General features: G+C 41.6%; 2 protein-coding genes and 1 long non-coding RNA gene across 4 annotated transcripts; 2 read left to right on the top strand and 1 right to left on the bottom strand.

The window, feature by feature from the left end:
• Positions 1-24,970: 24,970 nt before the first annotated feature.
• Positions 24,971-29,737, top strand: POU3F2 (POU class 3 homeobox 2). The gene has a single exon (XM_085056294.1). It carries the CDS (start codon positions 25,093-25,095, stop codon positions 26,398-26,400), a length of 1,308 nt encoding a protein of 435 aa, XP_084912420.1. The 5' UTR covers positions 24,971-25,092; the 3' UTR covers positions 26,401-29,737.
• An 11,580-nt stretch (positions 29,738-41,317) lies between these two features.
• On the bottom strand, positions 41,318-104,572 carry FBXL4 (F-box and leucine rich repeat protein 4). The gene is made up of 9 exons (XM_085056293.1): positions 104,467-104,572; positions 97,976-98,147; positions 96,786-97,372; positions 87,485-87,830; positions 80,274-80,518; positions 71,611-71,824; positions 59,780-59,851; positions 58,758-59,070; positions 41,318-50,872 (listed from the first exon to the last, which is right to left on the bottom strand). The coding sequence occupies exons 3-9, from the start codon at positions 97,292-97,294 to the stop codon at positions 50,709-50,711; spliced, it is 1,863 nt and encodes a 620-aa protein (XP_084912419.1). The 5' UTR covers positions 97,295-97,372; positions 97,976-98,147; positions 104,467-104,572; the 3' UTR covers positions 41,318-50,708.
• Positions 104,573-113,969: 9,397 nt separating this feature from the next.
• Positions 113,970-115,369, top strand: LOC146439988 (uncharacterized). 2 transcript variants are annotated; one of them, XR_014851326.1, is made up of 3 exons: positions 113,970-114,138; positions 114,618-114,749; positions 115,297-115,369. It is a non-coding gene; the product is annotated as an uncharacterized LOC146439988 (long non-coding RNA). The 2 variants fall into 2 exon arrangements; XR_014851325.1 differs by having other exon boundaries at positions 113,970-114,289.
• Positions 115,370-144,179: the final 28,810 nt, after the last annotated feature.

The following is a 144,179-nucleotide window of genomic DNA, read 5'->3' as shown; positions in this document are numbered from 1 at the left end:
TCCAACATCTTGCCCATCTTCCTGGCACATAGTATGAAAAACAACATCAAAGCCCACCAAACAGCCATCACACAGGGCACCAGTACCAGGAAAACGCAGAGCTCGCTGTGGAGAAATTGAGCCAGAAAAGATCTAAGGAACTGTCTAACAGTGCACAAGCCCATGAGTCACCCAACCCTGCTCCAGTGGTGAGGAGCAAGGTCCTTTCTGCCCTCCCAAGGGAAGAGCAGTGACTTAGGAGGCTGCCAGTAGCTCCCCACCAGTGAAAAGGGTTAGAAAAGGAGTCCTCACCTTCTGTATAAGAGCTATTGCTGGCAAGATCAGAGCTGAGGAAATTAAAGTCTCAGACCAGGTAAATCCTATTTGTGGTGTCTTCCCTTTCTCCCTGAGGGGTGGGAGAGCTAGATGGAAGGCAAGGTGAGGTGCTGAGTGTTGAGAGTTGCTGTATGGATGTACAAAGGAAAAGATGGCATTAGCTAAGATGGGAGATGAGAAGAGTTTTGGCAGTGCCCACAGAATAAAACTGAAAAGGAAGATATGGCAAGCATTAGGGGTGGAAAGGAGACGAGAAAAGAGGCACAGAGAGATACCAGATGTAAAAGATAACAACCCAGTAGAATTTCGCCAAGAAAAAAGGCTTCTGAGCCATCACTTTGAATGCACATGTCCACCCTCTACTAGTAAAACCATTAGACAGACAAGAATTAAGAGGGGAGAAATCACTCGCCTGCAAACAGCTTGCTGAAGACATGACATTCCTGAAGAAAAATGTACACAAGCCTAAGCAGCTTACAAGAGCGAGCTATCTCACCCTGCTCACCCCCCACGAACACTATTAAATCCATGAGAATCAGAACAAGGAAATTGTCAGGGAAAGGCTGCGATTAGCCAGGGTCTCAACTAGAAAAATAGTTTATGAATTGTCATAAAAATTTAAAGCTCAACCTCACATTAGCTGCTGCAGTGTCTCTGCTCCCACCTACAGTACAGTTCGTCTCCCTCTATCTTCATCACTGACTGTGCCAGTACAAGGGGGAAATCTTCTGAATGTTTCCCCAAAATTAAATGCTGAAACAGCATATCATTATTTTTGATATTCAAATCTATTATTAATAAGCTATACACTACAAAAAGATTCTGAACATGAGTGATACGTCTCATAATTCTGACCTATTAACAGAAGTACATGAGTCTCCCTGGACCAAAAAAATAGTTGTTAAAAAAGATGAATCGCTTACTCAAATCAAAATAACATGACAGTTCCATGAAAGATTTCAAAATAAAAGTTAATAAGTTAATGGATTCATTTTACTGCTCCTAAGATGCAAACAGACAATGCAGAACAGTCAGTCATCTTCTTATTAAATAATATGAATCAACGACTCCATCATGTTTGTATTAAGCAACAGGCACTAACACAGTCTCTGATGGTGTATTAGGGTGAGCATGTCAGTAACAGGGCAGAGCCAAAGCACATTCTGAATCTTCTTTGGCGTCAGTGACCATGTACTTAAAATTGTGGTATATACCTAAGTATTATCCTGCATGCAGGGGCAGCTTGTCCCAGCTGAGGGCTACCCTTTAAGCCAGAAAAACCTTCCTGATTTACAATTGCTCCTAACCCTCATGGTTAGTGTGAGACTCACCTGAGGAGCTGAGTGCTCACCTGAGTGCCAAGAGCCTCCTTTATCCCTTCTCCTAAACACCTCTCCCAGGAGAGAGAGCACTTCCCTCCAAAAATACCTAATAGCTTCTGATGGAGCCCAGTGAAGTGTCTTGAGCCAGGCTACTGGCTTTTCAGCTGTGAAAATGAGGGGAGAGGAATATCATGTTCAACGTGCACTAGAGGAAAATGTTTCTGAAAATTTTGATTTAAAACGTGGGGTTTTTTCCAGTATGAGAGGAATAAAAATAAAATTACGTTTCCCTGATATAAAAATAATTCTTCTGGCTTCTTACAAGTGCTGAAACCCAGAAGTATTCCTAAGGAGAGAGAAGGTACTTGGGAAGAACATTGCCCTTAGGGAGTGGTAAAGGGACTTTCTCCAGCCCCATGGAAGTCCTGTTCAGTCTCGACTGCTTTACGTGGGCTTGATGACCAAAGACTTTATATGCACAGAAGTTACTTTAATAGGAATGAGGGGTAACAAAAACCTTCCTTTTGAAAGTGGATTGCATTGTACAGGCATAAGGGATTTCACTGCCTGCTCAGAATAGATAGATGGGAGGGTTTTAATGCAAGAAATCAGGTGGTGAAAGGACAGGAAGCAAGTGACTTGTGGCTCCTGCCATTTATGCATGAAAGGGGCATGTGAAGAGGCATTAATTTCAGCCACGCTGGGCTGAAGGGTAAGGACTATTCACACAAGTAAGGCTTTGGAGGACTGGGCTTGTAAACCCCAGCTGCTTAAACAAAAGTCTGAGGCACCTTTTTCAAGAGTACCTAAGTCTGGTTTTCTAAAGGACCTTCCCCTCTTAAGTCACTTAGGATATATCTACCCCTTCCATGGTGGATAATAGAAGGACTTTGGCTGGGCTAGTGGGGGAGGAGGGATGAGGGAGACTGTCGGTGAAGGAGGCTGTGGGCTCAGCAGGACCGGCACAGGCTGCTGGGGTGGGGCTGGATGTACCAGCCCTGGCAGGATACTGGGGCCTGCCAGCTATCCCACATTTTTCATTCCCTCAGGCACTTTCAAAACTGCCTCCTTAAGCCTGCAGCAGGATTTCAGCAGAGGTCTCTTAGGCTTTAAGCAGCTTCTAACTGTATTTATGTGCTTTATCCCTTGAGTAGGATAAACAGGTTAGCAATTAACTCTAGTTTTCTGACCTCTAGCTGGATAACCAGATCTCTAATTATATTTTCAGTGGCAGGGAATCTCAAGAGTTGTGTGACACTGTCTGGAAGTTTCCACTCCCATGTACCATCTGCAGCTCTATGTGGAAATTGGCAGCCAAGAAATTATCAGCAAAAAAGACAGCAATTTTTCCCCCTCCTTGGTATTTCTGCTTCCTCAGAACTTCCAATCCTTCCACTGTGTTGCTTGGAAAATATTTAGCCTGATAGGTGATTCCTGGTATGCCAGACAGGTCATATGGAAAACCAAAAAAAATCTGAGAAATATTTTATTCAAATTTGCATTTTTTAAATAGGATCTTTGTGGTAGACAATATTCAGGGGAGTCAAGAAATTAGAGGCAATGATAAGCCCCATGCTTTGATAGGTTATTTTCTATTGTTTCTCAATAGAGCACTGTTTTGTGAAAGAGGGTGTTTTTATTGCCATAGAAATATTATTTATGGGGGAAAAAAAAAAATTAATGTACCACTTACTATAGAAGCTCAACTGACCTTCTCAAAGGTGATATAGTTGGAGGGACAGCTCTGGAACTGGCAGAGCACACCTCAGGAACAGAGTATCTAGATGGCCTAGTGCCAGGAGTTAACAGTGACAAAGCAGAGCAATTTGGAAAATCAGCTTGCTGTCATCCTGTATGCATGTAACTCTTGAAATAAAACAGTGATCTAATATAAAGGAAGTATATGGATTTACTCTGACAGCAATGCCAAATGTTCATTCTAATCAAGTGCCACACATATTCTCACTTTAAAAGGGGTAAAATAGACAGCAAATTAACTATGTTCACATCTTCAGAATGAGTGGTCTTTGCACTAATGTTTCCATGTGGATTCCTACTACCTGTGCAGAAAATTCATGTCTATGTCTGAGCCCACTTCTTACTTCACTGCCCATACAAATTATCCCTTCTGAAGACAGATGTGAAAGAGCTGTTGAAGGTCTGCATCAAATGAGGAGAAAAACAAACTACTTCTTACTTACATAGAGCATGATAATTTATTGTAATAAAAGCTGGTTTGGACTCACACCACAATCACTTCCATGCTTCAGGCTTCTGTGCTGCAAAGATTATTTTGGAGAGCTGTGCCAAATTTCCCTGTCATTGGGACAAATGGGCAGTCAGAAACTTGTATATACCTTTTCAAGAAGGTGGAAACTAAACTAAGATGTGCACACCATGAGATAATAACCTACAAAAGTAAAGGCCAAGAGAAGAAAATAGGGTTCACACATCATCTGGAAAGCTAATTATACAGGTCTGGAGGACCGTGACAAAGTCATTTTAGATGTCTAATTTTGATTCTCTTAATGCAAAAGACAGAGGTGAGCTGATTAGTTCCTTCCTAGATCTTTCCCTTCTCAGTGGCTTCCTAGTTTCTCACAACTTGCCACCAATTCTGTTCAGCACAATTCTGTGCATTACACTCCCAGCACCAGCCAAGTCCCTACTTTGCCTGCTCTACCACTCCTACCAAGAAAGAAACTCATAACAAAGATTACTCACACAGTGACTATGGAGAAGAGATTCTAGTGAGCCACTGCTGCTGGAAATTGTATTTCATTTCATTAGTGCTGAAAGAAAACTGTGGGATTGTAGTATGGAAAACAGGTGAGATACATTCAAAGGGATGCACACCTGAAGCAGTGTTCAGGAAAAGAGAGAGAGAAGATCAACTGAAACTTTAATTGGTCTTGTCTTCCAAAGTAGTGAACTAATTTTTTCATGGAAAATTTTGGGACAAGGAATAAAGGAAAAGCCTTAAACATCCAAATAAACATTGTGGAGGATATACGTAGAAGCCAACATACCTGGAGCAACCTAGCAAGGTTAAACTGCACTGCATGAGGCCAGATTTAGCAGAAGGCCAAAAGCACCTACAAACTTCACGTGTATTCCTGTGCTGAGCATCCAGCCTATACAGTGCCTGCTTGGCTCACATGGCACAGCTGGAGCCATGATGTTGCCATTCTGCCTCACATCCAGACAGAGAAACACATGAGGAACGAGAATACAGGAATGAAATTGTTGCAGATCACAGATTCAGGACACAAAACACTCCAAGTGTTCTAAATAAAGGTCTAAAAGGAAAAAATATATACTATACTGTACAATTTATACCTCAGAGAACAAAAAAGATGGGATTATTCTATTCTTTAGATGCCTGAAAGACTCCAAGTCAATCAAGAACAAATAAGTAGGCAGGCTATTCCAAGCTGAGCTTGAAGGGTAATGTGCAAAGAGAGTTGTTTCATGACTGAGCCCACCCCACAAGTGTGTTCTCATCCTCTATAACCTGCTTCTAGGCTAAAAAAAGACCAGACATCCTTCCTGTTTCTGAAAGTTCTGCCCTGTTTTTGCTCTTGGAAGAGGTTATGAAGGCTGAATTCTGCAACTACCTGGCCAACCTCAAATACTTTTTTGGTGGTAAAGCAAAGACAGGGGATCCAGTGGTTGCTGTTGAATAGCCAGCAGTAACAGTATGCTGTCCAAGTGCATTCTTCTCCAAGAAGCTTTGCTGTTTCCCTATTCCTAAAGTGGAAAATAATTGCTTCATGAGAGTGTTGGCTTTTTAATGGCAAGTGATATACATACACCAATATTCAGATAGTCTGAAAATTAATACTATTCTCTTTAGCAGTTTTTGAGATATGTTTTTCCCCTTTCCAGTTTGTGTGCTAGTTTTTGCAATCCCATTAACAAATCTCCTAGAAAACTAAAAGTGATCCACACATAGTTTAAAGTAATGAAAAGTGGCACTTGACCACTGACATGGTCCAAAGATGCCATTACACCTAATCATAGTTTTAATGCATAATAAAACAATACTTCACACATTTATGGAGGGGAATAAAAACAATCTGTTACTGGTGCCTTTTTGTTTGGTTTAGTTCACTCAGGAAATGATGACTTAATAAGAGTCCTCCTCACAGAAAGCATGCAAGTCTGAATTAGAAGAGTGAAACTGAATTTATGAAATAACCTTGGCAGTAAATAATAGCACACCTCAAACCAGGATTCATCACACACCTGTGTGGTAGGGGATGGAAGTCAGCTTCATCCCACTCAGGGTATCAATCACTCCCAGGATGCAAATTCCTTGAGGTACAGAAAGATTACTTTACATAACCTGCAGAAAGTATTTGAATCAATGTAATAACAGATTCAGCACAGCATTGTACAGCCTACAAGTGTCCTTACAAACACAATTTTTTCATCATTTTACGTATGAACACAAGTAGGGTGTGTAGACAGATGAGCTAGCTCGTAGCTGCAGCCTTACTAGGCTTCATTCAAAGATTTATTCAAAGCTTTCAGAAATGAGTGTCGACTCTTCATCGGAAGTAGCCTCACCTTCCTTCAAATTAGCAGCAAAAGTCCTGTGACCTTCACTAAAGGTGGGTCTTCCACCCTAAATGTATTTTGAGTGCTCTGCTTCTTTCTGACAACATCTGGCATTTCTGAGTGGTGCCCAAAGGAGGCTCAGCCAGCAGGACACACAGCACCATTCATGTATGTTGTCATCCTGGCTGGCACCGCTGTTTTGGAAGTGTTCCCTAGGGATGGAGATCCCTTCATGCACTGCAGATCTTCACAGGACTGTCTCTGCCTGCTCCAGCATAGGCACCCAAAGGAAACACCTGCATTTCCAAGCAGCCCAGAATCCAGTCCCTGAAAATCCAGCCCCTGAGTGAGGTATGTACATTAAAGTCAAACTCTTTTAAAACTCCCAAGAGCTTGGCCAAACCCTTCTAAACCTCTGCCCTTGGTGGCCATGCCAGGTGCCAGCACAGCACAGTCAGCCCAGACAGCCACTGCTCACTGTGGTCTGTGTGGCAGGTGCAAAGTTAGCCAGGCTGGGAAGGCAAACACCACAGCCAGGAGGAGACAGACTGGCATATTTTTAACTTTTACTACATAAAATAACAGTTAGGTTCCATTTGCAGCGCATAGAGTCTCCTAAGTATGCTGTTATTTGGTAAAACTGTGCATCACAGTAAATCCCTGGATCATGTACATTGCAAGGGATTTCTGACACCAGGATACCTTTGGAAAAAAAGATGCATATGAAATGCACAGTGGAAAAAAAATGAAGGTTGCTACTCCATTCTCATGTTTTTTTACTGTCATCAAAGAAGTATAAACACATAAACAGAAAAGCATAAATCTTATAGCTCGTTTTATATGTTTTTTGTACATTAAAAAGAAGTGTTTACCTTCAGTTTCCTACTTTATTACTTTTGAAAGGATATTAATATAAAAAAGTTTTAAAATTAGGCATTCCACTGCAGCTTCTTTTCTATTGCACTATTTATTACCTCTTTGAGACTGTAGAAGAGGGATGCAAAGGACTCTTTATTCTGTAAGTCTTTGGGTCAAACTCAGCTGCCTACCACGCTGATCAGATTTCCTTTTTTTAATTTTAGCAAGGGCTAGATATAACCCATCTTCATATTAGATTTTGCAATATAATCCTTGTTATCTAAGCCCACCTACACCTGTCAGCATACGGCTTTCAATTTTTCTTGTAATTTCTTTCTTTTCTTTCTTTTTTTTTTTTTTTTTTAGATTCACACACAGACTCCCCACCTCAACTGATATATAAAACATCAGGGTAAAAGATAATAAACTGGTTTGTAGCACTTCAGCAAAGCCTGAGAGGGAGCACAGAGCCAGAGAGCTGGGGAGGTCTAGGTCCTGCAGTCACATTCAGAGTTAATTGAAGTCACTGCCAGCCTCAGTAAAACAGAACTGGAAGTCTCTATTCAGAAAGAAAAAAAAAAGTAAACACCTTAAAGACGTGCTTAATTCAGGGCACATCACATCACCAGCATCACCCACCTGCTGGAAATCAGGCCCCCATCTAAACCTTGAGAGCAGAACAGCTCTCGTTGCTATTACATTTCCATTCGGGGGGGCTGGGGAGGGTACATGGAGGCTGCACCCCAGAGCACAACAGCAACATTCATAACAGCCTTCATTCACTCCTCTGCAATAATTCCTCTTCCTATATTCTACAGAATAGTCATTTAATATTTGTTTCTAGGTAATTAATTTTGGAAATGCTCTTCATTAAAATTGAACAGATCACCATGTGTTCTGCATGCACTGCAGGCACCCAGGTAACCTGGGGCTTATGCTGTGCAAGGATGGAGACAGAGGAGCTATAGGTGGGATGGAGAGAATGCAGATTTATATGATTGCTTTTAAAGTGTGAATGAACAGGCAAACCTGATTTTCCTCGGTGCAGCAATTGCTCCTCTCTACTTAAAAATTAGTAGATGCAGAACAGTGTTGAATATTCAGTGTTCAACAAAGACTTCTGCCTTTCTGTGCCCTCACTGGATATTATTGAGCTTATAAGGCCAGAAAAATAATAAACCTCTGTTCCCAAGAGTTACATTTACTCTGCCCACCACAAATTGTCATTTTGGAGCTTGTTTGAAAAGTGATTGAGAAGGAGCAGCAAACAAGTATCAAACCAGGACCCTGCCTATGAGGCTCCTGCAGCTGCTCCTTGCCTGTTCTCATGGACAAGTTGTACCATGACAAACTTCTCCATCCTGTTCCAGCAACTCCCTGTCTTGGAGGACCAGGAAGATAAGGGTGAGCACCGTCATGCCAGGGAGCAATATTGCATTAACCAGTGTCCATGGCTCATCTACACTTAAGAAGTTTGGGATAGCTGATGAGGATAACTCAACATTACATTGCACAATGATGTTCTCTATTCTCCCCCAAAAATTGGAAAGGTGATGGTTTCTTTCACTTCCAGCCAGAAGACTGAGTATAACGAGCTTGTGTTCCAGCAAATAACAGGTCAGATTTCCTACCCCAGTAAGCGCTAGTTTATAATGATAAATTAAGTGTTCCACCCACATTATAAGAGAGGCTCTGGAATGAAAGTAATACACACACAATGTATAGTTATTATCTATAATTTCCATATGCAATTAAGACCTATAAAGCATTTGGTCAACTGGTCAATTCTTCCCAAGAGGTCACTCCACTTTGTATGCTCAGTCTTAGTCAACTAGGACCACATATGTGGACTCCCAAATACATTTTAATTTATATACACAAGAGAAGAAACTTAATTCTGACATTATGGAACTTTTGAAGACTCAGTTATTCAACCTTCATACCCCTCAAACAGATGGAGTTCAGGAGGAGGAAAACTTTATGACTTGTTTTAAAATAAATGTATCACTGGGTAGGAGAATTAAGTCCTCCACTCATAATTAAGTCTGTGACATCATGTGTTGCTTGAAATAATGGCAGTAACAGGCTGATATCTTTGAAGTGCTGCTCACCAGAGGTGTATCAGAGCAAGGGTGTATGGGAGCAGGTTCAGACTAGTTCAGCAAGTTCAGCATCCACTGCTACTTGCAAGTCAGAAAGCAAATGCAGAGAGGTGGCACTCTTGGATCCTGCTGTGGATACTTTAGGGAGCTACTCATCCTTTGGCCTGTTCCCTCAATCCGCCTTCAGCATCATATTCTGTCCTACTTTGGGCCCTCATGTTTCCCTCCTCCTCTTAATTTCATCCTGATCTGACTGTTCTTCCACCTTGCTCCTCTTTTCCCATGTCTGAACCCCCATTCTCCCACCATCTTCCCACACTTCTGATAGCTCTCCCCCTCCCAGTACTCCAGCCTCATCCCATAAAATGAAACCCATCACAGATGAAGACCACAAGAGAGTGACCCTTACTGGCAATTCCCCTACCCAGAAACACAGAATATAAAGGCATCCAAACAGGGGCTGCAGGGAAGACCTCCCCCAACCCACTCACTTGGGTTCTCTTTCTCCATCCACAGCCTGGTCATGACCAGGTGAGGGGAGAAGCTGAAGTATGTTAGAGGCACACGAAGCCTGCAAGGACTGTGTCTAGCCCAGGATAAAAATCCAGCTGTACTGTAATTTTCAGAAATATCGGAGTTTGATTAAAGGCACCGCAAAATTCTGCATTTCTGTGCCAAAGCTTGTTGTGCTAGACTTTCACAATGAAATAATAGTGGCGATTTTTTAGTATGTTCAAATGTATCAGTTTCCCTTAATTTCATTCTCTGAAACCATGGAACCATGAAACTGGCTGCTTCCAGGATAGTTTGCCTGGAGTCAGACGCTAGCCAAAAAAAGCTCTTTAATTTTTATAAGTTTGACAGAGCTATAAACAATACTGCTGGTCCTGAGCAATAAGAAAGTACAAATCAGGCCATGCACAAAAATCCTCATAGATTAGCTGTAAAACTGATGTGGAGGGTTTTTTCGTTTGTTTTTTGGGTTTTGTGGTTTTTTTGAAATAGCAGTAAATTCAGACACCTGCTGTTGAAGAGCCTTAGCTTTCTCATTGTTTTTGCAAGGGTCCCCTTGCAAACATTGCAACTTTGCAAACTCAAGAAGCTTTTCTTTTGAAATGAAAGATGGGCTGCTTATATTTTCCCTTGTCTTCTGGATCTTGATCTGGATGAAAACATCAAGCATTGAAACACTGAAATCAAGACAGGTGGCACAACAATATAAGCAAGAGGAAGTAGAATTTCATGATGAAAAGCACCAAGGAACATATCTATAGGTGATAGCACCAGTGTGTCTATCATGCTCCTTGTATCTCTTATGATAAAATTCCAGCCAATGAATCTCAGCTCTGGGGTTAGTTATGTGCTCTTTTCCAGTGCTTTGGATAAGATTTCACTGCATGACAAAGTGATTTAGGCATAGCAGTACTCAGCACAGTAATAACAGAGTTCAGCTTCTTGCCCTGATCTCCTCCCTTCCTTGCATCAGATATGAAAAAAACAATTAGGTGGATGCTTGTTCCTCTAATTGTACTTCTATATTCCTGGAGCTTCCAGAAGAGTTTCCTGAATGTGTACCTAAGCCCTTGCACACATGCTTTGTAAATGGCACACTGACTTTGGCCACTGCAATGCAAGGATGATGCTAACATATCCAGAACTTCCTGGGACACATTTGTGTGAAACTGATAGCACTGTCAGCAAGATATGGGGCAGCAGTTTGGTAATAAACCAGGTTACATGGGCATAGAGATGGTAAAAAAGATGTAAAGAGTAGAAGGCAAGAATCCCAAACCTTCTCATTTTAAAAAAAGGAACATTTCAAAGTGGATATCAGGCACCTGTTGTTATGTGCTAATGGGGAAATCTTTCCACCAGATCCACAGGGCAGGTCTGAGATAAGGAGCTGGAGAATGATAAGTTATCTCTGTTGCAATTCAGGAAATATAGATGCTTCAGATGCTAATGGTGTGTCAGCAGGGAACCAGACACACAGTGGACTCGGGTTAAGTAAGCCTAGGAAGGTGTTTATTCATGTATAACATTTGCAGAGAAGGTGACTCCCTACCTCACTCCTGGCTGCCCAGAAGAACTGCTTATAACCCAAAATATGCTCAGAGAAGTCAAGCAGAAAGGTCAGGTGGGGCGAGAGGTGACTCCCAGCCATGACAGCCCCCCCGTGAGCACTGGCACTCCCCGGCACTGCACACAGCCTGGGAAGGACAGGGGTCTGTCTGTCCACCTGCACCTGCCAGCCATGGCTCCTCGGCATCACCCAGCCAGGCTGCTGTGCCGACGGAGGGGCTGGAATGTACTGCAGCTCGGGAGAATTAGAGGTCACTTGTGCATCCTTTGGCACTGGGCTGGATCGACTGTAGATAAACCATTCCCAGCAGACATTTGTCCAATCTATTTTCAAAATCCTCCCACTGTCACTCTAGGCAATCTATTCTTGTGCTTTCCAACTGAAAGTTAGAAAGCTGTTCTTAATGTCTAATGTAAATCATAAGTCAACTTTAAAAATGACAAGTATGGTTAAAAGTTTCAAGATTTTTCCTAATAATAAATGTGGTTTCCATTTTATTTCTCTGTTGGTTGCTGCACATTCAGGGTACTTCCAAATCACTTTTTAAAACATCCCTCTAGAATCATGATGTATAGAAACCATATTTATTATTTTTCACAAGAGCTGAGATTGTCATTTAATTACATAAATCCAGGAGCAGGAGATTTAAGGAGGAACAAAAATTGCAATAAAGTCCTGAGAGAGATGCCAACACTTAATTTAGCTGTAAAAGGTTTGTTGTTTTTTTTTTTATCTGTATGCCTCACAGACCCATGGCCCAAAAATTTTCTGAAGTGACAGCAATGTCAAGCAGAAAAACCATCTCACCCATAACTAATAGAGAAAAATATCTCAGGTGTGGAAGACATATATTTCTATGTATATGCATACATATTCCTTCATTTACCACTCATCAAATTCCCTTCTAACTATCCCAATCATGTGAATCCTGTCTTTCAGTAGATATTTTGCAAAACCCCATTCAAACAAGTTATTAGCAAGAGAGATAGCTTCCCCCTGCCTCACCAAAGATGAACCCCCAGAAAACTGCCACTTTGATGCTTGAATTCAAAAACATTACTGAAAAAAACCCTGGACTCACTTTCTGACTCAAGCTTTTTGAAAGAGCAGCCTAAGGTTGCTATCAAGCCTGATGCAAATGCAGAAACACCATAAAAACACAAATAGGAGCCCTGATCTTTTACATCAACAGCGCCAGATATGAAGGAAAACTACACGGGCTCAACTTTCTGGATACACATGGCTGGGCACTGATTCATCCCTGGAGACAAACATGCTCAAAATTTACATCCTCAAAGCTTGTTATTTATCACTGGAAATGCCTAGCTTTTTAACTAGGGTGTCACATTAATTTTGCTTAACTTTAGCATCCTTGGCATAGTCAGCTGTATCTGAGTGAGTTACCCTAGGCACTGCACTTCCTCCCAGAGCAGACACAGAAGCACAGCAGATGAGCTGTGCCTCCCCTTGGCTGCCAGTGGCCCCTGCACTGCAGACATCTGAAGTTAGGCAACATTATCATCACCCTCACTGCCTGCATCCTTCTCTCCAAAATACCCGGGGAAGAGAAGAGAGCAACTCCTGGTAAGAGATGCACGACTGTCTCTGCTTACCATTTTCTATCAGCAGGCTCAGGCCAGCCAGCACGCCCTTTTCAAGGTGCCTGGTTATCAGGATTGTAACTGTGATAACCTGGAGTGCACTTCCAGGCTGAGAATTCCCTTGGAAAGCCAGGCATCTAAAAATTAGGCATTGCAACCCTGAGTTTCAATCCTCTTCTAGCCATCTAGCCTGAAGTGCATTACTGGTCTCTTTTCTGTCCCTTCAGTAAACACAAGGGAGGGAAGAGGGCTGTCCTAAGCTGTTTAGCTTTCGCTTTTACCACATCACATCTAACACCTGACATACACGTAGTATGTGCCTTTTTCTGTGTGGATTTAGTGCATTATCTACAAATTACATTCAAATCAAAAGGCAGCATCTGTGGTCTTGTCCTTTGCAGGCTTACCTAAGACAATAAATACAGTCCAATGAAAGGTCCAGGAGAGTTATATTCCCAGAAAAGAGGAACCATTCATACTCATTGTGTCAACCATGCACTCAGAATGTTGAAAGCACATAATTTCCAAGTGGCCTCAGTTTCCACCGTCAGCATGCCTACAGGACATAAAGCTGAACTATCTCAGCCATGTCTGGAAGAGCTATGTCTGCTATGCTACATACTGCATCTGAAGCCAGTCCCTCTCAATCTGTTCCCCACTCCCTGGACTTTTTTCTTTGCCCCACCGTAGATTGAAATCCACAAGATGAAAATTTTTGTCCTCATTCCCAAAGTGCTGTGTGACAACAGAAAATCTGGGCCTTGTTGATGCAATCTGGCAACATTATAACCAACTTTTTTTTACTGGAAGTTTCACACAACTATAACAAGGGGAAACTCTCCTGTTCCAACCTGTAACAACCAGGATGAGTTCAGATAGGACCCAAAAAAAAGATTGAGATCTTCATCTCCTACTGTTAAAAACAAAGCAGGCAGATTTTTAAATGAATGCATTTATTTTTTTTTCAGCAATCATGAATGTAGACCACTTTCAAAAAATGTATGAGCACTGGATGTTGACCAGGCTTTTCTGGATAGTTACTGGATAAATATGTTGGTACTGTATAAAAGCTGACTATAAGAGAAATGGAGAAAGAAAATAATGGGGGAATACAAGAAGCCCTGCAAGAAATTTGTGAGAGCTGGCAGTAGCCACTAAACTACCAAATTGCCCTTGAGTAGTCCAGCCTAACCACGGTGCACCATCCCAAAAGGTTTAAACCAGCAATGGAGCAAAAGGACTAAATCAGACACCATTTCGGCTGCATGAAGATCTTTTATTTTGAACAGAGAGCAGGTTGTCGTGAAGCCATGGCAGGGAAAACACACCGACATGGGGTCTCCCAGGATTACTGGTGCCAAATGCAGAAGCTACTGTCAGCTCACAAAATGCTTTACTGACACACCAAAGATAAAAATTCTGTATTGCCAACCACCCTTACCACACATCCCAAAAAAGTGCCATATGGCTGAAAGTACAGCAATGGATTTTGCCATTCCTCGGGTTTGGGTGTGAATTGACAATGAGTCTAACATATAAATTACATCATCTTTTAACTTTTTGTGATATATAACATCGGACAGCTTTGTCTGGGACAATCCATCATGAACTAGTCTTGTTGACATTCTGGATTCTCTCTTCTGACCTTGTCCTTTCAGCACAGGCATAATTGTGCTTATGATAATTTTATTCCCAGTTAGGCAGTGATTTTGCACACCTTTGAGTTACAGAATAACTAAGAAGCCAGTTCTCTGTATGACTGCTGAAACAAGGCACCTTGAACCAATTTATGCTGAAGCGCAGTCCGGTAGTGTAGCAGTAAATAAAAGTGGATAAACTCACCTCTCTCAGTGTGCATAAGCAGGTTAACTCTCTTTAGTCCTGTTTACTGTTGACTATACCACAGGTGCACTCTCAGCTGGGGGCTCCCCACTGAGGAAACACCAACCATATGTTTGCACAGCAGAAAGCAGAGAGGGGGAGTTGTACGACCCAGTCTTCATGGTATGAAGGGTCTAGCAGCAAAGGGAAGGTATCCAGGCTCATTTCTGCCACCCAGCTCACGTGCAGAGAGACTCCCATTTCAGCCACAGAGTGCTAGGCTCAGTTATCATCCCTAATTTTTCTGCACTTGCATACCATCACGAGGGTTTAGGGATTTTTTTAGAAATGTAACACTTTAGCAATCATCTAGGGTGATGGGCAAATCTTTTTTGTTGAAGGATCGACTGTTCAGTGTCACTTTAGTGGGAATATACAATTATTATGGTACATGAATTATTTGAGCTGTTCCCTATGAAGACTGATTGCCTTTCATGGGCTGTGTGTGGGAGCAGCAGAGAAATCCCTGCTGTTCCAAGTGGTGTCAGCACCCCCAGACAGTCAAGCATAGCTGCAGAAGTGCAACTGTCACGTCACCTGTAGCAGTGCCTGAGTCATGGTCCCTGCCCACCCTGCACTCAAAACAAGGGAGTGATTTTGCTTTTTTCAAACCACTGGGTTTACACAAACGTGAGACAATATGCTGGGCTACAAAAATTTAAAATTAAACTTTGAGCTGTCATTCACCACAGCAAAGAGAAAGGGGCATCCCACCACATCCACATCTGCATTTTCAGGGAAGAAACTGTTATGTCAGCTGTAGCCTCCTCTCAATATGAAACTTCTAGACCAATTCTTAGATTTTTAAAACAAATGGGCTATTGCACACTCAGTGTGATAGAGGAGTGGAGGTGTATTTTAGTTGAAGACAACCACTTCACACCCCCACCCAGTCCCTTCTGCCCTCTTCAACACTTTTTTCAGCCCCTTCAGCTCTGCCACTGAAGCTGACAGGAGGATATGAAGCAACACACATCAGCTTGACCAGAGGCAGAAAGTAAGATTCTACAGAAGCAGTGGTTATAAAGCTGGAAAGAGTGACAAAAAGTGGGAGCTCTGCAGACTACTACTTTTTTAGCTGCTTGCCACAATACTCTTTTGTGTGGTTTCTGGATCTGCTTCCTTTACTTGTGTTTTTCAACTGTTTCTGGTGGAGGTTCTTGTCACTGGAGTGTGGATATGTTGCTGAAAATGCTGTTCAAGTTTGCAAACTGCTTGTGTGCTACTAACTTTTACTGCCCTCAGTGCTCTGATCCCCTGTCAATCCAACTGTATTTGCCATCAAGTTTAAAATAAAAGGTATCTGTTATTTATTGGAAAGATTAACTTCCTGGGGAATAATGAGTTGTTTTTAGCATTGATCTGACTACACAACATAGGCTTCAGACCTGAAGGAGAGGTGACCCTGGAGATCAGGGCCAAAGAACAAGACAATTTCCTCTTATCTCCTCCACAGCCGCCTCACCCTACTCTGTTTCTGGAAGATGTTACTTAACATAGCATTAAACATAAATGGTTATCAATCCAGTCCAGAAAGTGGGCAAGAGACTTAGTAATAGACAAAAAAATGGATGTTTCTGACAAATGCTGAAGCTCATGGAGGAGCAATAACAGAAGCTGAATTTGAATTGAGTTGAAAAAGCAATTATCTGGTACTACAGAATGAAGTGAGAGCAAGAAAACATTTTATGATGTTATGATTCCTCTTCCTCACAGTTTTTCAAGATGGAGAGGAGGTTGATATGACTTTTCCACTTAACATGAGGCTACCAAAGGCCACCTCAGCTCTGCTGCACAGTTGCTCTCCCAAAACAGCGTCTGGGTGGTAACACTTGTCTTAATCTGGCTTCCTTGGACGTTTCTTCGGGAGCTTTCCTGAAGGCTCAGCACAAAGGTAGATGCGATGAAGAACCGTTGAGGCACAGCCAGCACTTCACCCCAAGGCCGGGGATGCTGCCGGAGGACGAAGCCGATGGGGTCACCCACCCCCGGCATCCTCCTCCCCGCGAGTGAGCACCCATGCATCCCCCTCCCAACACGCTCCCGCCTCTCTTTTTCTTTTCTTTTCTTTTTTTTTTTTTAAGTGTATTTTTCCCCTACAGAAGTCGAGGTTAAAACCCTGAAACCCGAAGCCCTGAAAGCGAGCTGCTTGGCCCCGCCGGTGGCACGGCCCCGCCACACACGCCCGTGTCCGCTGCGTGGCCCGGGCGCCGTCGGGATGGGGAGGGAGGCGGGGCGGTGGGGAGGGGACGGCAGAGAGGGCGAGCGCCAGCAGCGGGCGGCTGCCTGGGGTGACCGTGACCCGTGGGTTATGCGTGGGTGACCGCGGAGCTGGAGGGGTGAAGGAGCAGGGGACAGGGGGTTTCTCACGGGCAGGAAAAGACAGGAACCCGCGCGCCTGCTTGGGGGAGGGAGGGAAAACCGCTGAGGTTTTATTCTTGAGAGAAGCAATTAAACTCAAATTAGTTGCACTCATGCGGCGGGAGGATAGCCCCGTCTCTCTGTCCTTGCTCCTCGGGGCAGCCCCTGGGGCAGGGTGGGTGCCCGGGCGGCTCCTCAGAGCATCCCCGGGCGGCGGGCGAGGCGCTCCCGCATCTCGCTCCGCACCCGCGGCGCTCCCCGCCCCGCCCGGCCTCGCCACCACCTCCGGGGCGGTGGGTGAGGGAAATTCAACTGAAAGAAGGCTGACCCAGAGCTGCTGCCCGGGCCCGATCCCAGCCCGCAGGGAGCCCCCGGGGCTCGGGAGGAGCGGGACGGGGCCGGGAGCTCTCCGTGCGGCCGCCGGCGATCGAACAAGTCCGGTCTCCCCAGCCTGCATTTTAATCCTGAAATCTGGAAATGGAAATTGTTTGATGTATGAGGAGACGTTATCTAATTAGGGCGTAAGAAATTTAATCTTTCCAGCAGGCAGGTCATATAATTAATGTTAATTTAACGCTCAAATTCTCAGTCATTAATTTTTATTCTCTTAAATGTAGTTTGGCAGGGCCCCCTGATCCATGGCAATGGATTTCACTGAATGTAAGAGCACACTTGGTCTTTGGAGTGAATTACTGCAGCCCTTCCTATCCCAATAACAAGATCACATCATGTATGCATTATTAAGCCATGTAATTGAATGGTCCATAGTTTGCATATCAGACTATTAAAGTAATGTGTTTTGCTTTTCTTCCAACACGTAATGTTAAAGCCTTTGCGAATATTTGGTGATTCTGATAATTATCACCAAATTACTACAAATGTTCTCTTCATTAACGTGATTTCTCTCAAGCATTTTTTAAAAAATGTGAATAATGCATTAAGTGGTGGCTTGTAAAGTGTTTTTTTAAATAAAACTTGTCAACTACAATTCGAAAATTAGAAAAGAAGAAGAAAAAGCAAAAAAAAAGAAAAAGAAAAATGTGGAGAGAGAATTAACAGTTGCACGGAAAGAAAACAATTCTCCTCTCAGATTGGAAAAGACGACTTCCCTTTTTTCCCTATTTCAGATAAGTGACTATACACCTTAAAAGTTTCACTTCATCGGGAGCAAAAGTCCATGCAATCTAAAGAACTGTCGATTGCAGATGATACAGAACAGATGGAGGAACAAAGTTAGAGCTTTTCCCTTTGCAAGGAATAGATGGGGACATAGGCAGACAGACAGAGAGATTGATTTGAAAAGATACTGACCTCTCTCCTTCAGCTGCAATTTAACTTGTCCTGAAAAAAAAAAAAAAGAAAGAAAAAAGAAAAAAAAAAAAGAAAGAAAACTCACAAGTGAGACCTGCCTCCTCCCCTGCCGGCCTCCTGCCTCCCCCCGCCCCAAGTTCGCACTGTCATCTGAACAAACTGCTACGCCGATCTCAGAAGGTGAATAATTCTCAATTAACTAAGTAACTAACTTTCTTTGTGCAATCTTGAGTCACTCACTTAACTAAATCTTAAGCCTTCGAGACCCTTCATTATTGCCTTCCCCCGCCACACTATTTTCAAAGTTCAATAGCAAGACAACAAAAAACACTGCTGCAAAATAAGAGTCTCTTTTAAAATTAAAGAGCTGTTCATTTGCATCGGAAGAAGTTATTTTTTCCCCTTCTTTGAATTATTTAGGCACAAAAAAAAAAAAAAAAAAAAAAAAAAGGACACCCCACAAAGCCTCCCGCAGTCCGTGTCACGATCAGTGTCACGGATGCTCTGCGGGGTGCGAAGCCACTGTGACCAAGTGAGTAGGCGCTGGATCAGGTGTGCTGTTGGGCTGTGCGACTCGGGGCATCCCGCCGCGCCGGGAGCTTGCTGCTCCACAGCCAGCAGCGCTGGGAGCCCGCCGGGCCGGGCCCGCTGCTCCCCGCGGCCGGGCGGCGGAAGGTGCGCGGCAGCGGGAGCGGGGCGGGGCGGGGAGCTGTCCCCGCGGGGCCGGGGCCGGGGAGCGGAGGCTGCTCGCCCCGCCGGGAGCCCGGGTCGGCCGCGGCCCGCTCTTATTTTGGTTGGGAGCGAGCAGCGCTGTCGGCTGGAGCCGGGAGAGAGAAGGGAGGCGAACTGTGCTCCTCTGTTTGGTTTAGGGTCGGGTATTTTTTTCTTTCCCTCTCCCTCCTCTCTCTCTCCCCTTCCCTCCTCACTATAGCAACCAACGCCAGCCTGACAAAAATGCACCCTCTGTGGACAATGGCCCAGCCTTCCTGCTCGCCTCGCTCCTCTTCTTCCTCGCCAAGCGAAAGAAAGTTTCCAGCCCCCCCTGCCCCTTCTCGCCTCTCCTCCCGATGCAGGTTCCTGTGCAAATCCCGCTCGGCCCCGCCGGGACCGGGCCGACCCCCACGTGGGAGGAAGAGGGCGGGGGGGGCACAGAAGTCGCCCCCCAGCCGGGGCCTCGATTCCCTAACCCGCCTTGACAGCGAGCTGGCAGAATGCCTCTGGGTCACCTCCAGCCCCGCGCCCGTGTGCGGGGCCGCCCTGCGCGGCCAGGGCCGGAGCGGTGCTGCCCAATGCCCGAGCGGGGCTCAGCTCCCGGCCCCCGGGCTCGCCCCTTTCTGGCGAACAACAGCATCCCCAGCCTGGAGCGCTCTGCACCGCGGGCACGGAGCGGGGCAGTGGAGACCGAGAGCCCTCTAAGGAGGCGCTTCTCAGAGTGAGGAGCGGCGACTCGTGCCCAAAAGTGTCCTGAAAGCTGTAAGAGGGGAGGGAGGATCACGTCGCCCAGTGAAGCAGGGATACCATTTATGTGAGCTCTCCCCGGGAATGTCTGCTTGTCTCCATCAGGCGTAAGCACTGACAAAACAGACACAAAAGCAACTGTTAGATTTGTCAGAGAAAGCTGGGCACTTTTTTTTTTTTCCTTCTCTTTCTTTTTCTTTTTCTAAAATCTGTTACTGCGTTTCGTCCTGCACAACTCTCCGGAAAGAGTGGGCTTTGGAAAGACCTTTGTGAGACCGCTTTCCCGAGACAGAGAGGCTGGATCGCCTCCCCTCTCCTTCCAATTCACCTGCTTTTCACGCCAACAGAAACGCCCTTCCAGCTCCAGCACGGGGCGGTTATTTCCCAGCCAGGCTTTTGAACACTAAATTGCAAACTCTGCTGCACCAATCGCATCTGGGTCTGTCTCCGAGAATTCAATAAACAAGCTGTATTAACTCCAACCAGAATTTATCTCGTAGACTGATGGAATTCGTCTTTTTTTTCTTTTGCTTCTTCTGCTTCTTTTTCCCCCAAGGCCTCATATTCACCACTCAAAATTTAGCAGCCTGCCTTTGATAAATTACTCAAAGTAATCCCTGCAACAGCTAAGTCTGACTGGTTGACGTTGCGTTAGAAGTCTTCATAGCGGTATCTGTCTATAAAATATTCACTTGCGGACTACAAAGGGTGGATCATTTTTAATGACAAGATTCAGAACTGGAGGATGAAGGGAAAAGATTAATATCCGTGAATTCAAATAATTTAATTTCAAATACTGAACTTAGAACAGCATATCCCACTAGTTTAAACAGTGATGCAGATAAAATAGCAGATTCTCAAATGAATGAAGCGGCCAGAAGAATTGAGTTGTGGGGAATGTTGGAAATGAACATTAATACAAACTTTACAGGAACTTTTTTTTTTTTATTCTATACCTTTCTACTGTCGGTCTCCTGGGATAATCAGTATTCTAGCAGGGCAAAAATGTACATTATATTACACCTACACGTGTGTATATCTATATATGCAGGTGGAGAGGTTTTATTTTCTCTAGAGATAGGTGGAGAAATCTATTTAGATGGAGGATTTTAATTTCAATGGGTAATGTGAGCTTGTGCAATCAAAGTTATCAATTTCTGTCCTTTTTGTTTAGATTTCTTAGTTAAATGTGTTTGTTATATCTACCCCGAGGAGAAGCAACTTGAAAGTGTAGCTTTTGAGTCATCTTATAAATACATCCCTGAGGCTGCGGTTCTTGCCGCTTTAAGCAGTTTTCATTAAAGCAGCCAGCTGCCTCTTTGTGTAGATTGGATTTTTTTTAAAGCAATCACTTGTGAAGCCCCGGCCTCAGTTTTGTCTCTCCGCAGGCCCTTAAAGTTGAAGTTTCATTCATGTCTTGGGTCTCTCCGCCGAATCAGACTCCTCGGAGCAACACTGGAAAGAGCCACACGAAAGCACAGGCTTGAATACCTCATAGAGAAAGGTTAAAAAGGAAGCAGAGATCAAAACAATCCCATCTCACAAAAGGTGCATTAAATGCGCCCCAGCAATAAGCACAAATCTTCCAAGATGGCCTTTAAAGAGAGCACCAGGAGTCTCACGTTTATTGCACCCAGCAATTCTCTGAGCGACTCTCCGCGTCTTTGCACTCCTGGCGCATTTCCTCCTAAAACAACATCTAATGGGTAGATAATAGAGACGCGGAAAGAAGGCGCGGGGATTTCTCCCCCTCCTCCTTTCCTTTTAGCTGCGTGAGTCTATCCCAAGGTTTGGAGATCAGAGTTTAAAAAAAAAAGCTTTTCACCTCTAAACACAACAGGCATATGCAAATATATATTCCCCACCCTACAGCCGCACGCATCCAAACGCACACAAGAGCGTGCGTTCGGGGAGCGCTCCCCCAGCCCCCCGAGCCGGGGAGGCTGACGAGCGGCGGCTGGAAGCCGAGACTCGCTAGGAAAGAGCCGTGCTCTTGTTTTGCTGCTGGAAATGCAGCTTTCTCTCCGGCAAGCACGGAGTTGAAACACCAGGGAGCCCAACATCTCGTCAGCCGGAGCCCGCCGAGGCAGCTGGGGGCGGGTGGCGGGCAAGGGACCCCCAGGTGGGGAGATGGGGGGGCGGCGGGGGGCTACCAGAGGATCCCGCAACTCGCCCGCGTCCTTCTGCATGCACCTGATGTGTATGCAGCACCTCGCCTCCCAGCCAGGAGTCAGCTCCAGTTAAGTGGCGCTCTATGTATTTTATAGCGAATATTCTCGAGTAGCTGCACTGCAATGAAGGAGATATCAAGGAGGCCTGTCAGTTCAAAGCTTTTGGGGTTGTTTGAAAATCTTCTTCACGTCAAAGTAAGCAGCCCTAGTATTTGAACAGCTGCTTTGAACAGTGAAAAGGGCTGAGCTGAATCAAAACACTGCAGTGTCTGCCCAAGACACCGCATCACCTTCAACCTGCTTTTATGCGAGCAGAGAAAAGGAAAGAAAGGCTGGTGAGACCTCTAATCCCGCGGGGTCAGCTCCGCCAGAAAGGGACCACATGACTGTCTCTTTTACATCCCGAGCGGCCCGGACCTGAGAGGCGACCGGAGCCGGAGCTCGCGGCGGGCAGCGGCGAGGCGACAAGACCGGCGGTCGGGCGCTCGCTCCCCGCTCCCCAGCGTTCCTCTCCACGGGGGGAGATGGGAGCGGAGGATGCTTAAGGAGCGGTATTAATGACAGGGCTAACAATGATGGGGAGGACGAGGAGGTGGAGTCTGTGGCGGCTCTGAATGCACCGGCCGCGCTCCTCGCTGCTCCCAGCTGCGCCTCCATAGGCGTGCGCTCCGCCGGGGAGGGGGCAGGAGGGACGGCGGGGGGCTTTGCCGAGGAGACGGGGTTTTGTCCGCCTCCTGAGGCCGCCGTGCTACTTCGGTAACTGTGATTACCGCTAGCCCGTGAGATCTGCCGCTGGGGCTGCGGGGGTGAGAAGCACGCAGGACGGTGACCGTAGTAGGCAGCACCTGCCAGAGGGCCGGGCGGGACAGAGAGGGCCGGGGAGGGGGAGCAGGAAATGCACAACTGGGGCAGGCCTGGAGGGGGTTTCCCCCGAGAAAGGTGTTGGTTGAATCTCGCTGACCCCCGTGTCCCGTCTCCTCTCCGCGGCGAGCCGCGGCGAGCGCGGCGCTGTCAGCACTCCGCGGGGACAGCTGTCCGTGGGGCGCGCACACGCCGGGGGGACGGGGCACAAGGGAGGTCCCTCGGACGACCACCGGCGTAGGTCCGTGCTCGGCGAGCACCGCACGCTGGAGGCGCCCACCGGAAAACCTCGCTCTGAAAATGACGCGTGGCGTGGCCCCTCGTGTCTCGTCCACGCACGAACTTTTGGCAGCGGACCTGGAGGCGGGCTGGCGGGAAAGCCACCCCCGGCAGAGCCTCGGCGGCCCCAGGAACGGGGCGGGAGGGTTGGCCCGGGCGCGGAGAGCGGGGCGGCTCTCCCAGGACGGTCCCCGCGATGCCTTGGCAGAAGCCTGCTGCGGACTTGCCCTGTTGTTTTGTCTCAACTCACTGGTCTACACCTAATTGGGAGGAGAGAGACGAGAAAATGAGCATCAAATTATAAAATTCCTGGGTGCCCAGTTGTTTACACACGGGAAACAAAAGGCAGAGCTTCACTTCAGAGGCACTGACTTCCCTCTCCGCAACCCTCGCAGAACAGGCAGTATTGTTCTTCCCTTCGCCTGCACCTCGAAGAAAGGGGGGGAAAAAACCTTAGGAAGAATCTCCAGTCTTTCATGGACAAAGTTTGCGCCCCCCCCGCTCCTCCTCCTCCTCCTCCTTCTCCCTCCCTCCCCTCCCCACCCCCCGGCAGAAGGAGCTCTTGATACGCCGCTAAACTAACGAAACGAGGTAACTCCTGCTGCGCCCCTTGTCTCAGGGCACTGGATATCCTGTTTATGCTGCTGCTGTGTATATGTTTATGTCCAGGAGCCCATCCCCCCGCTCCTCCACACCCCCACGCAGAGGAATATTTCCAGGCAAGGAGCCTTTCCAGCGCTCACGTTAAATACGATGATTTATAAACAACTCGCAGAGGAAAGCTGTTTCTTGTTAGTAGTAATAAATTCCCCGGTCCGCCCTATTGTGTTATTTCGATGAAGATAGCGGGAGCCTGCGACGCGCACCTACCCCCGTGAGCAGTTTATTTTCGAGACAAAGCTATGGCTTTCAGCTCAAAAATGGGCAGCGAACTCTTTTCGCGTCGGCCAGCCTGGCGCTGCTCATTCCTAGGAAATCCGGATCCAGTTCCAGGGTCTCCTTCCTTCCTGTCCGGGCCGCAACTTCTTTTTTTCCCTATTCCCCTCTTTTCCCCTGTTTTTTTTTTCCTTTCTGCACCACCCTCTCACCCCTATCTTCCGCATCCATGCAGAGTCGCCAGAGCCGCTGAGGCGCTCCCGCAGGCATCCCGTCCCCACGGGACGGGACAAGTGTAACAAAACCACCTCCGCAGTGCCGAGGTGCGAAGCCCCGACATCCTCGGAGGAGCGGTGTTCTCCGGCGACCACCGGGTGCCGGGAGGAGGGCAGGGCCGGCGGAGAGGCAGGGGGCCGCCCGCTCCCCGCCCCGGGGGCGCGGCGCTCCCCGGCCGCTCCGGCGGGGCTGGCTGCGAGGCGGTGCTGAGAAAGTTGGGGGCGGGCAGGCCGGTACCCACGGGCCCGCAGCACCCGCTCCGGGGCGGCGCGGCCGCGCTCCGCGCAGATACGCGCGTCGGGGCGCGAGCAACAGGAGCCGGCGGGCGGACCGGCGGCGGCGGCAGCATCCTCCCGCCGGCGGTGCGGTGCGGGGCGGGCCGGGGCGGGGCGGGACCGGCGCCGGCGGCGGCGCGCCCCAGCCCTCCCCTGCGCTCCCTCCGCCCCGCGGCCGCCGCTCCCCCGCGCCCCGTTCCCCCTCGGAGTTGGGTTCCAGCGGGGGCGGGCCGGGGGCGGGAACGGGGGCGGGGCGCGGCCGGCGGGGAGCGCCAATGGCGGGCGGCGGCGGCGGCGGTCGCCGGGAGCGCCGGCGTCCGTCAGGGCGCGGGGAGCCAATGGCGTGCGGCGGCGGGGCGGGGCGGCCGCGCGTGCCTTCGCAGTGGGCCCCGCCGCGCGGGCCGGGGGGGCGCGGGCGCCGCGCGGCGCCCGAGGCGAAAAAGTAGCTGTCAAATGCGCGGCGCCTTTAACCGGCGCGATCAGTGCGGCTCGGCGAGTCATGGCGACCGCAGCCTCCAACCACTACAGCCTGCTCGCCTCCGGCTCCCCCATGGTGCACGCCGAGCCGCCCGGCGGCATGCAGCCCGGCGGCGGCTACCGCGACGCCGGCGCCCTGGTGCAGGCGGACTACGCGCTGCAGAGCAACGGGCACCCGCTGAGCCACGCTCACCAGTGGATCGCGGCGCTGTCCCACGGCGGCCCCGGCGGTGGCGGCGGCGGCGGCGGCGGGGGCGGCGGCGGCGGCGGCGGCGGCGGCGAGGCGCCCTGGTCGGCGGGCGCGCTGGGCCAGCCCGACATCAAGCCGGCGGTGGTGCAGGCGGGCGGGCGCGGCGACGAGCTGCCGCCGCCGCCGCAGCACCCGCCGCCGGGGCGGGCGCCGCACCTGGTGCACCACGGCGGCGGCGGCGGAGGGCACCACGCGGCGGCGGCGGCGGCGGCGGCGGCAGCGGCGTGGCGGGCGGGCGGCGCGGCGCACCTGCCGCCCGGCATGGCCGCGGCCAACGGCGCGCAGGCGGGGCTGCTCTACTCGCAGCCGCCCGGCTTCACCGTCAACGGGATGCTGGGCGCCGGACAGCCGGGGCTGCACCACCACGGCCTGCGCGACGCCCACGAGGAGCCGCCGCCGGGGCCGCCGCACCACGGCCCCGAGCACCCGCCGCCGCCCCACGGCCCCCACCCCGGGGCGGCCGGGCCGGCGCCGTCCGCCGCCGCCGCCGCGCCCCCCGGGCCGCCGCCGCACCACGACCCGCACTCGGACGAGGACACGCCGACCTCGGACGACCTGGAGCAGTTCGCCAAGCAGTTCAAGCAGCGGCGCATCAAACTGGGATTTACCCAAGCGGACGTGGGGCTGGCGCTGGGCACCCTCTACGGCAACGTCTTCTCGCAGACCACCATCTGCCGCTTCGAGGCCCTGCAGCTCAGCTTCAAGAACATGTGCAAGCTGAAGCCTTTGTTGAACAAGTGGTTGGAGGAGGCGGACTCCTCCTCGGGCAGCCCCACCAGCATAGACAAGATCGCGGCGCAGGGCCGCAAGCGGAAAAAGCGCACCTCCATCGAGGTGAGCGTCAAGGGCGCGCTGGAGAGCCACTTCCTCAAGTGCCCCAAGCCCTCCGCCCAGGAGATCACCTCGCTCGCGGACAGCCTACAGCTGGAGAAGGAGGTGGTGAGAGTGTGGTTTTGTAACAGGAGACAGAAAGAGAAGCGCATGACTCCCCCGGGAGGGACGCTGCCGGGCGCCGAGGACGTGTACGGGGCCAGCAGGGACACGCCGCCGCACCACGGGGTGCAGACCCCCGTGCAGTGAACTCGCGGCGGGGGCGCCCGGCCCCTCCTCCTCCTCTCCTCCTCCTCCTCCTCTCCTTCCCCCAACTTTTGATTGTCCTCCTTTTTTTGTTTTTTCTTTATTTTGTTTTTGGTTTTGTTCTTTTTTTTAACTTTATTTTCTCCTATCTTTAAAAAGAGACAAAAAAATCAAAAAAACAAACAAACGCGAAAAAAAGAAAAGAAAACAAAAAGCGAGCAAGCGAGAGCGCGAGCGCGAATCACAGCGGACAGACAGATAGACAAAGCACCTGCACCACACTGTCCGTTAGACGGTAGGAGGTGTGATGCTGTATTTTGACCTTTCCAGGCGAATGCCCGTGCACCGGAGTGGAGTGGGTACCGCGCACGGGCAGGCAGGCGGGCACCGGCAGGGCAGCGGCAGGTACCGGCAGGGAGCGGCAGGCACCGGCAGGGCAGCGGCAAGCACCGGCAGGGCAGGCGCAGGGCGAAGCGGTTCGCACAAAACTCCCTCGCTCGCTGGCCGAAACATACGGCGCTGCCCTGCCGGAGAGGGGGCGGAGGAGAAGGGGGGGCACAGCCACCTCGGGTCCCCTCCGCAGCCCCCTCCCGCCACACAAAAGCAGATTGCATTGTGGAATGTCGCTCGGTGTTGGCACATGCTGCTGTGTTTATTTTCTGTGGATCCCCTGTATGAATATATGTAAAAAGAAAAAAAAAAAAAGGAAGAGAACTGAAAAGCTATCCCTTTTGATGTAGACAGTATTTAACCGTACCAATTTGCACTGCAAGAAAATCGAAGTTTACATAAACAAAATGTTTATTTTTTCTTTTTTTCCCCTTCCTTTCCAACCTTAATTTTTCAAATGACTTGCATTTTCCACCGTGAGAGTTAGTCAACCAGTGACCGGTCTACAATATGTTACTGTGTTTTAGCCTTTGCTTTATGTGTATATGTGAACTTTTGTTATAAACAAGTATTCTTAAATATGTGTAACGCTTATTTTCTCCTTTTACCATAGCAAAAAGAATTAGTGTATGTGTGTGTGTGTATACATATGCATGCGTGCATAGACATACATACATACACATATATATAATCTCTCTATATACACATATTTATGCACCTCCAGCTTCCATTCTCCAGAGATGTGACTCTCGTAATTGTTTTATATATGCCTTCATTGGCAAGAGTTGAGTTTGGAGAAGGGATACTAATGCAAATCAACAAAGTAAACTTCATTTTCAGGCAGTGTGTCTGGGGGTCGAGGCGCAACCAAAAGTGGAGGAAAAAAATACGTGCAGCCCTTCCAGTTTGTGTCAGTGTGGGCAAGCAGGGCCTGGTGCGGGCAAGGCAGAGAGGGAACAACATGTTTCCAGAGTTTTCCCAGAGAAAGTGGCATTTCCTTGAGAGGGAAAGGGGATTTTTTAGCTTCCCCACCACTGCCCCCTCAGCGCCCTTTCCTTCCCCTCCTCCCCCCGAGGCTCCCTTGCGTGCCTTTGGCATCCCCGGTCTCGCTGCCCGGGCCCATATCAGCCTCCAAACTTTCTTTTATTGAGGAGCTTCATATCAAGGCAGAGCCAGGGAGAGCCTGAGGAGCTGCTGGGCCCGAGGTGGGGGTCGGGTGCTTACACCTGCCTGTAAACACACGCTGCCCCCTCCTCTCTGCAGAGACCATGTGCGTTTCTTTTTCACTTTACTTTTCATATTTATTTTATTTTCTACTTGTATACAGCCCCTCTCCCTCCCCATCCTCCCCTTGTCCTTTGGTCAGATTATGGTATAATTTATTGAAGGAAAGGACCAGTTTTAACTTGGGCAGCCTTGTGTCTTTCACTGGGGAATGAAATGAAGTGGGAAAAAAATGCCATTTTTCAATCCGTGTTTCCCCCCCACCCCCTTCGCTAATAGTTTTAAAGTGCATTTCTTGACATTACCTTGATGAGAAATGGTTAACTTTCCAAAATAAAAAAAGAGAAAAACCCACGGGGACAAAAAGGAAAAAAAAAAAGGAAAACAAAAAGCTCTGAAGGGAAGCAGAGGAGCGGGACCTCGGAGCAGAGCATGTATGTGCGTGTGTCTGCGTGCGTGTTTGTGTACTTATGCACACACACAGCTATGCATATACATTAGAGGAACTTTATGATAGTTATAAATTCATAAAGGGATCATTTAGTCAGCACAAACGGGTGCTATAGAGACAAAGCATTTTTATAATCTAAAAGTTTACTTAGTTGAGTGTTGGACAATTATGAAGAAAAAACAGTGAAGCATTCTCTCGCAGAACTCTCCTATAAATATTGCATTCAGTAGCTAAGGCTTTAGAATATGTTTCTCATTGTCTTTTAAAATGCCTGTGACACTGGGTTTTCTTTCCTTCTTTCTTTCTCCCTTTCTTGCTTGCTTGCTTGCTTTCTTTCTTTCTTCATGGTAAGACAGATGATGATTTCTAAGAGGCACATGCATTAGCCTTTTTCCTGGTTTTCCAACAATTGTTTAAAAGATACAGGCACCAAGCTTTTCTCTTTTCTTTCTTTTTTTGGGTTGTTTTTGCCTTTTTTTTTTCGGTTGTTGTTGTTTGTTTATGTATTGAGCTGCTTGTTATTTAAAGTGTTGAGGACTAGCGCCTAGTGAAGTGAATCAGATCAGGGCAGATCCAGTGGTAAAGGGAGGAAATGAACTTTCAGACACTTATTAATATGTGCGTAAGGTCAGAAAACGGAGTCGAGGATGTTTGAGAAAGCCTCAAACTCCAAATAGGTTTACTAAAAAAAAAGTTACCACTCAAACCTTACCACTATGTATATATGTTTAATATTTGTCCTTTGAAATGCAGAAATAGTTTCAATGTTTTCTTTGTCTATTTTTCTTTTTTTTTTTTTAAATGCTACCCAGGGAAATATTTTCATATCATTTTTAAGTGGCCTGCCTCAATGTATATTTATTTCTTTTAAAACAAACAGGTTCTGGAAACTGTTTTTCTGTAGCTTTAAATGAGTAGGTGAACAAAATCTATATGGGATGTATTTTTTTTTGGTTCAGTCTCTTTAAAAATACTTTGTTTTGGTACATTTGGATGTGCTTGTGGGGAAAAATAAAAACGCAGAGATCCTTATATATTTATGTTAAAGTAATATTTTATTATCTACATAAAACAGAAATGCACAATACCTTCATAGTTTCTTCTAATTATTGAAATATCGTTATTTTATTTTTAAAGATAGCACAGATTTGCATAGTTCTTAAAATTTGGAAGGAGAAGACCCCAGTACGTATACTGAGTTGAGTTCTGTGTAAAAGCACCGCCGTTCCTTTATATTTCGTGGAATTTTTGGAATAAATTTGATGCCTATACTGAGAGGTTCTACGCTCATAACTTTCAGAGTCTTGAGGGAGATCCTCGGGAGCTGTGTTCATTGTGTCTCTCCACAGATGAACCACAGCCGTGTGTTTTGGAGCATTGCTTTCTGTGCGGGTAGGGCTGTCCTGCCTTTGATGCTGGTGGGGAGATCTGCTCCTCAAGTTTGTTGCATATTCTGGCGGAAGGCATGGGGGAGAAGAGACTCGACTCTTCTCGGTCTCTTTTTATAATTTAAGATCCGACTCCTTAAAAAGAAAAAAAAAAAAAGCGAGAGAAAGAGAAAAGCAAAACAAAAAGGCGGGGCTTAATGCTGGGAGTACCGTTGGCAGGAGGAAGGAAGAATGCGGCTGCCCAGCGGGACTGCGTACCCCCGGGCCGGGCCGGGCCGGGCTGGGCCTCGCCGCGGCGGCCCCGGTTTCACGTTAGGCGTCTGCGGCTCCGTGCGTGTGTCGAGCCGGTCGGTTTTCCCGGAGGGGTCCCGGCTGGGGACCCGCGGGGCTGGAGCGCTGACAAGCGGCATCCAACTGCGCGATGTTCGCACACACAGCGGTGTGTTCAGGTCCTTTTTAGCTGGCTCGGTTTCCTAAGTGCGATATCCTGCTCCTCTCCCTCCCCCCCCCCACCCCCCTTCACGATAGTTTCTAGGCTTATTAGATTTAATCATCTTTTCTAACTTCTAGTCAATATTACACTCATCCCGAACAGATTCAGCTAAATGATCTTATCAATAGTTTCGAAGAGAAGTGACAGAAAGAAGAAGTGTTTTGTGACCGCAGACGTGCTGACGGGTAAAATGTTGAAGCTGGGTATGGATTTAAAAGTCCTTGGTCAATAGCCCGCGGAACGGGCTGCGGAAAGCGAGCAGCCTCTGCCCTCTGCAGGACACTCGGGTGGGCGCCCAGGGAATATTTCGCCTTGGACGACAGGGCCCCGCTATCGGGGAGCGCTCCCGTGTCGGGTGGACAGGAGGTGGCTGGGATGGATGGTGCGTCGCTCGGCGGGGCAGGCCCGGCGCCGCGGGGATGGCTGCCTCAGCCGCTGGCGGGGTGGTGCGGCCGGCCGCTGTTCGGCCATCCCCGGACGGTGTCCCCGAGGCTGCTCCTCTGCGGCTCTTTGCCAGCAAGAGGCTGACCTTATGCGAGAGACTTCGCTCGTCCTTTCGAACCGGTTGTGGGGAGGCCGGACGATTCGGGGATTATTCTTTTTGTCTCCTTCGGTCTCTCTTTTAAGAAAAGGAGCGGGGGGAGTGGAGCAGTCATAGGACGGATGCTCCTTCTGCAGGTGGATGTCAGGGTGTGGGCCAGCTTCTCGGTCTACCTCGCTTTCATTTCCAGCAGGGACACTCTGTCGTAGGTCAGATGTCAACAACAAAAGCCCTATTTCCTCAGCTCGCTCTCTCTGGTGGAGGCCGAAACTGGAAGGCGAAAGGAGACTTTGTATCCTCAAGTCTTTCAGTCTTGATTGTCACCCTCAAGTGTCGCCAGCCCCGCAGGGGCGAGAGGCAGTAGTCGGTGCTGCTCGACCAGGGGAGCTCCCGCCGCCTCCCAGCTGCGCCGTCTCTCCTGAGGGTGGGCAGTGGGGGGCCGGGGTTTGGAAAGAGAGAAGCGGAGGAAGGGGAAATAATCCTACAAATCCCCCAGGCTGCGGGGCAGGCCGGGATGGTGTCTGGCCAGGTGATACTGTCGGTCTGGGCAGCTTGTGAGAGCCCCGGCGGGGGCAGAGGCCCCCACTAACCCCGGTTCCGCCGCGCCGCATCTCTCTCCGTCGGGCTTTGATGGCGGCAGTTCGGGGTTCCCCCCGTGCCCCCTTCTCCAGCGCCCCAGCTTCCGAGCGCTCTTCTGGCCGGGCCGCGGGGGTACGGCGGGAGCGTCCCGGCTGCCTGCGCTTTCCCGGCCTCCAGCCTGGGGCTACCCCCTGCCCTCCGGCTGATCCGATGGGGAAAAATCCCCTTCCCCGGCTGCTTATCCCTGTCTGCCGGGAGGCACCAGGGCCTCGGGGTTGTCTTAAGACGCGCTGTTGGAAGGCTGGTGGCCCTTTGTTGCCGTGCCGTCGGTGATGGGGGAAGAGGGCGGGTGACCCGGCCGGGAAAGGGAGGCGACGGCCTCCGGTGGGCGATGAGGTGCGGGGGAAAGTGGTCACCAGCCGGCAGGCGCGCTGGGCTTAGTCCGGTTTAAACCTCTGGCCTTAGATACAGCAATGGGGAAGGGTGGTGGGCATGAGGAGTGCCCCCAGCCCGAGCCTGGGCAGCGCCTTGCAGAGCAGGGAGTGGGGGTGAGGAAGGAAGGAAACTGCCCGCGGCTTCTTGGAGGTGGACGGGACAGCAGCGGCCTTCTGGTGCCTCCAGAAGGGAAGCTGGGCTTTGGGATCTGTCTTGGGAATAGTGGCTCTCCCGCCTGCCCTGCTCCTGCGGGCGGGTGTCTATTGTGCGTTCGCGGCCTGGGCTGCCTCTGGCTTTGAATCTCGAGAGGGAAAAGACAAAAAATCAAATTTTCAGAGTAGCAGACGCTAAGTTGGCACTCTGCTCGGAGCATGGCCGGGCTGCCGTCGGGGATGTAGGAAGATGCTGTGCAGGAGCGAGTTTGCCCGTGGCTCGGACCGGCGGTGCTGGGGGAGCGGGCACTTCTCAGGGGGAAATTAGATAGAGCAAAGCCAAAGCGTGCTTTAGCAGAAATGGTAAAACAAAAAGCAAGGGCTCGTCCTCAGACCCGACTTCTCATCATACTGTAAACCAAACAAGTGGGCTTTTCAGCAGGAGAGTCCCAGCTGCAGCGCGTGGATTCTCACGCTGCAGTCGGCCTCGGCCCGTGGCCTGGCCCACGCTGGGAGTCTCTTCCCTCGAAGCGCTTATGTCTCCCTGCAAACTCCCTATAAATGCCTCCGAAACTCTGCCAAGTGTCCCGAGTATGCCGGGATTTCACGCAGGGGCCCCGGGGCCTGGAAGGCGACCTGTGCCGGCGCGGAGCCCCTTCCCCCCACACCCCGGCCCCGCACGGCCCAGCGCCAGCGCCGCCAGACCCGAGCATCCCCGCGGGACGCAGGCGTCGGATCCTGCCCTCCCGTCGGCGGGCAAAGAGAGAGAGGGATGAAGCAAGGACAGCGGCAACGGAGCGGCCGAAACTGTGCGGGAGGAGCGGCGGGTCGGCAGCGGGCAGTGCTCCCTGGCCGGGGCCCGGGCGGATGGGGAGGGGGCGCCGGGACCCCTTCGCCCCAGGAAGGCGGCGGGTTTGGCCCGTGTCCGCCTGGCCCCGTCCGTGCCCCCGCCGGGGCAGAGCTCTGCCTCTCTCCGCGAGTGGAGCTGCAGGGCGTGGGGGCCCTCCGGGGAGCCCCATCGCTTCCACGGCAGGCCCGGGGCGGTGCGGGCCGTCCCAGCGCCCGGCTCCAGCTCCCGCCCGGCCGCGGCTCTCCCGGCGGTCTAGCAACGTCCCGCCCGGCCGGGCCGAGCTGCACCGCTCCGTGTGTCCCCGGGCCTGCCCGCACAGATGTTATATTTAAGGATTAAAAAGAGAGCAGGCCGGTAGGAAGTTGGCGGCCGGTGTTTCTCCCCCTCCTCCTGGCACGGTGATAAATCCTGGCAGGAAAACACGGGCAGAGGCAGCTCGTAAAAGTGATGACGAGACCGCTCTCCCCCTCCTCTTCCCCGTCCCGTCTCCTCCCGTCCCGGGAGTTGTAAGAGAGCTCATCTAAAAGTTAGGACTTGTTTTTAGCCAGCCTGACTCATTCATTAATTCGCTTTTCCTCCTTGATTCATTCATGTCTACAGTCATTCATTGCCAAGTCCATGGAGGCATCAGCTCCTTGGTCAGTAGGGGAGACATACAAACAAGGATGGTGCTATTTATTTCCCTCTGCCTGTGGATTTCTAAGACGTTCAAGCAGGCACAATCATTAAACTAATTTGTATTTGATTGTTTGGGCGGACGGGGGTGAATTTTATTGCACTAAGCATTCAAGCACGCACGCATCGCTGATTACCAGTATACATTAAATAAAGTTGTTTGTACACATTGTCTTACCACATATAGGCAGTCTTATTATTCTAATTACTCTAATTAGTGCATTGAAATGTTTTCTACTTGATTTGAGGAGACAGTGATTAGTTCTATTACTTCTTTTAACTCTTATTTCATGGAAAACTGTTGATGCATGTTCCAATTACCTTGTTTTTCTCTTTAGTATAGCGTAGGCCAAAATTATGATTGAATTATATCGTTGGTGGGTAGAAATATCCATCTATTTTCCCTTACTAAAAGAACTTCAATTTTTTATAACCGTCCCCCCACCAGATAGAACACCCCCAAAGCGTTCACGAGTAATTATTTCTAGCCAAAGCAGCAGGTTTCTTCTTTACAATTTCTTCTGCTAGTGCTTTAGTACTTTATGGTTGTACCATTAACCTTTTTAATGTTTTGATTTTCTTAAGAAAAGAGAAAAAAAGTCTGACATATACCTCACGCAAAGCTATTTCATAAGTTTTAAATGAAGGTTACTATTAATTGATAGGATCAGTTCATCAGACATGTTACTTCGATAGGGAATTGTAATTAAAACCTTAATCCCGTTTGAGATTTAGTTTTATCTTAAACACTTTCTTGAGGGATTTTTTTCTGCCCTTTTCCTTGGCGGTTGCCACTTGAAGCACGGTAGGGGTATGGAGCGGAACCCAGACCCCACCAGAGCAGGGAGGGTTTTTCGTTATCAAAATACCCATCTTCACTATTGAGCCAATTGAGGTTTTGTGTCGAGTTTTGGGATGTGTGTGTGTGTGTTGGCCTTTTGTGTTGATGTGGCGGCCACTTAAACCCAGACAGTGACAAAGCGGGCGGCGGGGATGGAATCTCGCCTTCCTTTCACGTTACAGACAGGGAGAATGGCTATTTCTCGGTCATAAAAATACTGCTTTTTTTGTTGACGTTTCCCCCCTCCTCTTAATGTTAGTTTTTTTAATAAGTAAGAAGGGATGGGGAAAAAAATAAAGAAGGCAGGGGGAAAAAAAAAGGAAGAAAGGCAAACCATCCCTTAAATTCTTAGAAGTCCAGGTCTGGAGGGAAATCTATGGAGTTACATAGGTAAATACTGGGCCTAGGCTGCTTATACTTTTAGTATTTAAACTAGGATTATAGGGGATCTAAAGACGCCTTCCTAACCTTTGCCAATTGCCTGTGCGAGGAGAAATCCCGCAAGATGCACAAAGGGGCGAAACAGCTTTCAGCTGCCTCTGACAAACGACTCCGCCGCTGCTGTGGCTGGGGACCGACTTTCCCCCAGGGTCGAGGCTGTCGGGGGACAGGCAGCGCTGCGGTTCGGAGGGTGTTTGAACGTGGGGGTCCTGTTTCTTCCTCCCGCGGAGCATCGTCTCGACCCGTCCGTGCACCGCGCTCAGCGCTGGCAGCGCCCCGGTTCGGGGAAGGCGCCACGGGCAGTGGCAGGGACTGGGGCCGGGGTCGGGACTGGAGCCGGGATTAGGGCCTGGAATGGGGCCGGAATGGGGCCGGAATGGGGCCGGAATGGGGCCGGGAGCGGAACCAGGACTGGGGCTGGGGCGCGCGTGGAGTGCGGGCGCCCCCCAGCGGCCGCCGCCGCCGCCAGCGCGGGGCTCCCCCGGGAAGGGCAGGGAGCATCCAGCATTGCCTCCCTGCTCCCAGAGCCCCCAGCTCCCCTTGAGCACAAGCACCGCGGGGCTGGCCTCACGGACACCTGCCGGAGAGGTCGCTGCAGCCCGTGGTGCCTCTGGGAGGAGGATGACAAAGTCGTGAGTATGCTTCTTGTCTTCCCTCCCTTCTTTTTTTTTTTTTTTTTTGGTGGTTTGGTTTTGGTTTGTGTGGTTTTTTTGGTTTTTTTAAAATATATATATACACAGAGCAATATCTAAATCCCATGTTAAAAGCGTTGCTTCTCCCGTCGTCTGGATGGTTTTAAAACAAAAAACCCACTACTCAGCAAACCCATGGTTTATCTGCAAGTCCTCGCGAACTGGGAGAGAAGATGCTATTTGCCTCCCCTCCTCCTCCCGCTGGAGAAGTGTGCTGTCCCTCAGACTGGCAATCCCTCTTCCAGCTCAGGCATGTTGGATAACAGGACAAAGCTCTGTCACTGCTCCTCCGCGGCGTGGAAGCAGACACGCGTGGTCCCATGGAGCACGGCTGTTCTGCCCACGCCGCGTGGGCGCTGTGCTGCTCCTGCTCCTGCCCTCCAGCTTGCGGGGAGGTGCGAGCCCAGCGCCGGGCATCCCGCAGCCTCCGGGAGCTGTTCCCTGCCCGCCGCACATGCCCCGGCAAGCGAGGGCACAGCCGGGGCAGCTGGAGAGAGGCAGGTCCCGGGGCTCGGAGCGCCGCACACCTCTGCCAGCGCCTTTCCACAGGGCTCCCTCCTTCTGGGAAGGCAGGGGCTCAAATCCCACCGTTTCATCAAATGGCTTCTGTTCTTGCTGAAGTCAAACCAACACCACGTGCCAGACTGATGTTACCAAACGCCTCCAAAAAACCCCAACAAACCCAAAATCCTCCTCCATTGGATGAACCCCCATTTTCCCGGAACAGGGATCAGGAGACAGCCCTGGGCTCCCGCAGGGCCTTTTTGGTGCTGGCTGGGTGCTCTCTTTTTACACCCAAGCCCAAGACACCTCGGCAGGCTGTCTGAGAGCTGTCAGGGTGTCGGCTCTCAATGGGCCCAGACCCGCAGCAGCACGGGCTGGTACAGCCACACAGGTTTACATCTTGTGTTTATTTCAGTGCTGCCTGTTTGCAGCTACCACTTGCCACGCTGTGTATGTAGGTGCTGAAAATGTTAAAATATTGTGAATATCAAGAACCCAAGACATTCAGACATTCTGCTGCAGCAGACTTCATTGCACTGAAAACTGATAAGTGACATATCACGATCTCAGAGTCTCTTGTTAACTCAACAAGAAAATTGAGCTGAAACAAAACAAAACAAAACACCCAAGACAGATTAAGTTTTAGAAAGAAATAAGCATTCTGCACAGAGCTAATCACACTACAGGCAGCCAATACTGTAGCAATGAGCAGACATAGGAGAAAATAACCTGTTTTCCAGCAGAACATCAATGCTGGACCCGTTCAGATAACAGAAACGAGATGCTGTGGTACAGCTGGAACTGGAAAGGTAAGCTGTAGCTACATCTTCAACTACAGACCAAGCCTGTGTCCTTCCTACCTGTGGAGACAGCTCTATTCGCATTAGGCAAAAAGCCATAACAAAGGTTCAGCCTCCAAAGGGAAAAGCTGGCTTTGTTCCAGGAGCCCTTCCTAAACCAGCTGATAAGTAAGGATTGATTTATTTGCTAATAGGTCTGAGGAGCTGGAGAACATTGGCCTTTTGCATACTAATTTTGCATACATGCTCAGTGTATAAATCATATCCCAAACCAGAGGTTTTTAATTTTGGGTGGAATCAAGATCTTTAGCTTAAAGCAGTCCCTCATTAAATTGTGCATGTCTAGCTCTTTCAACTGGGCGAGGAAGAGAATGGACAGCCCAGCTTGCCCACATGCCTTGTGCAGCCAGCCAAGAGAGGTGAGGATTTCAGACGACCTGCAGGGAGGCCTTCAGGCCTTTAGCCTTTGGTGCTGCCTCCTCTCCAGCTGGCCATTCAGAAATATTGGCTCAGCCACAGTAGGGGCCAGGCCACTTGAGGTTTTATATCTGTAGGTTAGATTTCCCTCCCCTTTACTTCCCAAGGCTCTACCCACAAGGCTGAAATCAATCTCCCTCTCCCCTGCCCGGCCCAGCACCATGACTCTTGCCCTCCTGCCACTACATTTCTAGAGAGAGGGCAGAGGGGAGCTCACCCAGAGAACACACACATAACCTGGCAGTTAAGCCTCAGCTGCACCTTCAGTTAATTCCCCTTGGCCTGAATCCAGGGTTTCCCACATTCTAGCACTGCACTACTGCCAGACTTGGACCTAACTCTCACCAGAGGGAATAAGGCGAGCTGCAGCAAGCTCCTGCTAGTAGTCCTAAACACAGAGCCCACATGGTCACAGGCTGTCACAGGCAGGGGAAGGCCCCATCATATATATGTGCCAAATGCTTTCTAGTTAAGGTAAAGCTCAGCAGTGACCAGAGAGTCTGGGGTGACAAAGTCACACTGTGGAGTTTGCAGGAGTCCTTAGAGGCAGCAGCTGTGGCAGCTTTGAGTGTTGTAAAACCTGAATAACAGCCTCATTGAAATGTTACAATCCCAACCTGTTACCCAATACAGACGAGCATCCCAAGGGAGTATGGACCATTTTCTCCTATCTGCTTTGAGAAAAGATATAGTACTGCTATTTCTTGGCCAGAGGGAATAGCCTCTGCCTTCCCTGGACAGGTCCTGCTGCTGTGTGTGAACAGAGCCACAACAGATACAAACTGTTCAGCAGCAGACAGAAAGATGCAAGAAACTGGAATTCCCTCACTCTTCCAAATTTAAGATCATCATTTTAGGAGACTTCTGGGAAAAAGTGGTTTTCTATAAGGAGACAGCACTGTTCTGAGGAAAAAGGTATGCTAGGGAGCAAGGCAGTACATGTACTTCCTTGCAAAGAGAAAGAGAGCATACACGTTCACTTAGTCTCTTACAATATTTAAGGGAACTGAAAGATGTAAAAACTGCCTAAGGACTGTGTATTCAGGAAAAAGCAAAAAGAGGGGTTGTAACCCCACCCCCTCACAACCAGCTTCTTTTTATCAGGTGACAGAGAGCACTTGATCATTAGTTGGATATGCTTAATCTCAATCCTTCATCTTCCTTTATGAAGATCTGCTACCTTGAGCACAGATGCACAGATGTGAAAGCCTCTACAACTTTTGGAAAGCAGCAGAACACCTATGGATAGGTAATTTAACTTGAAAGCTGCCATAACTCTCTGAAAAAATAGAATTATTTGAAAGGATATTTTAAAAAATCAGAGCAGCATTGTAGATCTCTCTGTTTGATCAGTGCCCACTGTATTTTGCTCTTACAGTTCCTTTCTCTTAGCCAATTCAGAGAGAATTATTTACTCTTGCATAACATTTAAGTTTTCCATGAGTCTCATTAGTGACAGATACAGTAAATACTACCCGACGACATATGGAAAGTGAATTAGAACTTTATTGAAACTCTTCCCCAGGTCAATCAGCAGCTACAGCACTGCTAAAAACATAGTCCAAGGCATCTGAAAGCCATGTTCCACCACTTTTTTTCCCCCTTCCCCAATCACTTAAAAAAGAGGAGCATCTTATACTCAGCACTAGGTAGGGGTTTTAGAAAAGATACCTGCTGGGGGAATGAAAGTTACTGCAAAGCATCCTATCAAGTCTGTCAATGAATTGTATGGGAAAAAAATAGATGTTGAAAATAGCATGTCATCACCTTCAATGAATCCTCCCTGTGACAGCTAGATAATTTTGCAGACAAACCTTTAGCAATTACTGAACAGAAGCAACAGCAAAACACAATGAAGATTTCTCTAAACAGAGATACCTCACAGTGAGTTCTATGAAGTTTATCCCAAACACAGTAATTTTCTTCTAGATTCTTCTATGCTACGCCTTCTGTGCTACAGTAATGTTAACATTTATTATTAGATACTGCTACTAGAAAAGATAACCTAAGTACATAGCCAATCACATCTTTCTGTCACATTCCCTGTATTTTTTAAATATAGACTATTAGACTACTTTTTTTTTTTTTTAATATTTCACCTGTGGTAGACTTTGAGCCCTGAGCTTGTAGCCAGTTAACAAGGCTAAATCTAAGCATGATTCATCCGTTTCACAAAGAAAGTATGCAGACTGCATGACTGGGCTCCAATTGCATTTAGAGACCTACTGGCCTGAAGTCTGAACTGAAATTTTTTATGTATTTGCATCCAGAGGGGCGGACATGACCTTGCTACAAAAATGCTGCTGCATTTATTTTAACTTCTGAAGATATTTGTCAGTTCAAAACTGCCTGGTCACGGCGCCAGGGCATTTTTATTTCTAGCTCTACAAAACTGTGAGGGAAAGCATTATGTTAAAATCTGTTCATAATAATAAATGCCTACATTGTATAGAATGACATTTGATTTTACCAGTGAATAAACAATTGCAGCATGCATGGTATCAGATCTGCAGTGTTCTGCTTAAATTTCAACCAAGATTGCCAATTGCATTGCAAAGTAACAGAGACAAGTTCGCACTTTTGAATGTTTTCACAGAAGGCTAAACTTTCCTCCATCCATCTGGACATAGAGCAGGTAAAAGTATGGGCATGGAGAACATGTAATTCCTTTCAATTGCCCTAATAAGAATGCACATCTACCAAATAACAATGTAATGAAGCGTACCCAGGCTCTCAGGCATTAAAGTCTGCAAATCCTGAAATATTTTGAAATCTGGCTTTATCTGTGTGGGTTTTTAGACCGTTTGCATTACCAGAAGTTCCACACAGAGGAAGATAGATACCTGACAGTTCAGATTTTTGTGTGAATTTGCAATTCTGTGAAACAGGTATCAGCAGAAACAGGGCCATCAGAAATGATACCTGAAACTGTAGTCAGCAGGTGTCAAAAGTCAGCTGTGTTTTGTCCAAATGCATATAACCCAGGTCCAGTCTTGTTCTTACACTTCTGAATAATCAGATGCACCAGCAGCTCTAAGTTGATGCTAGAAGACAGTTTTAGTACATTTGAAATTATACTGGCCTGAGGCAAAGCTGTGATACAAAAGCTGAACCCTTCAGGAGGTGCTGGAGATTAAAAGTCTTATTAAGAGTTTCTTTAAAGATGTTACAAAACTCAAAGCTCTGTATCTGGTTTAGTTAATTGCCTTGAACAATTAACACTATCAGGAGAACCTAACACTCAAAAAACCTGTCTAGAAGAAAATGGGCACTGATTAAACCAACATCAACTTTGGAACCCATAAAACCACTCTAGATAATTCATCAAAAGGAGGATAAACTCTAGCAAAGCAGTTGCTCATTTTCAGTTCAACATTTGGGTTGTTCTTGACGAGTCCAGCTGATCACCTGTCCCCTTCTAGTGCCCATTTTCAAAGCTGCCGAGCTCTTAACATTTTTGCTAAATTCCGAGTTTACCATGTTACTTAAGTTCTACTTTTAAAAGCAACTGTACCAGTATGTACATAATTGAAGGGATTAAGAAATACCTTATGGTAACATACTTTGCGCTAGAGTAGGAAATTATTCTTGAAAGAAATTCAACAATTATATTTTTCTTGGAGGTCTCTCTTGGTACATTGTAATCTCCATATTCTGCTTTATATCCCATCTGTCTTTATACATCTGTTGTCTCTTGCTCTGTACCACAAACTGTTTCAGGCAGTGAAGCATCTATTTTGTGTAACACACCTAGTTCCATGTGCTTTCATAGGACTAGAAGAAGCTAACCATTAAACAATAATACACTTTTCAAATAATAACAATAATAATAATAAAAAAAACTAGCTTACAAATTTATAACAAAAAACACCCAGAGTGGCTTATTTCAAAATGAACAGTGATAAAAATATAACCAAACTGTTCCTCAGAATGTATCATATTGTGTTGTATTTCATTGTTTTTTAAAAGGAATGCACAAAAGGTCAATGAATGTAGACAAATAATTTATTTTTTATTTGTTCATTATGTACACTTGGCATTTTGCAACACAGTCAAAGGGAAACAAATTAAGTGCAAAGCAAGATAAATACTATAGGTTGAATATATTTTAACACATTTCTGTCATCTCTGAATTAACAGACACTGACAATTCAGGGAGAACATTAATTTCAACTTTTTTATATTGCCAGTAATGGAGTAAACTGCACAACACAGTATTATAACATTTTAAATGATCCCACACAGCAGAAGAAAACAGGCTTAATTTGCTAAATAGAAATCACTGGTTAACTTTTAAAGACAAAAATTTATCATTGAGTTGGCAATATAAGGCATTAGATTATTTCTCTGTAATAAATGAAATCCTTCATGAATATAGGGCTAACATCTCTGTTTTGTGTATATGTGTGTGTTCAAGCCAACTCACACCTCATACCACAAAAACACGAGTCAAAGGTATTGAAAAAAGGAGGAGCCAGGTATCCTTGCCTGAGCTGCGTCTGCAAATGCACAGACACCTTTGGGTTTACACACACAAATAAGACACAGCAGCCAAACCTGAACAGAAGGAATACACCAATGTTATCTTGTGCTCACTCTCGGTCAAGGGGAACATGGAGCAGGGGAAAAACCCTGTTTTGAAATGTAATCAAGTACTTGCCTAAGTATAAAAGAAAAGCATGAGCCTCGGAGAGGAATATTCAAAACAAATAGACAGATGTTAAGATAAACACTGCTAGTACACTAAGAGGAGCACAAAACTAAGAGCAGGGCTAATTACTGAATGGGAGCACAGAAAACAGATTTGGGATCTAAGACAGCACATACAGAAAGAGCTCTTGGAACACTGACTATATTTAGGACTGCAATGCTGTAAAAGAGTGGATGTTAGCTTCGTGGGCCAATGCAGCTTAATATCAGGAAAACAGTCCTGAAAAACATATCCAAGAACTGCTGCCCTTCCCTCCAGCTTGCTTTTGTTACCCACTGCCTTCTCCATGCTTTAAATGGGCTCTTATTAGCCTTTCTAATCTGAACCTTCCAGCATCATTTTGGAAGGAAGGATCTTTGTTACGGTATTTATTGAAGTCAGTTAGGACCTGAATGTTCTCATATGTTCACAGAAGCGTTTTATACTTTGGGGCTTGAGCCACCATCATGAGGTGCAAATAAACAACCTCGCTTTGGACATTTTTGTGGCACAGTAATAAGATGAACTATGTAAAAATTAAGAAGCTTTGGATCACAATCAAGAGTGGCTATCCTCATTTATGCTAATTTGAATTAAAACATTTGCACAACCAACATGCTCCCACCTGCTGCTTGTTATTCTTTTAATTGAAGTTAAATGCCCCCTTCCTTCTGCTGGGTTTAATAGCCAAATTGGGAGGGTAAAAAAACCCTAAACAACCAAAAGGACAACTACTAGAAAACAAATAATTTTCTAGCTTTAACCAAGATATTTTGTAGGGAGCAATCCAATCCAGTTCAACTAACAGTGCAAAGCAAGTGGTGGCCTTTGGTAGAAGTAAATGAAGCTAGGGCACTAACAGAGCACCGAGGGGTAAACAACCTCTTACTCTGAATCCACTCATGCTAGCTTGCAACAGAAATTTGGTCTACACAGACCTCTGCTTTTCCAAAGGTCAGTTCAAGACTTCAGTTTAAGACAAATCTCCTGATGTGAATTACCCTATAGAAGAACCTATCTACCCAGTGATAGACCCTAGGAGACTAGTTTCCTAACTGTAGTACCTGTTCTAGATATTTAAAATGCAATTATATAAATATCCTCCAGCGACAGAAAATGCGCTTAGAGGCAATTAGCCCATTTGTCCTTCTCAACTTATCACAAGAAGCCATAACTTGCTTCTGGTGCAGCATGCACAGCACAGGTATTTACACAGTGTATGGACTATTCTCTCTATTGCTGCTCTTCCACCTTTTAAAGAAATTAGTTTTTTTAAAAGGTACCACAGTAGGAATTTCTTGTTACATTGCTCAAACTCCTATTGTTCTGGCAGAAAATGGAGTATGCTATTAAATCATAAATACAATGCAAGTATTTTGTTGTTGGTTATTTGATGGGGAGCAGGGAGAGACCTACTATATTTAAATGAATCCAGATGCTAGGTTTAGATATTTAAATGTGAAGGTCTGGAGATGCCCTTCCTTCTCATCTGCACATACAAATAAATGTGAGCAGGAAATTTCCTCAGGCAATTCACACACCTCACTTGCAGAGATCAGGCCAATATACACAACCCCCAACTCCATCATATGCCTGGCAAGAACAAGAATGCAAAATGCCACAAGATGCTGAAGAGCTGCAGTGGTTTTATGCTCACTAACATGATCCAGAAAGATCACCATCACATAGATTTCATTATGACAGCTGAAGGGCACCTGTAATTGCCTGTAAGTCAAAGTTCAATCAGAAAGTGCAAGGTCTCCCTGTAAATATCAAATATTCAAAAAATGGATATTCCTTGTTATTTTAATTTACTGTTACTAATATTCCAAAATAACTTCAAGCATAGACTAGCCATTAATTTCCAAATCACAACCAAACCAGCTATTTTTAATTCACGTCTGTTCACTTCAGAACAGTGGGTAGGTGCAGAAATCTGTGGCACTGCCCTGAAGACATATCTAGAGAGACCAAGGTCTGATAAAAGGGAACCCATCTCCTGATAGTGAGCAGAGACAACAACTCTTGACAATGGTAAAATAGTAAGTAAAAATAATAATAAAAAGATGGGAATTCACCATAACTATATATTGTATCTCCATAAAACACTCAAGACATCTCAGTGTTTTGTGAATTTGGTACTCTTTTTCACATGAATTCAAATGTTCATGTTTGATACTATGAACAGGTAACTGCTGTAGTCAGTTTCCAATAGAGTAAGCAGGAATAACTGGCACCTAAACCACGGCAATCTCAATTCAGTGTAAGGTTTACATAAACACATACTAAAGATACACAAACTAAACTGTTCCTAGTGTATCATAGTCAACTCAGTTTCTAACCAGAAACTATTGCCAGAGCCCAAGAATAGGGGTTTTTTTCTTAGTCCTTGGTGTAACTTTCAGATTTTGGAGGGACAATCATACTTCCATAAACCAATTGAGTATTTCATATGTTACAGGACTGCATGTTGAAAACATTACCAAAATCTTATTTCAGTAAGTTGCATTCAGATTTTCCTGTTAACTTAAACTGAGAGAAATGTTACTTCTCCTAAAATAACAACAAAGGAAATGTACAAGATTATTTTGTCTGTTCTCAGTATCACAAGTTCTTTATGATACGTATTCTTTCTTTTCAGCCCTCCCTACCTTCTTCAGCAATCAGTATGCCAAAGCAAAGAAACCAACCACAGGAATATCTCAGATCATTGAACAAAGAATGGACTAGGTTGGAAAGGGACCTCTGGAGGTCATCTAGTCCAGCCTCCACCTGCTCAAGTAGGGCCACCTGGTCAGTTGCCCAGGATGATGAGTATCTCCAGGGATGGAGACTCAACAAGCTCTGTGGGCAACCTGTGCCATAAAATGTGTCATGCTGTGTGTTTCACTTTGTGCCCAGTGCCTCTTGTCCTGTCCATGGGCATCACCGAGAAGAATCTAGTTCCCCGTTCATTCTTCCCCTCATCAGGTATTCCTACACATGGGTTAGATTTCCCTTGAGCATTCTCTTCACCAGAGACTTCACTTTACCATTTTTACCCCTGAACTGCAGCTTATTTGTCCTCTGAAAAGGACCAGTTGCAAAAAACCTGAGCAATTAAGTCTTACATGCACTTGTGTGTACATGCATGAAATAGTTTTATTAAATAATAAAAAACATAGCTGGGCAGTGGTAGGCAAAGAAAAAATATTTTTATGTAGTTGATAAAAATGAAACAAAGAGATACCATGACTACCTGCACAAACATGTACATGAAAGGTCAATATTAAGAGCATCTAAATGCTAAATCTTGATTTAGAAGTATGAGCATGTGATATTACGTGGAAAGCTATGTTTCTGGGAAAGATAACAGCTGATCTGGAGCAAGGCACTTAATTTCCTCACATCTATAAATAGCTCTGGCTACCTTCCATGAGTTTGCAGAGAAATGTGGGTAAGTCCCCTTCTTTTCTCAGCCTTCTTGATATATGCATTTCTTCAGAATCCAAGGAAAATGAGTTTTCAAATAGTTGAGGGTATTTTTTTAAATTTTATTTTTAGAAAAGGTGAACAAAATATGCAAGAGAAAACTTCATTCTTCACAATGGATACCCTTCAATTTAGGACATCTGTCCTAACTGTGTCATTTACCACTCTTAAATGAAAACAAGACAGGGAGAAACCAGAGCTCTGTAACTTGAAAGTAACAATATTTAGAACATTAGCTGAAAAGGAAAATCTCACCACTGCCTCCTATTACAGAGGCTGAATCTTCTTAAAGAGACTTCTCCTGCTGATGCCCTTCTCTGAAGCTCATCAGGATCTGTAACATGCAAAACTCGTATCTCAGTCCTTTCAAATGTCAGTTACCCCAACTTGTCCTGTGCCTGGTAACATTTAATAAAGAGCACCTTCTTGCATTTCATTATCAAGTCAGAAATCTAAAAATCAAAGAAATCATCATCTCAGTGAAGGACTAATGCCTTCATTTGGGAAAAAAATGTTGACTGCATCTGACACAGCATGTGCAGATACATTAAACCAGGGATTTCTAGTCTAGTAATTTCAAAAGCTACAACTCATAGAATCATTGTTAAAGAGCAATAATGAACATGTAAATCATAGATATATAAATTGCTCCCATAGTCCTCACAATAAAATGCTACATTTTATCTAGTTTTGTAAATTTAGCAGTCCTGCAGATATGACATAGGAAATATATCCCATAAGATGCAATAAGTACACACAGTAAGAAGCAGGACTTGGCACACAATTTTTGCAAATGCACAGTGGGTGACATTTCTGATGATAATAGAGCAGTTAAACTACTCAGTCTTAATTATAGCAATATGAAAGATTATCAAAATAGTGGCAATACATTAATTATGTTTGTCTGTTCATTTCATGCATTTACTGAACTATACATACAACCAGTTAGGTACATGAGATTTTGAAACAGGGAAAGGGGACGCATTTCAAAAAAAAAAACCAAAACCAAAACCAAAAAGCAAACAAGCTAACAAAATAAAACAAATTACATACCACAGGCACTGGCAAGGGGCAGAAGGAGATCCTGGCATTAAGAAAACTTCTCAAGTTGTCAGAATTGCTTTTATTTGCTTCTTTCTGGATGGAATTTGGAGGGGTTTAAGGTTTAGGGATGGATGTTTTTTCAGTCTTGTTTTTCAAGACAGGTAGTACCAGCACTGGATGGAATTAATCTCAGTTTAGTATCTAACTTGAGCTAAATCACAGCTTCCACAGTCTCCAGAGGGGCTCTCTAGAACATGATTCATTCTACTTTCCTTAGATGTCTGTCTTAGGAGATTAATAACTCTCTAGAGGTGCCCAGATTCCTCTCTTGAAGTAGATGTCTAACTTTCAGAGAATTAACATCCAGTGAGATGGATTCTACTCACTGTGTACCATGATTACTGGACATACTGTATCTGGAAAACTTAGCATAAGAGCTCTAAGGAAATACAAGGGTTTTGGTAGGTTTTGGTTGGTTTTTTTAGGGTTTTTTGTTTGAAACTTGGACCTCCAAGTGAGTGGGGAATTATAAGGTCCAAACTCCTATGCAACACTGTTCTACAAAAGTCATCTTCACTAATGGACTTAATCAGGTGCACAATTTAAAGAAGAGAAACCCCATCCATTTCCATAGAGCTACGTAGTGAGACTGCTCAAAATTATGAATACAAGATCGCTACTGAATTAAAGCCTAGAAGAGCTGAGAAGATGCTTTAAATGGTAAAGTTATCATACTAGTTATTAAAAATACCCAAGGAATGACATCTTTACCTACAGGCCATCCCACATCAATTTCATACAGAGGGTATGGAAGCCCCCCTTTAATTTAAGAACAGGAGCAATTCAGAGCAGACCTCTTTTTTCAAACATGTTAGCCATGTTTTTGTAACATTTGTTGCCAAAGCACATCTTTTACAAAACTTCAGAAAGACATATAGTCAAACAACAGGATTAAAAAAAGGAATATGCAAAATTTAGATAACATGACTGAGGGACAGTCTAGTGATGCAGATGACAACCCAATTCAAAAGCAATTGAATTCCTTCAAAGGAAGAATTGATATAATTCATTTTGGATTAAATGAAACTAGAATATCAGTTTCCCTCTATACGACTGCTTCACAAGGAGACAGTCCACAGTAGTTATCAGACTCTGCATTCACTCTTCATACCCTGTAACACCTCTCACCAGCAGACAAACAAAAGGCACTTTGGCAAAACAACATTGGAAATCTAGCACATCTCCTGTCCAGGCTTTTCCTGATGCATGGGTGGAGAGGAACTCAGTCTCCAAGTACAGTAAAGCAACAGTTGAAAGCAGAACTGCTATGAAACATCTTTTGCTATCACAATCACTTCACAAAAGTAATTCCTACACGAAAAACTTTGAGAGTTATACATATATGTTTACATATGTACACACATCCAAAAAAATTAATGCATACACACAAACATATGTGTGTGTATATATATAATTTATGCGCACATATGTATAAATAAATAGACAAGTATAAGATAGCAGAACTAGAGACAGCCACCTATTCTTGCTTCTTTGTGATGTATAAGGAAGGTCTAAAATCAGGTTCTTTTCTTCATCCTACAAGTATTACAAATGTCAAGTCTGGTCTAACCTTGTTTTGCTGGAAGACTTCTTGTTATAAGGCCATAGTTAAAAGAGCTTACTCTCTGACTGAAGGTTGAAGTCTACAACTATAGGTGGAAGTCATTACCAATCATTTCCCAGCCCTCTGAAATAATTATATGTGGGCAATAGCTAAGTTTTAAACAATCCAAATAAAAAGTAGACTTCAATTTATCATCCAAGTGACAACACAGAATTCCTGAAAAAAAGAATTTAAAACAGAGGGTTCAACATAAAAAAGAAAAAAATCCTTAAGTATGAAGAAAACGTCAATTTAAACCTTCTTTACGCTACCTAAAAAGCAACAGAGAATGAAATTTTTTATTTGTACATGATTACAAAAACAGTTATTTGATTCACTGATGAGAAGTTAAAGTGTATTATCTACCAAGTTTACCAGTTTGAAGGCACAATGGCTATCATTTCATCCACATCTCATTCTATTTACAGTGAAAAACAAACAAAAAGGATTTCTACACAAAATAAAGGAGATAAACACAGAACAACCCCTGAGAAGTGAAATTTTACAACAAAAACATTTGTTTTGAAACTCTGTAAACTCCCATTATCTGAACCTGTGTTCTCCTGTAACTAGAATAATAATGTTTAATACTCAATTACAATGAAAAATATAGATTAAAAAAAGTTTAAAGTTCCCAGAAAAATAAATGATTGAGAGAAATGAGGTCTCACAAACAATCACACCAAAGCTGACATCTGTCAGTGCAGAAAAAAAAGTAAATCAATCTAAAGTTCTCTGTCAATGTCCAGATTTCTAAAGAAGAAAAAAATGGAATGGCATAATCTAGTTGGAAATCCCATAGTGCTATCTGTGTGGAGGAAAAAAACCAAAAAGCCAACTGTGCATGCCCTTCTTTGGATCTGGAATTCCCCAGAGATTCAGCAAAATTTAAAAATCTGAAGAACTAGGTCTTTCAATACAATCAGATAAATGTTCTGCAGCTGTTTCATGACATGGTTTGTATAGTATTGGCACCAGCACAAAGAGTTCAAAGCAGTCATTCAGGAGTCACAGAGATTGTCAGATTTTTAATGATTTGCAGCAGTCCTCCAGTAGCAGTTGGTTATTTACTGCATGAACTGAAGTGTTCTTTGTCATTGATCTTCAGTACAATACTGTACTTCTCCCAGACAAAGTATTTTTCTTCTTATTCCAGTAGGTAATAAGTGCCATCAACACAAGAATAACAGAACCAGTATCAAATGACAGCCTATATTTTATGGTCCAAATTCATCAACAATGGCTAAAAACGTAAAATTCTAAACTGAAGCTGTACATAGCAACATAGTCTAGCAGTGGTATTCAAGAGAAAAAAAGAGAAAAGCTTCATCCAAGAAAGTGCAAAAGGAAGAAACTTCCAGAAACTGTCCATCAACACAGTTTTCCTTCTCCAGAGGCTAAGCAGTCTTAGAGAGTGCAATAGTACTTTGAGCTAATCTCCTCTTAAAAAAAAACAAAACAAAAACCCCAAACAAAACAAATCCAGTACCAAGGTTTGGTGATCATAAAACCATCAAATCATATTGCCCTTGTTTCAAGTCCACTATATTTTCATTGCTGTTTTACTGAACAAAGATGTTTGTTTTTACACCTGACAGCAGATTTGATGCCAGTGAAAGGGACAGCTGATAATGCATTACCTTAAGTTCTACTTTTCATGGTACTCTGCACAATAACCAGATGTATCATAAATCAATCTTGACCATGACAGAAATTTGAAAAAGAAAACTACTCTGGAGTTTTCTACACATTACCAGTTACAACATTAAATACCTGGCTTAAAATTTGTATCTCAATACCAAGTAGCAGCTGTCAATTTTGTCTTTCATTTCTGCTCTAAATTCAGGTGGTTCAGACTCCTGCATTTATCAGTTGTGTTGCTTAGGCTGGACTGCAAAACATCATTACATCTTTTTCAGGTGAAGCAAGGGAGAAAAATGTATCAGATACAATTCATTCCCAAAACTCAAAGAAAACAAAGTGCCTTTTCTATCTGTTCTTATACACACTTAAACTAGTTTTCAAATAACTAATTATAGGCCAGATCATAAAATCTTATGCTGCAGGCCAAACTAGAATGCTACAATATCCGTGTATGTATATACAAATACATACGTATACACACACAAACACATGAAAAGGAAGCACCCATATTTTCCTTACTGCTAAATATTGAACTGCTGTTTTCACCTGCATATTACAGTGTATTGTGTGTAACATCCTGTAAAGGGACATTTAAGAAGACATTCATTTGCTTCTCATTAAAGCCAGACATATGGCCAGTATTTAAAAACATGCAGTGCCACCAACTAACAGAGTAAAGTAATTCTTAGATACAATATCAACTTTAAGAAACATAATACATTTAAATGTATTTTACCCATTTGTGTAGATACTTAATAGTTTCCACTATTTCATAGCAGATTTATATTCTCCTTAAAAAAAAGTCAGCACAAATTTACAAGAAAACAACTCTGCCAAACAAGTTCCACAGCAGCATATGTAGGGAGTCACTGGGTGAAACTCTTTTTTATGAACACATTAGGAAAGTTGGCATTCAGTTCTAGCACAACTCTATTATCGATCTGTGAACAGAAGGACACATCCAGTAAAGAAAGATCTTTACAAGACTCCAGCAATTTTCTTAAAGATGCAGGGCTCACCATCCTTGTTCCTGTTCAAAAACAAAACAAAACAGAAATGTAAAGTTACCAAGAATAGTGGGGTTTTTTATAAAGCTGTTAATACTGTGTCATGAAAAAATGCTACTACAACACAACCTTTATCTAGATTACTTCAATTAGTTTTCCAATTAAAAGCTTTTCCAAGACCATGCAGAACTTTTGTATTTAAAAATCCTGTTGTATTTTCTTGACTTAAGTCACCATCCTTTTCTGCTGGGGAGTAACTTTACAGCTTCAGGGGGAATGAATCTCTTACTACAGAAGCAAAGTACCCAGAGCCACAAGACCTCCCAGTGACCAGATGCTGGGCTTGGGCAGCCACACGGAATGCTGCAGTCATGCTCTCATGACTCTCCTGTTGAGTGCACTGAGCAGCAGCACAGCAGACAAATGATCAGGGGCTACTCCAATTCCAAAGGCACCAGCAAGGCTTCCAGGGCTCTGGAGAGAGTGTGGGTATCACACACATGCAGGGGCAGTTGTTCAAGAGACTGCTGATCATACCTACGTGTATGTATAAAACACACTATTTAAAGCCTGCTAAAAACAAGATCACAGTGACTGAACTCCCAAGTGTCACCACAGGGTCAGATCAAGCACAGGATTCAGAGAGAAACCAAATAAATAGATGTTTATAAACTCAAGTCCACACACCCCTTACAGCTGATGGACATCCAAGTCAGCGCAGTCCATGGTGCTTTGGCACATGATTCATCTGGCTGGGCACTGGCGTGTGACTCAGTGGCCCTTGGGGACCTTACACCGTGTAGGACATCCACCCACAGCTGGCAAACAGGACACTGGACCCAGAGGAGGAGATTCATGCCTTACAGGAAAGGCTGGAAGCCTAGCAGGTTACTCTAGGCAAGTGAACTGAGCCTGGATGACTACAGTGGGCTAAAGTGCTCATCAAGCTTTCCCTCTAGAGAGTCTATATATCCAAGACTACTGCAGAAAACTGCTGGCAGACACTTCAACTCACACAGCTCCATCTTGAGCTAACTAGCACCCCAAAAAGCCATCTAGTGCAGGATCTTGTCTAGGGCCTGGGCCAATAATGTTCCCCACCCTCCTTACCTCCCCTGCAAAAGAAGTGGCAGATTTTTTGAAGAAGCTTTTCCCTGGTGAACCTTCTCAATTGCCAAAAATTATAATTTTAGGGTTTTCTAAAGCTATCTTTCATGAATTCTACTGCTTTTCTGAATTTTTTCATACTTACAGCCCCTTCACAAGTTCCACGTTTTATCTACACAATGTCAAAAAAAAAAAAAGGAACAAAACCTCCAGCCTGTTAATTGCACTAATTAAGGTGGAATGAAAGAAGCAGTGAGATCATTCCCAGTTCACTATTTCTAAATAATTCATACTCCTATGGACATCTCTTCTGCTCCTTCAAGGCCAACTGTTTTCCAGACTCCCTGGCATCTCAAAATGACCCCTGTTGCTTCTGTACTAATTCAGTACTTTTGAAACCGGATGACCAGAACAACACAGTGCACCAAGCACACAGTCAGTAATTATACAGTAAAGCTTTACAGTGTTTTCTCCATTTCTTGTCTAAGAAACCCTAATCTTCTCTATTCCTGTTAGAATGATGCTGGGCAATGAGCTGATGTTTTCCAAAAATGGTCCACAGGATCTCTTTCCAACAAAAAAGCAGCCAACATAAACCCAGACCCCCATATGTTTAGTTAATGTTATTTTTCCCCATGCGACTACTTTGTACTTGATTCAGTGTTTTCCTCCTGCTTTATCACCTGTTTAGTAACTTACTAACTTAATCACAAGATCATTCTGCCACTTTTCAGTGCTAAGTTCTTCAGTCTAAAATTTTTCTACCCTGAATATCTGCGTATTACCCTCTGGCATTATTCACCCCTCTGACTGGATTACTTATCAGCAGATCAGGAGACCCTTGGTGACCACAGTAGTGACATAACTTCACTGTGAAATGAGATGATACATTCTTGTCCTCTGCTGTCTCTGAAACATTCACAATCCAGGAGAAGACAGCTAAGTTACAAAAGCAGCACAACCTTGGCTAGAACTTTTGAAAATCCAATCCTCTATGAGTTAGAGCAGTGCTCACGTTCACCAAGAACTACAAGGAATTCTAAAGGACTGGAGAGGCAAAACTGTACTATCCTTGCAGGGACGCAGGTCTCCTTCAAAATATGGTAATGTCCTCTATATGTCCACTGACTGACTTTCTCATGGTTGCCACTGCTTTGCAGAGAGCAAAAGATGATCTGTTTTGTAGCTTCTAACCCAAGCCCTTTACAGAAGGTTGTGCAGTGTTTGTAACCCTGCATTACTCTAGCAACGAGGCTGATTTAAGAGACAGATCACACACCAGAAGTAAGATTTCCAGAGCCCTGTATTTGAGCTCATTTAGAAGCACTGCATAAATACCATTTAGTCTTAACAATTTATTATTGTTCAATGTATTGATTTGTTCAAAAGCTTTCTGTATTGGCATTCCAATTTAAGGCAGCTTTCCAGGCTAATCTCCTGGAAAGAATGGCTCTGATGTAGCAGTCTACTTGATCCCCTCTGCCACGAACACTAATGGACAGACAACAGCTCTCCTGCAACAGGCTTGTATCGGCTTGATCCTTCCAATCTGGACTATCTATCAAGCTCAGTCACTCTTGTAACCTTTTAATATAGCTGGAATACAGTATCATTCACTTCTAGCCAATAGTTCCTTAATGCTTCTTACTGCCTTGCTGTGATTTTGTTCTACTTTCTAGAGTTCATCTTCCTGTTTTCGTTCTCTGAATGGGATTCCAGTTCAGAAAGACTCCAGATGGTTTCAGTAGTCTGCAGTACTCTTCTGCATAAGCAAGGGGGTATCTAAATGTGGTCTTCAATTATCTTATGTCAGGCTCTCAGATTAGTTGCTTGGAGATTTTATTGAACACCACCCAAGGACAGTCTTTGCTATCATGCCCCCAGATTTTACCTCCTCTACAGAGACAAAGCTTGTCATTATCATTGTGACTTTTACCTCTCTTATCATTATATAATCACCATCAACAGAACTGTCTGGTGGTTCATGTAACAGTCCCTACGGCTTTGCACACAAATTCTGTAATATGTTTTATTTATTCACTTCATTAGACCATGAACTTTACCATAGAATCACTGTTCTACCATAAGGACCCGCTCTACCATTCCAAGTGCAACTCTAGGAACAACACATTATGCTACTTATCTTTTTTCCACCAAGCCTTAAAATTGCTACTACATCAGCACCTTCATCTAAACCCAGTCTCATTTATGCATCACAGCTTTTATGCTTCAAGATCCAAACGTGTGTTTCTACAAAAATTCTAGATTTAGATGCCTAGCCACAGATTTTTTTGTGTAGGATGTTCTTCATTCCTTCCTACCTGAACTTTGATAGTTCTCCTACCATTTCATCTAAGACTTTTAATAGATTTGCAACTAAGTAGGTCATCCTAAATTGCATGTTTTATTGCACCTGGGTTTTTTCCTCCTCAGACTTAAAATTTTATGATAGGAAATACCTTTTTCTAAAAGGAATCCAGTTGGGGTTTGGTTATTCACACCACAGGATAAGCAAACATAATTTGTACTCTTTCTTTTATTTATACAATGTACAGTTAGTGATGTATGTATCCTAAAAGCCCATTCAAAAGCATTTCAGAATTCTAATACAGCACATTTTCTTTTGCTTTTGAAAGACTGACAATGTAGCCTGCTAGTTAATTACCTACATAGTGTATTTTTCTTCTAGTGTTTGGAGGCTTTTGGACCTCTATTATTTACTACAACTTCTCCTCCATGGACTAATCAGCCATTTTTCAGAATAAATACATAACCAAAACATTAAAATCTGCTATTTACTTTTGTTATTCAATTAATTCTCTGAAAAAAATTCCCTGGTATCACTGTTGTAAAAGGCACCTCTGAGTAATGATCTCTTTGCTAGAGCAATTAGGTTTATTAGTTTTAAATAATTTAATTTATACCCATCATATATCCAAGTGTTCAAATGCTGTAGCTGTTTAGGAGACCTGTGCATGACAGCTATAAAAACTGCCACAACCCAGATATCTAGGGCAAGGGAAGCTACTACAGACGAAATAATATTTAAGAGTAGCAACCTTGAAAATAACTAGCTCTCTTCCCTCAAATGTTGGTTTTTTTTCCTTTCTTCCCCTAGACCAGCCAGACTAGCCTTTTATTCTTTACATTTTATTCAATCTATTGCACACAAATTCAAAATTTTAATGTGCTACACATTTTCACGTTTGAATTGACTAACTACGTGTTGATGTTCTCAAGATAAAGCTGAAAACTTTGACAGCTGGCAAGGGGGCAGTTGGGTTTTCTGTTGCTCAGGAAGGTGTGGGAGGTGTAGGTATGTAGATAGGAATACATGAATTTTGTGGTAACGAGGGTGTCTACTTTTCATTACTCTTTTTGTGCAGGACAGAGGCAGTTGGAACTTTTGGGGAGCGAGGTTAATATGATTTATTCTTCACCTCTGACAGCAGCTGAGAACCCCACAGCAAGAAAACTAAGCAGCTGATGTGATGTGCAAGAAAAGCTTTTGGCACTGTCAATTCAGGTTGCCATCTGACTTGTCACACTGCTCAATGCTGATCACAGTTTGAAGACTAGTTCTTTAACTACTGGTCTAGAGGTGTCCACTTAACTTTTGACAGCACTGGCTGATGTACTGCATCACTACCAAACTGTCAGATGATCATAGCTGGATCATTCTGACAGAGGGTGGAAACATGCCATGTCAGTCAGTGGAAAAGATGTGGGCTGAGAAGGAAATGATACTTGCGAGCAGGCAGTTCAGGATGTAGTCGGTAAAAGAAAGCTCAGAACTAAAAGTTTGAGAGAAGCATATCCTTGTGCACCCAGTGACACACACCACGCTTCCTCTTCCAAAGTTATGATACAGCAGATATGGACCAGCCCGTGATTTTTTTTGAACAGGAATTTATTTTCTGAAGTATGTTTTACACAGCACAAACACAGCCTGACATCCAACAATGCTTTCTTTACGTGGGCCAGTAAGTTTAAGAAGCCCTTGAAAACCAGCAGTTTTCATTGACAGAGTCCTCTGACTCTGTACCAAGGAAATTGCCAAACAATTATGGTAAAGGACAGATGGGTAGCAAGCCACAGAACCTATCACCTTAAACCAGCATCCAGGCTATATATAATGTGCATTTTGCACCACTTACAGTTTAACAAGATTTGTTTCAGAGGCTTAGACTCCTCCAGCCCTGAAGCTATTGTGACGACAAATAACCTATAACTGAAACAAGAAGTCTTCTCTGACAAGTTTGTAAGTTTAAACAACTGCAGAGAGACACGAGTATATCTGCAAAACCAGTGACTACAGTGAAGGGAAGACATTCTGACCCTTACTTAAGTAAGTGTTTGTATACAGCAAAAAACCTTGCTTTTACAAAGCTTTGTTGAAGCAAATGTTCCCTTACAGCACACAGTGCTAACCTAGCAGCAATACCTCTGCACCCTTCACAATGCATACACAAGCCAGACATTTCTGTACTTGGGAGATGACAAAGGATATAATGAGAGCGCCTCTCCTTCGTTCACATCACAGAGAAGACCCACTGTTCAAGGTTACTCTTGCAAAGCTGAGCGTTGACCTCTGGCCTCTCACAGCTTCAGACCTGTTGTCACACTTCTACTAAAGGACAAAAACATACTACGCATTTATGTAGCTTAAAGTAACAGGATGGCCCTGTATCTCATGCCTAAAGTAAGAGCACATACAGAGATTTATGACTTTCTTGGTACTCCTGCACAGTGAGAGACTCGCTCTTTAGTTCAGACAACAAAGACTTCTGCATTTACATGGGAACACCTGGCAACTCTACCTCCAGATGACACGATGTGGTTCGGTTCTACTTGACAGCTCTTTCTTTTAACCACAGATGGTAGTGGTTACTATATTCAGACAAAAAAAAGGAACCCAGTTTCCTTGTTGTTGCCAAAAAAGCAGGGTAAGTCCTTCACATATATTGTATCACCTTGTACTGACTTTTTTACAGCAGAAGACAACTTTTTTTCACCCTACTAGGTACTTCTCTGAAAGAAGAAAGTAAGATTGTAAGATTTTTTTTTTTTTTTTGCAGATTATTCATTTTGCAGATAATTCAACTGGATATCACCTAGAGAGGATTTATCGGAACCCAAGGTGCAGTCTCACTGGAAAAGTTTGACTACAAATCCACTTGACTCAGGAATATTGGTAAGCACCCAGAGAACAGAACAAACTCCTTTTCCACTTCCACGTTATTTAAAAAAAAATCATTAAGATGTCAAACTGAATTAAAATGTGAATTCAAACACCAAAGAAATGTGGCGACAAGCCTTCACTGCTGTCAGAGAGGCAACAGACTATCCATAGGCTTAACAGCCAAACTATTCTTTGGGGAGCCTCTGGTGCAGTAGCAAGGTCTGACCACTTTGTGGGCAGACACAAGATCATTGTAACAGGAATACTTGGAAGTGGGTGGTCAGGAGCACATAAGTGTTTCTGAAAGACTTAATTCACTGCACCACTTGGAAACTTTTCATGTCTGAACAGGGCAATGCGCCCCCAGTAAGTTAGCTACAAAGCAGATTCTCTTAAAGATTGACAAAATACAGTACCCCTGGTGGGCATATACATAAAATCTCTCCAACTTGTACTAGGTGGAGTTAAGCTTTTATTTGTTCACACTCCTTTCCCATGTTGTCAGGAGGCAACTTTCTCAGTCAGAGATGAGTAAAACTCTTTATCATGACAAAAGAGTTTACTGGAGTGCCAATCTGAAGCCATATGGTAAATACTTTGCGATGATAAATGCTGATAACCTTAAACTTGCTTGGAACATTATTCACATTGATGGCTCTCAGTTCTTTGCAGTATCCCTCTCAACCTAAATACAATGTTTTAATTAAAATTACACAGATCAGCTACTTTATTCCTTTGCATTTAAATCTTCCTTTTCCAACTAACCTGTGAAAGTAAGTCGGCAAAAGCATGAAGAATTTTCTCCCACATTGATGCCACAAACATCCTTGCTGTCCTACATTATTGTAAAAAGAAAACCTCATATGCCACCATAAAAGAATAAATTCAGTACCACACAAAACTACACTTTTCAAAGTCCTTACTCAAGAGTTCAAAGTATATTCACTTGAGATCTCTAAAAATATTTTCAACTATGGAAGCTGCAGAGGATTAGAAATTTCAGATTTGCTATGCTTTTTGACCCTCATCATTTCCTTCCCACCTTACTAGAAAGTCTATTCAAGTTTTGCTGTTAATCACCCTCTCATCTTTAATAACTCAGATTCACTTACTAATAAAAGTGACAAAGAAATTCAGTATTGCATAGTACATATTATATACTATATAACAAATATTTACTGCACAAAAGCAAAATTTGTATTGATCACAGATTCATGCTGCAAATATACTTCATCACACTTCACAGAAATAAAAGCACAAACAAAAGCAGAAAATGGTAAGAAATTTGATCTTCTGATAGTCAAAAGAGAAAGGCTTCAGTTAACAAAACTGATGGTGAGGAAAATAAAAGATACTGGCAAAAAATCTTACACTTAAATTCCAGTTTAAGCAATACATACTCAGCAGTCAAATTACATGGCTGGTATAAATCCACTGGATTCTGAGTCAGAATTCATGCAGTGAGTAAAACATCCCTCTTTTCTTTCATGTGCTAAACCATAACTTTAAGAAATAATTATTTTAAAAATATGTCTAGAAGACAGTTTTGTCTTAAGGACTTTTTAAGGAAACTTCTGAGACACAATAGAATAAGCACCAATATTCCTCCATTCTCTTACCCAATATATCCAGCTGCCGTAAGTGCGTACAGTTGGCAGCGAGCTCCTCGATGTCTGTGTCACACACAGACCTGTTGGCCGTAAGAAAGAGCTTCTGCAAATTTGGGAGTTTCCGTGCAAGGTTTGTGAAGCAGCCTGTACTGCTCTGGAGGGTAGGGCACCAACCAAGATCAAGTTCTTCCAAAAGCTGGCAGCCTGAAGCCAATTCCGCAATCCCGCTTTCAGTAATGTTTTTACATCTCCACAAATCCAAACTGCGAAGCTTTTTGCATTTTGCTCCCATCATGCTTGCTATAAGGTCATAGTCTTCAATCTGCGAGGAAAGTAAACACTTGGTCATGTGTAGCATCACTCCAGACATACAGAGGTGTTTCAAGGTTTGCTTCCTAACACACATAACAGATTTGTCTTAAGCATTTCTCATTCTTAAAGAGCTCTGAAATTTGTTCATTGTATGGTACACTGAGATCTACTTTTATAAAAGACAAAAATAAAATAAATTTCCTATAAACCCCAGATATAAGTGTTTTTAAATTCCCTTAATACTGAGAATCAAAAAGCAGCAAAAAGTTGTTTCTTCGAATAAACTTTTTTTTTTCTGCAGTTTTTCCCTTTAAAAGATAATTACAACAGCTTTTATGACCACAGGAAGTGCAACCACTGAAGAATGATTGAAGAATGTACTTATTTCCATTTTAGGTGGATCAGTTGCTGCATCTCCTTATGCAAGTCTTTTTAATTACTTATTAAGTGGTTATGCATATAAAGAATGCACAAAAACTTAGAGGCTGAAGAACTCTGAGAAAGCCTACAAACTACATTTTAGGCCTACTAAACTAGTACATAACCCTTAAGTATATGACCAAGCTGTATTCATCTTGGACCTTCCAAAGAGTATTGAGTCTTGTATCAACCTCACATTTAACACACCTTTGTGAAACAAATCCAGATTGGTTCCAAAGCAAGCAAGTGCACACACACACCCACCCCACATACACCCCCTGAATGGTCCAAGTACTCACCATGACACAGCTGCCCAGGCTGAGGTGCTGCAGCTCCGAGCAGAAGTTCAAAATACTGAGCAGGGCTGTTTGCTGCCACGGGGGAACATATCAGAAGGAAATATGGAAAGTGAAACAAAGAGAATAGGTCAATTAGACATTAAAGGCTGTCACCACATTTCCTGAACTACAGCTCAAAACTCTTTTACAGATGTCTCAAATGCCACTTAATGAGTCTCTGGGTACTTTCCCCATTGATTGCCTTAAAGAAATGGTAATCGTTACAAACCTTTATGCAAGTCACTTTGGATGGGGTTCTGTACTGCCCTGAAGATACCTCCACACCACTGACCTATCAGCCCATTTCCCACAGGAGAGCTGATGAAGAAGTGTGGCAAGATCAAATAACGGCAAGGCCAGCCTGCAAACACAGAGGGGCTGGTGACACAGCAGAGAAAGAGGGCAGCCTCTGACATTCGCCCATCAGCCGCAGCCTGATGGAACTGCCAATAGAGCTGCACAGCATCAGGGCTGGGCTGCTGACTTTAATGTCAAAGGAGGCTCCGTGCTGACAAGGATGCTGACAGCCATTGAGCACTTGTCACTACTATCATGCAGACTGAAACAGATATAATGTGTATTTTACAGTCCAGTTCCTGCCACTTAATGTGGCCATTCTTTGCGGAAAGTACTGCACATTGCTCAGCCTGAAATTGGACTGCAACATCAGATGCACCTTAGAATAAGTACACAGCTGGTCTGTTTCACAATAAAGGAAACGTCACAGATTTTTACCTGTGTGTCTGAGATACAGAAAAGACTCTTCTGCATTGTCTGTAGCCATATTTTGTTTTGTAGTTGGAAACACACAAAGTGCGAAAAAAAGAATATAAACTGGGATTCACATCACAAATAGCTGTGCATCATACTTCAAACATCACTTCATTAGGACTTTGTAACCTATATGAGCTTTAAAACAGGACTAGGCTTCACAACATATTAACAACAAAAATATGTGGATTTCTACAGGATATACAACAGTTTCTAACAGAAAAAAAGCAATATACAAGCGACAAAATAATCTACTGTTATGAGTAATTACAACAAGAACACTAGTCAACAAAGTTTGTATCCAAGGGTAGTATAATTTATAGTTTCTTTAAATACAAATTCACTTGTTTTCAGGAAGTTTACAGTTAAATGCTTTACTTAGTTTCCTCAGTTTGTTCACTCTAATGAAACCAGGTAGAAATATGATCTTTTGCCATATCACCAAGAAACATCTGATTCCTTGCACTGAAAGACTGGCAGACACAGAACAGGGACATAGCATGAGGTATTCACAGAGACCATTTCAGACATTTAATTTAGCTGTCTCCAGGGAGCAATTATAAACACCCAACACTTGACATGTATGGAATCTTTATTCCAGCTTGGCCTTCTAAGATCTGATTTCCCAAAGGCAGCCTAAAAGTAGATGCTGAGAGTAAGCTTTCCACACATACATTTTGGTGGAAGTCCTAACAAGTCAGTGTCCTCCTTTTGCCTATTGACTTTCATTCACATTTTTAAAGGAAAAGGTAACTAGTGAATGAAATATAAGCATTAAAAAGTCATTATTAAAAAAATTATTAAGAATATTTTAAGGTTGGTGAATGTGTAAATATCCAATTCATTTTAAACTGCACAGTTAATAAGCAAATTTTTCATTTGGATCATTAAAGCAGAACAAACAAATAAAGAGAATGAGACATAGCCTTTCCTATTCAACCCAGTGAAAGCTATGAGCTTTAGAACCTACTCAGATGCACAAATTAAAAACAAAATCCCCAAGCCCCTGTCTGCAAACCTTAAATATTGGAGCTAAACAAGTCAGTTTCTGACTGCACACAGAGCTCCAAACAAGGTTTCTGCAGGTATTCAGATGACTCCACAGGAAAGCTGAACACATTGCTGCATTCCATCGAGTTTTTTAGTAATGGTTTCCAGATCGGAATTTAAACACTGGCCTGAAAGGATGGGAAACTGCAATTTTTTCCTTAATTGACACAAACAGTACAAAAGTGAACAGTTACTCTGAGCAGCTTGTAGGATATGAGATTGATTCCATGCTTCTTCAGAGAGGGGTGAAATAGAGAGGAAGACTAGTATCCATAGTTATATTGATAGATAACTGAGCGCCGTGTATCAACTTCAGCAGGAATGCCACGGATCTCCCAGAGAACCTTTTTAGTCCCTCTCTTTTTGTACTTCCTGTACCGGCATGCGCTGAGTCCACATTTTCAAAGGTCGTTTCACAATTTATTATTTTAAACCATTATTTAAAAAAACAAAACAACTTCAAAAAAAGCACTAGAAATCTGAGTAATAGAAGGCAGCTTGGTAGAACACCATGTCATACCATCACAAATCATGCCAAGTCAAGCCCAAGAGTAAACAACTACAGACTCAATGTTCATATACTGGTTATATTAATTCCTCTTCTGGGGTGCATACATGCCCACACACAGCAAACCAGATTTCCTTCAGACACAGTGTCTGTTCTTCTATAACTGAGGTGGGCACTGCATATGTCATGGAAGAAGAAAAAACCCTTTGTGCATGCCTAGCCGTGTCTCAGTCAGTTGAGAATCCAGGTGGCAAAAGACATGAAAATAGCAGGAGAGAATGGCAGCTCACAGAATCCATATGCACTACATATAGAAGGACTATCATTGTAATAACCTGTCTGTGTCAAGCCATCTGTCAGTACAACAACATGAGTGACAACACTCCTACTTAAGCAAAGGAGAACAGCAAGGCAATCACCCAATCCTGGAGCTGTAACATAGGCCAACTTTCAAATGTTAGAGTGCTTTGCAAGAGGAGCTAAGAGGCCACCTAAACTCTGGAGCAGCAAGCCTTACTCTGGAGTCTAATTTCACTTTCTCAGCCAAGCAGAGACAGTCAAATCAAAGATTATCCCTCTAACAACATTCTTCAGCCTAGTAGCCAAGATATGTACTGTTTGGGGATTTTTTGAGTTGCCCCTAAACCAAAGGCAAAGTTTAGCTTTGTACCTGCTCCCTTTTACAGGAATTGAGAGAAGAGTGGATGATTATAAAAACCCCAAAACACACTAAAACAAAAAAACACTCTGGAAACAAACTTTAGGTAAGATTTACTTTTGCTTTGTTGAATCATGGCTTCAGTGGACTATATTTCTTTTGCCACCCAAGAAAAAAAAAAACCCACCAAAATGATAAATTTTTATAGGATGCCACAGACAACAGGAAAAGTTCAAAGTGGGCAAATAAAATGGTCTGCCCAATCCTCCATTCCCAGGAAAGATTTTTTTAGATGAGGAAAACATACAGTGAAGAAGTTGCTTTGAGAGAAGACTTTGACGTCAAACTGATCAGAAGGATACGACAGTGCTGCTAAACACAACATTACAGAGCAGATTTCAGAAATATTTTAGGGCATACTAGTTAGTCATAAACCTCAGAAAAAGGGAAGATAGCCTGAAGATTCTCTGAAATCTTTTTATACGGGTAGAACAAATGTCTGTCAGAAAGGACATCAACAGAGCTGATCCTGGCTTGAACAAGAGATGAAATTACCACTTAAAATCCTGTCTGCTCTACATAAGACAGGTGACAGTCTGCCAAAACATTAAAGTCCTCTACTCTGTAATAGACACCTGGATACATACAATAATACCTACTGGAAGACAGTTATGTCCTGTCTATACTGGGCTGATATTGGACTAAATTGTATCCTATCCAGCACACTACAGGCTAGAACTACCCTGTTGGAGAACCAAGTGAGGCACTCCACTTACATAAAACATATGAGAAGTCTGAATCATGTCTTTCTGCATGCAGGCACAAAGTTAAGATGACACAGAAGTTAACAAGTTAACACATCAAACAGGTTAACAACTCCTTAAAATAATAAAAAAAAAGATCTGCCAGGTTATCATAAGTAAAACCACACTTCTACAGGCTGAGCATACACTTATGAAGAGCCCCACACTGAAACAAAAAGCAGACTATCAAATGAATGGAAAAGAAGAAGGAAACCACCACTTGCTTTAAGAAAATTACAAACAAGTTCTTGGCAAATCAGGAAGAAAAGTCAAGTGTGGTACTTACCACTTGACATCAAGATAATCGACCACATAGGTTATTTATTGGGATCAAGTAATCTGAATCTCCTTTGAATTTGATTCGCCTCTTCATACTACAAATTGACGTTTACAACTTTTGCAAAAATACTTCAGATAATGAATCAAATTACTTTTAATTTCAGGGGGGAAAAATTGAGATGCTTGACTAAATGTTAACTCTGCTTTAGGACTTCCAGAAATACCTTAGTGAATAGCAGCTGCTCTGTGGTCCTGCATGGAAAGAGGGGACAAAGAATCTTGATGGCAGCACATAATTGGATTAATATTTTAAGGCTACAGCTACTACTATATATGACTAATGCATCTTTGGAACAGCAATTTTTTCCCACATGTAAAACTGGATAAAAGGAGCTTTTAAAGACTCCTTGAAAAATAAAGAAAACAACTACCAGTAATCCCCCATAAATAACACAGCTCAACAACAGGGAGAAAACTCTTCCCTCCAATTTTGATTTTTCATAGCAAAAATACTGCAGAAACATAGTTATTTGTCATTAAATTAAACTATATTTCCAAATAGTTGATGTATCAGTCTGCCTTAAGCCAGTGAAGTATACTTTCATAGGTACCACACCGAAAAAGTTTTAGCACACTAGAAGTACCTGTAGTAAAAAACCCAGCCAAACAAACAAGGAAATTCCCAGAAGAAACCAATTTTATTTCAATCAGAGTGCCACTATTGCTATAAATATTTGTAATTACAAACATCTCATGCAAATGTAAAAGATAATCTTGTCAAGACTGTCAAAAGTAATTAAAAATCTACAAAAATTCACAATACTTATTTTTTCCTCCCTTTGGCATTATACAGCACTAGAAGAAAGCCAAAAATCCACTGTTTGGGTGAAGGGATTCTCTTGGCACAGTCTGTGAAAGAACTAAGTCAGAAATTACTTGGCATCCGGTATTCTACCACAACGATTAAAAACCTCATTGGATGCAAAACCAAAACTCTGTAAACTTCTATTAAACCATGACTTTTGGAAGGTACAATAAGGCAAACCAATTTTGCCAGTAAGTAAAAAAAGGTCTACTTCATGAATTTCATGGTATCATACCTCCACATCTATAAACCTACAATCATGCTGCAACAGTTCCCAAAAGCAATTTTTTTTTTTTTTTTACAGAAAGAAGAATATAATACATTATTAATACAGAAAAACAAAAGCAGCATAATGGTGAAATACAGTTTTCATCTAAATCTGCTCCAACAAAGAAATATGATCCTGGGATTATTTTCACTGCCATTCCCCCCGCCCCCCCCCCAGTATTTTAAGGCTTCAAGATAATTTCAATTATGCACTTGTTGGTCTATGATGCTTTGAAACAATTACACCAAAAATACCAGGTACTGTGAGAGGTTTATAGAGATGAGATGCATGCTTATAAACACATTAGCCTTAGTTTTCAGAAAAAGTTTTCATACCTGCTGGTTGCCCAAAAAGCACTCATTTTCAGACTACTACTAAGATTTTGAGTTCCGAGGATACCTATTCTTAGTAGCTTATTTTTTACAGAAAAAACCCCCACATCTGGGGACAGTGCACAAACATTTAATAACACACAAAATACACAATATACTATGTCTTCAAATGAAACTTGGATCTAGAGGTCTAGAGCTATTCAAGTTGTTCACTTTCTTTTGGTCTATTTTCACTTCTATATATATTAAATTTCAGCTAAATGAAATGCTACAGAAAATGTCAGTTATAGAAACTGGCAGGGAATCACATGTCAAATTAGAACTAAATGGTGGCAAATTTGTTTTATGCTGAAGTCCTTCAGTTCCCCAAGCTACTTCATGGGAAAACAAATACAAGAGGTCACCTCATCCTTTACAAGGTAGCTTTTGTGGCCTTTTGGAAGACACCTATGTAGTCCCAGACAGATATCCACTGTAAGTATCCAAGCATTTTGTGCACAGAAATGATTATACTGCTTAAGCAAGCCTTAATAATCCTTTTCTCAAATTTTCCAGAGGAAAAAAAAGGCTGAGCTTTGTAACAAACTCAACTTCCTGCAACTTAGAAAAGCATGTTATGTTATGTACAGTATTTCAAGTACTTACACACACCCTTATGTAGAGTATCCAACATAGTACCATGCATGTCAGAGAATCTCAGTCTTCTTCCTATCTTCCCTCATACCACAGCTACAAAATTAGTAAGTTGCTACTACACAAATTTTGTTGATAGAAGAAATGTGGCATACAGAAACTGTGCATCTTGTAACTGGCCATGGGCCTGGTCAGAGATCAGGAGAACAAAGCTCCTGGGTTAAGTCCTCAATTTAGTCCTCAATTAGTGTCATCAGCACTAAGTCAGAGAATCACAGAAGAGCTAAATGTGGGAACGAACTTCTGGAGACTGTTTAGCCCAGACCACCTGGCTCCAGCTCAGCTGGTATCCCCAACCTGACTGAAAAATGCTGTCAAGAGATGGAGGACCCAGTCTCTTTCCGGAATAATCCCCCTACCCTGCCTTTAAAAAGCACAATCACAAGGGTATTTGAGTGATGCCTTCTGACATTAATGCAGACAATTTTCATTTATAGATTCAAAATAAACATGGCAATAAATAATTTTCCTCCACAGTAGAAGCTGGCATTAGAACAGGAATTCTATTCTCTCTCAAGCATCCATCAGCTATCACCTTGGAAGATACAACATGGAAAGAAACACGATGAAAAGTTGAAACGTATTTGTTAAAAATCAGTTCCCCATCTCCCCTTAATGCACTTGGATTATTGGACCATTTCTGAGATGCGATTTTTGAGACAGTGATAAAACTTTTGTCTCCAAATCTTTATGACACACATTGAAAGAAACAGATGCAATAAGAACAAGGTGGAATGAGCCTTATTACTGAGTGCAGGTGTAGTCTTTCAAAAGTCAGAACATTAGGCATCTCACAAACAGGCCCAGTACAATTTGCAAGCTGGGAATCAGAATGTACAGGGGCACCTTTTTGTTCTCTACAGCTACTTGGCAGTGCCAGGGCCACAGCAGGGACTGGGACACAGCAACACAGCAATTACTGAATTAATTCAATGAAAGTAATAGTCTCTGCAGTTAATTAAATTACTGTACTTTGGTTTTGCTTTATTTGGTCAAATTATGTCCTCCCTTATGTCTGCAAATCTGTTTTACACCTTCATTCTTCCCCCTCACTTCACATTACAGGCTGAAAACACCAAATTCCACCCTATGAGCCTCATATGAAATCAAAAAGCACCATCAAGGCCCTGTATCACATGATTATTTGTCACTGATTCAACTTGCTTCCAGGAATCCATATTCCAGCTAGAGCCTTTCACCTTTTTATTCCCTCCTATTTGTTTGCAACTCTTCATCCTAAAGATTCATACTCAAGCCAATGAAATTTTGTCCAAACTGAAAACTCTCAAACAACAGCTCTCAAAAGTACGACATGACCCATAACAAGTTATTTCTGAAAACTCTGTAGAACTATTTTATGGCAGCATTAACTCTTATATTGCTCATGGCATAAGAAAATATGAGCTATTACATTTATTGCTACGATTCTCTTGCTTCTTTTTGGTATACTAGATTTTCAGTGTCCTCTCTCACAGCTGCCCAAGTTCCAAATTTGCTTTTCATCAAAATTATCAGAGACAAAATCTATAAACACAACACTTGATTTAAAATGTGTGAAAAACAAAGTCATTTGTCCACTGTAATTAGGTTTAAATTTAGTTCATTTTGTTTCTCTTCAAATATAAGTGCAATACAAACTTCAAAAAATTTTTCTTTACACATTAGAAAGATTTCAGAATATCATGCAACATGAATATATAATCTTACATTAAAATTTACACCCATCAATACGAAGACTGACAAGTTCTCCTACTGTAATTATGGCTTTGGTTTCTTTAAAATACAGTTTGGGCTGCATTATTTACATGAACCGAATACTTCAAAATAAGCATTAAGATAATATTCATGCTGAAGGATTAAGATGTGCACTGGAAATTACTGTATACAGTAATACTTCCACTGTTCGTTGTATTCTTCAAATGTATCAATGCCAACAAGTGCCTAAATTATGTTGTGAATGCACTCTCAACGAATAAACATTAAAGAGTTATGTATCAGTAAATATCAAAACCACTAGGACAAAAATCCCACAAGTATAATAGTGGTCTTGAGCACACAGAAACTGCACTTATAAAATTTTGAGACTAGTTTCTCAAAGCAAGACACGAATTATTCAAGCATATACATAATCAAAGAACATTTGAGAACCTTTAATAATGAACTTACAGCATGGGAAAAAAGAGCTGCATTTTGTGGGGAGGAGTATAGCCATGCAGGACACTTTTTGAGTTACTGAAAAGTTACTGAAAGTAACTGGACTTTCCTTCTAACAGAAAGGCTGAAATAATTCAATGGCATTGGAAGATTCAAATCAGAGGTTTGAAAACAATTTTATACACACAGCCTCACACTCAATATGTCAAGGAAATAACACTATATATGGCCTTAAGAATCAGCAGCATTAGGACCAAAGACCACAACCACCTCCAGATGGTACAGCAATCTTCCAAAGTAGCAGTGCACTACGTAGCAAAACAGCATTGCTCATTTAACTAAAGACATACACTTAAAAATTGGGGCTTTGATTACAGAGACAATGGCAACATTTTAAAATACAAAACCTATTCAAAGAAAACAGCTAAAATAAGAAGAAACTGTAATAACAATTGCTCAGACAACATAACATTATCAATTTTATCACTGTCCTCAAAATCTATGCACCTAACAAAAAACATTGTCAGTAGTCAATTTTCTGCAGAGTGTTTCCTTAGAATTTATCTATTAGTGTCAGAGTAATCATATACATGGCAAAAGTATAACAAATACTTTTAATTTAGATGTTCAAAGAACCTTTTCCCTCTTTTTTAGTACTAAAAGGCAAAAAAAGTAAAGGGAAAGCCTACAGCAAGACTTAGACTGTGCAAGAAAATACTGCATCTGGGCAGGTACTTGGAAGTGGCATACAGGAGAAATACCATTTCTGTTATTTAAAGTTGTACCATTTATCCAGATGTGCTCTAACACATGAAAATTTTGTGGTTTATTTTGCTTATTGCTTGGTTTAAGAAAAAAGCAAGCCACCAAATTATTTAGGAAAACAGTCTAAATGAAATTAACAGATGTTTCTTTTGGTTTCTTCTTGGGTTTGCAGATAGAGTTTTAACAGAGCACCGTATGAGCTCTGCTCTTCTCACCTTCTTACTTTCTCGTAAAAAACACATACTTGTTATCAGTTAGCAGTGTTTTCTTAGTGGATCCACAGCCTCAGATTCTTTTCACTGAGCAGATCCAGTTGGAAACAATACAATGCCAAGCTCTTGATTAATTATTAGCATTGTTCCTCTGTTTGTTCCTTAGAAGCTCCAACAATGAAGACAGCAGTAGAAATTTCACAAAAATCAAGAACACTTACAGCTCTTTGACAAGTTTTAGAGAAGTCTCAATCACTTCACAACATGCTTGATCAATCCATCATTTTTTCCATATAGCCACCACTTTCTAACAAGCATTTCTGTACCAGCTAAAAAGCACAGAAGCAATGGCAGCCTATTTTGTACAGATAACCAAAGATTTGCACTAATGTTGAGAAAGGTAATGTTATTTCTACATATCTGTGACTTTTGTAGCTCTAATGCTCTAATTCAAATCCTATGCCACATCTTCTTTCTTTCCCTTTTATTTTTTGATCTGTAATGCTCAATGTACATTGTTAAGTGGCTTCATATTACCAAGTAACACACAAGCATTCTCTCCGATTTACCTATTTAAATTTCCAGAAATTTCTCTTCCACAGTTTGTTAGGAACGGTGCCTTTTTTTCCTACTTACACATAAAATGGAAGTGCAATCTTAAATAAACTTGATTATGAATGAATGATTCTTGTCAGCTACAAGCAGATGCATGTCCATACACATGAAAGGCAGAAGTGAATCTTTACAACTTAAAGAGTTTCAAAGTCAGGAAATCTTTACCACCTACATTCAATCTAATTTCAAGCTCTGCTCAGCAAAGTGATAGCAGAGAAACGACAGTTACCAATCACTTCAGAGTACATCTCATCTGCTGCACTATTACAAGCATGACGTCTCAAACTTCAGCAGTTACCAGATTCTAATCAATCAACAGTGGAAAATAATAAAATTATACAACCACTACCTCCGATACAATGATCTTTCCTGGATCTGAAAAAGCCTTGTGAATTAGAGCCAACAATCAAAATTAAATTAAGGAGATTTATCCAAGATTAACAGAAGGACGAGCAATGTAGAAACAAAACAGATGCACCCAAGGCACCAATTCAACTCTACTCAAAAAATGCACGGCTCACCAATTTGCTCTTTAGTTTGAAGAAAATAATAATTGCTTCAATACAGAGAGCACCTATCACAAAATAACAAGTTACTGAGGGGCACTGGCTTCATGGTGACTGTCTGCACACTCCACAGCAAACCCCACAATAAACACCAAACATTCCAGGTAGACTACCCTTTAATCTACCTTGTGTCACCCACTCACCTTACAGACACCTAGCTAGGCCTTGGCCACAAACGTACTTAGGATCCACCAAAAAAGGACAACAAGACCCAAATTACTCTAACACGAGTGTCAGGTGTGAATTGCTTATGAATGCAATATGGTGCTCTTAACTTCAGAGGTCCTTTGCACATCTAGTTGACAGAACCTACTGTTCCCACTTCACTCCTTTTATTACACTACAGATTAAGACTCCACACAGTCCAGTATCGCAGCCTGACTTCTGCGGATCAAAATCACAAGTAACACATAACATCAAACTCTTCTTAAAATCTTTAATCTAGAATTAGAAGCTAGGAAAAAAACCTGCAGAGACATGGGTTTGGCCCCCTTTTTGGAACAGCCTTTGCAACAACAGAAGTACAAGTATGACCCCTTCCACACAAACTACAGTAGTAAGGTTGTAATACAGAAGTAAGGTAGCTACAAAACAGGAATGGAATTCTTCTGATTCAAACTGCTGAATTTACAAGGATACAACACTTGTAAAATGTAGCAGACCACACAATACTTCTTAGCTGTAGCACATAAATCTATTCCATCTTAGAAAGGAAATGTGTTGCAGCAAGCGGTAACAACTCTGACTTGGGCAGCAAAGTAACTGTATAAAGAAGTAATTTTTACACCATAAATGAAACATTTTATAAAAAACTTGTGTTCTGTGTCTCAAATACTGGTAATATACAAAGACTGCAGGAATCTAGTAATTAGCAAGTAATTTTAAAGGCGAGAATATTGAGAATTAGTTACTAAGCATGTTAATTTTACAATTATATTTGCAAAATACCGTTTGTCTAGAGTACACTTCAAAATCAGTGAAAAGCTTTCAAATTTGTAATTTAACCACATTGCTTAAAAGAGCTGGTGAAAACTCACCAATCCACCATGCAAGTTAAAACATGCAGGCCAAAAGCTATTTTGAATGTAAAATCCATCCTAAGGTTTTTGAAACTACCTCTGGATTTTCTGAATTTACCTCTGAATTTACAGTCAAAATTCTAATTTACTTCTTCATCATTGAAAAAGAATCCAAAATCAACTTTATCAGGATTGAAAATATTTATTGCAGAGGTTAAAAATACTTTTTCCTACCTCCACTTTTGTCCTGTAGAGAATGAGACGCTTTAGGCTGCCCACTTTGGCTATGTGGTTGAAAGCCTGAGGTGGTATTTTATCACATGATGAGAGATTTAATTCCTGAAGATTTGGACATGTTTCAGTGATGACCTCCAAGCACGTTTCATTGAGGAAATGGCCACAAGACAACTCAAGACGTACTAGTTCAGAGCCACAGACTTTCAAGAATCTGTAAAAGAACCCCAAGTTTTAAGTGAAAAATTAACATATTTTCAGTGAGAGTCTGAATACTGTCAAAACCATAACCATGTAAACCAGGAAAAAATTCCTTCCAACAAAGAAAAGACACTAATCTTGAAAATTCTGGTTTGGTTTAGGAAGTTAGAATATGCTTTGTTCTTTACTTTAAGAAAATGGAGCAAAGTAAAACACTGATCATGTTTGAAATGCTTTTAAACAGTCAAACGCCAATTCTGACAACAGCCTGCAAGTTTACACTAATAATTTCATATTTATCTCAGAAAAATCTGCAAATATAAAAATGAGGTTAAACCAATACTTTTAAATGGATGAAATATTAAGAAGTGCTTTAAGACTTTCAGGGAAAAAAAAAAATCTCATTCCTTTCATTAACAAGTCAGAATCAACACTTGCTAGCTATTCTAGAACACAAATTCCTGAGGAACATTTGACTTTCATTGGAATTATAAAAAATTAAGGTATCAGATGACAAAAGACCCAGAATTTAGAAACTTTGATGGTCTCTGCATTATGCTTTCCTGCCAGAGATCTTGTGTCAGAAACTCAAGCTCTTTACCTCTAATCTAAGCCTTAACCAAAACCACATAAGTTTAGTCCATTTTCATTGCAAAGATAACCTTCAAACCATGAATTAATCACGAGGCTTGTAAACTTCATATTTAATAGGATATAAAAACCCCACACATTTGCCATGCTTTTGTTATATTTTTACAGTTTCTCCAGTAGAAAAACTAGTTTCTTAAACTACAGGCTGTAATGAGTTTCCCATGTTATTTCCTAGAATAATGGAGCTACTTGTGAAAGAACATGAATTAGTTTCTCATAATTAATATTCTGATCTGCTCTATTACCTGTTCTATCCTACAAAAACATTCATGCAGACAAAGCAGCTTCAGGTTCTGACACTTCCACCACGAAGTTAGTATTACTTCTTGGGTTTAACAGATATACTAGAAATGCCAGACAGACACAAGGCTCCTGCTTGCACAAAAACTCCAGTTGCTACAATGAAAGGTTATTAGCCTTCCCAAGCATTTGTTCATGCTGAAGCTTAGGATGAAGTTGCTGCTGGTCTTAGAAGAACATTTAGGGTGGCATTCCTCAATGACACCAACAGTAGCCCAGGACTTGAAATCCATCTTTCAAGATCCAAGTTTTCAAGCCGCCTCTTTTCCTTATTTTTTCATTAATCAGTCAAGTTACACTTGCCATTCATCATCACCTTTCTTTATTCCTTTCATCTTGCATATTACATGGCCTTAGTGTGGTTATGCAGATCCTATGAAATACAGAGGGAAAAGGAGATTCCAGGGTAGCATCTCCATCCCTGGATGTTTCCAAGAGTCACCTGAAACCTTGACTGACCTGATCTAGCGTTGGGGACACTGGCACTTCAAGTGGGAGCTTGGAGTAGACGACCTTCAGAGGTCCCTAACAGCCAACATTTCTATGAGCCTAAGCAAACAGAAACAAAGAGAGGGTCTGAGACATAAAAGGGGAGACATAAGCCCCAGAGCCACAGGAGTTCTGCCGTGCATGGTCTTCAAGTCTACTCCTCCACTGTTTTTTTTCCTAACTCTGTAGCCTCTATTTAGAATCTATTTTAGCTTTTAAAATCAGAGTTTAATCAAACACCAAGCAGCTTCCATACTGGATACAGTGAATTCACACAGACTGGTAAGCCTTCCTATGGGAATGTCAGAGCTGAAATGACACAACAATTCACAACAATTAACATCGGGTATTTAAACATTTAAGTGCTATTTTAGACTAGCAATAGAGTTCAACACTGTTATGGAGAAATGCAGGATGGAAACCCCCTGGAAATCAGAGTGGAGATATATGGATACATTGCTGATTACCAATTAGCCAATTCCTCTATTTAATGAGTGCTTTAACAATACATTCACACAGCTTCTTTCATCAACAAATTATCAGGTTTGTTTGAATGATGGTATTTTCCATAAAACTTTGTCAGTCACCACTTATTATACCTCTAGCTTTTAATTTGCTAACAAATAAATATTTTATGAATTACTTCATTACAATAATGGATGTTAGTTTAACTGCCATATAATTTAACAAGGCTTGGCTGTTATAAATGTTAGTAGAGATCAATGCTTTTCTCTTTCTAGGACTATTAAAAGTTAACATTACCAGGTCAGGGAAACACTCAGTTAACCCCCTAGACTTGGAGAATAACTCCAGGCTCACCAGCTTGAGGAATTATTATCCTCATAACGTTTTATTTAAGCTCATTACACTTGAAACACACAGGCGGAGAGCAAACACAGTGACAGCAAAAAGCACTGCCCTTCATGGCTTTGCTGCCTTTTTGAAAAAGGTTATTTAGGGGACATGAAACAGAAACATGAAGGGGCTAAGTTACATGCAGCAGGGTACAAGAATGAGTGGACACGCATGTAGGACAGAGGAACAGAAAGAGAAGGAGGAGTCTGAAGAAGTCACCATCAGCACAAGCTAGAGAACACCAGGCAGAAGTGCACAGTTGTCTGAATGATGGGGACACTGCAATCTTTTTTTGCATTAAACAGACTGCTCAGGACAGAGGGTTTTGCTAATGTCTTTCTACATGGATCTCCACGTAGAGCCATATGGCAAGGTAGAATACAAGTTCCCATGCTTTCAAAACAAATGTGGCATGATCTTCATACTTCTGAAACTTAAAGAGTCTCTGAGTGACTGGCTTGATTTAGCTAATTTGAAAACAAACGACACCCAAAAAAGCACTTTCTACCCAAATCAAAATTTCTTTACATACCTCTCCTTTAATCACCGAGGACTGACTGATTCCTGTTTTCAGTCTCTCCTCTGTTCTGCAGTCATCCATCCCTTTAGTTTTGCTTTTATTATCAATATTTTATACACACCATTTCTGAAGTGATTTCTCTTCATCCCTTCATGTTTGTTATAAAATATGACTAAAGAACCTAGAATAATGTGAACATGTACATTTCCTTTGCTAGACACTGGATTGGGTTTTTCCCTTGAAGTTCATCCTCACTCTAAACAGCAGTATTTCAGGCTTTTTAGTTGTTCAGTTGTGGGCTTTTAGTTTGGTTTTTGGAGGCAGGGGGGAGGGGCCTGGGTTTTTTTCTGTTGGGGCAGGGGTTGTTGTTTTTAATTAAAAAAGGAATCTCACTTTCTATCACCTTCTGCCTACTCTCAAGAACTGCTGCTTATTTTCAACCCCTTCAGTTTTTGGGAAGTAAGTCCTAGTGAAGTTTTTCTGAAACATCAAATATATCTATTAGCAGGCAGGATGATATTTGCTCATGGTGATGTTAAACCCATCATGATTACAGGGTCACTTAGCCCACTAACAATTTCCAACCCTGCAATTCATGTCTGCATCATAAGCGTATCTCATGATCCAAAATTAAATCCAAGGTACAAGAGATAGTACTCCTCATGTCTGAATATAAGACCTCTCAAACAAAATTCTCAAAATACCTTTAGACATGTGCTTATGCAGGTACCAAAAACATTGCATTTGCTCCAATGGTTTGTGGTGGAACCGCACTGGATCCAGAACCTACACTTTACTCTTAGCTTAATGATCCTCACTTACTCTATATTCCACAGTTCGAAATTACTGAAGACTACAATAAGCAGGAATCACAGCCCTGTTCTCTTTCATCTACTCATCCTCCCTAAACACAATTAGCTACCTAGTTTTATATTCCTTTAGTACAATTAACACAACAGTTTTTAATCATGCTGATTTTACCACATCTTTTTTCAATAAAATCTTCAGCACTGACTTTGTGCTCATTGACATATATTTGTATTCAGTATCCAAGGGAGAGGGTGGGAAAGGAAAGCAACTTCCATGTGTGAACAACACAAGGTTGGACAGAATTTTTTCCTTTAGCACCTTCCCTTCCAGTGTTACCTTATATTATCATCCATGTTAGGGATGTTACTGCTTATTTCACAGATATAACATTGCCCCATTTGCAAAGCCTTCCTTGGTACAAGTTTCCTAGAATCAATATTTCATAAGAACAATCATTTCTGTTTGCTTCAAGCCAACTACATACTTCCTTTCAGTGACTAAGTTCTCCTGTTTCCAGAGCCTGCCACCAAACAAGAAAAATGTCAAAACCCACCTGGATTTTATTTTTCCTCATTTCACTTCCAAGATCTTGAGGTCCCCTCCTTCTTACTTAGTTCTATCTATATGATTACTAGCAGAAACTCAGAGAGGACTTCCTGTCTTCAATTACAGTCATGCATTTAATAAAATGGTTTCTGGAATTACATTTTAATATCCTTCTTAAGACATGTTAATATATTTTTAAAGTCACTACTTTACATTTTAAATTCACTGACGCCTTTCCTTTCAGGACTGCCATGTTACATGACAGCAGCAGCATTTGGCACAGATAATTGTAATAGAAGTGTTAAGATTGGTCTGAGTGGAGAACAACTGGGTACCACAGAGGAGTACAAGCACGAGAAAGAACAAATGGCACTACAAGGACTGGTACAGAGGTGTGTGTTAGTGGAAGTCAGATCAGCAGGTCACTGAGATCCCTGAACATTTGTGCTGGCAGTTTCTCAGGGCACATGAATTAGGAGATGAAGGACAGAAGCAGCATGGGATGGTGAGACCACATGCTAGGCAAACTGATTTGGACACACATCTTATTTCTTTTGGTGCATGCAAGTATTCATGTTTGGGAGTGAGACTTTGTAAGGTAATTTTAATTTAAAATTAAATCACTTTTCCTTCCTCTAGCTATTCTAATTGGTACAATGTTATTTCCTACTCTAGCATGTATTACATCTCTTTTTTGGTAAGCAAATCCTAAAACATGGCATGTAAGTAGGAAGAATATTAAGTACCTGATCTTGTGCTTTTCTCAACACAGATTAAACTACTTTGGGAAAAACATGCAAAACAAACATTATAAAAGTTATTCTCAGTTACAGCCAACCCTAGTTTTACTAAAAATTTACTCTGGAAATTAAAGCAACAGCCAAACCTGATTTTTAAATTGAGAATCCCTGTAAAGTCACACATTACTCCTATTTTCTGTGACTATTTGATGCATATTTCAGTCATTTCTCTGACCTTCCTGCTAGTTTGACTTATAGTAAAGCCTCACCAAATTAAACGTTGTCAAAACAGACTACTACCAAAGGCGAAGAAAGCCTTCAAACGTGAACAACAATAAAACTGCTAAAGAAATATTCCTGGATGTGCTTGACATGCAAATACTGCATCACTAACCTGAAAATAAAACACTATTAATTCATTTTCACAGTATAAAATGTCAGACGTAAATAAAAATCCAAATTCCTCAGATATTTAAAGCAAAAGAGTTTAAACAAGTTAATGACATTATCAGTGATCCAAGGAAATCTGCATGCAGAACTCTGTTTTGAAACTGTCATTGTCCTTGAGCTGTTTAAACCTCAGAGCATTTATTCAGCATCTCACTATTTGGTACACCTCCAACCAACTTGCCTCAGTCTTCCTATATAGGTCTTACCCTCCCACGCTGATATTCCCCCCTGGCAGGAAAAGATTCACCAGACCTCTAAAGTCAAGAGAAATGCAGTGCTGCTTATGTAATGCTTGCTGTGAAATCTTTGCTTATTCCCTGTCATTTTGCATTTCAGACTCCTGAGACTGCTCAGGTACTCCTTTCATTTTTTTGTACACTTTTAGTTCAATCAAATACAAAGTTTAGTTAATTTATATTATATGCTGAAATGAAAAATTTATGATAGTACTTTTAGCCCTAAGGAGTAGATGTTATCAATAAGTTAAAATACCTTCAGCTTTGCCTCAGGATGTTCATATGCCTGAAGCATTCTGTCTTCTCATGATAATACAGTATTTGCTTCAGTCACATTCCTTTAAATTACTCTTAATTTTTTTCATTTTAATACATTTTAAAAGAAAATATATGTTCCAATAATTTCTTAGTATTTCAAATAATTTCATACATATATGAATATTTTAAAATAAATTAATACAAGCTACTATTTTTGACTGTCATAAGAAACAACAGATAAAAACATTTTTGAAAGATATTTTTCAAAATAAGATTTAAGCAGGAGCAGCATTTAAACATGCCCTGACTTGCAGAAATCATAACTTAAACTGTACAACTACATGAATTAAACCAGCTCTACCAGTTTTGAATTCAACAGTGCCAACTGTAATTCCAAATGCTGAGAAAAATGCAAAAATGTACGTGTCCTGGTTTTGGACAAGAGGAAAAATTGTGTGAATTCTTGATTATGTGTCCTGGATGCTGTAATATCCCCAGGGTGGTGGTATCTTAATAACAGCCAGGGCAATAGAACTAAAGCATTTAGTGACAGATTTATCTGTCAAAGAACAGTGTCTCTTACCAGGAAGCTCCTTTTTCAACAAGAGTTAGATTAATGCTTTTGAAAAGCAATTCCTGTTCTAATAAGCCTCCTCTATTAAGTAGATATTTTCATAGCAAATGAACAGCAAATTTGACAAATATGCTGCTAAAGACTATCAAAAGAAAAACTTGTGTTGGGGAAATTTTACTAGAAAGGACTTTTACAGAATAAAGACTTGCAAAATTATTTCTGTAATAGAAATAAAGTTTAAAACCAGACCTAGTTACAGTGGAGAAATTTTGTTTCAGAATGTAAAATGATTAAGTGGAGTTTAGACATGAAAATTATTTAGCTTATAACTTTGCTTCTAAAATTTGCAATTGAACTGCATCTGCCATACCCAGACAACATCCAACTCTTCCAAGAAATGCTTTTTGCTAAAACTAAGATTCGCATCATTGTCCAAAAAACATTTTTCCCCTTTGTTACAAATAAATATAATCCCCTATAAAATATATAAATTGAACTTTTACAGAACAAAGAGTTGCAAAATTATAGAAAATAAAACCATCTTAAAAAATAGAAACTGAACACGTTTACTCACAGATTATTAATGGTCAAATAATGAATATTGATTTTTTAAAAATGCTGTATACACATAAATGTTACTAGTAGCTCAGCACTGAAGCAAAAAAAAAAAAAAAATAAAGCCCTTTTCAACTAAGCTGAAGTCAGAAATGCCAGAATTGTAAAGTTGATAAGCCTCTGAATTTGGCATTAATTTCTTCCAAGACCACAAAGATTTTTAGCAGTACTGCATGATAAAAAGAAAAAAAAAATCATGGAACTGAAAAACAGTCGCCATAAAGATGCACATATGTTAAGTTTTCAAAAGATAGACTTAACAGCTAAGCATCAGAAGGCAGGCAATTCATGATTTCAGAGCTGAATTCTCAATTAAAGCTTGCGTATTTATCCTCTGCATAATGTATCTAACATGAAATCCAAATTTAGGAGAATTTTTTTGTACCCCATTCAATAACTAGCTGACGTGTATTTTCTTTTTTTACTAATAAGCACAAAAAAGCATAGGGTTCTTGCATTATAATGGAGGATATGGAAAAACAGAAGCAACATTCCCATTTTGGCAAAGTATTTCTTCAAGATATTTTACTTCCTCAGGTAAGGAACTTAGGCACAAAAGGAAAGATGATGTCTGCATACTTGATTTAACCTTTTTATTCAGAAAACAAATGAGAGTTAAGACAACTTTTTCAGATACATTAAACACTTCTGTTTCTTATCAGTCAATTTCTGCTTTCACCTGCCATTGCTGATTACCCCTTAGTTGAAGCAGCAACTTTTGCTTAAATGAAATGCATTGATAGAAGCTGTTTAACTAATGCAAATGAGCAAAGAAGCAAGAAATGATATCTTAAGAAAGCAGAGAACATGGCTGTTATACAGAGAAGAATCCCTGCAAATTTGCTATTTTAATGACCTACAGCACAGTCATATTTTCAGCTCATTGGTATATGCACATGCAACCCCCCTGTTTTCCAACAGGGCTAATGTTTTAAATCATTTTTATGAAAATATTTGCATTTACATTGGACTCCAGTGATTACTTGGCTCATACCATGTGAGCATGCAATCAGTTTATTACTGCAGCCATTCTAATACAGTCCTACTGATGACTCATCCATACAAAGAACAACCACAAACATTTTCCTTGCGAGATGGATTTTTGACAGCTCAGTTCTAGCAGAGTGTTTTAGAAGCCCAGAAGAAAGCAAAACACTGCTCCCCCTGGAAGAAGCCTTTCATCCACAAGCAGTTTGGAACATGCAGACTCTACAGATTGCAATGGACTTCTGCTGCTATATTTAGTATCTCTTACTGTTTTAGCTGTTCCTTTTCTCTACGTCGTAACAATCCCACCCTTTTATAGTAAACCAAAGACTTTTCTTGCCTTTTAATAAAGTTTTAAACTTAATGAAACTAACATGCAGCAGCTCCGCAAACAGAGCTTATCAAAGCATTTCTGTACATTGAACACTGACCTGCTAAATCCAGAAACAGAGATGGCTCCCCTGTTTCCAGTCCAAGATAAATTCAGCCACTGGATGAGAGTGCAGCGAGACTGTAGGTACTCCAGGGACGTGTCATTAATCCTCGCCCAGTAAGGTTGTAAACTGAGATGAATGTACTGCAGAGGATCACAGCAATGTTGATACAGTAGCTTACAAGTTTGTGCTAGTCTACACAGGTCTGGTACTGCAAGGTGACTCAAAATCAACTGGATGAGCTATATCAAAAACAGGAAAAAAAGTCACAGGTGGTCATATAGAACTTATGTTAAGGGAAAACTGCAAAGGAATAAGAAAAGATGTTCTAACTTCAAAGAAAATAAAACCTTTTACTTAAAAGTAACTTCTCAAATAAATCATTGATTAACTGTTAAATAGAACTGTGCTGCCTTCTCAATTTGACATCATGCTAAACAAGAAAGGAAAAAGCAGATCAGCATATGAAAGTGACAGGAAGCTTTCAAATTAGAAGTTTCTTTACCCATGCTAATTTAAACAGTGTTATATATGTAAACACTATGTTTACATATTTCCGTTCACTAAGTCTGCTCTCTCATTGATCAGAACACAGAACTGGCATCTTCCTTCCTCTCTGTATTTGGTTTTAGATGGGAAGATGGGAGCATATTTGCAAAGCACGTGGAAAAACCATACCATGTCCCAGTTTCCCCACACCTTGAAGCGATTTCAGATTTATTTCTCTTCTCCCTGCTTTAAAAAACAGTGTTTTGGCTTCTATGTTATATCCTCTCCTCTGGACTATGCAACCAGGTAAAAAATCAACATAATCAGATCTCCTTTTACAATCTCTTCCTTGCTGTAATACTTTGAGAGCATTTTTGTTCTACACCAGAGTCAAATCTGAAAGGCAAAACCCCTTTTTAACTGTATCAGTTGAATGAGTCATCTCAGCTTCAAAATCACCACCAGCCTTTCTGATGCTAGTTTTTGTATCACTATAAATGCTTTTGTAATGACTTCTCTCACACTCAGAAACTAAGAAATATCCCTCCTCTCGTTTCTAAGGAAAGATCAACACACACACACACAGACATAAATAATCACTTTAGGAAATAACAAAAACTCCAAACCAAATAAATAAATCTCCTTAAGAACTGAGAGAAAATGCACTTGAAAAATGAAAACTAAAAATTAATGTTTACTTTACCAGAGCTGTCTCTAGCAGACATAAGTACCTGCACTCAAGCTATATAACTAAAATTGACTGTTTTCAAGCAGAGTGGGAAACAATTTCCTGAAATGAATCAGTCTAAATTAAAAAACCACAACTCACAAATCAGCTTAAACTGAAGAGAATCCCATGGTCCTTTCAAAATATCAACGATTCATTTTAACATCTTAGACGGATTCATAAGATAAATCCACCAAAAATCAGAATAAAATCCTTTACATAAAATGAAAATGGAGCTTTTAGTGAGATCCAAACAGATTGTACTTCCACTGCACCAGTTTATTATGCAGCTACTTTCCACCTCCCCTCCTCCCCCCTTCATTTTTGGAACAACAAAACAATTCAACTTCCTGCAAAATGGAAAATGTTACTTCCTACTCAGCTCCAGATTTAGTATTTAGATTTCCAACAAGATCTACGTCTCTTAAAAAAATTTAGTTCAACTCCAATAGAAAAATACAGTGTTTGACATACTCCAGTTTCTTTCATGCTTGATTTCAAGCCTTTCGTCTTCTCCTTGCTTGCCCTTTCCCCTAAAAACAGCCCAGGCTTTTGTCTCTGCAAGAGTCTGGAACTCTTATCCAGATTGATGCAGAGGACCTGCACAGACATTTCAATGTAACAGCATCTCATATATATATATAAATATATATATACATATATAAATATAAAAATATATACACACATATAATAACTACAGTTATAATCAACAAAGTTCGCATGCAACTGACATTTAGGAACCTGTTGACATTTTGGAACCTAGAATATCTAAAATAACTGTGAGATAACAAAGATATAATCCCAAGTTAATATCTTGATTTTTGCTTAGCTCAGTCCCATAATTAAGCTTTAATCTTGGCTAATGGAGTTCTGTTTGTCATTCTAACAACAGATACCTAAACATACACCAATTTTTCTGAGACCATCAATTCACTTGAAAGAATTTTCAATATTCTGAAAGACAGCTTCCAACTATTTTGCAAACTTTCAGCTATTCCACACTACGTAAGTCAGCTTAATATCTATTTTATTAATGGCTTTTCCCTCAGATTTTCCTTCCATGGTTACTTACTAAGTTTTCTAAAGCTGAAAGCTCAGCAGAGGCTGCACAATTAGCAGAATTTATGTCTACAATTAATGTGACATAATAATGTCTGATAAAAGCAAAGTAACACAAATTTCATTCAACAAGAAAAAAGTTATTTTGTAACTTCTGAGCAATACAGATAATGGTGAATTAAACTATAAATGATTGAACAATGTCCCTTTACACTAATTCATTACTTCAATGAGTATTTTGTAACACATTGGGTGTTACAGTCTTTCCACACCCCAGATGAAATCTCTTACCACACAAATGTTTTAATCAAAAAAAAAAAGCCTTTATGTTTTACTGAAATTATGCTACTTCATAATATCTAGAATGAAAAACATACAACAAACTGTCAGTCCTATGACATTATGTTTTAAAGTGCTTTTTGCCTGGCTTTTGATCAAACAAAGATAACAGGTTCAAAACGTACAAGCTAATAACCATTAATCACCATTAGCCTGGAGTCTGATGTCTGTCAGGAACACACTTTTTACGTCTGTGTATCCTAGCATAAAGTACCATTTGATACCATAATGAGTATGAGCCATGATGTGCTGTACTGTGCTACATTGTGTTCGTGGTGATTCCAAGAATGCCACAGAACTATCTGCTTTGAAAGCTGATTTCATAATGCAGTTTCTCACAAACAACAGTTTTTATTGTGCATTTATGAAAAATTATGGCAATCATTATTATTTCACACTTTCTTATAAATCAATCAGTAAAACCAAAGCTTATTGGAAAAACCGATAAAAGGAGGAAAACAACATATAATTTATACAACACTAATTGCCTTTTCAGGTTATGATGGACTAAAAGTACAAAAGTACTTCCTCTCCCATTTCCAGGGCAAACACGGCACATGCCAGCTTTAAACATGTGGTGAGATCAATGTCTGCTACAACGAACACCTCCAAAAACTGGAGGTTTCCAAACCATAATTATCCACAATTCAACAAACACAAAACCATTGTGTGCTGAGGGTAAAAAAGATCCTAATTCATACTCAATCCATATTTTTAAGATCACAGTAGTTCCTGATTGTATCATCTCACATACATCCATATTTTTTGAACTACCAATTAAAAAAATATAGCACCTTAAAAAAAAAAAAAGGAAAAAAATAATCTTGCCCACAGCAAAGTTTGGTGATAAGCCCAGGAAAAATGTTCACTCTTTACTACAGGGGGCAAAATTTTACCAATGGTGTATTTCAAATAATACCTAACGAACCAAAAGTTTCTCTCACTTTTTAAGGCTTTTCTGCTGAAAAACAGCAAGCAAAAACCATTTGTACCTTATAAACTATTTTCTGTGGCTAGAGCACAATAATGCACAACTTGGTTTGGTCAGAAAAGAATGCCTGAATGCTGGTCAAACCTACAGTATCTGCACGTTCTACAAATTTCCTTTTTCAGTTCTTCAGCAGGAAGATGAAGTGGTTTTCCAATTAAGAAAATACACTGCCCTATGCAAACCACTCATTCAGAAACAGACAAATGAATGACTTGCAATTTTTTGACTCTTGCAGCTAGAGCTGCTACAGCTTAGAACCCATTTAATTAGAACTGATATTAAAACATACTCAGGTAAAGGACAAAATACATGTGCAAAAAGAGAGAGAGAGAGAAGGCAAGAAGGAGCTGATGGTATTCCAGGGCTTTTGACATTTCTCAGCATTGTTTAAGAAAAGACACATCCCTGGTTCCACAACAGCATGACTTGCACCAGCAATTGCAAGCACATTTAATAGCGCAAATGCACAGCAGTAGACACGACCAGCTGATAAACCTTGTAAGCAGCTTTTGTAAAAATCAGCTTCAAGGAATGACAAAGATGTTATTTATATCCTTCTGTACCAAAATTTCTATTAAAAATGTACTTTGGACCGGAGCATGCAGAGAGTCCTGTCTCTCCTCTCTGGAGAACAATAAGCTGGGTTTTTAGCGGCCAGCACATCTTGGTGAGTCTCAAATTGCACAACATATATGCTGTGGCAGGTATTCCTCAGCTTTTCCAAAAGCTTTGAATTTGGTCAGGCCTTCAGGCCTCAAGTATTACTGAAAAGCCAACTAAGACTAAGACCTTATTTCTTCCATTTTACAAGCAGCACAAGTTAGTCAATGAACTGGGAGGAAAGACAAGGACATTAAATATCTACTCTAAATATCTACTCTTTCTCAATTTTAAGGTGGTTCTGGAGAAGAGATCATAGATTTTACAAGTACTTCACAGCAACTAATGGCTGGTTATCACCATCCGAGATTAGGGAAGGAAAATTCTCTCACCTAGGTCAGCCAAAAATTTACACTTTCTTCTACACAAGCCTGTGCCCTGCGAAGTCAAGCACTTCTCTCTTTTAGACAGGAGCAATCTTACAATGTTTTTAGAGCTCCCACTGCAGCATGCCGTTCCTAATGCCATTTTGAGGAACACCACACTCTATGAAAGGATAGTTTATGGAAGTTTCAGAAAGACAAAATAGACAAAAAAAAGGCTGGTGGAACTGCTGCCTACTTAGCACAACCCACTCAGCTTGTGTATTTTATGAAATACAGAAGGTAGTATGAAAAAGCTTCAAAGAGCTCAAATAAGGAATAGACATATGCATGAAGACTTAGGACAGTTACACATTGCCAATCAATATACAACTACAGAAAAGACACAATTTTTCATGTAACATATCAATTAGACCCGGAAGGAGTCAGCAACTGCCTTACTTCATCCACAGCTTGAACACTTCCCAGAAAAATCTGACATTTGCCAGTCTTAAATACAGCATGCAGAGTATTGCTCTCATATCCAGTGTGATAAAAACTGTACTGAGTATAACATTTTTGTTGTTCTGATGCCCAACCCTTCCAGCTGGACTAAAAAGTAGGAGACTGGGATTTCTGTCACAAATTCAGTCCAGAAATAATCTTTTATAGTTTTCTGATGAATATTCCACCCATATTTTCAGTTTCTTTAAATCAAAGCAGAAGGAAAAAAATGTTCATGGTATTGACAGACCATATAAATTTATTCATGAAACCAAACATGTTAAAAAATTGATAAAAAAGGAAGCTGGTAGACAAACAGGAGAGCAGAAAAACAAAATAAAGCACATGGAGACAGAAGTTCATAGGAGTAACAAGACTACACAAGCACTTCCTAAATTGAAATTTGATTATGTGTAATCAACCATTTATGGTTGGATTCAATGATCTTTGAGGTCTTTTCCAATCTTCATGATTCTATGATCATGTGGAACAGAAAAGAGATTAATCAATCTCTCTGATATTCTACTATACTACAAATCAATTTATCCAGCCTTTTCAAAAAAGAAAAATTCCTACATTTAAATGAAGTTTTATCTAAATTAATTTCCTTGAATTACTAAAACCAACATGTTTTCAAACTTTTAAACAATTATGCAAAGGACTTTCTTTACTACAGTACTGCTACACAAGCACCAACAGTAAAATAGATTAAACACTATGTGGACTCTGGGGAAAAAACAAACAAAAAACCAAACACCACTAGAGCTAATACATTATAAAGTTAGTATCCTCATTTATTATTCCACTACATCAACAACGAAAAAACCCCAAACCAAACTCAAGCGGTTTGGTTAAAAGAGAAGTTTCAAGGGAAGACAGATAAGCGTTGTTACATTCTCTTCCACTCCCTTTCCTCTTTACAAGCACAGCAAACTTCTGCAGGCTACTAGGGCATATGGTCACCCAGCCATGGCCTTCATGTGTCAAACTCAGACTCAAAAGATGTGGTAAGACCACAACACTATTCGATTAGATCAGGTATTTCTTCAAGTGCCCTTCAATCAGTGGCAGCAGCTCACCACACTCCCTTCCCTTTCAAACGTGAGATTCAAGCCACAGGCACTCTGAGCTTTTGCTGAGCTACCACAGTAAATAAACACTTGCTGCCTTTGCCAAACTGCAGCACACTGAAGAGGAGGAACAATCTTGTCTCTACCCAAGTCTGAAGGTCTGACCGGCAAGTAAAGGCTTCTTTCCACTATGTGCAAACAATTTATCTCAGCAGAGGTGATGATAATTGTTTTATCTCCTAATTCTTACTCCAGTCAGGGTACCAGCCTCCATAAACAGCTACATCCCTCTGAGAATTGCCTGGCCTGCACATGGTATTCAGCAATCACACTCCACAATATCATTATAGAGTAAATTAGAGGAAAGAAAATACTCATCTACAGACTCTGAGCACTCTTGCAACCATCATGCTGCCAAGGGATCTGAAAGGAGTTTATTCATAACTGTTTTCTGTGCTAATGATAGAATAAAAAGTAGCAAGCATAAAAAGAAGACAGTGTGTAGAAGTCAAGCTGTACGATATTTTACCTGCACCATAAGTGAAAACTTAGCTGGATGGAAGAAGCTTATTTAATAATAATAGAAAAATATTATGGCAGTTTCAAGTAAAAAAGCTCTGTAACTTTTGTAAGAGAGAGAACAGGAAAACAAACTTTTAGCCAATTACAAACTATTTCCACTTCCAGATGTTGATTGAATCTTTTCATATCTCCTCTGTGTATTTTCTTTGTCAAGCATGAGGACTAAAAACCTATCAGAAAACTGCTAGAAGCTTTTAAGTTCAAGAAATGGAAATTCAAGGGAAGAATTACAACGTGTAAAAACTGTTGCTAATGCATAGATTCTTGAGAAGTAAAAGTGCAATAACTATGCGAATACCTAACGTACACCCATGGAAGCAGACATACTTATATAATTCAGGCACACCTATACAGTAAATGCAGGAGATTCACAAACAAAGCAAAGGACTAACAGAAAAAACAACAATCCTGTCCAATACCCCGTAAAGCACCTTTGTACCCTTAATGATCAAGACAATGATTGAGTGTAAACATGCTTTTCTTACCTCGTAAGGCAGTTTATCAAAATATCCATTAGTTGGCCATTCCCTGAGGGTAACAATGCTGAACTGTTTATTAAGGGTGTCCATTCCACAGCCTAACTTTTCTTCCTCTTCATCTTCATCTATATCATTCATATCAATCATTGAAGTCTTAAGTGAAAGCACAGGCCTCTCTTTCACACCATGTAGCACTACTGCGTCCAATTCAGTGTAATAGTCCAGAAGAGAGCTGTTCACTTCCAGTCGGATTAAGTTTGTAGGAAAGTTTATCTGCTTGATACAAGGTGTGAACTGCCGAGCCTGAGGACCATTCACCTTTGTAGGTGCCTCTGACCAAAGTATTTCCCATCTATGAAAAAAAAGAGAGACTCTCATACAGTACGGGGATTAAAATCAAAGTTACTAAAGCAATTCTTGAGCACAGAAAGAGCAGTGTCTTCTGTCAGAAGTATTTAACGAGTGAGAAACATGGCTGAAAAGACGATTTATGAAATCTATGTTCTCCCTAGATTTGATAAATATCCTATGGCTGAATTTAACAGGCCACACTAACTCATGACCTTAGCATATTTTCTCTGCACGGGTAAATAACAAAACAAGCAGTAGACTCATAGTCACTTGTCTTACTGTTACTAATGCACAAGTTCTTCTAATATCTCACAGGTAAGGTAATTTTAACAAATAGATTGCTGATGTCTTCACAAGGATGGCATGTGTTACAGAAGGAACATGTAAACCAAACATAAAGTCATCTGACCTCTCCCAATTTCATTTCATCTGACCCCATTTCCTACAAAACAAAAGAAAAAAAAACCCCATCACTCAGACTCTTTAAAATCAAGCCTGTCCAAAATACAGTATAACAAGTTACCAAAAAAAAAATTAAATTTTACTCTGTTTATCTGCCTAGGCAAGCAAAATGTTCCTTTTAGAAGTAATTCACTAACAAATCAGCAAAGAAAGTAGAATCTTCAAGTAATTTTTGAAAGGGTCCTTTGCAAAGGACATCAGAATTTACAAACTGCTGAACGGAAAAGCCTTTCTACTCTGGTCCAGTGACAGGAGGAAGTCCAGGGCATGCACAGAACCACCATACATACATCCTGACTTTCACACACAGACCTCAAACCTCCTCCAGTAAGTGACAGGGAAACCTGATGCCAACTGAGCAATCTGGAAGAACAATGTCTTATATCTTTGGGATCTTCAGCACTCCCAAACTTGCCAAAAGGCCTGAAACCAAACATGTTTATATCTGCATGGGTCCTCATTCAGTGAATGGAAATCCTTCAGTCACTGATGCCCATGGTTTTCCTCCCTCAAGTCTAGTTAATTCATAAAAAAGAAAGCTTCCAGCAAGTACTACTACTATTGCCTTTGGCTGTATGCTTACTTCAGTACTAGTCCAGACACTTCCACATGTACTCCATCTCTTTCTGTTCACCCTAGCCCCAGCTTCAAGGACTTCTCTCAGACTACTTGTCCTGTCACATGAATCTCAGAAGCACTCTATCTGCTCTCCAGTACCTCAGCATGTTGTCTTTCCCTACCAGACACCACTGCTTTGAACTTACAAGTACTGCTCAATACTGGTATCTACTGCAGAACACTTGTGGGGATAAGAGGGGAAATATTAATTAAAAATTAAATCTATCGTGCTTTGCTTTCAGAGCCAAATACTTAAAAAACTTTTTCCATCATAACAGAAGGCAAAAAAAAGGTAGGGATTTTCATTAAAACACTGCACACAGCACAAGTAAGGCTTAGAAGCTTGATATTTGCCTGTAGGAAAACTAAGAAAATTAATCCATATTGGCTAAAACTTCCATTTCACAATGGACATTTTCCGGTATGCATAGATAAATTTTCATATTCTACATCATGCTGCTCTCCAGGTACCTTACAGCAGAATGGGAGACTTGCAGAACTCTTATGTCCAAATGGAAAAAAAAAGTCATGAACTAAAAACAAATATACAAGACTAGTGAACATATGGTACATCAAAGTACTATCATAGGAGAGTGGACAGCTCTACCCTAAAATTAACAGTTTTCATAAGAGAGACATAGTACAAAGAAAAGATTTCATTAATTTGCGAAATGAATGTCAACTCATGGCAAAGTAACAGCTGTAGTCCCACTGTCACACCCTCTCACATAGGTCGATTCTCTAAGCAAATACTTAATGCTGGCAATGCACACGACCTTCCTTGAACACATCCAGATCACCATCTGACATTTTGCTTAGTCACTTCCATATACCCACTCAAAGCACCCTTAGGGAAACGCAAGGCTATTTTTTCACTGATCTAATACACACTGGACCATCAACTTTAGCAGAATGTGTCTGTTATTGACTTCTCCTTTTGCACCCTGGAGAAAGAATTATCCAGCAGTAGCAGAGCTCTGGGAAAAAAGAATATATCTGAAGATCTGGGTTCATTAAAATGCAGTGCAATAACTAACTCTAACAGGCAGTATCCAGTTCCCAATCTTTGTAATAAACTAGAGAAAATGGAAGACATGGAGTTTCACAATCTTGTGAAACTCCACAGTACATACCAAATGCTGACGAACAACAAAACTGGTGAAAATTTTCCACTGTCCCTGTCACACAGCCCATCAACAGCCCACCAGCCTAACTTCAAAGGACTTAACTCTTGGCTTATCTGGAAAACCTCAAGTCTACCACGTTGATTTGATGATGTTCTCTGCCTCGGTGGCACCACACACAAGAACAGGCAACAGCAACTGCTCTGAGCTAGTCTGATAAATTCTTCCCATGTGTAGGCATGCTCCTAACCCATTACTACAAGTGTAAGTGATCTCTTCCTCTAGGATCCCTGTGATACTTAAATGGGCTGTATGAAATTAGAATGGGAGGGAAGAATTCACAGTGGGATCAAAGAAGTTTAAATTTCCAAGAGGCTTCAGTAAGAATTTCATGTCTTGTGTTCTGGAACATTCTTTTGTTATAGTAATCATTTAAAATGATTTCATAAGAAAGGCATTTTTACAGTGACTTCTGGTTTGAGGATACGTATCAAAATCAGTTTCCCTAATAAGGTCATCTGCTTTTGTTCCAAGCTTAAGATGCTCAATAAACTATTTAACCCAAAACAAAGAGAAACTGAACCCCAATAAATACCGTTAAAGAAGTCAAAGGAATTCTGCCTGCCCCATGCCCCAAGTTAATTAGGTAGCTCTCAAAAAATCAAGTTGAATCAAATGAATGCAGGTAGCACATTGTTTGTTCTCCAGTCTTGCAGATATACAATAACAGCTGATCAAAGATGTGACAATGTGAATGCTTTGATAAGAAGGTTTCATCAGCAATGAGCCAGAAAGCCTCAGTCTTTCTAGCAAGGAGTGCCATGCAGAGCCTGAATGAGAATCAGCAACATCTGTATTATTTTCTCTAATGATTGAACGAAATGAGGACATTGAGTTTCTCCATTCAGCCTTAATGGACTCAGTTTTCCTATTAAATTTCTCTCTGTCTCATGAAGACAGACAGGAACTCCATTTTCTCGGATAGTACAGACTCCATACACCTATGTGGTAAAAACAAAAAATAAGTTAAAAATATTCTCATTCCCCTTCCTTCAACAGGAAGGAAAATATAGTCCAGTGATTTCTAGGCTGAGAACCATACCTGCAAGGTCTTTGTCAAATGAGAGCACATATTTAATGTTTGCTTAATTTTTTATTGACCTAATGCAGTTGGAAAGGTTTTTAATGGCTAAGGTGATACCTGAGCAGACCTGGTTACTTCTGAAGAAATATATGTAATAAGAGAGAGTCTTTGGAAAAAGGGCTTCTAGGAAAAGTAATCAGATTTCTTTCCAGCAATACCAGATTGCTTGCAATTGCTAAGGTTTCTTGTATTGTCAAACCAAGACTGGTGTAGAGAGTATATAAAGCACCACAAGCAATCCAAGCACAAAAAAAATAAATGTCTTGCCCCAAGAAATTAATAACTGAGTTAAATGCCAAAAGAAGGGCAAGTTCCAGATAAACCAACAGGGAGAACATAAGGAAGCTCAGAGGATATAACCACACCTTTGAAGAAAATGCAACTTCTGCAACAATTACAATCATATGTGGTTGTAACACATCCCACCTGCTCTTATCCAAGCAACTGCACTGCAAAAATCTGTAGATTACCTACAAGAAAACATCTCCTTCCTGCAAACATGCCAGGGATGCTTCAGCACACTAGTTCAATGCAATCTGAATAGTGTAGCCTCCTACCTCAGCTGCATGCTCATAAATACAAAAATCAGGGAAGACTGATCATGAGCACAATTTCAGAACCGTGCAGAGCTCATAGCTAATTATTATGAGAAAATACACAGCAAATTTTCATTTCTACTAAGAGTTCAATTCTGAAATACTAGAGTCAGCAGACAGGACTCCAAGAATGCTCAGGATATTTAAAACAGCAAAAGGTACTTCAAGTAATTGCCCTGTCCACATGAGTTTTTAGGGGTTTCTCAAAAATGACTGTATTCCATGAACCCAGAATTCATGTTTCTATGACAGCCATCTGAACAAGAAAAAGCTGTTTGCCTGAAGATGTCAAAATAAGTTTAAGTAAGGATGCAAATGTCTAGAACTTGTGTGTTACACATAGGTGAGATACAGGCCCGAAGGTTCCTTATCACACTCTAACGTGTTGATGGTATCAGCAGTGTTTTGGGTGTTTTCATCTGAGATTCACAGGGAATAAAAGGTAGAGTGAGAGAACCATCTGAATGCCACTCTCTACAAGTAAGAACTCATGATATTTTATATTCAGTAACACTGCCTTTCTGGTTGCACTCCCCTTTTTTAAAAGGGGGATTTTTTTTCCATCAAACATTTTGATCCCAGTCCTGGATGCTTAAATTCAATATAGGTCCTGTTGGAAGGAGAGGGATCCTTTTATTTTGTCCATCTTCATTAGCCTGCTCCTCTGGTTTGTAGCAGCTTCTGCCTCTACAGGCTTTAAGATTTTCGGAAACAGAAGGAAACTTTGCATACAGCAAACACAGCTAAGCTTGGAAATACTGAGCCATGCTCAATTTTCTAGCAAAATTCTAAATAACATGAAATGAAACAAATTAAATAAACAACAGGAATACACAAGGCAGAATGGAAGTGGTCCCAAATAAATGATCATGAGAAAAAACCTAAGCAGTGTCACACTTTATCTATAGAAAACAAGAAAAAAGTAATCACAAGAAAATCTCTAACTGTTGAAGAAGCAATCACTGCAGAGCAGTAAGGACATACACTATGAAGTATCACCCCAAGTATAGCCACACATTCCAGACTAGTTAGGAGTGTCTGATTTTGAGCTTTTATAAAAGCACATGAACATAGTGTCACTATAACATATATAATACAAAAGAATCTGTCTAATTAAGTTAAAAAAGACCATGACAGGAGAATAGGGACCAACCTTTTCTTTTGTATTCCAGATTTCAAAACCAAAGTTATTTTGACAAAAGGAAGAAGTTGAAAAACTTCTGGAAAAAGTATTTTTTATTTGATAGCCCCCATTTAAACAAAGTCTAACCACAGCTATTAACAACATCAAAATGTTTCAAAAGGGCTGACACTGAAGAAGCCATTAGGTAATCATCAAGCATAAGCCTTCTAGGTAAATAAGGAGGAAAAAGAAACAGGAAAGGAAACATTTTTCTCATCACAGATGCTAGCTATACCTCACCCATTCAATTTAATACACTATGAGAAACAAAGAAAACTTTCTTGATTGGGTTCAGCTCATGCCACTGTAAGGTGCATTTGTCCCCACCACACCTGTGCACAGCTCTGCCTCCTCTATAGGCTGAAGTTTGCTGACAACTCATCTTTGAGTTGTCACCAAAACCCAAGTACACAGAATGTGCACCACAGTACAAAATCTCACTTAGTATAATAATTGTAACATATAACCAAAAATAGGGATTGATTTCTTCACCAAATAAAAACAGAGCCTTCATGTTACAGTATTTTGCTAATATCAGACTATTGAATTTTTCCTGGGCTTTCTGCACTCTGATAATTCATGTAACAAATCTGTACATGGAATGCTAGTATGGTTTAAGGAATTACCAAACACTTCTCACCAGTCAAGGTATGAGAGGCACAAATGAACAGCACAAAAGGTTTCCATGTATTAAAACATCAGTTTCTCTAGTATTTATTTTTTTAATTGTTTTACGTGGAGGAGAGTGATGTAATGCCCTCTGGGTTTAAAGCAGCAAAAGATATGAGAGGACAGAGAATTCTCCAATTGCTAGATTCTGATTAAACCACAATGAAAAAGACTTCAAACTAACTATTGTGTTTTAAGCATTAGAATTATTTAGAAACAATTACATGCCCTCTGAAAAATAAATGCAAATTCCAATTCCATGAATAATCAACCCCACCTTCGAAAAGACTCTGAATAAAGCTCACCTGAGACAGCATCATACAAAGCTGTGATAGCAATACCACCAACAAAGAAACATGACCAAAGACCTTTTTCTGCATGCCTGCACGAGTTGCTCTTTCATACAACTGAAGCATAAAGTGAGTGAATACATTGACTAGCTATGTGAGTGTTAGCCATTTTTCAACAAAAATATATAAAAATCCTCTTGAGCAAGGACTGTGGTACACCAGCTCCTTACTATGACTCTTACAGACTAGAAGTTTTTGCACACATCAAAGTTTGGATGAGCTGATGTCTTAAATACTAAACAAAGAGAAAAAAGATTACCTTCTTGGACCAGTGTAATCCACTAAACATTTAAGGAAGTCTGAACAGATTTTTTCCTCTCAACAGTTTTGACTTCACTGTTAGTTCAGCCTTCTTTGTATATCAAAGTAAGAACTGCTGAAAAAGAACCTTCCTAATGACCTGCCCTTTCTACACTGGTGTTCAGAAACAGATACAGTCAGCTGATAAAACAAAGCAACACTGAAAGGTTTCTTTGGAAATAAGGTGATTTAAAACCAAGTATCAAAATAGTCAGAAGAGGAAAACAAGGTTCTAAGTGCCTTTTGAGTAAGTAGGCCATGGCCTTTTTTAACAGAAGAAAATAATATGGCAGTGCTTCAAGACCAAAACATCAGTTAAACAAGGAATCACCTGAGACTATAGCAGCATTCCATCTTCAAAAAAAGAATTCTTAGCTGATATCTCAGCGAATTTTTGGAAGTAAAAACAAGGGACCAAGAACAGAAGCAGATAAGAGACTGAGCTCTTGAAATTCTTCAGATTCCCCTCGTAAAGGTAAGTGAATGAACAGAGAAAAAATATTGTGTACCTCATGTGGAGAAAGGGTTCCTTCATCTTCCCTTCAAGACACCACACATAAGGCATTTGCCTCCTTTAGAAAAAAGGAGACAAACCAAATGTGCAGCTCTGAACAGACAAGTCCTGCTGAGGAAAGGTAAGCCAACAGAAAAACAAAAAGGTCTCTTATGCTTCTTTAGCATCAAGACTAACAAGTACTGAAGAGGCAGCACAGACAACTGTTTTCAAGGATGCCTGTGACATTCTTCTAACCAGAAATGCTGTTAACCTACGTAGGCAGGACAGAAGGTATTCTTGCCTACAAATTGAAAAGCAAGATCCTACAGAAACTTCACCTTTAAAATGAAGAAGGGCGTCTGAGCTCTCACTCTGACCACACCTCAAGAGAAGCCATAAAGCACGTACACCAAAGTTTTATGTTAGTATTTTCACTTGCATCTCCTTTTAGCTCTGTACAATTTTCTCTTTTTTTTAGTGCACCTATTTAAATAGGTCCTTCAGTTTACATTTCTTGAGCTTTCCTCCATTCTGTGTTTCATCATAAAGAAGTAAAATCTACATCATAAAGTAAAAAAGTAAAATGAAAGTTCACAGAGTAGTTGCCCAAAAGTAATTTCACATTAGGTTCTGAATTTGAAAATCTTAAAGCTGCCTTCACCACATACCATTCTGTAAATAAGTTCTGTATTACAGTACCAAATGCACTCATACTTCTAAAGTTAGGTGGCCTATTATTATTACTTTGACCTATCACTGTTCCTTGAATTCGGGTGTTTATTTAGAGCTATACAACAATATTCTCATTAAACCTGTAAAACAAGCAACTGCATTTAGCCACAGTAGATGACAGAATAATACAAAATATATTAATCAGGAATTTTGAATATAAACCATGACATCTGATTTTCCAAGGGTTTTTGAATGAACATCAATGGTCTAGTATTAGGAAGCAAGGGATACTAGGTTAGACCTAGAAATATAGTTTTTAGTTGCATCTGTAAAAAAGCAAGTCAGGAAAAAATCATCCAATATCCACAGTAGCACTGTTTATACCACCAAAGTGTGTATACCATAGCAATATAGTATTTGCTGGTATACTAATTTTTACAGGACACAGTTTGTTAAGTATTTCCTCTATCAGCTCTCCCTTCCTTTATATCTTTGGTATCATTTAATGTCCTTCTGATATGGAGTATTTCAGCTGCATATACTGATAGTTTTTCCCAATGTTTTTCCCCACTATATGCTTTGACCTGTTCTCCTTCTCCTTTCATTTCTATTTCCTCATGTCCTCACTAATAGCTTCTCACCTCATACACAGTGCTCTTCTTTACTATCTTACCATTCCCCAGGTTACCACACTCCTGACCCCTCAACTGGAATTCCATCAAGACTACCTAGGATAAGGAAAACCAACAGGATCAAATCTGCTTCCTTTAGCTGGTGAGTATAAAAACAAGTGCACCTCACACCTTTGATCAGACCAAAAATAAAGATCAGACAAATGGCATCACCTTTTCTCTGTTTCTGCTTCTGGTTTCAGCTTCATTTCCATTTGAATAGTTAGAGTGCCTGATTGTACTATGCATGCAACCTAAAGCACACAGAGAAGACCTATGGCTGCTTGAAGCGGGATGATACAGCAACCATGAATCCTCAACCTCTTTTACACAATTTCCTCTTCCTATTGGAGGAAAAGCTCAGACCTATCATTTCAAAAGCAGTGTTTTATACATACATAGCAATTATTGCCCATAAAAATTCCAACACCAAAACTCTCATTACACAAATTAAATTTGATATTATGAGATGCATTAATTCTGACAAAACATCCACAACTCTGAAGCTGCTATCAAAACGAGTCACCACAGTTTTAAAAACATGAAGAAATATAGAAAATTTTAATGGGTCAGAAACAAAACTGATAAATACTAGGAAGTAAAGTTCCCTAAAGAGCCCTATTTGTAGCATTTAACATCTTATAAGAAAGCATAAAGGAGAAAAAAATTACCTTACTTCAGCTGGTGGATTTTGTGAGTAAGGATTTGCAGAGCATGCCAAAATCCGGACTACAGCTCCAGGATGATAGGTTTCCAGAATGTGCACTGCAGTGGGATAAACTGGCTCTTCAAAAGCAAGTTCCACATAGTCTTGGCTACAGAAGGTGGATGGTGTCCTCTTGAACGGCAGCCGAGCACTCGGGCAACGATCCCACCAGGTCCCGTAAGTCCGAAAGACAGCAGTCTGGGTAAAGTCACCAGAACTAGGGTACACATTTGGAATACCTGCTAAATTCCACATGGTGTACGACATGCTGTTTTCACTACCATAGTGAGAGCTGAAATCCAACACTTCTTTGGCATACTGAACTATTTCAACATTGATAGGTAAGGCTCGGGTGTTCGATTCAATTGCCCTCCGACTGTTCATTTCTCCTCTCGTCGCTGTCCTAGCTCGGCGCCGAAGGCACATGTAGTAAAACATGCTCAGAACTGTTAACATGGGAAACACTGGTGGCATCTAGATAGGACTTAGGAAGATACAAAAAGTCAGGAGTCTATAAGGTGCATTAACTGCCTGTGGTGTTCTGAAAAAGAGCTGATAAAACAGAATGAATAAACATAGTGAGTAGATATAGCATTCTTAGAAAGCAAATTGTGCTCTTTTAAGCATCCTCTTAAACAAAGTACTGCTACTAAAATATTAATAAATTATTGTGTTTTATTGTAAGACTATTGTTTCATTGGAAGCTACTAAGTGTGGCTTCCCATTTACTTTTTATCTTACTTCTCATTTACTTTTTGTTTAAAAAGACAAGACTATGAAGAAACATTAGTCAAAACCAGCCCTCAAGCAACAAAAAAACTAATGATCAAAATAAGCATTATCTTCAGGAATTTATTAAGAGAAAAAAAATTGCACTGACTCAGGGAAATGAATTCAAGTACGAAATGAAATTTGGCCCTCGCTGTAAACAACTGTGAAAGAGTATCTAAAGATACAACTTCCCATTGTGAAGATGTAAGATGCTTCTCACAACCACTGTGAATTGCTTTACATTCTTAAAAAAACATTGTAAATGGTTTTAAGAGTGAAAATAACAAGCTTTTGGGCTGTTAATCCAAACTTAACCCACTGTTTCCTCTATCCGAGCAGTGGGTTAAGTTTAGATTAACAGAGTCACAAAAATACTGCCTTTACCGTTTGAAGTTGTCCATGACAGCACACACCAATGACAGAAGGGTCACCAGCCTCCTGAAGGATGCTCAGAATTCACTAACAACATCATCTTCCTTTAAGCCATGTAACAAACAAGGTCTTCGAAAGAGTCCTGGCATCAGAAGCAGAAGTCTCCACAGAAAGCATTTTACTTCTGACAAGAGAAAATATTTTCATTTAAGTAACAACTCAGTTAAACACAAAATGTACTAGATCTGCATACCTAAAAAACTAGCACAAAATATATTATTAATTAAGGATACTGATGTGTTTTACACAGCCTACACTAACACAAGTAAAACAACCAAATAAGCAGGTTTAATGACTAGAAAAGCTAAATTAAAGATAAGTTACTTTACTAAAGCTTTCTATTTACAACCATGAAGAAACATTTATAGCTCAATCTTATCTACAGGACACAGGAGGGCTGTATCATATTCCCTACTAATAAAGATCCTCTTACATATGCTTGTCCCATATTGAGCAGCTGCTCCATACCTGCGTGATGTAAGCTGTGAGTTTTACCAACACACAACAAAATGGGGAGAGTATTCTCCGATTTCCGCTGGCACTACACAACACACTCGTGCAATGAATTCACATACTCCAGCACCACAAACTGCTTCTCACAAAGTGGCCTTCCGATTAACCTATCAGCTTTACTAGGAGTAATGCCTGCAACCCGTTGGAGGCCAAAACAGGAATGACTAAGCATGTCTCAAAATAGAATAAATGTTTCTTCAATTGCCCGTGCTGGAGTTGCCCGTTAGTTTACCACAGGATACACACTGTGGTGATCTCTGAACCAACAGACTTCTATTGCAGAAGACACCTCAAGTAACAACACGATGCCTCACACTGTCAGGCAGATAAACCACGTATTTAATATTTGCAATGGGTACAAATGAGACCACACTGTAGAGTTTTTGGAAGTATAAGTTTAAAGTAGGGTAAACAATTAAACAAATGGAAACTTTTGTAAGTCTCTATACAAATCCACAGCGTATGTTTTTTGGGTCAATTGCTTGTTGCCAAACACACAAACACACAGAGATGTACAAACAGCTCTCTTTCGCCTGAATGTTACCAGCCAAGAAGGCCCTTGTGGTAACAGATAAGGACAGGCTGCACTATTTGCCCCTCTTACTCATGACAGAAAGGAAAGTTACTAATGAAGTGCTCAATTCTCACTTTCTTGCCTCTTCTATTATTGGCCTTTTGTTTAGCTTCTCATGTTGATGCAGCTGTCAACAACATGAATTACTCCTGATACTCAGCGCAGAAGAGAATGCATAAGACAATATGCTGGATTTACTTCAAGCTCCCTGGCAATAACCAGTAATGTTACATTTCCCTCAAACAACCTGAGACACCTTTTAGAAAATACACTGAAAAAAAGAAGCACAACCTCAAATCGCTCCTCTTTAAAACGAATAACAACAACAAAAAAACCCAAACAAACCCCTCCCCAAAAAAACAAAAAACAAAAAAAACCCCAAACAAACAAAACCCAAACAAAAAAAAAACCAAACAAAAAAACCCCACAACTCCAAACTGAAATTTTTTATTTTTGAAAGAAAAATCTATTTAAAGAATATGCCAACAGACATTAAACTTCAACAAACGTACTGCTATCAACCCCTGGAATCATGGGTAGATCAGCATATACACCACTTCAAACTCGAAATTTTACTGATTAACATGATTTGAAGGCTGCTCCATGGAAATGATGGCTTTACACATCTCAGTTTTAAAAATCGTCCACCTTCAAGATCAGGTGGGAATCACTTATCTCACCTATACAACCTACACAACTTCCCACCTGCACTACAGACTCCAGGCTTCCTCTGGCCACAGCCTGCAGCTCTTGGAGCACTGCTGTAAAAGCCAGCTGTGGTCCTTATCCAAGCTTGTCCAAGAGCAGCAAAGCCATTAAGTGGTTCAGAGTTGTACATCAACTAGCTGCCCAGTTTAAGCCAGGCCAAACAGAGGGAATAACCTGAAATCATGCTGCAGATTTTCCATTAGCAGTAATGTTAATTTGGGTCATTCTCCTTCCAGCAACTCGATGATTTCTTAAAACCTGTAAAAATTTGATATCCTTGTCACTGACACAAGTTTGTCAGTTTTGGCAGGCATTGGTCAACAGGGTCAAAAGTAAGTGAGTAGGAACAGAAAGCTTTCATGAAAACATGTTAGCCTAAACAATACAAGTGAAGGCAAATTAGTTTTAAAGAGTTAAGAACAATATTTGATTTAGCAGTTTATAAGAAGTAAGACAAAACAGAAAACTATAAAAAAGAAGAATTAAATATGAGTTAGGACTACCATACAAATAGGAATTCTTCTGGCATTTTAAAAGAAGCATTAAGAACTGTGTGGAGTTAAAAGACGAATGAAGAATTGCTCCAGAGGTTAAAGGATAATAAGCTAGTGAAAGAATTACATTAATACAGATCAGTAGGGTCAGATGATACAAAGAGATTTTTTCAGGAACTACCAGAAGTCAAGCTGATGTCTAATTAAAAGGATTTAACTCCGCAAAAAAAGATAAAAATGCAGACTCAGGTCTATGCAAAGCATCAAGATAAACAGCTCAAGAGTTCATGTACATGCAAAGTTTATGTCGAAAACTCCCCCCTCCCTCAAATTGCTTATTTTAAAGAGATCCACTTAGGGCCATGCAACTATGCCTTCCAATCTCTGGCTGGGTCTTTGGCCTGTTGTACATTATTAATTTTTTTTTGTATGGGCATATTTATGCCAAACCAAAGCTTAATAAAGGTTTCTTATAAGTGTATCTTTTCACCCACCTGCCAAGCAGCAGCCTTCTACATCTTTTCTTTTGTTTCTTTCATATATATATTTTTTCTGTTAATTCCATTAAATAGGCTGAAATAGTGCTATTAAATACCAGAACCTTCAGCAGCCACCACTGAATAGCACAGAAGGAGCCAACAACTTGGTTAGAAACAAAAAATATGCTATGAACATACGATGACATTGTGAACTGCTGTCCTATGCCTACATGCCCATTTTGGACTTTGAGGCTGGATCCAATGCCCAGCCTCTCTCTGGGGCTCCCTGTCCTTCCATCTTATGCACCATGTGGCCCCATCCCTCTCTGCTTCACAGCCACTTTTCCAACCAGCACTGCTGGGGAAGCAGGTGAGCCCTGGGGCTAGCCCAGCCAGATGTGAAACACTCCTGCAAGCAAGTGCAGCTTTCAGTCCGTTCGTCTCCCCAAACCAACACATGAAGTCAGTGCTGGCTTGAGGAGGCAGTAAGATTGCAGACCCCAAGTCAGACCAGCTCTAAGAGCTACCAAAATGTTATCTCTACTTTTATAAGAAAGACAGGACTCCAGAAAACCACTTTGGGCTAGACCTGGAATAAAACTCTTTTAAGAGGTATTTTCTTTCAAAATACAATACAGTCCATCACATTATTTACAGTATCTCCTACCCAGACTACTATTTATTGTAGTATATAAGTAGTTATTGACAACTACTTCAATTACATGGGCAAACTACCTTTTTCTATTCTGAATAATCCTTCTCCTCTTCGTGCCATACACATACAGAAAGGCTTGTAAGACTGCGATTCACTATTTCCTTCTTCCAAGCACAGTAAACCTTGATAAAGTAAAATGTCTTACTGTTTCTGTAGAGATTTCATGTTAAAAGCCATTAATTAAGTTAAAGCATTCAAAAGCACTACATCTCTTCAGTCTATTTTGCCTCTTTTTACAGGGAGTTTTTGTATACCAATCTATTTTCCAGCTTTGAAGCAACCCATCCAATGAATGATTATTGTACTTGAGAAAGAAGCATGAAGCTGAGTCAGGGCAGGTTTAGGTTGGATATGAGGAAAATGTTTTTCACCCAGAGTGTGGCTGGGCACAGAAATAGGCTCCCCAGGGAAATGGTGACAGCACCAATCCTGTCCAAGTTCAAGAAGCATTAGGACAATGCTCTCAGGCACATGGTGTGATTATTGCGGTGTCCTGTGCATGGCCAGTAGCGCGACTCCATGATCCTGATGGATCCCTTCCAACTTTGTGATTCCACCTATTCATTTTGGTTGGTTTGGCAAATGCAACTCCTCGATAACCACAATTTTATCCCATATGAGCAGAAACAGGGCAGAATTAGTCACCAACCAGACTGCTGAGAAAAGGTGGGAAATACACAGAAAAATACTTGAGATTTCAAGGGCCTGTAAAATGAAGGATGTGTGTGAAAACATTACAAGTAACAGACACTAGATTTAGAAGAAAAAAAAAGAAGAAATATGGCACATTTTATCCCTGCACCATCCCTGGAAAAGCACATGATAGGCAAGAGTTCGTACTATTTCAAGAGAAGCAAATGTTGTACATACAAGTCATGCATGCACCAGGTTTGATTTTTAAAGCCAGTGAGGTAATAATTCCTGTTTACACCAGCTTTGCTAATCTCACACTTGGGAGCACTGAGCAGAGTCTTCTTTCATTTGACTATAAAAGAAACAGCAACATTGACAAATTACAAAGAATGTATAAATGACAAAAACAATGGATTGTACTATCTCTGAAGAAAGATTAATGCAATTTAATATGTGTGTCTTAGATAAAAGATAGTAAATGGAAAATCTCTTAATTATCTTTGTACACTAATGCACAGAGGGAATACTGGATCCTTACTTTATAGTCTAAAAGAGAGTAAGTAGTTTTACCACAGGTTAGCATTTCTTGCTGTTAATTACCTAGCTTATACCAACATCTATGCTCAACTTGTTGAAACTAGAAGCTATTATTAGATTAATTAAATTAATTTAATCTTATTAATTAAAATTAATAAGATTTTACAGTATACTTTAAACTCAGGCCCCATTTGCAGTGTTTCATCCCATAATATACTCTGGCACTAAAACAAGCCATTTCACACGTGCCTAACCTATAATTTCATTGTTTTAAAAAAACTGGAATATATGGTAATTTTACCTATCTAAAATCTTGTGTTGCCTTCATGAGCACCAAAACTTGCAAGATCCAAGAATTTCAGATTACTTTACTGACTGCCTTCCTGCTAGGACAAGATTCATCCCGCAGTTTAGCATTGAGATTTAATGGAGACGAAAGTTCCTTTGGCACCTATTACACATGCCAAATGACCACCCCGTCTTACTGAGGCTGCTTTCCCAGATGAAAGCAAATGTTTCTCAACATGGTTAAATCATCAAGAAGCCCTTTCTATTCAAAGCCTAAAGCTACCAGCATTGTACCACTTCATTCTGCACAACTACCCTTCCAGCTGAGGAGAAACTCTCTTCAATTCAAAAAACAAAAAAAAAAAATCCCCATTGAATACTACTTTAAAAAAAGGAATTTGCGTGCATTTGTCTTATTTGTCTTTTCACTTTTGTCGTGAGATATCATACAACCTCTCCACGCAGGCATACTCTGTACAGCATTTACTTGCTGGTCACTTGCTTCCTCCCTGCGCTGATGGCAGCTCTTAGGCCATGTAGCTGTTATCTCCCACTGCCACAGAATCACTGAATCAATTAGGCTGGAAAAGGTCTCTGAGATCATCGAGTCCAACCTATGACCTAAAAACACCATGTCAACCAAGACCATGGCACTAAGCACCATGTTTCCTGAAACACCTCCAAGGACAGCGACTCCATCACCCCCCTGGGCAGCCCATTCCAATGTCTAATCACCCTTCTGTGAAGAAATTCTTCTTCACGGCCAACCTAAATCTCCCCTGGCACAGCTTAGGACTGTGTTCCCTCATCCTAATCATGTCCATTCACATCCAACTGATGTCCACTTGTCACGCTGCACTAGTTGCAAATAACAATCTACAAGAAGTGAAGCACCTAAAAGTACACACCTAAAAAATAAAATTTAAAAAAATATAAAAAATAAATTAAAAAAAAAAAAACCAAATGTGGCTAGTTCAGCTCCTATGCTGCTTTCTGCTGTGTTGTGACCGGGCAAGTGGGTGAAGCCGTGTAAGTGTGTAACACCGCAGGGACCGAGCAGCGGCGGAGGACCCGCAGGGGAGAGGAGCACAACCCGTGCCCAGCTCTGCCCGCTGTGTCTGGTCCCAGCACTGTTCGTTCCCTCTTCCCTGCTCCATCCCATCCCTACCACTTCTCACTCCTTGGGCGCCCGCGCTCTCTACCGACAGGGGCAGCTCCCTTCCCCCGGGGGGCAGTTCCCGCTGAGGCCCAGGGACAGCGGCGGGCAGATGCGGGCGGGGCTGCCCTGTGCCGCCGCTGCCTTCCGCGTCCCTTCCCCGACAGCAGCACCGGCCCGGCCCGGCCCGGCCCCGCCAGCCTCCCCCGGGCGGGCGGGCGGGAAGCGCACACCCGCGGCCGCCCGCACCCGCCGCGCAGGGCCGGCCCCGCCGGGACTGCTGCAAGGCCCGGCGCTGCGGCCCCCCCGCGCCCGCCCGGCGCCGCCGCCGCCGCCGCCACCCTACCCCGTCCGGAGGGCGGAGCCGCCCGGGCCGTCGGAGCCGCCGCCGCGCCGGGCGCCACCGGAAGCGCCGTGCACGGAGGGCGGCGGGGGCGGGCACCGGGGGAAGCGGCGCGGCGCGGCGGGGGCGGGGCTGCCGGCTGCGCCTGCCCGAGCCCCGGCGCGGGGCGGGCCGTGCGGTGCCGGCGGGCAGCGGGTGCCGAGGGTCTGGTGTGGGGTGGCCGAGTCGTGGAATTATGGGGGTTGGAAGGGCCTTTAAAGATCATCTAGCTCCAGCCCCACTGCTGTGAGCAGGGACACCTCTCACCAGACCAGGCTGCTCACAACTCCATCCAACCTGCTTTTGAACAATGCCAGGGATGGGGCATCCACAGCTTCTCTGGGCAACCTGTGGCTCACCATCCTCACAGTAAAGAATTTCCTCCTAATGGCTAACATTAATTTCTCCTCATTCAATTTGTACCCATTGTCACTATAGTTCCTGACACACAGTCCCTCCCTGGCTTCCCTGTAGGACCCCTTCAGATGCTGCAAGATTGCCATGATGTGTCCACACAACTTTCTCTTCTCCAGGCTGCACAGCCCCAACCTTCTCAGCCTTTGTAGGGAAGGTGCTCTAGTCTGGATTTGCTCCAATACTTTCATGTCCTTCTTATGCTGCGGACACCAGAACTGTGCACAGTACTCCAGGTGGGGTCTACAAGAGCACAGCAGGGACAATCATTTCCCTCACCCTGCTGGCCACACTGCTTTTGATGCAGCCCAGGACTCCCTTGGTTTTCTGGGTTGTGAGTGCACATTTCCAGCTCATGAGTTTTTCATCAAGCATCACCATTTCTCCACAGTGTGGCTCTTAGTCACTTTGCCCAACCTGTAGCTGTGTCTGGGATTGCCACAGTCCAGCAATCCTCACACTTTGTTGAACTACATGAGGATTGCACAGACCCACCTCTCAAGTGTGCCAGGGTCCCTCTGGATGGCATCCCTTCCCTCCAGGGTGTCAAATTATTGCTTGTTGTGGTTTGTGACTCAGACCCGCTCTGTCTTGTGTTGTGTTGCCTCTGCAGACCTGAAGGCCATGGTAAGGTGGGTGCCATAAGCCTACCTGCCCATGACAAGCCCCAGCTTGGTTTCTCCCAGAGCTTTTTACCAGGCAGCGTGTAAGTCTTGCCCCAGCCCCAGCCTAGCTGGGTTATGCTTTCAAAGCCATGTTTGAATTCCCAGCATGTCATAAGGGCAGCCCTGTTTTTAATTGACCTTAATGAGTACTTGCTCCAGTGCACTGCAGTGCTTCTTGGGTTCTGCCCTGGCATATTGCAAAGGAAGTGTCATGGTTTGTGTCGACAGAATTTAATTTGGTACACGTGTCCAAGCACTTGTGCTTTCTCTCCCAAACACCCTTTCCAGTTAGAGCTTCTGCAATGATGGTTAAAATTGTTGTTGCTCCATCTGGTCTCCTCAGGTCTCCAGCAGTGCTCCATGTTAGATGGTACCTGGGATTTTTCAGTTACAGCAGAAAATAGAGTTGCTGACTTGTACTAGGTGGTCAAATATAATTCTAAAATCCAGAAAATGTGTAAATGCTTGCTATCTAAGGTACTTTTTGTATAATGCTTTAATATAAATTCTATGCATTTATAATAAATTGCAAATATAAACATCTATAAGTTTAGTGTGGACTACATTTTGGTTGCTAACTGCAGTGGCAGACAAGCCACCCCACAACCCTGCTTTCCATAAGAGACATGCCAGGGTGACCAGTTTATAGGTGATTCATACACCTGCATGCACCTGTGTGCACACATACAGAAATGCCTATGTATACACACTTGTTTTATGTGCCTAATACACCTCTGTACTATTTTTAAATAACAATTTAAGCCCCAAATTTTAAGACACTGCTTCTGTGGAAGAGGAAGGTAGGCTTTTCAGGTTTCTGTGACAGCACTGTAGTGTCTTGTGGCATCATTTAGCCTCACCTCAATCCTACAATCAGATCTGAGCTACAAGAGTATTTATAAAGGTGTTTTCAATAACCACCATCTGAGGAAGTGTCCAACTCAAAGTGTGAGGTTTTAATAGAAAATAAAATTGGAAACAAGACTATGAATAAGTTTAGTGAGTCAAAAAATATATTAGGCATGAAGATGAATTTTCGTAGTTTATTTTGTTTATGTTATTGTTTTCATTTTACGTTTTGTACTTCTCATGCTATTCTCCCTTTTCAAATTAAATTAAGAGAGAGGGAACACTTGGAAGGCACAATTTATCTAACCCATTTAAGACTTCTATATTAGGATTCAATCTGTCACCTAAGAACAGGAACCTGAAAGTTTCTATTTCTGTCTATTGGTGGCTATAAAGAGAAAGCAAGCAAGAGACATCTCTATACAGAGGTCTTTGTTTGGCCAAATCATTCCTATCCTGTATTTATTTTAATACTGTTTGGAGGTTGAATTCTGGGCAGAAGGAGTGCAGAAGGTAGATGGATATGAAAAGTTTTTGTCTCAATCCACTCATCTGCTGGCTCAGAGAGGCTGGAACAGATTGCCCTTAAAATTAGTATTGTCAAAAGTCTGTATTTCGTCTAGTCTACTGAGCCTATTCCACAAATCATGGGGAGACATGGATACCTCCAGGTGATCCAGCGTATCCCACTCACTCCTATGATAGGTGCCTAAGGGGCATGGAAGGTATCACTGTTTGGGTGTACATCTCTCTTCACTTAGCATGGACCATCCTCAAGCCTTCAGACAGCAAATATGATGTGCTATGTGTGAACACATCTTTAACAAGATAGAGAAATTATAAAACCAACTTCATCATTATTCACAGAGGCTGCCCAGTGGCAGGTAGCCTTTTAAAATTGCAGAGAGAGTAGTATTTATTGAAGGGGATAGAGGACACTGGGTGACATTGTCCTTTTTGTCTAGGCTGCTGTCTCAAAGTCACACTATGTGCATTCAAGATGTGCTCCAAATTACTGTCAAATTGTCATTCCACAGCCTTTGCAAAAATCAATTGATGATCTGTTTTTATTCAACAGTTACCCACATCTGGAGCTGACAGATAATTTTCAGGGAGCTCTGGCACATGAACACTTTATATGTATTTCTGTATCTACATCAGCAGTAAAACTAGGCATAGAATATGTCCCAGAAATAGTCCACTGTGTTGAACGGAAACACACTGGTAGAGTAGTATAGGAAAGCTATTTGTGAAATGAGAGTGAGACTTGACTTCTGTGTGTTAATAAACTGCAATCACCAAATTCATGTCATAACAGCATCTTGCTTCTCCTTCAGGTTTTCCTCATCATTACAAGCAGTGGTGTGTCTTGCTCGTGAGGGGAAATCTTACTGAAGTCTGTAAGAATATTGTTATTTCAAAAATAGGTATAAAGAATGGAAAGGCCATGTAACTGGCATGGATAAATGAGATTAAAGTTACATCTGTGTCCATACCAAAGGCACATAAGGGAGTGATATGGCCAGTGACATTTCAATTACTTTGGACTCCCAAGACAGGTGACTAGGTCTTTGGTCCACAGACACTTTAGCTCATCCCAAGGTGCCATCATGATGACCAATTCAAGTGTCCAAAGGGAAACTTTCCACAGGAGGAGGTAAAGATCCCACCCATCAGCTATTGGTTGTTGGAGGTCCAAGGTTCATTTATATTCTGCACTCACAAAAGATGTCCAGATCCATTTTTCCAGGCAAAGCAGTTGTTGAAAAGGCTCATGTAGCAAAGGGATTTATAGTGAGAACAGATAATCTGCTGATGAAACTGTGAGGCTTACCTGAGCCTTGTGTAAAGACTTAGGAAACAGCTCCTACTGAAAACAGGGTAACACTTTAGTTAAGTTTGCAAACAAAGGAGGCCTGTGTTGCTATTTCTAACATATAATTTGAGAAAATATTTTGTAAGTAAACAATTCATGCAGGAAACCAGCTGGCTTTTAAGTCACCAGGTCCTGCTCCCAGCAGGAAACTGATCTGAATTTTGTTATCACTTTGCAAAGCTTTGTATGTTAAAGTGTTAAATTGAACCCTAAAAATAATGAAATCATTTTAATCAGTGAGTTATTTTTAATACAACATACTTAGCCAAGTGCTAACTGCAAAGCAGCACTGAGTGCGTATGCATAACACCATTGCTACTGGTGTGAGTTGTTCTTTCTGGCTTCCTCTGCATCCCAGGATATTAACCCAGCGTGGAAAACATCTCACTGCCTTTTGGACCAGCATTACTGCTTTTTGATATGTGAAATTACATAGACTCTTTGAAATGGAAGAGAAAGTATACTATGTCAATGAGACTGAGTAAGTTTGTAGGTGTTTCCATGAGCCAGGCCTAACAATTCTTTGGCTTTTATGTTAGCTTGAGCTTTTTTTCCAGGGGAAATTTTTTATTCCCTGTAGGGTTTTTTCCCATGTAACGATATTTTGTGTAGCATTCTCTTTCTCTGCTGTACTTTATGAAAATGCTGTATAGTGTAGTTGGTCATACTTACTGCATTTTATCTTTATTTTCTTGTATTTTTATCAAAAGATTTAAGAGATGAATGTGCCACAGTACAAGTATGTGCTTAAATTTTATATGCTATTAAACAACTGCTGTGTTTCATCTGTCTCTGCTGCTTGTTCCTGGTTGTTGGTACATCACATGGAATTTAGCCTATCGACTCATTGAGCAAGGGTGATGCCTTGCTTTGTCTCCTGTAAAGTCTCTAGTACTCATGATTTTATTTATATTTTTATATATATATATAATGACAGTAACAGATTCAGCATTTGAATGGCTAAGCACTGCCCTTTCTGTGTAAACACTCCACATGATATGTAATTAAGCTTCAAGAAAAAAGCATAGAGTGAGAAAATCCTGATTTATCAAAATACAGTATTACCTGGACATATCACAGTTAAACATCTTTCTTCTTTCCTTTTTTGTCTTTCTGCAGAAATATGAGCAGTAATCCTAAAGCCTGGAAAGGATGTGCTGACTGAAGTCTTTGTGAGGTTTTTAATGAGGATTAAGGAATCTGAGATAGCAAAATCTACTGTACACAAGGAGGTTGTTGTGCAAGAATCTTCAGACAAGTTTTAGATCAGAATCCTTTGTCAGCAACAGTAGGATCCAGTAAGGATAATATGCTAATTTTAACCAGCAATGGGCTTCATATAGGGATCTAAAGAGATGGAGATAGATACAATCTTATTAAGCTTTTGTGTTGACACTGCACAGCTTGTAACTGCATTCAACTGAAATTTAAGAGCAGGTCTGTAAAACCTGTATAACATTTTAGGAAGATATACAGTAACATTGAAACCTGAATAACAATTGAAAGAATAAGTAGGAAATTCCCTTAGCCCTTGGGCTACCACCATTTTTCTATTCCAGCAGACAAGTAAATGCTCTAGGTGTCTATGCCATAAAAATTTTCCCAGAGGCAATTCTGGCAAAGCACCTACTTTCTTCAAACCAGACCTGCTGCTTTAACCTTCTGAATGTCAGATTTCTAAAACTAAGGGCTCCTGGTGCACTGCTGGCTGTTTCTAGTCTAGCCTTTCCTTGCAGCCTGCTAGGAGTGCAGAGAGATATCACAGGCAGGTACACTCAAGGAATAGGGACAATTGATTCCTTCTTTATAACAAGAGAGCTGTAAGGTACGTTTAAACAAGGTCTCATTGTAATTTCTTGATGAAAAGAAAGCTGTAACAATTAGAAGGACAATTAGTGTTTTATCAGACTTGTGATATTGATTGGTAGAATTGTTAATCAGCTCAAGTATCATTTATCGTGCCGTTACTTTTTCTTTAGAAATTTATCTGTGATTTCATATTTTAAAGTATAATGGCTCTGTGAACTGTCTGGCAGCAAGGAGCAGAGGACTGGTAGTTTTGAGATAGATGTGTATAATGTCCATACTGTGCATTTTTTAGCACAAAAACCAGGGGAATAGATACAGCTGCAGTGCAGTACTTCAGTGTTTGCACATCTGAGCCATATTGATCTCAATAGAGATATGGCATTTAGTCTCACAAAAAGACATTGTCATCCACTCATCAAGCATCACATAACTGTTTTAAACTCTCTACAATACCTTCATATGACCAGAGGTATTTTTATAGGTCAGCTGTGTTCCATGTGGCTCATCCACTGCTGCCACATTTCACAATGGCATGATCAGTCAAATCAGAACTCAGCAGAGCTGAAGAGTTACAGATGCTACACAGTAAGATGATTCCATCCAGGGCTTAGAAACCTGGAAAACATTGAAAAGTACTGTGAAGTTCATATTGCTCTTCCAATTGGATCAATGTTAGCATTGTTAGCAGCACTGAGTAGAGAAGCTGGTGGTGGTGCTTTGCAACTGATGTCTTAGGCTTCCAATATGATAGATCAGATGGGCAAAAGTTTTCTTACAGAAATAGCATGTGCATCCACAGATGCAGAAAAGCTGCTTTCAGCCATGTAAATATGCCAACAGTAGAACCATATGCTTATTCAGTACCTTTCTTTACTGCTGAAGATATCACACAAGTATGAAAAGTAAAATTGATGAATTAAAAGACAACATAAGAAAATGTATAAAAAATTAAGGAGGTTTTAGTGCTTGCTGTGTTTTATATTAAAAAAAGAGGAGAAGAAATATACAAAGCACTTTGAAAAGCTTATTTGGTGGCAGAACAGTTCAGAATATATATTAGAATTCAGCATCCTCTTTTGTTGCCTTCTTCCAAAATAAAATTATTCCTGAATTTTAGTGAAGGAAAGTCTGGAAGGTCTAAATGTGTGCAAGCTTTAAAAAGTCATGGGAAATCTACCACAGCTTGGGCAGTTAATGACCTAATGACCTCTTGGTTAACCTAATGAGTCCTCTTCAGCAAGCAAGGGCACTAAAAAGGAACATATCTTCTCAAAGAGATAAGTTCTATTCGCCAGCAGAAATTCCTCTCAGAGTTGAGGATAAATGTTTTCCGGTTGTCTGTCTGAGCTTGTCATTCAAGCATTTTTCCAGACTGTAGAGCAAACTAGGAAAATGGATTGAGAAAGAGGGCTCATGTTGCTAGGGCAGGTGTGTAAAGCTGGCAAGAAGTCTCTAGTTTTGATCTTTGTGCTTTTTGTTTCGAGCAGATAATGTGTAAGTAAAGAAACTGACACTTCCCTAAATATCTAAGCTTTTAGCAGCCAATTTCAGGAAAGACTTAACGAGCTTCAGCTGCTAACTAGAAGCTTGTATCCACCTTCTTTTCCCTGCTATACCAACAGCTAAAAGGTATGCTGTGTTTCTGTGCTTGTAAATTCCATATGTATAGATACACACATTCAGGAAAACACTTTTGATCTCCTTAATTTGTGAAAGTCCTTTAAGTATGGATATGGTACAAATACAAAATAGCACAGCCAGATGTCTGATCCAAGCATTCTCTGCTTAGTAATGAACTTGCTACAGCAATAGAAAGAACTGGACTAAGTCACTACTGAAGTATGTATGGGCACCATGTTGGCATTCAAATGACCAGAATATAAAAGCCACGGGTAAGGGGTTTTTTCATCCTTGCCTAATAATTATACTGGAATTTTCTACCTTAGTGAGCTGGATGCTCTACTTCTGTCTTACAGCTAGTCAGAAACAAGCAAGCTCTTAGTTACAGGTAAATTGGGTCTTAGTTTATTTAGCTATCTCTTTCTGTTTTGCAACATTTTAGCTTCTGAAATTGTCATATATTCTTGCAAGAATTTGGCTGGTTTCCCTAATTGATAAAGTAGGTTCATGATCTACGTAATATTTACAAAGAGAGGGTTAATGGGAGGCAATATCAAGCAACATGGTGTTATATTAGTACACAGAGGAATTGTAATAGGCAGAAATCTACATGGAAGTTCTCTGTTCAGGGTTGCCAGGGAGAAATACAGGAAAGCAGGAGTAAATGCTGGCTGATCCCAAACAAGAAAAACTAGGCATAATTTTAAAATAATTTCTTTTCTACATCCACGCATCATTATTGCTTTGGAGAGGCCTTGTGGTATAATGGGAGGTGGTGGTTCCTAGCTATAAAATTGCCAGCACTGAGAAACTTTAAAGACCCAGATATGTTCAGGCTGAGTCTAACACAGCATAGTCACAGACTGTTAAACCTACATGGTCTGTGACTTTATTAGCTGTGCATTGATTCCTGGTATGTTAATGAAGACCTAGATTCAGTTTTCTTGATCAATGTAAGGCTTATAACTTGTTACTTAAGCACTAAACAAGATTTAGTTTTTTTGAGCTGTTGCATCTGATACCTCAATTATTCATCCTGGGAATTAATGTACAATTAGCATGAATTCGTGCTCTTGTGGAAATAGATGGTTGTGTTAATTTGGATGCAATCATTGAAAGAATTCTGAATAATGAAGAGACTGATATTATTATCTTTGTATTGGACACAGCTCAGACTGTGTAAGGAACACTATTTTTAATGTAGAAATATCTTCACAGTTTGTTTTATTTGTTCCATTACCCCTTCAGTTTCAGGCTATTAGGCACATGTGCCAATGACTTCATGTAATTATAGCTGTTAATAGTTTTTGACTACAAGTACATGTAAAAGATTTAGCCTACTTCTGTACTGATTTGTACACCATGAAGTGACTGGAATTAACCCACTATAAAGTAGTATAAGGAAGATCTTCAGTAGGTCAGTTCTTCCTGGAGGTTTTTCCTCCAGCTTATCATGAGTTTTGTCAGTGAGTGACTGGTACTGCAATTAATTAGTTTATCATAAAACAAGGTAACAGTGTGTAGTTGCTAAGAACACTGGAATATGTTTTTCAGGGCAGCGTGATTTTATTCTTAGTTTTTAAATTGAGCAGTTTCGCCAGAAGAGTGGTGTTCAGTTTGAATCTGTTGGTATGGGTTTTTTTTTAATCTGTTGACTTCTCTGTTCCTGGCACCAAAAGCTTTCCTTACTGTTTGGAGGACATAGCTAGGGATCATCAGTCCAAGCCTGAAGCTGCAATGACATCTGCAGCTCCTGCACGGGTTTGAGATGCACAGAAAACTGCTTGTGTGCAAGCAGCCCAACTCACCTCCACACAGGGGACACCAAGATACTTGGAATAACCAGGAAAATTTAACAGTTTTTTTTTTTTTGCTGCCTGCTGTTAGCTTCCAGTACTCGTTAATGAAAGATACTCATCATTGTTCATGAGATTTTCCCCTTTTCTATTATTATAACCCTTTAGACTGTGTGTTGTCCTGTCCCTGGTTTCCTAATGATCACTTATTCTGGGCACATAGTTAGTCATGAAGGTGGCATTGTTATTGACTGAACGCACTAACTGCTTGAGAAAATGTTGATTACTTCACATTCCTGAAAATTAATCCTGAAACCTTCCTGAACTATATTAATCAAGTCCTTTAACTTTTTCTTCAGTGGAGAAGGTGGAGGCCGGCAATGTCGTTGAAGAGCAGGTGCTCCTCCCTGCCTCATTATCACCTTGCTTTCTTCAGCTGCAAAATCGTCAAACCCAAGAAGGCTATTTATAGCTTTTACAAAGCTCCCTTGGTCTGTCCTGCGTCTGCAGCTAACCATTTGTCTGTCTCTTCCACAGTCTTAAATCAGCCCCTTGTGACAGCACCCTCAGAACGTGCAGAAGCAACGACTCTGGAATGACATGGCAGGTCTGAAGGAGAGGGATGGCAGCTGGAATGGGGGACCAATGGGAGCACTTAAACACACCAGCTTCTGAGAGACTGAGTCAGAAATCAGCATGAGGATGATCAAAGTGTAGCATGAAGGCACAGGAGGGAGGAGGAGCAAGGCCTCCCATGAGTCAGAGCTGGATGTATCCCAAGACAGGAGGGTAATATCAAAATGCCTACAAAGCAGATACTGGTAACAAATTAGTTTTAATTTTGTAATATGTGTATCCAGAATATATTATGATCAGAATGAGAGAGGGCATTTAATCCTAATAACAGAGGCCATGTTAGAAAAAAATGGGAATATTTTCTTCCCTGTATTTGCAATAGTTATCTTCTTACAGTCATCTTTCCATGATGTCTCAAAATCAAATACTACTGTTGGATTGTGTTCAGCAAGAACCTTTGTAGTCCTCTGTCTGCAAGGTGTATTTCAACAGATGTCCTTGTGGTTTCAGGATATCCATGGATGATTTTCCTTCCATATGCAAGGCAGTACAGCCTGACTAGCCAAGGATATTACTCTCAAGCACAAGGCTGACCTACCTCCACCTACTGGAGGATACTGGGAATAAAGATCAGTATTTCAGGTTGGTATGAAAAATCCCATGTTTCTAATGACAGAAGTGATAACCACAATGACGAGTACTTTTTTTATGATGTTAAAAAGCAGGAATCTTTAAATGTTGATAGCAGAGGTGCGTAGTGCACGTTAACATTGTGGTGACCCATTTTCAGCACATAGGAAATTTCTCTGTACATACTCCTGCTTACAGTAATAGCTGTACACACAAGTGGAAATCAAATGCTCTAGGTAGTAACACCCCGGTCAGCCTCAGCCAGTGAAGTGACCTTAAATATCTATCACTTAGCTGTGTATGCAGATGCTCTCCCCTCACAAAGGAGGATTAATGATGTTACTTCACAGAGCTAATGAGAGAATGAATCAGTTAATGTTTGATTCACAAGAGCCATAAAGCATTATGTAGACACTGTTTGTTTTTAATTTCTCCCTCTATTATTCTGGCTAATAGGTAGTATTTTTCATATTCACACCGTTATTAAAATCACATTATATTTCCCAGATAACCCAAAGCATCTTTTTGATACCCTTTTTCTTGCTTCTTTTCCATTTAGCATTTCTCTTTCAGGCTACCTGGGTTGCAGAATCTCAGTTCAACAATATGCATTGGTTAGAAGATGCAGGCAGGTGGGATCATATGTGTGTCTCAGTCCCCGTTTCCCTTGAGAATCACAATGAAGGCCTTTATTCTTCTCTTAAAATACCTAATGATCTCTGATTTTTCATCAGTTTCAGGATCTCATTCTTGAGACTCAGTTTATTCTTCTGGATAATGTTTAAAGGGTCTGGCTCAGAGAATGTCCTCCCACTTTTATAAAGCTGAAAGAGGTCATTCTCAAACAGTGTACATCCACATTTGGATAGAGCTTACATGCTTTTCCATCTAGTCCTTGCACTAACTAACAAACATGGAAAGACATCATCAGCAAATCATATGAAACATCGTGTGTCATTTCTTTCTTGCTTAATACCAGGGCATTTATGATTTTGTAAATATTTCTATGGGGTCTTAGAACCACCTGTATAAAAATTGGTTCATGTTCAATAATGACAGATCACCTATGCAAGCCTGTGCTTGTTAAAATAAAAGGTAGCTGCAATTACACACTTGTAACGCAAATACAAATTCTGATCTATGTTCATCTGCTTTTTTGTTTGTTTATATATTTTTTTCCAGTAAAATTTCTGGTTGTCAAACCAGACATTCCTCAAACAAATCAGGCGCTATCCTGTCCTATTACAAGCATAAGTGTTCTAGGGACATAGTTTGAGGATGAGACGGTGTAGTAGTGCAGCAGCCCGAGGCTGCTGATCCCGAGTCCCAAAATATCGAGTTGCATCCCGTACAAGCGGATGCCTCTCCTGACAATCTCTCATGGGACTCGGAGGAGGCCGGGCTGTAGGCTGCACTCTCCCTCCCTCCAAAAGTTTGTATTAAGTTTATTGGTTATAAGTTTGCTGTCCCCTCCCCAACTCCTCCCCTGTTGCCGCCTACCCCCAGAATGTTCTGTTGCTGCCCCGCTCCCATTGGTTCTATGTACTCCCCTCCCAGTTATACTTGATTTGCTCCCCATGATGTAATCCCTTCCCCGGTTGGCCCCACCCCTGATCTCCGCCCCGAGAAACCCCGTAGCCCCCCTTAAAAGGTTGTGTCCCGCCTGCGCTCGGGGCTGCTCAGCTCAGCAACCTGGTTGCTAGGGGAACCCCTCTCGTGCCTCGCACCGGGACTCCCTGCCGAGCTGCCTCGAGGGCTCGAGTGACGCACCTCCCCCGCCTGCTATCCCTCAAATAAACTGGTGCCTTGCTCGCCTTCGCCTGCCTGGAACTGCTTTACTCTGAGGGCATCCGGCCCAATTCGTCTTGCTCACGCAGCTGGCACTGGCCATTACGCCGGGGTCTCCTCGACCAATTGGGCGACCCTGAGGCTTTCCCCACTGCCGCCCGGCTGCGGCTCGAAGGATCCGGACCGCTTGCCCGGAGAGCCTGCGGGGTCCTTCCCTGACCGTGCAGGAGCTCCGAAAAGCCCGTAGCGGACAAGGCACGGACAGCGGACACTCCGCAATATATTAAGTGGCGCCCAACGGGGTCTCCTCGACCAATTGGGTGACCCTGAGGCTTTCCCCACTGCCGCCCGGCTGCGGCTCGAAGGATCCGGACCGCTTGCCCGGAGAGCCTGCGGGGTCCTTCCCTGACTGTGCAGCAGCTCCGAAAAGCCCGTAGCGGACAACGCACGGACAGCGGACACTCCGCAATATATATTAAGACAGGTCCTGTTTAAAACTTCCAAATGGCTCTTGTCTTTCCTCTAAGAAAAAACAGTAAATCACTCTTGTATTTCTTTCTGTTACATGCTATTAGCCTTGCCAATGTGAGATGCTTTCTTGAAACAACTGAGACAGCAATTCATTTGAAGCCAGCATTAAAAGCATCTTTCCACACTACTCTCTTTCCAGTCCACCCAGTTAGAGAGTTTCTTTTTTACTTCTAACTTTCCATCTGGATTCAGAGCATTCTGAAAAATCAGTTCTCACTCTTCCAGGGGTTAAATTTCTGCTAACAAATTTGGACTATTTGATATGAAAACCATTATTGTTTGATATGTCAAATAAAACATTTGTCAATCAAAAGTCTTTAAGCACTGGGCTATGTGACATTTACTCTTTTATAAACCGACAAAGTCCCTGGTGGCATGCCTTTCTTCCTCTCATTCAAATAGTGGTAGGAGAACAAATCACACTTCAGGGCAAGTTGATAACTGCCAGTCACGATTTCTGCCTTGTTTACTATAATGAGCAGGGTAATAAATGCATCTGACCATTTCAGCTGGCATTTGCATAGATGAATGATTTGTCCAGTCAGTCGCTCTCCAGTGATTTGGGCCTTTTTGTCAGCACAAAGAGCATTCAGTCTCCCTGGAATTTACAGCAGCCAAGCTCTCATTAGCAAACATCCTTTACCATGAATGATTCAAATAATTACCACTGAAATAATAAACTGTTTCACAAAAACATTTTATTTGATGGCTCCAAACATCAACTTTTCTGAATTGTTGACATTCAAATAAGCCAGAGAGCTTTATTGTTGAGCAACAATGATCCCCTTGTAAAAGGGTGGGCATTGTTTTACCTCCAGCAGACCTTTAAACTTGGCCAGATATCAAATGTGTCCCTCAAACAGCCAGCCAACGTGCTGGGTAATTGGAGGGCACGTACCAGATGGAGCTATAGTAAAACTGTATGTTCAGGCTCCCAACTAATTTTCACTAGATTTACTTAGGATATTGTGAGCATAAAATTCCAGACTAATTAGCAGCAAGTTATCTCTTTGCTTCTACAGGAGTTGTGTAATTATTAAATGCTTCTGCTTGCACTGAGCTCTCAGTTCTGAGTTCTCTTCTGTAATGGTATTCTAGTGCATAATTAAGTGTTATTTGATATAGTTTTGGAGTTCAATCAAATGAGCAAGCAACAATTATATCCCATTATGATCTCCTCTAGTGCCTGGCAATAGGAATGATGTCACTGCATTTCCAAACCCATAGCATGAGGCAAAAGGAATTTCCTGCTATCATTCTCCTTTACCCTTTTACCATGCATAATTAGGAAAGTTTTATTAGTTAATTTAGAGTAAGGCCATTTACTACAGGTTTTCATAGGCTGCAGGAATGTATTCAGTTTTCATTGCAGCACTGTTTGTATGGGTATGTGCATGAAATTATTATCTTAATATCAAGCAAACGGGATTCAATTGCACATTTTATGCTTCTCTTAGCTGTAAGGAAACAAAATAGAACAACAGAAGGGGGAAATATTTTACTCATCCTAGCACATTCTTCATTGCATGATTTCAGTTTCACATTATGGTCGGGTAGGTAACAATAATCTCAAACAGCCTAATGCCTGAGACCTTGATGTTCAGAAATAGAATAACTGAGCCCTGATTTTCATTTACAGGCCCTTTATATGCCTCTGGCAGGATAAATTTTTTCTGCTTCCAAGGAGAGGTAGAGAGCTCTTAAAATATGTGAAAGTCAGGCCAGTAAAATTAAATACATTGAAACACATGACTGTTATTTGCAAGCCATAAAGCATGCTCCCTAAGATATAATGTCTAATAATTGTCCTGAGTCAGGAAGGCAAATATTTAGAACTCAGCTTTTCATACTTAGGTATTTGCAATAGGATGAACAAAATCTGCTTCATTTTTATTCACCCAAGGGTAATTTCCCATTACAACATCCAAATTTGGGACTATGTATCCTATTTAAGCACCAAGCTTTGCAAGCTGAATCCAAGTGAACAAAGTTACTTAGATAAATTGAAAACCATCTTTGAGCTTTCCAAGTTTGTCCATGGACATTTCTTCTTCATCCAGCCAAGATCATTCAAGTTCAGTCTAGTTCAGTTATTTTTTATTTCCTCCTGCTGTTTCTCTAATCTATAGTCAGTACCTAGATGAAATAGACTATTTCTCATCCTCCTTTTTGACTTTTCAGGTGCAACATCAGAACGAAATTAAGAAATCACTTAATAATTCACTTTGACAGATATATAGGTGTTTTGGGTTTTTTTTAATTTCCAGTCCATTTTCATGTTGAAGGGAAAAAACAGAATTGTTTGGTGCCATGTACAGATGACCAAGTGCAAAGAACATTTGCTACACCTTTTGGTAGTCCCATGTTTTTTTAGACTGAGAGGATCTTGCTCTCTTGCAATGAAGGCAGGTAAATGCTCAGTTAGAAGCAATGCTGCTTTCCAGAGCAGTCCACAGAGCACATCAGCAGGAAGAGAACCTGCACACACATATTTAACTCATGGTTTGCTCTGGGTAGTCTTTTCTAGTAAATAGATCACACTGTTACCATCCTGCCAGCGTGGCTCAGGTGAATGGGCTGCTTCTGTCACCACCAAGCTAGACTTTAAAGCTGACTTAATTAATGACCTATTCAATCTCAAACTGCACACATCTTAGACATTACCACAATTTAAACAGCAATAAAAAATGTCCAGTTTCAGTGAGAACAAAAAACTCCAGAATTTAAACCAGAATTTAGAGTGGAATTCAGCTCCAAATATAGGTGCAAAGGAGATGGGTATGTAACCTCTCATCTCAGTAAATTGAGACCTTGTCAATACTGTCAGAGGACCACAGAGAACAAAGTCAGGTCTCTGTTGAGTGCAAAGAGTAAAACAGGTTACAGCTGTCTAATGCTGCTGTAATGCTGCAGCTGGCAGGAAAATAGCATGCAAAAGATCATTTAATATTCCTCAGCTTCTTGGGAATGTGGCACCTTCCTCTCATCTCCCCCATCAACCTCCACTGCTGCTTCCATTTCTACCTGGAAGCAGAGTACAAGGTCTGGTCACAGTACAAGCCCTATTTACAGAAAGTGGTTGTATTTTATTTTTCCAGCTCACCTTGTTGTGCTTGGACAAGCTACATGATTTATCTCATCAAGGCATTACAATTCCTTGTAATTGTAAAGTGCAGCTGCAGTAAAATATTAGTAAAATATTTTTTAAATTTATTCCATATGCTTTTCTTTCTAATTAGGAGACTTCCTACACTGTGTCTGACTTGTTCCCTTTTACAACAGATAAATATAGTAATATTAAGCAAATCTAGTGAAATGAGAAAATTTGGCCAGTAGCAGTAGTAGTAGTAGTCGTGAAAATGCCGTCTGTAAGCACTGGTATGGTGTTATAAGAAGTTTCTTCAGATTGCCTTCTGTATAACCCTTCATTGGGACCAGGAAACCCCACATTTTTTTTTTTTTTTTTTTAAATCCACTGCTGTGGCAAGGTTTTAACTGGTAGATTTAAAATTCTAAACACAAAAAGCTTTCTGCAAATGTGTTTTGTTTGCAGATATATTATCTATAGCAAAATTGGTTAATTAAAAATGGATTTGCAAAGTCCCCAAAAGCTGTCAATCTGGAACTGTTGTTTTTAGAGTTTAATTCAGACTATTTCAAGTTATATTTTAGTGAAGCAGATCCTAATTTTTTCATGAGCAGGTGTCAAATAATTTTCTATCCCATATAAAATAGGTCATTCTGAAGACAGAAATGTTACATAACAAAATTCCTACCGAAATTTTTATGACTTTTTATGACTTCTCAAATGGAAATAAATACCAATTTATTTTAAGCCATTTCTTATCCTTTTAATTCACTGGTGAGGTTTTTCTTGAGAACTGTATAGTATAATGACTTCCAGTTATTAAGGCAAAAGTAAACTTTTCACTAGAATTATCACATATTTTAATATTCCAAGTTTCAGGCAGGCAAACAAACTTAATTAACAAAATTAGTTTTCAGTGGTATCTGGAGTAAGTTGTGAGTTTAATGTGACATATGTAGTTCATACTGCAGTAAATGATAGAACAACTTAAGGTATAAACTATTGCACAAAATGTGAAGAGTTTCAAGGTAATGCAACTTTAGAGTTGTGCTCCAGATAGTCCATTGTACTACACCTTAGTCTGTGTCTGGCTGTTTGTACTGGATGTTCATGCTTTTATCAGCGTGGTCTTTTCCTGAACACCCTGGCCCTTCTTTAGCAGTATATTTAGAAACTGTCAGAGTTAGGAATATACTAAAGTACATTAGGTGACTCTCAGTTTTGTGAGACCGCTCTCGATTTGAACTCTTTGGCAAAGCTTCAATGAGACCTGAGGCAAAAAGGAGACAGTTCTCATAAGAAGCAAACTTCTATCTTTCAGGATAGATGCTTTCACAAATGATGTGTTTATAACCAGAGGCAAATGCTCAGCTTGCCTTCTTCACATAAACAAGCACCAGAGTCTTATGATCTGGGCACCAATAAGATGCTAAAAAACTGCTTTCCCTTCCTTTGTGGGTAAGTCACAACAAGTGACCATTTATGAAGTCTGTCCTCAAACCTCATGACTCTGAAGTCTGTGTTCTTTGTGTATGCAGATTTACTGTTTAAGAGCTAAAAAAGTTCAACAGGCCTTGAAAAATAAATAAATCCCAGCTACTGAATTTCCTTGCAAGTCATGTCCTCTGAAAAACTGTCTGACTCTTCCAGAGGTGAGTCATTTGGCCTGAAATCTCTTTGTCAGGGAGCCAGATCCTGCCTTCTTTTATATCCCTCCTGTAATGATCTCTGGCAATTCCCCAGGTGCAGAAAGTAAATCAGCCCCATGGCTGTACCATTGCCACAGGGCAAGTGTTCTCAGAGGCCCTGCTGGAGAGCATTATAGCTTCCTTGCTTCTGTGCAGTCCAGACCTTGGTGGGATGCTAAGCTAGTTTTCAGTGCTGCAGAATCAACATTTCCTACATTTGTACTTTTATGCCTATGCCATATAGTCTCAGATGAACAAATATAGTGAAGAGAGAGAGATGATGGCTTGTGAGTGGGAGAAAATGTATTTAATGTGCAAAATGTGCATAGTGGCACAGACAACACAAGGTTGTCAAAGCAGAACAGCTACAGATGGCAGGGAGTGGAGGAGCCTCTGTGGCACCCAGATCAAAAATTAACAAGGTAACAAAATCATAATATTGTTTATTTTCATTCCAGTCCAAATACCCGTTACTTTCACATCAACTTCTACAGCTTTTAACCTGACTCTGCAGTCAGAAAAGTACTGGAAAATAAAAGAGGAGCTGTGTAAGAAGCTTAACATGGAGATATTATGACTTATTCCTTATATATAGCAACTATAACAACTGAAAATGCAGCCTATTAAGCCTGCAGAGCCCTGCAGCCTCAGAAAGCTAAGTGCTTCCAAAGTGTCCTCCCTATCCAGCAGCAAAATTACATCTGCTGTACAGCTGTTTTGCAGTGGTAAAAGTGGTGTTCTGCTTTTCTGGGACACAGCACTGTGAGCTTAAATAGGCCTTCTTCCCTTTCCCTCTTATCTGCCCTCTTTCCAGGAGAGCAGCAGCTTCTGGGCTTTCCCTTGAAACCTTCCTCTGGCACTGAGCATCTACACTGCAAGCACCCTAAGCTTGACTTCATTTTGCCGGAGACAGCAAGGAGTTAAACTCCCACTGTACTAAATGAAACTGTACAAAAAGGATGTGACTCCCACATATCCCAAACTTTCAAATGCCAAGCATATTTTCTTGAATGAAAGCTCTTTTGGTATTTTTCATTGGAGGGGGAAAATGCATTTCAGAAGAATAAAAACCAACAAAGAGATTACAGATAGCAGATATAATACTGCACGTATTATGATGGATAAGTACAGTAAACATGGATGGCTAATTAAGGAAATTCTTGAGAATGTCTTGAAACAGGATTGCTAGATACACTTCTGATGAGCCATCCTTTAAAGGCATCACAGTCAGGAAATATAATGGAAAACCTGCTTCCTTCCTGCCAGAACTGCTTTGTCAGAAAGCTAGCATCATTTTTATTATTTACTGAGCTTACAGTAGTGCTTAGAATTTCCAAGTGTTAATCTAGCTGTTTAACAAATCTTGTTAAAGACGGCTGCTGACTCAGATTTCTCAGGGAGAAAAGCAGAGGGGGATACTTCTTTCATCTCTCTCCAGATCATCTACATAGCACCTGAGTGTCTCCAGGGCCAAGAAGCATCTCTGCAGATCTTAGAGTTAGTCATAAATTCCTCCATGTATTTCTTTGGTTTGAACAACTGGATTAATGTGAAACTTATGCTGCAGCTTGCTAGAGCAGTGTTTTCACAAAACTGAGTGCAAAATCCTCCATCCTGTCCTTCAGGAACAGATCTGAGAGTGAATCCAGCCAGGAAGGTACCTCTGTCTTGTCTGTGAATGCCTTGCCTGCAGTGATCCCAAGCAAAGCCAGCAGTGGGAAGGTAATTTAGAGGGTGCATAACTAGGGCCCAGGGTGCACTTCTTTGCTCTGCATGAGTTTGGTAGTACATGTTGATTCCTATAGAAATGCAAGAAGTTGCTAGGACAGAGTGGAAACTGAAATTGCATGTTCTGAATCTCAGCCCTGTTACACATCCATTGGAGAATCTCTTCCTCACTTCATCTACTGTGAAAAACCACAATAACTATATATATATATATATATATATATATATATTTAACAAATTAACAAAACCCCACAGTTCTAGTTTCTTATTTAGTATTTAGTGCTATGGAAGGAATAAAACTCTTTCCCTCTTGCTGCTGTTGCCACTTTCAGCTCCCCACTTCTGTCTTCCAGAGTTACAACAGAAAATCTGTGCACAGAATGCATTCACTAAAAGTAAATTATGCTTGACCAACCTGGTCACTAGAAAAGAGCAAAATGTCATTATCAGAATTTAAAGCACTCTGAGAATCAGCAAATATTCCTACTTAGAGGGCAACTTTGAGAACTTTAGCTGGTCTGCTTCTAGCTTCTTTGAATCTAATGAATATAAGGTCCATCTAGCCCAAGATGCTTTTTTCAGCAGATTGGGGGGCAGATGGCTACAGAAAAGTATGAGAATATGGAAAACACATAGTGATATTTCCCAGAAATACTCCCCTAGCAACCACAAATTGTCATCTCAGAGACTATCTGAACTAGAGGGGGTGTTTGGTTTTTAACAGCCATTGGTGGATTTCCAAGGATGGCTGTGAAATACAAGAAAGGAACAAGCCAGAGAGACTACTACATTTACCTATTTGAATGCAGGAGTCAATGGAGTAAAAATGTAACTAAACAAATTTCAGCTTTTTTTATCATAGTGCAAAATGCACTGTTTTTCATGTTGATGGTACCACCATACATACTCAGTTAAAATTTTAAGTAAGTTTTGTTATTTTCCATAATGTGATTACACCAGAGAAGTCATGCTCTAGTAGTATAAATCACAAGAGTTTTCGTGAAGTCAGTGAGTTTACCCATGTAAACCACAGGAAAATTTGGCTCACCATAGCTTCCCCTGCTTGAGATTCTCTTGATAAACAAGGCTGTAAAGAAATATTGCATGTATTCTTGAGTTGCAGATAAAAATGATGGAGGTTTTTGAAGAGAATTGCTCAAAAAATGTCAAAGAAAAGGAACTGCATGCTCTATGTTGTATTTAAAGGAGTTAAAGAATATCTTGGATAGCCTTGTATGATGTTAGATACTACAATTTTATTCTGTTTAGGAAAGTTTGCTATCCAACTTTATCAGGCTCCATAAAATTTCAGTGTGATATTTTAAAATCTATCTAAAACAGCAAGAACACAGATATGTGCAACACCATGAATATAAATGCAAACCATTTAAAATATATCTAAGCAAGCAATCCAGTAACAGTCTGATCATGCAGGAGAAAAACAGATAATCTGAATTTGTCTATATCCATGTCTCTCTCTGTAAATATCTATCTATGCATACTCATAAATATTTCATCTGGATCTAGTTCAAATTTGGATTCAGCTCCTAACCTAGATGGGCAGAGTTCACAAATTGCCTGTTCAGAGATCCTGCTTTGTTTTGTAAGTGTGTAAGGATGTGATTCTCACAACTGATAGAGAATCAAAAATCCTCAAAGAAGAAAAACTCCTGAAGGACAATACCTTCGGTTCTGATTAGTCAAACACCCTAGATTCTTGCTGCAAGGTGTATTATGGAGGGTAGTCAATTCACTGCTCAATTTCATATTAGAAGGACTGAAGTGAGGGCCTGGTTTCTAAATAGCTTTTTCTATTGACCTTTGCAGATGACCACCCAGGGAACTCAGTTGTAACTCTGTTGAGCACCTCATATGGCATATTTGTTCTGTGCTTGGGAAGATTTTTCTTAGATCAGGAGCGGTATGCATTAGATATTTTTATCTCCAGAGAGGTTTTGGGGGGTTTTTTAATACCTAAAAATTAAGCACACCTGTGACATTTTTTATTTGCTTATATAAAATTACTTTTCATTGGTATGAAATACAAAAGAAAAACCCACATATCTTTAGCTCGTCTTTTCTATAAGATTTTTCTTTTAAAAAAATTATCTTCTGCAACTTGTGTTCACACATCTGGATCCAGGAAATACAATGGTTTTGCTCATGAAAAGAACTTTGGGGTGAAAATCACTGTTTTTCTATATTCTGTCCACTCTAAACCAGCTTAGGCTGAGAAGAAATGCTTGAATTTCCTTCTAAAAGGTAAATTTTCAGGTAGGTGTTAGATCTTGAAAGGAAGAACTTAGCAATAACTGCCTACTCAAACATAGTTACGGCATTGCTACGGTGGCGTCAAAGAAAACCTTTCAGCCCTGCATGACCAGCCTGGCTTGGACTGTCAGCACCTGCAGTGCTGCCCCCCAACACATTGCCTTGGCTGAGCTAACAATTTTTTCTGAAGACTTCCACCCAATCTATTACTATACATCACCTCAATGTGTAACAGTAAGCAAAAGTATCAATATCTGGAAAAATTAATTCAAACCTTAATTGTGTCCTCACAGAGCTTCGCAGAGAAAAGCACTTGAAAAAAAATTGCTCGGTTGTCATTTTACAGACCAATTTTTAATAAACTTTTTTCTCTTCTTACACTTTAAATCAGTTCAAAACAGACTGTGTGAAATGTACCTCCTGTTACATAGTACTACCAAGCTCTAGAGTAGCTGAAACAACAGCATGCATGGTAGCTGCAGCGCAGAGAACTCCAGGCAAATGTGCACACAACACAAATTTCACAAATTCAGGTCCCGATTCAGCGAAGTCCCTAAAACATGAGCTTAATATTAAGGATACGAATAGTCCCAGTGAAGCCAGTGGAATTATGTTCCTTCTAGTTCAGCGCCGTGTTCTGAGGCACATGTGCACAAACAAAGCCGTATAAACCCCCATCTATCTTTCAAATAGCTGCCGTTGACAGCTGCTGAATGTGGACAAGTATGCCCAGTGCCACTCTGGCTTCTGCCGGCATTATTGCTTGTGTCACCCCGGCGTGAGGCCAAGGGAGCACTGGCAGCTGCTCTCGAGGGCCAAAGGAGACTGTAATGAGCAGGAGGGAAGCAGGCAGAAGGGCCACATGGAGCTGTAAGGAGCAAGGGAGAGAAATGTGTTGGCTGCAATAAATCCCCTCGCTGGAGCCATAAAACTTGGATTTTTCTGTTAATAGGGCTCTGAGTTCCTCTGTAATGTCATCAGAAAAAAATTACAGCACTAGAGATGAAGACAAGGAAGCTTCTTGAAGGTCTAGGCTGATTCAAACTAATTTCACCAGACTGTTTCTTCATTAAGACAATATTCTCTTAAATACATTAGACAATACTGTTTCCAGTATTCTGTTCCTTTAAAAGCATACAGTCTCTTCCTAAGCTCATCTACATACACGGAGAGAGGAAGACTGGAATAAAGATCTATCATAGTAATCCGTGAAGAGATACTTGATGTAGGGTTGTAATTCACCGCAGCATGGAGCAGTTACCCATGTGCCTCTAGCATCCCAGTCCCCTTAGGGAAGAATTAGATAAGGCTGCCAGGGCCTCTACAGTCAGATTCAATCTGATCTGAAGACTGTAGATATATGTCTTGAGTGCATAGTGTGGAGAAACTCCACCTTTGCTATATTACCCTTGTTTTCAAAGGAAATTAGGTCAATGTTTTCATGTTCTGTAATTGCATGTGCATCCGCACCCTCTCTCCACACCCCAGCTCCACACCATCTGAACTTAAATCTTCGGCTAGTTCTGACCAAATTTGACAGAGAGGCAACTCCTCTCCAAGGAAGGGAGACCCACCTGAAAGAAAGCCAGAAGTGTGCTTTCAGCCCTTCTTCAACATGGACAATCCATGGGACAGAGGGAGGTTCAGAGTGCTCAGCTGTGACAGAGGTTTGCCCTTAGTAGACACCTGAGAATCCAACCAGAAATGCCCACCAGTCCATAGGAAACCAGGCTCCTTCAGTCCCACTGGCCAGGGAGCCACCCTGCTTCCAAAAGGGAGAGCAAGGCGCTGGTTGGAAGATAATGATGCTTGTCAACTGGTTTGATTTATTTTTACTGGTAAAATCTGAGCACTTGTCACAATTTTAATTTTCTGAGGTCGATCCTGGACTCCACCTGACAGTGCTGCTCAGTCTGCCCACTGTACAGCCAGGGGAAGATAAAAGCAAGCATATTCTGCCCATCAAGCTGGTTCAGTTCCAGTGCCGAGCGTGGACCTGCCTGAGTGCAAGTGGAGCTGTCAGCTCATACAGGCTTCACTGTCAAGGGCTGTGTCATCTGTCAGTGTCGGTTCCAGCTCACTGTACCACATAGAGGCGATGCACTGGTGCCTCCCAATTGATAACACGCTGCCAGAAGCATGTTACTTTCTCATCTGTCTTCTTGTAGCTGTCAAAACTGGAATCCATTAATTAGTTTGTTGTTGTGAATTTTATTTGTTCTGAAGACATGTAAATTTCAAAGTAAGACACGGAAAAAAAGGGGGAAAAAGCAACCAACAACCACGACGAAGGTGCCAATGGGGGGTTCACAAACCCGAAGTGGCAGCTATTATGAATGGTAAGTGCTGGCTACAAGAGCCCCGTCTAAGTGAATATAATGATGTGGCTAGTTTCACCACATTGCTTTTAATGAGACTGAGCTGCTTACAGGGGGCGAGATGTAGTGACAGCTAGGGAAAGACAAGAAAACAAGGCACAAACTAGGCAAGTCAGCTGGGTTAAGAAGACCCTGCTTATTGTTTGTGTAGGGGGTTTTTCCTAATTTACATTGTTAGTTAGTGGAGGGAAGATTTGACTGAGCTTTATTTCCCCATATTTTACATCTCGTGAAAGACATACTGTGCTTTCAAAATGAGATTTTGCCAGCTCTGTGAGTTAAAAATGAGATGCTTCTTACTCTAGCACTTGAGTGGACAGTGCCATGTCTAAGGAGAACAGCAATTCCATTGAAATTTCAAATATTAACTAAGTTTATTTTTATTTTACATGGGTGCTTTCATCCACTCTCTCACCTTTTCATGGTGTCAGCGAAGACACTGAAGGTAAAAGCTTCAGAAGTTCTCTAAGTGAGTAAGGGACTAGGGAGCCTGCATGATTTGAGAATCAGTAGGACCTTAGTGCAGCTAAGTGTGGTGTAGCAATCAATCCCTGAAATGGCACCACAAGAGCACAGCCTTGGAATCAGCCTCACCACAGGCATCAGAAGAGCTTGCAAGCTCTGTCACAGGCACAGACACCACCAGGCAGAGGCAGACTCAGGCGGATGCTGCTGCAGCCTGAGCTGAAGCAGCCATCAGGATTTTCTACACTATTGCTGCCACATGCTCTCTTGTTTCTAAGCTCAGTAGCCTTCAAAATTGAAATTAAGCTCATGCACTGCTTAGTATTTCTAAAGTTCCCATCCCACGGAATCTCTCACGCAAGGTAACTTCAGCTTGTCTGTCTTACTTTCTACAAAACCCTACAAGGTAAACTACCTATAGGAAACCATGTGCTAAAAGTTTTAGTACTCTAATTCCTTCTACTAGAAGGGCAATTTGCTTATGCTGTGACTAGATATGATTTGTTTTAACATTTTCTTTAAAGAAATGACAAAATACTTTCCTAGATTCTGTCCTCAAAATAGCTGCTTCTCTATGAAAAATCAAGATATCTTCTCCTTTTTGTCCCAAATTATGCCAGCCAAAGGCATATAAATATATTTGCCCAATGTAAAAGGTGGGACTATATATTAACAGATAAGACAAATCTGCTTCCAGGAAATCAGATCCTTTCTTTGCTTTTGCACTGGTTACAGAAAAGGAAATGAAGTCCAAATTTGCAATTCAACAAGGTTATTTCAGTGTCAATAAAATACCTTTCATCAACGCTTTATGGCCATTGTACTTGGATATCTTCATTTGCATGCATTTGCCTCATGTGGCAGTGCTCACTTTCCTAGGTATGTGTTCATCTTTTTTAATATCCATAGAAAATTTGGCTCAGAATCAGCTCTTTAGTGGTTTAAGTTCATCCACTCACACAGGTAACCCATGAAAGAACAGGTATTTTAAATGCTCCTCAGAGAAATAAATAGCTGCTTTATGTGTGTTTTGGGTGTTTTAGATACACCGATAAAGAAAAATAAATACTGTTTATGATCACTGGTTATATACTTGTAGTAACCCATTTCTGAAGTCCCAGAATCTCACAGCCTGGCATGAGGACCTCAATGCTATATGCAGGAATGGTGATCTGTGTTGTTTAGCAGCGCTTGAAATCTGTCAGAGCTGTTGCTGTTGCCTGTGCCTTCAAAGCCACCCAAATCTGGCCAGAGCAGCAGACTGCACACAGTCAGACCCGGGGCTGCAAGAAGAAGGCTACAAACCAAATATTTGCATTGTGCCAGGAGGAAAGGGACAGCCAAATGCAGCCTCCTTGGTTCTGCTATTTGCTTCTGCACTCTGATCTATCATTGCTCCCTTTCTCCTCAACAGCAGACATGGAAGCCAAGGAAAGTGCCCACCTGCTGGTCTCTACCAGCTCAGCTCCAGCAGGCTGGCAGGGAGGGTCCTTCCAAGGCTGTTCATCTGGTTGGAAGAGCGACCTAAAAAAAGCAACAAGCTTCATCTTCCTGTCTGGGGTACAAGGGGTTACCCCTCTAGGTGGGAAGAAAGCACCAAGCACAGCTATGACGATGTGAGCACCAAAATACCTCTCTACAGGGCTGCCTAGGCTTGGCCTGTTATGAGCATCTACATTTTTATGCACTGCAGTGATGATGTGGAGCCCCCGTATTGCAGGTGCTCGTAAAAATAAGCAACAGCTACTATGGATATTTATTGCCTTATTTTGGGAATCTTATCTCCCAAGTAGCAGCAAACAGAGTCATTTGAATACAGTTGCTGGCTGAGATGCACATGAAATCAGAAATATTGGTTGGGCAGAGTCTTTTTAATGTTCAGAGCACAACAGGACTTTCTGGAGAGGGATGGGACAAAGGTGCATTTGAGGAGTGGCTGGTGAGCAGCAGCCACCTGGCAGGGTGCTTTGATGGGAGCCCCCAGTGCTGGCAGACGAGACCCAGAGCTGTGAGGCTGCCTCTTCATCCCTCATGCCCCGTAGGCACAAGGGCAGGACATCTTACCTATGGGTCTTGTAGGGATACTGAAGTCTGTGACCATCTTTGTCCAGAGTCAGCGTCAAGCTTTGCCTCTCTGTGCAATGGAAGATTTTAAAGAAAATCAGCTTCAGTGGGATTTGTCCTGGGACATTCTGCAACATGGAAATTATAACATTTACAGCTAGATTAGAGATAATCTCTTCATGGTCAAATTGTATCGCATAGGTCAGCTATCAATGATATAACCAATTGTTTTATTGTAGAAGGTGGAAACTAGATTGCCCTAAAACAGCCTCACCTCGCTTCCCCCAGGAATAAAGAGGTATATGCACCCAGCTGGTAGTTTATAATAAAGTCCTTCAGGAGTACATTTGCCTATGAATACTTAAAGAAAGCTTCTGCTTTCTACGGTGGATAGAAATTCATACTTATATTCACACTTTTTTCTTAATGACCTTCTGCCATAAGAGCAATTTGCTTAGTCCACTCCAGGTGATTTTGCATGATTTGCAAATCTAATTTTTATCTCCACGTCTCACATTTGAAAATTTTTTGCCACCATATTAATTTAACATTTTTATCTTTTACCTACCCAGACAGCTCATCGTGACCTTTAAATTCACTTACAAAGGATAACCCATTGGTTAATCTGGACCAATTGGCCTCAGTTACACACTTGGTGACAAACCATTATTTCTACTCCAGTTCTTTAATTGGCCAGAATGCTCTTTTTTATCAGATATATTAGCTGTCAGAAGTGTCTGCTAGCCTTTGCGTACTTCCTGGATGGTGTCCAGGTCATTAAAGCAACATCTTCTGTTCAACTCTGGAATATTTATCCTGTGCCAAAATCCTAACTTTCTCCCTGCTTTTAATTAATTAAAAACTGAAGAATGCTGGATGGGTCATTCTACAGGCAAGCCTTTTGAAAGGGGAAAACTGATACGAAATGTTTCATGCTTCTTTTTCTTTTACTCATTCAGCAGTTTTGCTTCACAAATCACAATTTTATACTATTTAAATTTCATCTGGTTGAAGTATTTTACTTTTATTTCTGCTGAATTATTTTGCATTACAATAAGGCAGGCAGAGTTTCATGGGCAAAGAGGAAACAGCAGGAGCCGAAGAGGCTGTAACCCCCAGCATACGATGGGAGAGCAGCATAGCTCTCCATAGTCATTCCCCCCAACCCTAAAGGGATGAACTCTCATCAGGAATGAATCCTCTGAGAATCAGAACCAGCTTTTGAGAAAAGAGAACACCCCACAACTCTGGCCGGTTCTCACAGACCTCTACACACCTGCCTGCAGGGCACAGCCAGGCAGCTGAATCTCACCTCCCATGTGGTGCAGCACCTGGTACACCTGTTCAGGGAGCTCAGGCACTACTTGTACAATGAGCATACATGACTCACTACCTTTCTGTATTTAATGGCTAACAGAGATGCTGGTAACATTAACAGCCCTTCATCCCTTGCACTCCCAGAGCAGTAACATCAAGATTTTGACTGCCTTGGTGCCATAAATATTCTATTCACCAGCCAAAAAGACCTGGTTAAAATAAACTTTTACAATGAAAATTTATTTATTATTTTATACCACTGTGTTTATTGCCATTCATAATCTGTATTTTCTGTCAGTGACTCACAACATAACAATGTCTTCTCAAAAGGAGATGTAGTGATTTCTTCATATCTATGTAGTTAAATCTTGTTCATTAAAGACACATCTTGTTTATCTCTTGATATCTCCTTTATGCCAGTCTTCCACATAAAATTCCCAAGTCATCCTATGATAAAAATGTATTGACAGTCTTCAAAATGTCTTAAGTTCATTCCAGCTTTGTCAATGTTACATGAATTTGAAAACAGACTTACCTCAGTGAAAATCTGTTTCCTTACAAATACTTCTTGCAGCTTCATGTTCTTCCAGCTGTAATATTAACACTCCGTAAAGTCTAAGACTGGTGTATAAAGGGATGCCAAATGGAGATGTTATTTGAATGGCAAATGATGAAAAACTAATGTCATACTTCTATTCTTCCTTCATGTTTTTGGCTTATGAAGCAAAACAATATGTTTTAGAAGTAATTTTTTTTTGCTGTTTCTCTGCTTTCTGTGTACATTCCTTTTCATTTTTATTTCTTATTTGGATCTGGATAATCTTTGAATAGTTGAAGAACATTTCTGGGAGAGCAATGTTCCTGCTTTGCTGTTTGATCAGGGATCAAACTTCACTATTGTTTGGATTTTTTCCACAGAAAAAAAATGTTTTTCAGGCAAAACAACAAGCCTTAAGTAAAGTCATGGGGGCCACATGACCCGACTGAGGCAGAAGGGCTCTACTAGATGTGCTCCCTATTCAAACCTGCAGTGTCACCTATCAGCAAGCCCTTCACTCTCCAGCATACAGTATGTTTAAATGCTGTGTAAATACAGCTTCTGCACTTCCATTTATCTTTGTCTCGCTTCTGCCGTGGCGCTGCCAAACAATGCTGGGAGCAACGGGGGGAGCGAGCTCAGGGCTGTACGGGAGCACATCTGCCAGCAGGCTGATTGAAACGTTCAGGAGGTGAACACCAGCCTCGCTGATGAAAAGCGAGTCCTGCGGTTCACAGTCTGTCTCACACCGACTGGGACAGGCTGCTCGGGTTTTCAAGCCTACTGTATTTTCTGTGAGGTGAGGTCTCGTGTTTGCAGAGGGTCAGAAGATGCAGTTGCATAGATCCCACTCAGGAGGAGGCCCTTTACGTGCATTTATTCTTAAGGAATGGTTTTGCTGCAGCTCAAAAGGAACTGTATCTTGGTCATGTTTTTGATTTTTCTCCCACACGTTGTAGTAAATGTAAGTCTCTCAGAATTGCCTTTCATTTTGGGGTCTAAACCTGATGCAGACATTTTTCTGAAGCCTTGAACTCTATGTCTGTTCTGGTTTCTGATTTTTTTAATGGATAAACAGTTTGCTTAACGAGATTGTTTCAAAGGTGGCAAGATCAGACTTTAAAAATGAGTATTGCAAAAATTAATCTTGTGTTTGAAATATGAAGATGCACCCCTGAGGAGCATCTTGCAAGCTAGGAAAAAATCTGAAAATTTGCCTTTGGACCAAAATGTGAACAGCATTTAGAAAATACAACAACATGTAGAAAATAAAGCATGCCAAACCCAAGAAAGAAAATTAAAATGCACATAGTTGCTGAGTTACTTTGTTTGCTTCACACAGTTTTTTATGTACATTGGGTGGGCAAGGAGAAATTAAACTTGGACTATTGTCTAAGTTTTGAATTCATAACTTAATACTCCTTCATATATTCTCTTTGGAAGTAAAATAGGTATAATATGAATACTCTAGCTCAGTGGTACCTCAAATCCAAATAGAGAATGAATAAAAAAGAATATTAAGAAGTCACAAGGAAATCTCCATGTCAACATACTTAACAATTCAGTTTCATAAAACCGGATTTGTATATTAGAGGACATGTATTAATTACACTTTTGAAAGGCTTTGCATGAGAATATTCAGAATAACTGCAAAAAGCAAATCTTGTGCAGAAAAGTCACTCATCCTGCCAAATTTGAAGGCACCACTCCAGAGCATTTGCATTAGAGAGTTCCTCAAACAAATTATTTTTTTTAACATAGGAAGACAGTCATCCTACTAACCTGTCCTCAGAATCAGCCGAGTCATTTTTAAGTGAGTTCTTTCAGATCAGCCATCCTGAAATAAGCCACTGAATGAAAAAATTTCCACTCACATGGTTGGAGCTTGTCAGCTGAAAACAGAAAGTCCACAGAGAGGATCAGCATACCCTAAGCATAACGGGGGCTTATCCTGTTATGTTTCTGCAGATGGTGAGCACGTGGGACACAGCACCATTCAGGCATCATCTCCAAACAGGCTTTCTTCCAGAAGCTGAGGAACAGTACTTTCAGTGGAAGCACCTTTGCTTTCCATGGAGCTGAACACAGTGCTGTAACTCTGAAACAAGACAGGTGGAGGACTATGACTCAAAATCTCCATTTTAGCACCGAATTTAGAGCTCACGTTTTGGCTCAAGCTGAGTTATTCATTATTGTCACTATACAAGCTGATCAGAAATTGAATTGAGGAAACTCTCATAGGCAATTATGAACTATCTTCTAACTTATCTGCTTACAAAGAAGAGGAATAAATCTCCTTCAGTGAAAGCAAAATAAAACTAGGTTAAATTTTATGCCATCTGAGTCCACAATAGTTTTCTCTTCTGCTTGTTGGCTGAACTGCTATGTTATAGGCAATGTATTAGTGCTGCAGCCTCTCAGGATATGTAGATCCATTGTGCTAGGTATTACAGCAGTGTGTTTGATATAAAACAGTCTCTGGTTAAAACCGGCTCTAAAGGTAGGAATGACAGCAGCGTTTGTCAGTGCCAAGATCAGTGTCTACAGCCTCCTCAACATTGTTAGCTGTTGAGCTCTTGGCTTGTTTGGCTGCTTTTTAAACATTTTCAGCCTATGAACTCCTCTGGATGTCAAACTGCAGCCGATGATCTGCTGCTTGGAACTGGAAACATTTGGTGGGATTTTACAGGGACCTGATGTAAGTAAAGTACCATGGAAATCAGGTGCAAGCCACTGCCTTTGCCAAGAAAACAGCTTTAAATCTTATCGTAAGGCAGAAGTGGGGGATGTAATCCAGGGTCAGTCTTTGTCCATTTCTCTGTTTGTCATTTCTGATCTGTATTAATATTCATCCTAACGCGACCCCAGTGGGAAATTACTATGCATTTGTTCTAAATTGGTCAAAACTCCTGAACCAGCCATATGGTGTGAATCCCTGTTTGTCTGGTAGCGCAGAGTCTATCTTTCACAGCCCTGATGCACATACAAAACTGTCTGCTTTCACTGCTTCATAGCAGTGTTGTAAATATAACTGAACTTGTGAAAGAAACAAGGTGTTAATTGATGGTGTACATATTCATCCTCATAAACGTCTGCTCCTAAGCTCCTTTTCATGGTTTCTAAGGAAACCCTTATTCCTTAAAATGGCCAAGGTTCTTGCTCATAATACAGTTTAAAATCTTAATTATCTAAAGCACTTTTTTCTGCGAGGGGAAAGGTGTAGATATGGCCCATCTGTATATTCAACAGTTACTTTGAACTTGGAGGAAGGGAAGCTTTTTGTCAGCACTGACTGTAGGAAACCATCAATTCGCACATTATGGGAAATGTGATACTGTATTTTCAACTCCGGCTCCTGACTTTCTCAATTAAGACTGTGCGAGACATGCCAAAAGAAGGGGACTGTGTGTCTGATCATGTGCAGGCAGTTAAAAACAGTTGTCTGTGGTTGCTTCACTCATCATACCTGTTCATTTTATCTGGCTGTGCCGAGATGGGTTGGTATCACAGGAAGGAAAGGTCACTGCCAATAACCGCGGTGTCTTCCTTTCTGTCGTGGCTCTTGTTGCTTTCCTTCCCCACTGCATCCCACCAGCCAGGTTGGAGCACAGGTATCAAACCCAAGGGACCAAAGCTGGAGACCAGCTGTCTGTTGATGCATCCCTGGGCAATGGATGCTCCTGGGTTTTTTCCCCACCCTACAGCACACTAACTTATTAAATTCCCTGGGATCATGCTCTTTTTCTACAAGAGCAACTGCTGTGTTGGTTTAAACAAGATTAAGGTTTCTAAATCAGAGCACGGGTCTATTATGCTGATTGATTTACATTTAAAATGTTTTTGGGTACCTCTGTAACTCAGAGAATGTAATCACTGTAGCAAAAGCCACATAAGAAAATCCCCAGATCTGAACAGACCTGGTACATTATGTGTGAGTCATGTGCCTGCTGACTTACACTCTGCAGTGCAGCTATCTGCCCCCCTCAAAACACTGCATATCCTCCAGCTGCTTGGACATGTGCTGATTTCTTCCCTTAACAGAGGCAAAGAAGGGATGTTCAAGAAAGCTCAAAAGTGACCATTCCTGTCATATAGATCCTTCTCACAAAACTGTATGACTTAGCCTAGGAATTATCTCTTTATTATTGCAAGCAAAACTTCAGAAAAAAAATTTGAAGATCTGTGATTTTGTATTTCCAAATCATTACTGAAAACACAGACTTGTAGGTCTGCCAAATCCTTGGCTCTGCTAATACCCTAAAGCTTCCCAGGGCTGTACAAGTATGAACAATATTCTCTGGCCCTCAAAATCCTCACAGTTTCACAGCATAAAATGAGCTGCCCTGTATTTCTGAGGCACAGAATCTCACTGGCATTGTTTTATTACCCCCATGCACTCCTAGTCCTTCCCAATTCATTTTTAGATGGGATTCTATTTTCCCCTAGAAAGAAAAGGGACTTGTCCAGACTGTATTGTAATGTCTGATTCGCTGCCAAGAAGATTACAAAACCATGTGGATAAACCTGCCCAATTGCAGGTGGACAACTTGTTGTTGTTATCAAATAACTCTCCATCAGTCCTGTCTTTCAGCCACTCAACAACTGCCTTGGTAGAAATTACTGAACACATTTTCACTGCCATAAAAATTGGCCAGGGCTATATTTCTGGATTCCAAGAAAGCTTCTGACAGCCAACCATGATACTTTATGTAATAAGTTGTCAGCACACTGTGTATCACCTAAAGCTGTCACTTGGCTTAGGTCAAAGCTGTCAAATTGCCAACAAAATATTGTTACTAGAAGCACTAAATCTTCTTTTCAGCTTAGTCCTGTTGGGGTCCATCAGACATAGTCCTTGGCCTGTTATTGTTTATGCTGTGTTTAAATGACCTACCACATGAATATGCATGAAAAACAAAGCTTACATATATGTAGACAGCATTGCCAGCAGATGCTGCAGTCACATTTCAAAAAGATCTGTGAACCACTAGGGAAGGACCACTTATGGTCTGCTTATGGCTTTAAAAGCACACACATAAAATGTTCCAGATCACCATCATCATCAAAGCTCAGACTCGGAGCTTCTCTGTTATACGTGCAGTTTACACTTATGTGGTACATTAAATTAACATCTGGGTTATAGGTTTGACCCTCTGACTATAAAAAAAAAAAAAAAAGAATTTTGGAAAATGCAACCCTGGGGTGAGAGGCCAAGAGGCAAGAGAGCCACCTGAGAAGGGGATTTGGGAACTATCCTGCCTGGGATGCAGATGTGAACTGTCCTAATGCAGCTATCTCTGAATGCTTCTTCTCCTCCTTTCCTTTCTTCTGGGTTGTGCTGTAACAACTGTTCAGCTGATCCTAGAGGTGGAGAAAGGATTAAATTAGAAAAAAGAGTTAAAAGTCAAGACAAGATCTCAGCTGAGAGTGTGAGACCATAAAGCCTGAATTGTGGGTGTGATGCTCACACTGCAAGGATGGCTTTGGAGAACAAAAACAATTTTGTCTCTGTCATATAAAAAGAAGACTTGAAAAGACCAAAGCAGTACATTGTCTTCTGTTTTCTCAAATATCTTTAGTCAGCCTTGAAAAACACAGCTTTCCTAAAGCACTCCACACAAGCAAGTAGTCTCAAAAGCATGGAGGTGTTTTGAGGATGTGCACATGTCCATCATGGCCAATACATGCTGCAAAGTGCAAAACAATATTGGGCTGTCTTTTGTCTTTTTGGCAGCAAGTAGAGGCAGGTGAGCACCAGTGTCAGTGTGATTTCTTCTTGACTCCTGAAACAACTGTGCGTTGGTGCTGAAACTTTACACTGATGAAACCCCTTTACCATTAGTGGGAGTAATTCTGCTCGTATTGGAATGAGCAAGAACTGAGTCAGGCCCTTGGAGAAAGTACAGCAGTGAGACATTCTTACATATCTTACGTAATGAGGTATCATAGAGATAGAGAAGACTGAGGAGACCTCATTGAGTCATTACAGTACTTAAAGGGAGCTTATAAAAAAAGAGAGAGGTACTTTTTACATGGGCATATAGTGATAGGACAATGGGGAACAGTAAAACCAAAAGAGGAGAGATTTAGATTAAATTATGTAAAGAAATTATCCCAGTGAGGCATTTGAAAAGGTTGTCCAGAAAAGTTGTGGATGACCCCACCCCTAGAAGGGTTCAAGGCCAGGCTGAATAAAGTTTTGAGCAACCTGGTCAAGTGAGTGGCATCCCCCATGGGGAGGGCTTGGAACTAGATGAACTTTAATGTCCCTTCAAACCCAAGCCGTTCTATGATTCAGGGAATGAGAGGTTCAGACCAGGAATTTCAAAAGTAACCTAAGAGTTGAGACTCCTCAGTTCCTAGATGCCTGGTGTAAGTGTCTAGAAATTATCTTAGTTTCCATAGTGCTGAGAATTAACAATGTATTAAGACTTAAGACATCAACATTCCATACTGAAAGTCTGCTCTAGCCTAAAAAAATATAAAGTTCAGACACTTTTGCAAATGGGATGAGAGGGTTCAGTGCATCACCTCACACCAGGCCTTGCAGAAGTACCTCCACCTGAAATGCTTGCACTCCTTGTCACAGCAGCTGTATCTGTCCTGCTAAACTAAATGGAGGACCTGTTCTCTGGCTACCTGGCTCAGACAGGCACAGCCTTACCAGCTGCATATCCCTGGGCTCTGGCTCTCCCTTGGGCCCTGCAGGATGCTCCCACAGGCCTGGGATATAAATGTGACATTCTGGCTTTGTCATTGCTGTATTTGGCGCTGAATCATGAGGATTGCAGACCATGATCGTGACATTTTCCTAGCAGAAACCCCAGGCACTGTGCTGCAACTGTATGGGATGAGGTGTTGAAGAGAGCATCCTGCATGCCTGCAGGACAGAGGAAGCAAAACCTGGTGTGCCCTTGCTGACTGTGCCAGCTGCATCCCGGTGTTCCCTGAGGGAGGGAAGTCGGCACATCTCAAGACCACTCTGCCGTGTGAGCTCACAGCTAATTGCTAAGCAGCCTGGATGGCCAGCAGTCAGGCTTGCTGCCTAGCCCTGTGTAATTTAGCAGCAGAGACACAGCCTGTGACAACTTGATTTTTGCTTTGAGAGCAAGCGCCAGGCTCATCCGTGGGGTGTAATGTGTGACTGTGGCTCCTGGATCACTCTGCCAGTGCAATCCAGCCGTGACACAGCCTGCAGTCCCCTCTACTGCTGCCTGTCGCTTTCTGGGAGCCCAGCCTGACACTTGTCGTAATTTGTGCCTAATCCTGTGTTGCTCAATAGGTGAACAAAAGGATGAAATCATTTTATTTGGCAGCTTTATATAGGACTGGAAGAAAAAACCCCAAACTTGAGTCCCTTTTTTCCCTGTAATATAAACTGTTAGGACCATTTACAGATCTATACATTTAGGTTCTTATTGCTTTGGTTAATGATTTGATATAAATGGCAGCAAAGGTTCTACCAGCTCTGCACTGTTGATTATGTGGTCAATAACTGGATACAATTACTACGCCAAAATGCATTCTTATATCAATGCTGATGTGAAGGCATTTCAAAATATAAAGCAGCAGTGGATATGTTGTGACTCAGAGCAGAGAATCAAAGTCACAGCATGGGATGGCAATAAAGAAAAGAACACAGTAATGAGGAGAAAAGTCTAAGAGAGAAAAAAAGGCAGCACTTGACAGACTCTTTGCAAGTTAGAAAACAAGCAGTTCTGAGAGTCGCATCGCTAATGAAGCCTAGTTTACCATGAATCTGTGTCCTATATTCCTGTTCCACTCCTCCTCTCCTCCAACCATCCCAAATCCTCCACCACCTCATCCTATGGCCTCAATACGTTCGCACAGTGATTCTCCCCATCCCCTCGCCGTCCCCCAGCACTGTCACCTCTCTGCCATCCCCCACGTTGCCCGAGTGACAGCGTGTGCCCTGGCCTATCCCAAGGGATGAGGGTGCCGGCTGTCTGGCCAGTGAGCACCTCCTGCTTGGCCAGCTGGCAACCAAACCCCGCAGAGAACTGCTGGGCTCAGGCTCCTGCCACTGAGCTCCTCCCCGAGGAAATCTCCAGCACAGCATTGCCTTGGATCCTTCTTCCTTTTGCAGATGCTGCTTTTCACAGTTTCTGATAAAATCACATATCTGAGAGCTACAGTCTGTAAAACTTGTTTACATCAATCATCAGTGGATTAAAGAAGTTATGAGGAATGGGATGGGATAAAATGAGGGATGGAGTCTTAGGCAGTAGAGGTTTAAGTCTTTTTTTCCCCCCTTGCAAAACAGGGAAACTTTATCAGAATTCCTGTCCTGTATCGACTTTTCCAAATGAGAGCTACAACAAAAAACTCTGATCAAAAGTCTCAGTTACAGCCTCTTTCAAAAGCCCATTGTCCCTTTAAGGAGATATTCAGGTTAGCTACATTTTGGCATAATGTAAAGTCCATGTAAATAAAGATCAACAACTAAAACAGCCTCAGTTTTCCTCAACCATAGGTATGCCATGGAAAAAGTAATGCTGCCCTCTAAAAAAGCTGCAGCTGCATGTACAGCTCAGTCTGAGCTTTGGCTCGTAGCCATATTCCTCATTTTAACTGTGACTTGTGGAGTCATGAGGCTCCCACTCTTTCATCCCAGGGTGTCTGGGGATAACTGAGGCAGATATGATGCAAGAAGTAATCAAGAGGTTTCAGCGTTCACAGGGACCCAGGATTCTGCACAGGACTGCTTGATGGCATAATTAAAAGTCTAATTCAGAGACCAGAATTTAAGTTCATTTGCCACTTTTATGCTTTTTCCTTCTTTTGGACCTTTAATTTTTCTGCATTAATAATATTCTGAGAGAATGCCTATGTTTTTTTTCATTTCTTTAAAATGACAGGAAAAGATCTAGTCTGCCACATACACAGATCTGTTAGCGCCAGGAGGTACAACCTGGGATCAAATTTTCTGTCTCATTTAATGTAAAATTTCCTGAGTTATATGGATAAATTTCCTGAGTTGTATGGATAAAATTTGGACACTAGCAGTGACAAGCGTCTCTCTGGCAGCTTATCGGAAAGATTTCCATACAACTCCAATAGCCATTGAGAAAAGCAAAGTGTGATTTATATACTCCTACACTAGGCATTCCCACAGAACCACTAGGCTGTGATCACAGCACATTATTAAATGCAGAGGGCATGACAAAAAAGGACATTTTATGAAAACCCTTACCATTTTTTCAAATCACAGCTAATTTCCACCAGCTGACAGGAAGCCCATTTTGTTCTTCTACATCCTCTTTCTCAAAAATGTCCAGTTTATGTTTGTTTTGACAAGTTTGGTCTCATTTTAAGAAGTGTTAGTTTTTTTTGAGTTTAAAATATGCCCAAGCCAACCACCTCTCCAAATAAATGGATAAATAAATAATTACAGAACTGAGAAAATGCTGGCAGTTGCAAAGGAGGAGGTAAAGAGTAACAAATCAGAAGCAGGTGAGAAGGTGAAAATGGCAATACGGTCATAACTGCAGGCATTGAGTAGAGTTGTGTTTATGACCAAGTTCAACATACATGTGTCACACATTTAGGGTAATGATGGCCATATGGCAGAGCGTTGAACTGCCAGGAGTGACAGCATGACTAAATCATGCCTGTGTATTTGACCACCTCATTGACTCCCTGACCATCCATCCATCTCTGCTGAGCTCTTGAGATGTTCCAAACCTCTAAACAGATAAAGTCTCTTCTTCTAAACTAATTTGCCAGGTCATTTCTTTTGTATTTCCTGCTCAAGCATCAGGACAGATGCTTCATATCACTGGGAAGGAAACTTCTACTTCCCAAAGATGTGGAGGTTACCAGAGGCGCAGAGGAGACTGAGGCTCCCTTTGAGCATGGAAAGAATGTGAGAGAATGGACTTTCAATGCAGTACAATTCTATGGGTTAAAATCTATTGTAGACCATTTCAAAAAGCTTTTATGGCTTCCTCTGGATTGTAGATCCATATTAGTTCCTTTCTGGCAAAAATATGGTTCAGGGTTATCCACATTGAAGTTTAATAGTTACTTCAACACTAGAAATATTTGTTTGACTTGCATCTCCCAATGTCACAGGAGTTGAAATACTGCTGCAGTAATATTTTAAGGGAGAAAACCAAGTTAAAAATTTGAGGCCAACAGGTCAAATATTCTATCATTTAAAAAAAGGGAAGGAAGCTGAGCATCTATTTCTTAAAAGATATTCAGAAGACCACCAGATCTTATGCAGAAATTTGCTTTTTAGAAGATGTGTGTTTTAAAAATGCAAAAGAAGAATCTTAATCAAAGAAAGTTCACTTCATTCCCTTCCCCCCTTTTGAAGAAAATAAAATATGAAAATTCGAATTGAAGAGTGTATCTGTGAGACACTGGAAGATGCTACCCAAGGGTGTTCACTGCAGAGAGGAGGATAGCTGTATTAAAATGAATAATTTTGTGGGGAAAGGATAGAGAGTTGTTGCTGTAAGAAAAAAATCTTTTTGATTGACATGAGAAATTGCTGCCACATGAAACAGTTCATCTTCGTTGAAGGGCTCTTTTGTCAGTGAGGTCAGGTCAAAGAGGTTTGAAAGGTCCTCATCAAAGGAAGTTGCCCTTCTAGGCCCAGTGCATTCCCTTGCTGGAGTAGTCTTGGCTTCAGGAACTGTATGGAGATGTGGGAAGCCGGGGGATGGCAGCTGCATAGCTAAGCAACCAGGGCTGCCTGAGCCATGAATCAACACTGTCACCTGCTGTGGGCAAGATAATCTCCTCCTCATCCAGGCTGGTGGATAACTGCTGCACACAGCAATGTTCCATAGCCACGGCCTGACCACAGCACTGTCCTGCTCTGGTTGAGTTTGTAAACACAGAGCAGGAAGGGTCCTTGTGCTCACCACCCTGAGCCCCAGAGCCAGAATTTGTGTTTGCAGCTAAAATATGAATGTGAGACCTTTCCTGTCTCAGTGCTATTCCTTGGATACCCTCACTCTTCTGGGAGGAGGAGAGTCCAGGTTTTTCCACTTGATGAAGGAACGTTGTCCCTGGGGAGGGCAAAACACCTCTTTACAATAAGAAGGAGCAACAAATGGTAAATTCTAGCCCTAACCCTCTAGTCCAACATGCCTGTGCCACTTCTCTGCCCTGATGTCACTAGCCACTAGTCTCTGGTTTTGTAGGTGTCCCCTGTCACCCCACTTGATGAAGGAGATGCTGAATTACCAAGCCTAGGACATCTCAGTGTCAGACACAACCAGTCAGCCAGTCACTGTGCTGCACTGGGCTCAGCCAAACCAAGCCAGTACTGCAGCCTCAGGATCCCATTCCTCACTTCCAGCCTGCTCCCACCGCCTCTCACTCCAGTGGGACCTGGTGTTTCCCTGCAGAGAGTATGGGAATTAGCATCTCATTGAGATGCAGCTCCCACCTCTGCCAACGCTGGGCAGAGCCCAGCCCTGGTAAAGGTCAGCTCTTTTTTTTTTCAGGGTAATTTTTAGGAAGGTTCAAAAATTTGGGGCTTCTGTTTGTTCTCTAAAAGGAAGTTGCCCTTCTGATATAATCACGCAACTCCAGGTTCCACTTTCTTGA

Source organism: Lichenostomus cassidix, chromosome 3 (genome assembly GCF_008360975.1).
Source record: "Lichenostomus cassidix isolate B80296 chromosome 3, HeHo_3.0, whole genome shotgun sequence".
In the NCBI taxonomy this organism is placed as follows: domain Eukaryota; kingdom Metazoa; phylum Chordata; class Aves; order Passeriformes; family Meliphagidae; genus Lichenostomus; species Lichenostomus cassidix.
This window is presented reverse-complemented; position numbering and strand designations above follow the sequence as displayed.

What these genes read in the sequence shown, in the direction of transcription:
- POU3F2 (XM_085056294.1), top strand. Translation starts at nt 25,093, where the DNA reads ATGGCGACCGCAGCCTCCAACCACTACAGCCTGCTCGCCTCCGGCTCC.
- FBXL4 (XM_085056293.1), bottom strand. Translation starts at nt 97,294, where the DNA reads ATGCCACCAGTGTTTCCCATGTTAACAGTTCTGAGCATGTTTTACTAC. An exon ending in TCTGTTTCTGGATTTAGCAG is followed by an intron (nt 71,825 to 80,273) that starts GTCAGTGTTCAA and finishes GTTCTTTTACAG; the next exon opens with ATTCTTGAAAGTCTGTGGCT. An exon ending in GCCTGGGCAGCTGTGTCATG is followed by an intron (nt 59,071 to 59,779) that starts GTGAGTACTTGG and finishes CTTTCCTCGCAG; the next exon opens with ATTGAAGACTATGACCTTAT.